This window comes from Prunus avium, chromosome 3, assembly GCF_965620075.1.
Source record: "Prunus avium chromosome 3, drPruAviu1.hap1.1, whole genome shotgun sequence".
Classification (NCBI taxonomy): domain Eukaryota; kingdom Viridiplantae; phylum Streptophyta; class Magnoliopsida; order Rosales; family Rosaceae; genus Prunus; species Prunus avium.
In genome coordinates, this window is record NC_142286.1 from 6691829 (window position 1) to 6833598 (window position 141770).

General features: G+C 34.8%; 13 protein-coding genes, 1 long non-coding RNA gene and 2 pseudogenes across 26 annotated transcripts; 10 read left to right on the forward strand and 6 right to left on the reverse strand.

Moving 5' to 3' along the window:
• Positions 1-19648: 19648 nt before the first annotated feature.
• Positions 19649-23421, forward strand: LOC110760008 (Rubredoxin-like superfamily protein). Its single transcript, XM_021962171.2, has 6 exons — positions 19649-20047; positions 20136-20218; positions 20439-20489; positions 22229-22295; positions 22436-22515; positions 23020-23421. Exons 1-6 carry the CDS (start codon positions 19888-19890, stop codon positions 23083-23085), a joined length of 507 nt encoding a protein of 168 aa, XP_021817863.1. The 5' UTR covers positions 19649-19887; the 3' UTR covers positions 23086-23421.
• A 6866-nt stretch (positions 23422-30287) lies between these two features.
• LOC110760002 (alpha/beta-Hydrolases superfamily protein) lies at positions 30288-35492 on the forward strand. 5 transcript variants are annotated; one of them, XM_021962157.2, is made up of 11 exons: positions 30320-30446; positions 31089-31114; positions 31228-31325; positions 31674-31788; positions 32859-32895; positions 33023-33092; positions 33230-33334; positions 33804-33954; positions 34243-34325; positions 34880-34973; positions 35105-35492. In XM_021962157.2, the coding sequence occupies exons 3-11, from the start codon at positions 31295-31297 to the stop codon at positions 35190-35192; spliced, it is 774 nt and encodes a 257-aa protein (XP_021817849.1). In that variant the 5' UTR covers positions 30320-30446; positions 31089-31114; positions 31228-31294; the 3' UTR covers positions 35193-35492. The 5 variants fall into 5 exon arrangements, with proteins under 5 accessions (XP_021817848.1, XP_021817849.1, XP_021817851.1 ...); XM_021962158.2 differs by lacking the exon at positions 30320-30446 and adding an exon at positions 30542-30662; XM_021962156.2 differs by lacking the exon at positions 31089-31114 and having other exon boundaries at positions 30288-30446.
• A 302-nt stretch (positions 35493-35794) lies between these two features.
• Positions 35795-41383, reverse strand: LOC110760003 (CRC domain-containing protein TSO1-like). 6 transcript variants are annotated; one of them, XM_088250435.1, is made up of 11 exons: positions 41058-41383; positions 40462-40622; positions 39807-40287; positions 39593-39691; positions 38558-39246; positions 38406-38474; positions 37959-38142; positions 37783-37881; positions 37434-37500; positions 36544-36798; positions 35795-36447 (listed from the first exon to the last, which is right to left on the reverse strand). In XM_088250435.1, the coding sequence occupies exons 1-11, from the start codon at positions 41130-41132 to the stop codon at positions 36185-36187; spliced, it is 2442 nt and encodes an 813-aa protein (XP_088106561.1). In that variant the 5' UTR covers positions 41133-41383; the 3' UTR covers positions 35795-36184. The 6 variants fall into 6 exon arrangements, with proteins under 6 accessions (XP_088106561.1, XP_088106562.1, XP_021817852.2 ...); XM_088250436.1 differs by having other exon boundaries at positions 35795-36798; positions 38558-38687; positions 38799-39246; positions 41058-41382; XM_021962160.2 differs by having other exon boundaries at positions 35795-36798; positions 39593-39685.
• Positions 41384-42819: 1436 nt separating this feature from the next.
• Positions 42820-49379, forward strand: PWP2 (periodic tryptophan protein 2). Its single transcript, XM_021962174.2, has 7 exons — positions 42820-44197; positions 44982-45233; positions 45341-45433; positions 45842-46213; positions 47620-47964; positions 48426-48653; positions 48764-49379. Exons 1-7 carry the CDS (start codon positions 42977-42979, stop codon positions 48932-48934), a joined length of 2682 nt encoding a protein of 893 aa, XP_021817866.1. The 5' UTR covers positions 42820-42976; the 3' UTR covers positions 48935-49379.
• Positions 49380-49607: 228 nt separating this feature from the next.
• Positions 49608-52198, reverse strand: LOC110760005 (monothiol glutaredoxin-S15, mitochondrial-like). Its single transcript, XM_021962167.2, has 7 exons — positions 52016-52198; positions 51794-51869; positions 51167-51301; positions 50957-51056; positions 50209-50275; positions 49962-50040; positions 49608-49880 (listed from the first exon to the last, which is right to left on the reverse strand). Exons 2-7 carry the CDS (start codon positions 51866-51868, stop codon positions 49821-49823), a joined length of 516 nt encoding a protein of 171 aa, XP_021817859.1. The 5' UTR covers position 51869; positions 52016-52198; the 3' UTR covers positions 49608-49820.
• Positions 52199-52810: 612 nt separating this feature from the next.
• On the reverse strand, positions 52811-56557 carry LOC110760007 (uncharacterized). 2 transcript variants are annotated; one of them, XM_021962170.2, is made up of 3 exons: positions 56415-56557; positions 53150-54541; positions 52811-53068 (listed from the first exon to the last, which is right to left on the reverse strand). In XM_021962170.2, exon 2 carries the CDS (start codon positions 54503-54505, stop codon positions 53207-53209), a length of 1299 nt encoding a protein of 432 aa, XP_021817862.2. In that variant the 5' UTR covers positions 54506-54541; positions 56415-56557; the 3' UTR covers positions 52811-53068; positions 53150-53206. The 2 variants fall into 2 exon arrangements, with proteins under 2 accessions (XP_021817862.2, XP_088106584.1); XM_088250458.1 differs by having other exon boundaries at positions 53150-54544; positions 56415-56513.
• Positions 56558-58215: 1658 nt separating this feature from the next.
• On the reverse strand, positions 58216-59788 carry LOC148295516 (uncharacterized). Of its 2 annotated transcripts, none has more exons than XR_015834449.1 (2): positions 59053-59788; positions 58216-58550 (listed from the first exon to the last, which is right to left on the reverse strand). It is a non-coding gene; the product is annotated as an uncharacterized LOC148295516 (long non-coding RNA). The 2 variants fall into 2 exon arrangements; XR_015834448.1 differs by having other exon boundaries at positions 58961-59788.
• Positions 59789-61698: 1910 nt separating this feature from the next.
• On the reverse strand, positions 61699-64100 carry LOC110746707 (putative splicing factor 3A subunit 1 pseudogene; annotated as a pseudogene).
• Positions 64101-68578: 4478 nt separating this feature from the next.
• On the forward strand, positions 68579-71684 carry LOC110746704 (uncharacterized; annotated as a pseudogene).
• Positions 71685-77130: 5446 nt separating this feature from the next.
• Positions 77131-81328, forward strand: LOC110746706 (bifunctional TH2 protein, mitochondrial-like). Its single transcript, XM_021946944.2, has 4 exons — positions 77131-77613; positions 77696-77798; positions 78316-79219; positions 80705-81328. Exons 1-4 carry the CDS (start codon positions 77372-77374, stop codon positions 81121-81123), a joined length of 1668 nt encoding a protein of 555 aa, XP_021802636.1. The 5' UTR covers positions 77131-77371; the 3' UTR covers positions 81124-81328.
• Positions 81329-107497: 26169 nt separating this feature from the next.
• Positions 107498-108707, reverse strand: LOC110760011 (uncharacterized). Its single transcript, XM_021962175.2, has 2 exons — positions 108568-108707; positions 107498-108154 (listed from the first exon to the last, which is right to left on the reverse strand). The coding sequence occupies exons 1-2, from the start codon at positions 108619-108621 to the stop codon at positions 107744-107746; spliced, it is 465 nt and encodes a 154-aa protein (XP_021817867.2). The 5' UTR covers positions 108622-108707; the 3' UTR covers positions 107498-107743.
• Positions 108708-110261: 1554 nt separating this feature from the next.
• Positions 110262-111616, forward strand: LOC110750065 (uncharacterized). The gene is made up of 3 exons (XM_021950328.2): positions 110262-110378; positions 110510-110764; positions 111200-111616. The coding sequence occupies exons 1-3, from the start codon at positions 110316-110318 to the stop codon at positions 111362-111364; spliced, it is 483 nt and encodes a 160-aa protein (XP_021806020.1). The 5' UTR covers positions 110262-110315; the 3' UTR covers positions 111365-111616.
• Positions 111617-113059: 1443 nt separating this feature from the next.
• Positions 113060-120409, forward strand: LOC110750056 (uncharacterized). The gene is made up of 10 exons (XM_088250948.1): positions 113060-113381; positions 114762-114887; positions 115352-115439; positions 116427-116512; positions 116616-116825; positions 118041-118225; positions 119101-119259; positions 119344-119424; positions 119521-119575; positions 119950-120409. Exons 1-10 carry the CDS (start codon positions 113271-113273, stop codon positions 120190-120192), a joined length of 1344 nt encoding a protein of 447 aa, XP_088107074.1. The 5' UTR covers positions 113060-113270; the 3' UTR covers positions 120193-120409.
• Positions 120410-124257: 3848 nt separating this feature from the next.
• Positions 124258-126177, forward strand: LOC110750057 (Ran BP2/NZF zinc finger-like superfamily protein). Its single transcript, XM_021950317.2, has 4 exons — positions 124258-124414; positions 124786-125194; positions 125687-125783; positions 125892-126177. Exons 2-3 carry the CDS (start codon positions 124794-124796, stop codon positions 125760-125762), a joined length of 477 nt encoding a protein of 158 aa, XP_021806009.1. The 5' UTR covers positions 124258-124414; positions 124786-124793; the 3' UTR covers positions 125763-125783; positions 125892-126177.
• A 4589-nt stretch (positions 126178-130766) lies between these two features.
• LOC110750049 (uncharacterized) lies at positions 130767-135349 on the forward strand. 2 transcript variants are annotated; one of them, XM_021950308.2, is made up of 9 exons: positions 130767-130949; positions 131586-131774; positions 132509-132588; positions 133608-133667; positions 133851-134084; positions 134153-134215; positions 134747-134815; positions 134921-134966; positions 135057-135349. In XM_021950308.2, exons 1-9 carry the CDS (start codon positions 130940-130942, stop codon positions 135125-135127), a joined length of 822 nt encoding a protein of 273 aa, XP_021806000.2. In that variant the 5' UTR covers positions 130767-130939; the 3' UTR covers positions 135128-135349. The 2 variants fall into 2 exon arrangements, with proteins under 2 accessions (XP_021806000.2, XP_088106033.1); XM_088249907.1 differs by lacking the exon at positions 130767-130949 and having other exon boundaries at positions 131570-131774.
• Positions 135350-137874: 2525 nt separating this feature from the next.
• Positions 137875-140348, forward strand: LOC110750064 (zinc finger CCCH domain-containing protein 28-like). The gene is made up of 2 exons (XM_021950327.2): positions 137875-138846; positions 139900-140348. Exons 1-2 carry the CDS (start codon positions 138294-138296, stop codon positions 140106-140108), a joined length of 762 nt encoding a protein of 253 aa, XP_021806019.2. The 5' UTR covers positions 137875-138293; the 3' UTR covers positions 140109-140348.
• Positions 140349-141770: the final 1422 nt, after the last annotated feature.

Below are 141770 nucleotides of genomic sequence, written 5' to 3' on the forward strand. Positions count from 1 at the left end.
TTATTTTTATTCAATAATATGTGAGAATTAGGTGTGTGTTGTGGTTAAGTAATATATATTTAAATCATCAAAAGGTTAGCCTTGGGCCTTGGGGCTCTTGGGCTATGTGATTTAAATTAAACCCGATTAGTTAACTAATTAACTAATTATTTTTAAAATTCAAATATCATATAATGTTTTTGTCTTTTGATTTAGAAAGTTGTATCAAACACCATATTTAATTTCAATATTCTATTTGTTGTTTCAAATGTAATTGCTAATTAGAGTAATTCAAAAAAGGTACTTAATTACATATACTAAATTAAAGAAGTAGGCCAAAAAAAACAAAAGCAAAGAAGTTATTTTATATTTTTAATTTAAAAAAAAATACAAATAAACACTTCTCCCGACGAAATTTCGTCGGCACAGATCTATGCCGGCAAATCTTTGTCGGATTAGACTTCTCCTGACGAAACAACCTTTGCCGAAGAAATTTCGTCGGGAGAGGTCATTTTAATAAATAAATAAATATAAACTTAGGATGTTTAGGTTAATTAATTTTTTGAAATTTTATTTTTAGTAAATAATAATATATTTGCCTCATTTAATTAGTTAACTTAGTAATTCTATTTTAATAATTATTTATTTAGTGAATAATTAGTATTAAAATTTTCAATCAACTTCATGAATTGTATTACTTAATAAATAGTAATTCAATTTTTCTTTTTTCTTTTTTCCTTTAATATTCACTAAGTAAAACATAAGTACTAATCAAAGTAATTAAAAAAAGAGAGCTAATTAAAGGGTATAGCCGGCCGGCTGGACTTTCAAAATATTTTATTCTTCGGAGTATAGCCGCGCGGCTATACTATGAAGATATTCTGTTTATATATTTATTATTTTTATTCAATAATATGTGAGAATTAGGTGTGTGTTGTGGTTAAGTAATATATATTTAAATCATCAAAAGGTTAGCCTTGGGCCTTGGGGCTCTTGGGCTATGTGATTTAAATTAAACCCGATTAGTTAACTAATTAACTAATTATTTTTAAAATTCAAATATCATATAATGTTTTTGTCTTTTGATTTAGAAAGTTGTATCAAACACCATATTTAATTTCAATATTCTATTTGTTGTTTCAAATGTAATTGCTAATTAGAGTAATTCAAAAAAGGTACTTAATTACATATACTAAATTAAAGAAGTAGGCCAAAAAAAACAAAAGCAAAGAAGTTATTTTATATTTTTAATTTTAAAAAAAATACAAATAAACACTTCTCCCGACGAAATTTCGTCGGCACAGATCTATGCCGGCAAATCTTTGTCGGATTAGACTTCTCCTGACGAAACAACCTTTGCCGACGAAATTTCGTCGGGAGAGGTCATTTTAATAAATAAATAAATATAAACTTAGGATGTTTAGGTTAATTAATTTTTTGAAATTTTATTTTTAGTAAATAATAATATATTTGCCTCATTTAATTAGTTAACTTAGTAATTCTATTTTAATAATTATTTATTTAGTGAATAATTAGTATTAAAATTTTCAATCAACTTCATGAATTGTATTACTTAATAAATAGTAATTCAATTTTTCTTTTTTCTTTTTTCCTTTAATATTCACTAAGTAAAACATAAGTACTAATCAAAGTAATTAAAAAAAGAGAGCTAATTAAAGGGTATAGCCGGCCGGCTGGACTTTCAAAATATTTTATTCTTCGGAGTATAGCCGCGCGGCTATACTATGAAGATATTCTGTTTATATATTTATTATTTTTATTCAATAATATGTGAGAATTAGGTGTGTGTTGTGGTTAAGTAATATATATTTAAATCATCAAAAGGTTAGCCTTGGGCCTTGGGGCTCTTGGGCTATGTGATTTAAATTAAACCCGATTAGTTAACTAATTAACTAATTATTTTTAAAATTCAAATATCATATAATGTTTTTGTCTTTTGATTTAGAAAGTTGTATCAAACACCATATTTAATTTCAATATTCTATTTGTTGTTTCAAATGTAATTGCTAATTAGAGTAATTCAAAAAAGGTACTTAATTACATATACTAAATTAAAGAAGTAGGCCAAAAAAAACAAAAGCAAAGAAGTTATTTTATATTTTTAATTTTAAAAAAAATACAAATAAACACTTCTCCCGACGAAATTTCGTCGGCACAGATCTATGCCGGCAAATCTTTGTCGGATTAGACTTCTCCTGACGAAACAACCTTTGCCGACGAAATTTCGTCGGGAGAGGTCATTTTAAAAAATAAATAAATATAAACTTAGGATGTTTAGGTTAATTAATTTTTTGAAATTTTATTTTTAGTAAATAATAATATATTTGCCTCATTTAATTAGTTAACTTAGTAATTCTATTTTAATAATTATTTATTTAGTGAATAATTAGTATTAAAATTTTCAATCAACTTCATGAATTGTATTACTTAATAAATAGTAATTCAATTTTTCTTTTTTCTTTTTTCCTTTAATATTCACTAAGTAAAACATAAGTACTAATCAAAGTAATTAAAAAAAGAGAGCTAATTAAAGGGTATAGCCGGCCGGCTGGACTTTCAAAATATTTTATTCTTCGGAGTATAGCCGCGCGGCTATACTATGAAGATATTCTGTTTATATATTTATTATTTTTATTCAATAATATGTGAGAATTAGGTGTGTGTTGTGGTTAAGTAATATATATTTAAATCATCAAAAGGTTAGCCTTGGGCCTTGGGGCTCTTGGGCTATGTGATTTAAATTAAACCCGATTAGTTAACTAATTAACTAATTATTTTTAAAATTCAAATATCATATAATGTTTTTGTCTTTTGATTTAGAAAGTTGTATCAAACACCATATTTAATTTCAATATTCTATTTGTTGTTTCAAATGTAATTGCTAATTAGAGTAATTCAAAAAAGGTACTTAATTACATATACTAAATTAAAGAAGTAGGCCAAAAAAAACAAAAGCAAAGAAGTTATTTTATATTTTTAATTTTAAAAAAAATACAAATAAACACTTCTCCCGACGAAATTTCGTCGGCACAGATCTATGCCGGCAAATCTTTGTCGGATTAGACTTCTCCTGACGAAACAACCTTTGCCGACGAAATTTCGTCGGGAGAGGTCATTTTAATAAATAAATAAATATAAACTTAGGATGTTTAGGTTAATTAATTTTTTGAAATTTTATTTTTAGTAAATAATAATATATTTGCCTCATTTAATTAGTTAACTTAGTAATTCTATTTTAATAATTATTTATTTAGTGAATAATTAGTATTAAAATTTTCAATCAACTTCATGAATTGTATTACTTAATAAATAGTAATTCAATTTTTCTTTTTTCTTTTTTCCTTTAATATTCACTAAGTAAAACATAAGTACTAATCAAAGTAATTAAAAAAAGAGAGCTAATTAAAGGGTATAGCCGGCCGGCTGGACTTTCAAAATATTTTATTCTTCGGAGTATAGCCGCGCGGCTATACTATGAAGATATTCTGTTTATATATTTATTATTTTTATTCAATAATATGTGAGAATTAGGTGTGTGTTGTGGTTAAGTAATATATATTTAAATCATCAAAAGGTTAGCCTTGGGCCTTGGGGCTCTTGGGCTATGTGATTTAAATTAAACCCGATTAGTTAACTAATTAACTAATTATTTTTAAAATTCAAATATCATATAATGTTTTTGTCTTTTGATTTAGAAAGTTGTATCAAACACCATATTTAATTTCAATATTCTATTTGTTGTTTCAAATGTAATTGCTAATTAGAGTAATTCAAAAAAGGTACTTAATTACATATACTAAATTAAAGAAGTAGGCCAAAAAAAACAAAAGCAAAGAAGTTATTTTATATTTTTAATTTTAAAAAAAATACAAATAAACACTTCTCCCGACGAAATTTCGTCGGCACAGATCTATGCCGGCAAATCTTTGTCGGATTAGACTTCTCCTGACGAAACAACCTTTGCCGACGAAATTTCGTCGGGAGAGGTCATTTTAATAAATAAATAAATATAAACTTAGGATGTTTAGGTTAATTAATTTTTTGAAATTTTATTTTTAGTAAATAATAATATATTTGCCTCATTTAATTAGTTAACTTAGTAATTCTATTTTAATAATTATTTATTTAGTGAATAATTAGTATTAAAATTTTCAATCAACTTCATGAATTGTATTACTTAATAAATAGTAATTCAATTTTTCTTTTTTCTTTTTTCCTTTAATATTCACTAAGTAAAACATAAGTACTAATCAAAGTAATTAAAAAAAGAGAGCTAATTAAAGGGTATAGCCGGCCGGCTGGACTTTCAAAATATTTTATTCTTCGGAGTATAGCCGCGCGGCTATACTATGAAGATATTCTGTTTATATATTTATTATTTTTATTCAATAATATGTGAGAATTAGGTGTGTGTTGTGGTTAAGTAATATATATTTAAATCATCAAAAGGTTAGCCTTGGGCCTTGGGGCTCTTGGGCTATGTGATTTAAATTAAACCCGATTAGTTAACTAATTAACTAATTATTTTTAAAATTCAAATATCATATAATGTTTTTGTCTTTTGATTTAGAAAGTTGTATCAAACACCATATTTAATTTCAATATTCTATTTGTTGTTTCAAATGTAATTGCTAATTAGAGTAATTCAAAAAAGGTACTTAATTACATATACTAAATTAAAGAAGTAGGCCAAAAAAAACAAAAGCAAAGAAGTTATTTTATATTTTTAATTTTAAAAAAAATACAAATAAACACTTCTCCCGACGAAATTTCGTCGGCACAGATCTATGCCGGCAAATCTTTGTCGGATTAGACTTCTCCTGACGAAACAACCTTTGCCGACGAAATTTCGTCGGGAGAGGTCATTTTAAAAAATAAATAAATATAAACTTAGGATGTTTAGGTTAATTAATTTTTTGAAATTTTATTTTTAGTAAATAATAATATATTTGCCTCATTTAATTAGTTAACTTAGTAATTCTATTTTAATAATTATTTATTTAGTGAATAATTAGTATTAAAATTTTCAATCAACTTCATGAATTGTATTACTTAATAAATAGTAATTCAATTTTTCTTTTTTCTTTTTTCCTTTAATATTCACTAAGTAAAACATAAGTACTAATCAAAGTAATTAAAAAAAGAGAGCTAATTAAAGGGTATAGCCGGCCGGCTGGACTTTCAAAATATTTTATTCTTCGGAGTATAGCCGCGCGGCTATACTATGAAGATATTCTGTTTATATATTTATTATTTTTATTCAATAATATGTGAGAATTAGGTGTGTGTTGTGGTTAAGTAATATATATTTAAATCATCAAAAGGTTAGCCTTGGGCCTTGGGGCTCTTGGGCTATGTGATTTAAATTAAACCCGATTAGTTAACTAATTAACTAATTATTTTTAAAATTCAAATATCATATAATGTTTTTGTCTTTTGATTTAGAAAGTTGTATCAAACCCCATATTTAATTTCAATATTCTATTTGTTGTTTCAAATGTAATTGCTAATTAGAGTAATTCAAAAAAGGTACTTAATTACATATACTAAATTAAAGAAGTAGGCCAAAAAAAACAAAAGCAAAGAAGTTATTTTATATTTTTAATTTTAAAAAAAATACAAATAAACACTTCTCCCGACGAAATTTCGTCGGCACAGATCTATGCCGGCAAATCTTTGTCGGATTAGACTTCTCCTGACGAAACAACCTTTGCCGACGAAATTTCGTCGGGAGAGGTCATTTTAAAAAATAAATAAATATAAACTTAGGATGTTTAGGTTAATTAATTTTTTGAAATTTTATTTTTAGTAAATAATAATATATTTGCCTCATTTAATTAGTTAACTTAGTAATTCTATTTTAATAATTATTTATTTAGTGAATAATTAGTATTAAAATTTTCAATCAACTTCATGAATTGTATTACTTAATAAATAGTAATTCAATTTTTCTTTTTTCTTTTTTCCTTTAATATTCACTAAGTAAAACATAAGTACTAATCAAAGTAATTAAAAAAAGAGAGCTAATTAAAGGGTATAGCCGGCCGGCTGGACTTTCAAAATATTTTATTCTTCGGAGTATAGCCGCGCGGCTATACTATGAAGATATTCTGTTTATATATTTATTATTTTTATTCAATAATATGTGAGAATTAGGTGTGTGTTGTGGTTAAGTAATATATATTTAAATCATCAAAAGGTTAGCCTTGGGCCTTGGGGCTCTTGGGCTATGTGATTTAAATTAAACCCGATTAGTTAACTAATTAACTAATTATTTTTAAAATTCAAATATCATATAATGTTTTTGTCTTTTGATTTAGAAAGTTGTATCAAACCCCATATTTAATTTCAATATTCTATTTGTTGTTTCAAATGTAATTGCTAATTGGAGTAATTAAAAAGAAGGTACTTAATTACATATACTAAATTAAAGAAGTAGGCCAAAAAAAACAAAAGCAAAGAAGTTATTTTATATTTTTAATTTTAAAAAAAATACAAATAAACACTTCTCCCGACGAAATTTCGTCGGCACAGATCTATGCCGGCAAATCTTTGTCGGATTAGACTTCTCCTGACGAAACAACCTTTGCCGACGAAATTTCGTCGGGAGAGGTCATTTTAAAAAATAAATAAATATAAACTTAGGATGTTTAGGTTAATTAATTTTTTGAAATTTTATTTTTAGTAAATAATAATATATTTGCCTCATTTAATTAGTTAACTTAGTAATTCTATTTTAATAATTATTTATTTAGTGAATAATTAGTATTAAAATTTTCAATCAACTTCATGAATTGTATTACTTAATAAATAGTAATTCAATTTTTCTTTTTTCTTTTTTCCTTTAATATTCACTAAGTAAAACATAAGTACTAATCAAAGTAATTAAAAAAAGAGAGCTAATTAAAGGGTATAGCCGGCCGGCTGGACTTTCAAAATATTTTATTCTTCGGAGTATAGCCGCGCGGCTATACTATGAAGATATTCTGTTTATATATTTATTATTTTTATTCAATAATATGTGAGAATTAGGTGTGTGTTGTGGTTAAGTAATATATATTTAAATCATCAAAAGGTTAGCCTTGGGCCTTGGGGCTCTTGGGCTATGTGATTTAAATTAAACCCGATTAGTTAACTAATTAACTAATTATTTTTAAAATTCAAATATCATATAATGTTTTTGTCTTTTGATTTAGAAAGTTGTATCAAACCCCATATTTAATTTCAATATTCTATTTGTTGTTTCAAATGTAATTGCTAATTGGAGTAATTCAAAAAAGGTACTTAATTACATATACTAAATTAAAGAAGTAGGCCAAAAAAAACAAAAGCAAAGAAGTTATTTTATATTTTTAATTTTAAAAAAAATACAAATAAACACTTCTCCCGACGAAATTTCGTCGGCACAGATCTATGCCGGCAAATCTTTGTCGGATTAGACTTCTCCTGACGAAACAACCTTTGCCGACGAAATTTCGTCGGGAGAGGTCATTTTAAAAAATAAATAAATATAAACTTAGGATGTTTAGGTTAATTAATTTTTTGAAATTTTATTTTTAGTAAATAATAATATATTTGCCTCATTTAATTAGTTAACTTAGTAATTCTATTTTAATAATTATTTATTTAGTGAATAATTAGTATTAAAATTTTCAATCAACTTCATGAATTGTATTACTTAATAAATAGTAATTCAATTTTTCTTTTTTCTTTTTTCCTTTAATATTCACTAAGTAAAACATAAGTACTAATCAAAGTAATTAAAAAAAGAGAGCTAATTAAAGGGTATAGCCGGCCGGCTGGACTTTCAAAATATTTTATTCTTCGGAGTATAGCCGCGCGGCTATACTATGAAGATATTCTGTTTATATATTTATTATTTTTATTCAATAATATGTGAGAATTAGGTGTGTGTTGTGGTTAAGTAATATATATTTAAATCATCAAAAGGTTAGCCTTGGGCCTTGGGGCTCTTGGGCTATGTGATTTAAATTAAACCCGATTAGTTAACTAATTAACTAATTATTTTTAAAATTCAAATATCATATAATGTTTTTGTCTTTTGATTTAGAAAGTTGTATCAAACCCCATATTTAATTTCAATATTCTATTTGTTGTTTCAAATGTAATTGCTAATTGGAGTAATTCAAAAAAGGTACTTAATTACATATACTAAATTAAAGAAGTAGGCCAAAAAAAACAAAAGCAAAGAAGTTATTTTATATTTTTAATTTTAAAAAAAATACAAATAAACACTTCTCCCGACGAAATTTCGTCGGCACAGATCTATGCCGGCAAATCTTTGTCGGATTAGACTTCTCCTGACGAAACAACCTTTGCCGACGAAATTTCGTCGGGAGAGGTCATTTTAAAAAATAAATAAATATAAACTTAGGATGTTTAGGTTAATTAATTTTTTGAAATTTTATTTTTAGTAAATAATAATATATTTGCCTCATTTAATTAGTTAACTTAGTAATTCTATTTTAATAATTATTTATTTAGTGAATAATTAGTATTAAAATTTTCAATCAACTTCATGAATTGTATTACTTAATAAATAGTAATTCAATTTTTCTTTTTTCTTTTTTCCTTTAATATTCACTAAGTAAAACATAAGTACTAATCAAAGTAATTAAAAAAAGAGAGCTAATTAAAGGGTATAGCCGGCCGGCTGGACTTTCAAAATATTTTATTCTTCGGAGTATAGCCGCGCGGCTATACTATGAAGATATTCTGTTTATATATTTATTATTTTTATTCAATAATATGTGAGAATTAGGTGTGTGTTGTGGTTAAGTAATATATATTTAAATCATCAAAAGGTTAGCCTTGGGCCTTGGGGCTCTTGGGCTATGTGATTTAAATTAAACCCGATTAGTTAACTAATTAACTAATTATTTTTAAAATTCAAATATCATATAATGTTTTTGTCTTTTGATTTAGAAAGTTGTATCAAACCCCATATTTAATTTCAATATTCTATTTGTTGTTTCAAATGTAATTGCTAATTGGAGTAATTAAAAAGAAGGTACTTAATTACATATACTAAATTAAAGAAGTAGGCCAAAAAAAACAAAAGCAAAGAAGTTATTTTATATTTTTAATTTTAAAAAAAATACAAATAAACACTTCTCCCGACGAAATTTCGTCGGCACAGATCTATGCCGGCAAATCTTTGTCGGATTAGACTTCTCCTGACGAAACAACCTTTGCCGACGAAATTTCGTCGGGAGAGGTCATTTTAAAAAATAAATAAATATAAACTTAGGATGTTTAGGTTAATTAATTTTTTGAAATTTTATTTTTAGTAAATAATAATATATTTGCCTCATTTAATTAGTTAACTTAGTAATTCTATTTTAATAATTATTTATTTAGTGAATAATTAGTATTAAAATTTTCAATCAACTTCATGAATTGTATTACTTAATAAATAGTAATTCAATTTTTCTTTTTTCTTTTTTCCTTTAATATTCACTAAGTAAAACATAAGTACTAATCAAAGTAATTAAAAAAAGAGAGCTAATTAAAGGGTATAGCCGGCCGGCTGGACTTTCAAAATATTTTATTCTTCGGAGTATAGCCGCGCGGCTATACTATGAAGATATTCTGTTTATATATTTATTATTTTTATTCAATAATATGTGAGAATTAGGTGTGTGTTGTGGTTAAGTAATATATATTTAAATCATCAAAAGGTTAGCCTTGGGCCTTGGGGCTCTTGGGCTATGTGATTTAAATTAAACCCGATTAGTTAACTAATTAACTAATTATTTTTAAAATTCAAATATCATATAATGTTTTTGTCTTTTGATTTAGAAAGTTGTATCAAACCCCATATTTAATTTCAATATTCTATTTGTTGTTTCAAATGTAATTGCTAATTGGAGTAATTCAAAAAAGGTACTTAATTACATATACTAAATTAAAGAAGTAGGCCAAAAAAAACAAAAGCAAAGAAGTTATTTTATATTTTTAATTTTAAAAAAAATACAAATAAACACTTCTCCCGACGAAATTTCGTCGGCACAGATCTATGCCGGCAAATCTTTGTCGGATTAGACTTCTCCTGACGAAACAACCTTTGCCGACGAAATTTCGTCGGGAGAGGTCATTTTAAAAAATAAATAAATATAAACTTAGGATGTTTAGGTTAATTAATTTTTTGAAATTTTATTTTTAGTAAATAATAATATATTTGCCTCATTTAATTAGTTAACTTAGTAATTCTATTTTAATAATTATTTATTTAGTGAATAATTAGTATTAAAATTTTCAATCAACTTCATGAATTGTATTACTTAATAAATAGTAATTCAATTTTTCTTTTTTCTTTTTTCCTTTAATATTCACTAAGTAAAACATAAGTACTAATCAAAGTAATTAAAAAAAGAGAGCTAATTAAAGGGTATAGCCGGCCGGCTGGACTTTCAAAATATTTTATTCTTCGGAGTATAGCCGCGCGGCTATACTATGAAGATATTCTGTTTATATATTTATTATTTTTATTCAATAATATGTGAGAATTAGGTGTGTGTTGTGGTTAAGTAATATATATTTAAATCATCAAAAGGTTAGCCTTGGGCCTTGGGGCTCTTGGGCTATGTGATTTAAATTAAACCCGATTAGTTAACTAATTAACTAATTATTTTTAAAATTCAAATATCATATAATGTTTTTGTCTTTTGATTTAGAAAGTTGTATCAAACCCCATATTTAATTTCAATATTCTATTTGTTGTTTCAAATGTAATTGCTAATTGGAGTAATTAAAAAGAAGGTACTTAATTACATATACTAAATTAAAGAAGTAGGCCAAAAAAAACAAAAGCAAAGAAGTTATTTTATATTTTTAATTTTAAAAAAAATACAAATAAACACTTCTCCCGACGAAATTTCGTCGGCACAGATCTATGCCGGCAAATCTTTGTCGGATTAGACTTCTCCTGACGAAACAACCTTTGCCGACGAAATTTCGTCGGGAGAGGTCATTTTAAAAAATAAATAAATATAAACTTAGGATGTTTAGGTTAATTAATTTTTTGAAATTTTATTTTTAGTAAATAATAATATATTTGCCTCATTTAATTAGTTAACTTAGTAATTCTATTTTAATAATTATTTATTTAGTGAATAATTAGTATTAAAATTTTCAATCAACTTCATGAATTGTATTACTTAATAAATAGTAATTCAATTTTTCTTTTTTCTTTTTTCCTTTAATATTCACTAAGTAAAACATAAGTACTAATCAAAGTAATTAAAAAAAGAGAGCTAATTAAAGGGTATAGCCGGCCGGCTGGACTTTCAAAATATTTTATTCTTCGGAGTATAGCCGCGCGGCTATACTATGAAGATATTCTGTTTATATATTTATTATTTTTATTCAATAATATGTGAGAATTAGGTGTGTGTTGTGGTTAAGTAATATATATTTAAATCATCAAAAGGTTAGCCTTGGGCCTTGGGGCTCTTGGGCTATGTGATTTAAATTAAACCCGATTAGTTAACTAATTAACTAATTATTTTTAAAATTCAAATATCATATAATGTTTTTGTCTTTTGATTTAGAAAGTTGTATCAAACCCCATATTTAATTTCAATATTCTATTTGTTGTTTCAAATGTAATTGCTAATTGGAGTAATTAAAAAAAGGTACTTAATTACATATACTAAATTAAAGAAGTAGGCCAAAAAAAACAAAAGCAAAGAAGTTATTTTATATTTTTAATTTAAAAAAAAATACAAATAAACACTTCTCCCGACGAAATTTCGTCGGCACAGATCTATGCCGGCAAATCTTTGTCGGATTAGACTTCTCCTGACGAAACAACCTTTGCCGACGAAATTTCGTCGGGAGAGGTCATTTTAAAAAATAAATAAATATAAACTTAGGATGTTTAGGTTAATTAATTTTTTGAAATTTTATTTTTAGTAAATAATAATATATTTGCCTCATTTAATTAGTTAACTTAGTAATTCTATTTTAATAATTATTTATTTAGTGAATAATTAGTATTAAAATTTTCAATCAACTTCATGAATTGTATTACTTAATAAATAGTAATTCAATTTTTCTTTTTTCTTTTTTCCTTTAATATTCACTAAGTAAAACATAAGTACTAATCAAAGTAATTAAAAAAAGAGAGCTAATTAAAGGGTATAGCCGGCCGGCTGGACTTTCAAAATATTTTATTCTTCGGAGTATAGCCGCGCGGCTATACTATGAAGATATTCTGTTTATATATTTATTATTTTTATTCAATAATATGTGAGAATTAGGTGTGTGTTGTGGTTAAGTAATATATATTTAAATCATCAAAAGGTTAGCCTTGGGCCTTGGGGCTCTTGGGCTATGTGATTTAAATTAAAACCGATTAGTTAACTAATTAACTAATTATTTTTAAAATTCAAATATCATATAATGTTTTTGTCTTTTGATTTAGAAAGTTGTATCAAACCCCATATTTAATTTCAATATTCTATTTGTTGTTTCAAATGTAATTGCTAATTGGAGTAATTAAAAAAAGGTACTTAATTACATATACTAAATTAAAGAAGTAGGCCAAAAAAAACAAAAGCAAAGAAGTTATTTTATATTTTTAATTTTAAAAAAAATACAAATAAACACTTCTCCCGACGAAATTTCGTCGGCACAGATCTATGCCGGCAAATCTTTGTCGGATTAGACTTCTCCTGACGAAACAACCTTTGCCGACGAAATTTCGTCGGGAGAGGTCATTTTAAAAAATAAATAAATATAAACTTAGGATGTTTAGGTTAATTAATTTTTTGAAATTTTATTTTTAGTAAATAATAATATATTTGCCTCATTTAATTAGTTAACTTAGTAATTCTATTTTAATAATTATTTATTTAGTGAATAATTAGTATTAAAATTTTCAATCAACTTCATGAATTGTATTACTTAATAAATAGTAATTCAATTTTTCTTTTTTCTTTTTTCCTTTAATATTCACTAAGTAAAACATAAGTACTAATCAAAGTAATTAAAAAAAGAGAGCTAATTAAAGGGTATAGCCGGCCGGCTGGACTTTCAAAATATTTTATTCTTCGGAGTATAGCCGCGCGGCTATACTATGAAGATATTCTGTTTATATATTTATTATTTTTATTCAATAATATGTGAGAATTAGGTGTGTGTTGTGGTTAAGTAATATATATTTAAATCATCAAAAGGTTAGCCTTGGGCCTTGGGGCTCTTGGGCTATGTGATTTAAATTAAACCCGATTAGTTAACTAATTAACTAATTATTTTTAAAATTCAAATATCATATAATGTTTTTGTCTTTTGATTTAGAAAGTTGTATCAAACCCCATATTTAATTTCAATATTCTATTTGTTGTTTCAAATGTAATTGCTAATTGGAGTAATTAAAAAAAGGTACTTAATTACATATACTAAATTAAAGAAGTAGGCCAAAAAAAACAAAAGCAAAGAAGTTATTTTATATTTTTAATTTTAAAAAAAATACAAATAAACACTTCTCCCGAAGAAATTTCGTCGGCACAGATCTATGCCGGCAAATCTTTGTCGGATTAGACTTCTCCTGACGAAACAACCTTTGCCGACGAAATTTCGTCGGGAGAGGTCATTTTAAAAAATAAATAAATATAAACTTAGGATGTTTAGGTTAATTAATTTTTTGAAATTTTATTTTTAGTAAATAATAATATATTTGCCTCATTTAATTAGTTAACTTAGTAATTCTATTTTAATAATTATTTATTTAGTGAATAATTAGTATTAAAATTTTCAATCAACTTCATGAATTGTATTACTTAATAAATAGTAATTCAATTTTTCTTTTTTCTTTTTTCCTTTAATATTCACTAAGTAAAACATAAGTACTAATCAAAGTAATTAAAAAAAGAGAGCTAATTAAAGGGTATAGCCGGCCGGCTGGACTTTCAAAATATTTTATTCTTCGGAGTATAGCCGCGCGGTTATACTATGAAGATATTCTGTTTATATATTTATTATTTTAATTCAATAATATGTGAGAATTAGGTGTGTGTTGTGGTTAAGTAATATATATTTAAATCATCAAAAGGTTAGCCTTGGGCCTTGGGGCTCTTGGGCTATGTGATTTAAATTAAACCCGATTAGTTAACTAATTAACTAATTATTTTTAAAATTCAAATATCATATAATGTTTTTGTCTTTTGATTTAGAAAGTTGTATCAAACCCCATATTTAATTTCAATATTCTATTTGTTGTTTCAAATGTAATTGCTAATTGGAGTAATTAAAAAAAGGTACTTAATTACATATACTAAATTAAAGAAGTAGGCCAAAAAAAACAAAAGCAAAGAAGTTATTTTATATTTTTAATTTTAAAAAAAATACAAATAAACACTTCTCCCGACGAAATTTCGTCGGCACAGATCTATGCCGGCAAATCTTTGTCGGATTAGACTTCTCCTGACGAAACAACCTTTGCCGACGAAATTTCGTCGGGAGAGGTCATTTTAAAAAATAAATAAATATAAACTTAGGATGTTTAGGTTAATTAATTTTTTGAAATTTTATTTTTAGTAAATAATAATATATTTGCCTCATTTAATTAGTTAACTTAGTAATTCTATTTTAATAATTATTTATTTAGTGAATAATTAGTATTAAAATTTTCAATCAACTTCATGAATTGTATTACTTAATAAATAGTAATTCAATTTTTCTTTTTTCTTTTTTCCTTTAATATTCACTAAGTAAAACATAAGTACTAATCAAAGTAATTAAAAAAAGAGAGCTAATTAAAGGGTATAGCCGGCCGGCTGGACTTTCAAAATATTTTATTCTTCGGAGTATAGCCGCGCGGCTATACTATGAAGATATTCTGTTTATATATTTATTATTTTTATTCAATAATATGTGAGAATTAGGTGTGTGTTGTGGTTAAGTAATATATATTTAAATCATCAAAAGGTTAGCCTTGGGCCTTGGGGCTCTTGGGCTATGTGATTTAAATTAAACCCGATTAGTTAACTAATTAACTAATTATTTTTAAAATTCAAATATCATATAATGTTTTTGTCTTTTGATTTAGAAAGTTGTATCAAACCCCATATTTAATTTCAATATTCTATTTGTTGTTTCAAATGTAATTGCTAATTGGAGTAATTAAAAAAAGGTACTTAATTACATATACTAAATTAAAGAAGTAGGCCAAAAAAAACAAAAGCAAAGAAGTTATTTTATATTTTTAATTTTAAAAAAAATACAAATAAACACTTCTCCCGAAGAAATTTCGTCGGCACAGATCTATGCCGGCAAATCTTTGTCGGATTAGACTTCTCCTGACGAAACAACCTTTGCCGACGAAATTTCGTCGGGAGAGGTCATTTTAAAAAATAAATAAATATAAACTTAGGATGTTTAGGTTAATTAATTTTTTGAAATTTTATTTTTAGTAAATAATAATATATTTGCCTCATTTAATTAGTTAACTTAGTAATTCTATTTTAATAATTATTTATTTAGTGAATAATTAGTATTAAAATTTTCAATCAACTTCATGAATTGTATTACTTAATAAATAGTAATTCAATTTTTCTTTTTTCTTTTTTCCTTTAATATTCACTAAGTAAAACATAAGTACTAATCAAAGTAATTAAAAAAAGAGAGCTAATTAAAGGGTATAGCCGGCCGGCTGGACTTTCAAAATATTTTATTCTTCGGAGTATAGCCGCGCGGCTATACTATGAAGATATTCTGTTTATATATTTATTATTTTTATTCAATAATATGTGAGAATTAGGTGTGTGTTGTGGTTAAGTAATATATATTTAAATCATCAAAAGGTTAGCCTTGGGCCTTGGGGCTCTTGGGCTATGTGATTTAAATTAAACCCGATTAGTTAACTAATTAACTAATTATTTTTAAAATTCAAATATCATATAATGTTTTTGTCTTTTGATTTAGAAAGTTGTATCAAACCCCATATTTAATTTCAATATTCTATTTGTTGTTTCAAATGTAATTGCTAATTGGAGTAATTAAAAAAAGGTACTTAATTACATATACTAAATTAAAGAAGTAGGCCAAAAAAAACAAAAGCAAAGAAGTTATTTTATATTTTTAATTTTAAAAAAAATACAAATAAACACTTCTCCCGACGAAATTTCGTCGGCACAGATCTATGCCGGCAAATCTTTGTCGGATTAGACTTCTCCTGACGAAACAACCTTTGCCGACGAAATTTCGTCGGGAGAGGTCATTTTAAAAAATAAATAAATATAAACTTAGGATGTTTAGGTTAATTAATTTTTTGAAATTTTATTTTTAGTAAATAATAATATATTTGCCTCATTTAATTAGTTAACTTAGTAATTCTATTTTAATAATTATTTATTTAGTGAATAATTAGTATTAAAATTTTCAATCAACTTCATGAATTGTATTACTTAATAAATAGTAATTCAATTTTTCTTTTTTCTTTTTTCCTTTAATATTCACTAAGTAAAACATAAGTACTAATCAAAGTAATTAAAAAAAGAGAGCTAATTAAAGGGTATAGCCGGCCGGCTGGACTTTCAAAATATTTTATTCTTCGGAGTATAGCCGCGCGGCTATACTATGAAGATATTCTGTTTATATATTTATTATTTTTATTCAATAATATGTGAGAATTAGGTGTGTGTTGTGGTTAAGTAATATATATTTAAATCATCAAAAGGTTAGCCTTGGGCCTTGGGGCTCTTGGGCTATGTGATTTAAATTAAACCCGATTAGTTAACTAATTAACTAATTATTTTTAAAATTCAAATATCATATAATGTTTTTGTCTTTTGATTTAGAAAGTTGTATCAAACCCCATATTTAATTTCAATATTCTATTTGTTGTTTCAAATGTAATTGCTAATTGGAGTAATTAAAAAAAGGTACTTAATTACATATACTAAATTAAAGAAGTAGGCCAAAAAAAACAAAAGCAAAGAAGTTATTTTATATTTTTAATTTTAAAAAAAATACAAATAAACACTTCTCCCGACGAAATTTCGTCGGCACAGATCTATGCCGGCAAATCTTTGTCGGATTAGACTTCTCCTGACGAAACAACCTTTGCCGACGAAATTTCGTCGGGAGAGGTCATTTTAAAAAATAAATAAATATAAACTTAGGATGTTTAGGTTAATTAATTTTTTGAAATTTTATTTTTAGTAAATAATAATATATTTGCCTCATTTAATTAGTTAACTTAGTAATTCTATTTTAATAATTATTTATTTAGTGAATAATTAGTATTAAAATTTTCAATCAACTTCATGAATTGTATTACTTAATAAATAGTAATTCAATTTTTCTTTTTTCTTTTTTCCTTTAATATTCACTAAGTAAAACATAAGTACTAATCAAAGTAATTAAAAAAAGAGAGCTAATTAAAGGGTATAGCCGGCCGGCTGGACTTTCAAAATATTTTATTCTTCGGAGTATAGCCGCGCGGCTATACTATGAAGATATTCTGTTTATATATTTATTATTTTTATTCAATAATATGTGAGAATTAGGTGTGTTATGGTTAAGTAATATATATTTAAATCATCAGAAGTTTAGCCTTAGGTCTTGGGGCTCTTGGGCTATGTGATTTAAATTAAAACCTATTAGTTAACTAATTAACTAATTATTTTTAAAATTCAAATATCATATAATGTTTTTGTCTTTTGATTTAGAAAGTTGTATCAAACACCATATTTAATTTCAATATTCTATTTGTTGTTTCAAATGTAATTGCTAATTAGAGTAATTAAAAAAAGGTACTTAATTACATATACTAAATTAAAGAAGTAGGCCAAAAAACAAAAGCAAAGAAGTTATTTTATATTTTTAATTTTAAAAAAAAAACAAATAAACACCTCTCCCGACGAAATTTCGTCGGCACAGATCTATGCCGGCAAAGATTTGTCGGATTAGGCTTCTCCTGACGAAAAAAGCTTTGCCGACGAAATTTCGTCGGGAGAGGTCATTTAAAAAAATAAATAAATATAAACTTAGGATGTTTAGGTTAATTAATTTTTTGAAATTTTATTTTTAGTGAATAATAATATATTTGCCTCATTTAATTAGTTGACTTAGTAATTATATTTTAATAATTATTTATTTAGTGAATAATTAGTATTAAATTTTTTAATCAACTTCATGAATTGTATTACTTAATAAATAGTAATTCAATTTTTCTTTTTCTTTTTTCCTTTAATATTCACTAAGTAAAACATAAGTACTAATCAAAGTAATTAAAAAAGAGAGCTACTTAAAGGGTATAGCCGGCCGGCTGGACTTTCAAAATATTTTATTCTTCGGAGTATAGCCGCGCGGCTAGACTATGAAGATATTCTATTTATATATTTATTATTTTTGTTCAATAATATCTGAGAATTAGGTGTGTGATGTTCAATAATATGTGAGAATTAGGGTTAGACTTCTCCTGACAAAAAAACCTTTACCGACGAAATTTCGTTGGGAGAGGTCATTTTTAAAAAGAAATAAATATAAACTTAGGATGTTTAGATGAATTAATTTTTTAAAATTTTATTTTTAGTAATTAAATAATATATTTAACTCATTTAATTAGTTAACTTCTAATTATATTTTAATAATTATTTTTTTAGTGAATAATTTGTATTAAATTTTTTAATTAACTTCATGAAGGTGAGTTGATGGCACAATGAGTTGCACAAGTAGAGCCATCTAATTGTGTAGGAACATCAACCGAATGTAGTTGCTGACCGCCCGGGTCACGCTTGATTAATGATTATTTGGTGCTAGCCTTCTAACTTCTAAACCTTGGTCTCTCTTTCAATGACCCCAGCATCATCATGTGGCCTATGCTTTGTAATTCTGCATTGCCGCATTGCAGCCTTCCTCTATCATCAACTCTGTTGTTATTTTAGACGTATTGTACATAGCTGCTTGTGCGCCATTAATTATTAACTGAATATTTTTCTGATATTGCAGACTCAAAATGCAGTTGAAATATATTCTCTCCTTGAAATTAGTTTGATGCTCAGGATGTTTTTCTTTTTGCCAAATAGTTTGATGCAGATTGAACTTTTGTGTTTTTCTTTTGGTACATTACGGGATCAAATGCTTTGATCTATCCTTATCATATCCCATTTTCCCATTCTGGATGCTCTAACTTGACTACAAATTTTCTCATTGTGTTTTCAGCCAAAAAAGGACCATTGATCAAACCATATAAAACAATTCCTTAAACTGGTCGTTTTATTGACCGGTTGATTTAATCCAGCTTTTTATTTATAAATATCATAGTACCACCACTTCGTTCCAACTATAGTCAATGTCATTGGTAATCAATGTGTGACATGACAATCATTCATGTATTGTTATATTTTATGAAACGCATTGTATCAACATCTGACAACCATTCACGAGCACATATTGTCTTATATGAGCATACGGTCAATGATTTCTCTAACTGCATATTAGTGGAATTTGAAATGAGCAATTATTATTGGGAGACCTAAACAATGGTCCAAATACAAAGTAAAAAGAAAAAGAAAAAGAAAAGAAGGTAATTGCCATCTCAAATTGGCAAATTTCAGCACGTGCGTACCCACCTGCCATGTGCGAGGTGAAATCCCTACCCGCATTGGCCCCATCATCGCCACCCTCTCCTCCAGACAAGCCCGAGCCCTCTTTGACTCCCCAACCCAAAATCCCACACAGCCTCCCACCATTTTCCCATCCCTAAAACTAATTTCCCATTTCCATTTTCTCGAGAAACAAACAGAAAAAAAAAAAAAAAAGAGATCAAGAGATCTCATCTCTTCATCTCCAACAACAAAGGGGCGGTCTGACATCAGAACACACTCAGCTCAGAAAAAGGAAAGAGAATATCAAACCATGTGGCGGCGACTGCTCTCTTCATCTCAGCTCAAAACCCTAACCCTAGCCGCCAATAGCGCCTCGGCTCCATGCCGATCGACCACCGGACCTGCCCGCTGTCTCCTCCACAAGCCCCTTCCTCTCCTTCCTTGTTACTTCAGCACCACCTCCGATGCTGGTACTCTCTTCTTCTCATCGCAAACGCTATTTCCTCTGTCAGATCTTTTTCCGATAAGCGTGATTTCGATTTTTGTGTTTTGTCGTAGCAAAACCTGGTGTGAAGAAGGTTGAGGAGGTAATGCCCATTGCCACTGGCCACGAGCGAGAGGAGCTTGAAGCTGAACTTGAGGTAACGCTTTTTCTGTTTTTTTAATATACATATTGTACCATGTGATTGACTGATGAGAAAATGTGGGAAATGAAAATGAGATAGGTAGGAACTTTGTTATCGGTTATTGTAGCTCAGTTGAATTCTAATTGACAATCTATACTCATTTTCCAGTGTCATTTCAGCCACCAATATGCGATCATTTATTTTCTTTGGGCATTTTCTTGTTCTTTTTCCTCAGGGAAGGGATGTTCTGGAAATCAACCATCCTGTTGGTCCTTTTGGCACAAAGGTCAGTGTGATCTGATTTATTACTCTCGCATTGTGGTTGCAAAAGTTATTTGTTTGCTCAATTTGTGTAGCCTTCTGCTATGTAATCTGAGGGTCAGCTAGAAATATATCAAGTGGAAGCTTTTATTTTTCAATGAAATTCCTGTAAGATTTAGGAATTTCTTTTTGGGTTCTATGATGTTTATAGAGTTGTTATTTGTATATTGGTTGTGCTTGACACTTCCTTCAAATGTACAATGTACTAAAAACTGGAACAAAAAATACCATGGCATTTCAAAGTAGCACAATCTAATTAAACAATTTCACCCAATTGAGCATTCTAGCATATTTTCACACTAGCAAGTCATGAAACTGCAAGATAGCGTGGCTAGATGCTACTTTGTGAAAAGGAAGGTAGTTTAATTTTATGAAAATTAATTTAATTCTTAGCGTTTTTAATTTAAGCATACTCTTTTATTAGAAAAAAAAAAAAAAAAGATAAGCATATTTGTTAGTGTTAATTGTCATGATTTGTATTGGAATTGTCTCTACATATTAATTTATTTACTTTTGTAAGTAACAAAACGTTGTCATGTACAGTGTACATAGCTGTGGGTTGAATTAAGGAGATAATTTGAAAAGTTAAAAACTGGAACCACAGAGCATTAAATATGGCAGTGGCTTAAATGGACCAATAGAGTTTCGGTTCAAAGTTCAAAATCTACAATTTAAAGCATTTTTTTAAATAAGTACAAGGAAAGAAGTCATTTTACTTCAATTCCAGTTTTGGAGCTGAATCTGAGGTTGGACCGGACTGGCTGGTCCAGTCTGGTTCAGGGAACCTTGCAAATGAGTGTTCTAGGATTTTGTTATCTGGATGCAGGTAGTTGTTTGCAAAATATCTTCATACAAGTCAGGAGAATTAATAAGATAAAATTAGGACACCAACATGTTGTTAGTTGGGATGGTCAGGCCCATAGTTTGCTCCCATGTGGTCTGAGGTTCGAAGCCCTCAAAGGTACCTGTGTAGCTATGTGCTAGTGTTTCCTGCCTCCCGAAGATTGTGTGGTTCAGCGTGAGGCCCCAGTTTCAGAGCTGTGTCTGCGAAGCGGATTGGTAGATTTCTGGGTATCCCAAAAAAAACAAAAAGTTAGGACATTGTTGTATTGTGCAATGAGTTTTTTCAAACTTGTTTGGGATGCACAAAATCCTGACAACCCTTGAATACCAGAAGAAATGATTGTTTGGCTTTGATGTGCTGTTTTACAGGTTGCGATTTGATTAAAGTATGTGCGACCCTTTTATGCTCTATTGATTGTTTGGTTTTGAGTGGTTCTGTTGTCTATTATCTTGACCTTTGTTTTGGTAGTGATGCAACTTTTTCCATTTGTGATATGATGTGTGAGCATTGTTACACCAGTTGCTATTATGTTGGTTTGGTTGGCTTGGTTCCTTAGCCATTTGTCTAGTTCTACAGTGAAATAATGAGAATTGTTCAAGTCTGAAGAAAAATGGAAAATAAATAAATAAATCTGGTTTTGGTTCTTGGTGGATGGAAACTGAAATAAATCAAATTGCATCCCTATCTTTAGATTGGTAGTTGTGATGTTCTTAACCTACTTTGAGTGAGGGAGAAGGATGAATTTGCTTTTGGTTTTTACCAATGCCCCTAATGATTTCATGTGTATGCTTGCTCCTAATTTTGTTATAAATGAAAAAAGAAACAAATAAAATTCTTATATATGTATTTTTGGCCTTTAGGAAGCACCTGCAGTTATCAAGTCCTATTACGACAAGAGAATAGTTGGATGCCCTGGTGGTGAAGGCGGTGGGTACTTCTTATCTTCTCCTTCTCTTTTTCTTTGTGCGTGCAGATGTATGCTTGTTCACTGATTCATGTGTAGAAATTTCTTCTAAATTAAATTGATATCAGTTTTGTGCTTCTTTTTGTTGGTATTTTAATTGCAGAGGATGAGCATGATGTTGTGTGGTTTTGGCTGTCTAAAGGCAAGCCGCATGAATGTCCAGTCTGCTCACAGTACTTTGTGGTAAGTGGAGGCTTAATTTGATGCAATGATTTATTACGGCTCCCTGATCTGGACTGGTTGGAAGTGAATCCATATCAAGATATGGAATTTTATGTCTTTATTTGGATTAAGATCCAATGGGATGTGGGTTTACGTGATGACACATGCATGTGCAAGAGGGTCTGGGGACTGGAATTCCATGTACAGCTGATGTCATGGAGATGGTAGCTCTAGATACAGAAGAGTTGTCGAGCCCAGTGTCCTCCATAAGCTGAACCTCATATTCTCATATCTACCGTGGTTGGCATAACTGGAGTAGTATTTTGGTCCATGACCTTCATGCAACACAGGTTGCAGATGAAATGCATCCAGTCATATCCTATCGGAGTTCAGACTTGAGATATATTTATTTATATGATATTAAAATGTTGGATCATAATGCTCTATATCATTTTGCATTGTACGTGCCCATTTGCTTTCAGCTGTGCAGAATTGACCTAATCTATTTCATTTGATTCTTAACAGCTTGAAGTGGTAGGACCTGGTGGATCTCCTGACCACAGTGATGACCATGACCATGACCATCACTGATTTGCAGCCTGAAACTATTCCATGGAATAAATTCAGGGGAAGCGGAGAGACAATATTCAGTATACGCTGCGACCTTAACTTTCAAAATTGGAAGCCTTTTGTTTTTGTTTGGTTGATTGGCCCTAGTTTCTTTTTCTTTTTTGGTGCTGTTGCTTTTGCAACATCTGAGATAGAATCTCTGTGATAATTTAGACACAGGTTGGGTACCTTTTGGAACACTAAGGATCTTGTAAGGATGTCCTTCTATGCATTGCCAAATAATGGATGGGTACTGCCTGTTGATTCTTTTCCCCATGAATGGGAATGGTGGAACCATCTGTGCATTTTATTTCAAAAGCATCACCTCTCCGCTTGTTCATCGTTTCGTCATGTCTTCCATAATTAATGCTGTATGCAGCGGCAAATCAAGCTCTGTTCTTTGTTTGTGTTTTTGTTTTCCTTTTTGGGTTATAAACTTTTTATTTACCCCAAAAAAATCCCCCAAGAAGAAAATTATGTGTAAAGAGCGTTCTCATTGGCTCAGGAGCTTCTACAACGAGGGGATCTTGGTGAGGGGGTTCAATCCAACCATTCAATCATTGAAAAAAAGTTAAAGTCCAATATTTTCTCTTTTTGGTTGGATGGTGGGATTAAACGCCACGACCTAGATTGGTTGGATGCTGAGGCCTGGGCCTGTTGGTTCTTTTGCTCAACCTGGCAAGCCATTTGAGGCTTTGATTTCAGGTATAAATGCTAACCAGGGGAACACATGGTCTTGTAAATGATGAGCCAGAAAACAAGCTTGGCTGTGTGACAATGAAGCCCATCGGCCAGCTACAAGCCAAATGGCCTTTTTCCTTTTGGGTTTTTGCTGAAGATGAAGTAGCCAACAGTGAGTCAAAATGGTTTTTTTTTGGGGTGAGATTTACTATTATATCCAATCTATGGGCCTAAATTATAAAAAAATGTTATATAAAATAGACTTCAGAAAAACACCTACAGCCTATTTATAACATAACAAAGAGGCTTCTAACTTCTAATAAATTACAAAACTGCCATCGATTTCTTAAAACAAGCCCAACTCCAAAACCTTATTAAAAAAAACCTAAAACACTCAATAGGACGTCAAAGTAATTTAATAATCAAAATTAAATTCAATAGGACAAGCTGTCATTTTTTTAGTGTTTTTTTTTTGGGCTTATTTGTAGAAATTAAATGGTGCAAGGTTGATCTATATCATTATGCTAAGAATAGGTATATAACTAAATATCTTTTTTTTAAAAAAAATTCCCTATCAGTTGCGCCAGACTTCTAGAGGAGGAGGGGCCTTGAAGTGTTAAGGAAAGGGGAAACATGATTTTCTTAGGAGAAAAAGAGACATAATATCCTGGTCCTTAGGTGGCTCTGTCGTTTTTTATTTTGTCGGAATCAAGTTTCATTAATATAGAAAGCTAAAGGCAATTATATGATGCATATATTAATCATAAGTTTTCGAAATGCATTAATTTTTCGATTTTATTTATTTTACTCAGACTGATGCATTCTACACACAAAGAAGTATTACCAAAGTTTGTTTAACTTCGCTTTTAACCTTAGATGGACCGACGATCGTGGTACAAATAACAAAAATAAATAAATTATAGTTGCTTATTAGTTCTCACAAATTCTTGTTGAAGAAACTTTCAATCCAAAACAGAAAGGTTTGTTTTATCTTCTTTATCTTCTTCTTCTTCTTCCTTCACCCCCATTAAATAAACACCGAATTATTCCGCCTTTTTAATATGAACACATGAAACTGTGACTAACTAGAGTAATGCAAAAGCTTTGTAAAAGCTCCGAAGGCGATGATGCTTACCTAATTCATCCATTGCTTTTTGGTTAAAATACATGAGTTGGTTTTCCCTTGGCTACTTACTTCTATGGTAGAAGTTGCATCTTTTTTTTTCTATAAATATTCAATGCGCTAATATGAGTTGTTAACATGATGTTACGAATCCACTCAAATTATAACATGCGTAGAATTATTACCACTACATAATTTTAGTTCATTCCTAACTCGATATAATTTTGTATAAGATAATTACTTAACAATGCTAACACAAGACAAAAATGGGAGAAAACTTTTCGAAATGAAGGAACGATGGAATGGGAATAAAAAAGGGATTGATTCAAAGGCATCGCATCACAATCTTACCAATAATGATTAAAGAATAAAATCAGCATTTATTCTACTCAGAAAAATGACTCATCGGAGTGACAAATGCATGACAAAAAAAATTTGGACGTACGCAAACCAACATTCTTTCATTTTTGACAGCGATATATACGATTTGAAGATACTGCTTTTCTTTTTTATTTATACATCTCAGAGGATCTAAATTACAAGGAATTTTTCGGTGCGACGATCACACATTCTCGTAAGATATACATATAGACATGTAGTGTATATTATCAACTATCAGAAGTGAAAAAATGATAGAAAAAAGAAGAAGACATAATTAAGGACATCAAACAATGACTTAATTATGAGTAACTATCAAGGTAATTTGGTAAAAGCATTGCTGCCAAATGCAAAGGTCCAAAATGCAAATCTCCTTATCGCTGGTGAGGTATCAACAACATAATTGAGTATGGTAGCAACAACTGAACATGCCACCAAATTGTAACACAAGTCAAAGTGTTGGTAAGGGGATCACCCCCTATTTTCGATAACTTGGAAATGAGGTATTCGAATTTGGGATATCTTCAAATATTGAAAAGAAAAATACTAACTAGACCAATAGTCCACAAAAGAAAATACTTCAATTACCATATAATTAGGAGCTCTTACATTTCTGCCAATAACAGTGTGACATGTGTGCATAAGTTTCTCTTTTTATGTTTTTGATGAATTATTTTTGCATTTGTGTCAACCTAAGTCGTGGGAAGGAGGCAAGCAATATCCAGAAATCAAATCCTTAATGAGTGTTTGACGATGGCTCAGCCACCAAAACACTTGATAATCAAGTTGGTTTGAAGATTTAGTATTTCTTTTCTGGATAACACTCATCATTGTTGCTATAATAATGAGAAGAATATTACTGATCTTGTTGATTCTATGAATCAACTCATATTTTGAAAGCTATATATCATTGAGTGTTTTCTTCCTCGAAAGGGGATCTAAGATTTGCTATAATTTATTCATCAACTTGGTCTACTATTTTTGAGATCCACTTAAAAAACAGTCCTATATGGCAAAAGCATTAAATAAATAAATAAATAAATCATAAAGAAATAAAATGTAAATCATGGAAATTTTACAGCATCATTTCAATTTGTATGTAAAAGTAACTTTAATTTATACATTAAAAATAAAAAGATGCTATCAATGGGTTCATTTGAGAAGTAAACATTTTTTTAGATTGTAATATGGCTGGAAGATGACCCCATGGCCATAATGATCGAATTGAATTGTTTTGGATGTAAAGCACCTCTCCCCTACTTTTATTTTTGTTACATTAAAACCTTTCCAATCTCTATTGCACATCATATCTAACAAGGCTTTTATTCTTAATTTTAAATATCATTTGAAGAGATGAAAGATTCGAATTTAGGATATTTTTATAATATTCGAAAGCAATTAACGCTAAACCAAGAGCTAATTGTTAGCTTTTTTTTTCTTGTTATATTCATTACTTCACCAATATGAATGAATCAATTAGTCTAAGGGCTTTTTTCGTCTAGCGACAAAAGTTAAGGCTCGTATATTAGATGGTACAAACATAAAAAAGAGGATAGATTTGCTCACCGCCAATTAAAGGCGATGAGCATCACCACTTCTAGCTGGTGTGCATTCTCATTTGTCCTCTTTTTTTTCTTCGGTTTTGTACTGCCACTCAATAACATGAAGTATCATTCCCCGTAAAACAAATAAGATTAGAACTCGGAATCTCTTCTAACAAAGTAAAGAATAAATGTCCCTACTACAAATAGTTATCAACTTACCTAACAAACATATTAAAACAAGTATAGGTTGCTCTACTTTAAAGAAATGGTATGGTTCACAATTCCTAAATGTCTAGTCAATAGAGGAGAACCTGCTTCTTGCCTATATATGCAATATAATTAATGTTTTGCACTTTATCCATAACATGTATATGTTCAAGTTCATTAAGAACCCTTCATGTCACCCTGTAGATTAGACTTTTGTATGTGCCTTCCAGCTTTGCCAAGGAAACAAACAAACATAGTAACCTGTGAGCTGCATTGGTTTCTAAAAGTTTGAAAGTTGCAGCCTCCAAATTCTTCTTCTACATTTTTTTAAGTACAAGCGATAGTTTGACTTAGAGGGGAGGGGGATTTCACACACACACACAAATGATGTCACAGGAGTTCGAACCTGAAACCTTAGTATGCAAATCAATGTCTTTTTTCACTGAGCTAGACCCTATTAACACAGCCTCTAAATTTTATATAAACATAGTTTACTCAGATACTTTGTACAAAATTAAAAAGTGCGAACTTAAACCATTGCCTCCTTTAATAAAAAGCTACAATGAAGTGAATTAATTAATCTCCAATAAGAGAGTAGTGCCAACAGCATATTCTTGTCTGTTTTAAACAAATCCCACATTTAAGTATAAACCCATTTTCTAATTCATCACAATGATTCTTCTTCTTTTGAGTGTGGGAAAAGGAGGGAGTTGACAATGTAAAAGGTGTGGTCATAATAATGTATATTTTTCCATAAAGTAGGGAAAACTTGTCCAAATGCATGTTGACTTCTCAAAGAGATTAGATGCCATCATTTACTACAAAGATGTTTAGTCAATCTCTTTAATATATGAAAAATCGTTCGATGTTCGCTGATAATTAAACAGTTGATGAATATGTTGATGATCATTTGGTCTATTGGTACTCAGTTTTTACTTTGTTGGAAGATGTCGAATTCAAATCTTATAAACGATAATTGTTGATTGATAAATAATAGCGGTTAAAAATAAATTGTTATTGGTACTCTACAAAAGGGATCCAGAGCCTCTGCATTTAGTATCGATGCATTTACACGCATTTAGAAAAATCTGAATCATTTAATAGATCTAATGGAACTTAAATAAATTAGTTTTTTAAATTTATTAATTTGACTTAAATATGATATGTGAACTGGTTCTCATAGAAAGAAAATCGCACTAGGTATAGATTATGAAGACGGTGGTGTGGGTTTGTTTAATTGCTGCAAAAGAAGAAAAGAAAGTAACAGGCAAAGAACAAAAGTGGAGCTGGGGGCGAAGGGAGGGGAGATTGAGATGAAAAAGTTACAATGATAAGGTGCAAAGTGAGAGTTTTTGTCTAATACAATTATATTGACGTGGATGACTTAAAATTCGTTAGATTAATCAAGTAGTTGATATTTTTCTAAATGCGTATAAATACATCGATGCTAAATGTAGAGGCTCGGAGTCCCTAGAAAAGCCATCATGCACTCCGACAAATGTGATTTCTCACTTATACTTTAAAAAGAGATGGATAACATTTTTGGACCGTCCATAGTAGTTTTAAAAAAAGTTGATGGATGTAAATTTGATTCTGACATCTACAATTATCAATAATTTCAAGTCATTATTAATATAGGTAGAACCTAAATTGTTCTAGTTATTATTATAATAATCTATGGAGTAATAGTATACGCATCTGAGTAACTGAGTTCATAAATTCGACTCTCACTCTGACTCTTATATAGACTATAGAGTGAGTTCATAATTTTATGAATCTGGCATCATCTGAGTTAAAAAAAGAGTTGGTATATCTCCATTACACCACCAAAGGGAAATAAAAATAATTAAAAAGGGGATAAGAGTCAAATCGGCAGAAAATTTTCCACAATGGTAAAGAAAGAAAAGATAAAAAAAGAAGAGACAAAGTGGAAGGAACCTGGTTGCACATCACCATGTTGCATGAAGGCTGCATCTTATAGGTGCAGCCAAACATAGTGGTGCACAACGGGGCCTTGATTGAACCCTAATCTATTGGCTATGGAGCCTCTTAGTAAATAATTGGTGCTTCTTCTTATCAAAATTTATCCCATTCAGAACAGTATTTATTCCTCTGCCACTTTTTTTGAGTGACATCCACAAAATAATTTGGATAATAGTTGTTTAAATAAAAAATAAAAAATAAAAAATAAACTTGTGTATATGGATGACAGCATTTGAAGTTAAAGTAGGACTTAAATATATTTTAATTCCAACTATACTGAACCTATTTTGTATCCCATATTAAAAGTAAGCAGAAAAATTATTACAAAATACATTGAAATTATCTCAACTTTTGCAAAATCTTTGTATCACCACCATTTAGTCATGACTCAGGGAAAATGCTTTTGTGTACTAAATTATTACACTAAAGATCTAACATGTTATAGATCCCAATAAGATGATGCCACCCATATATTAGTTGAGAACAACAAAAGTTGATAAGTGTAGCATTCTCTGTCAATTATTTATTAATGGATTTAGCAAATACTCAATTGGGTAAAGTCCCAAATTCAAAATTTGTTTGGTAATTGCTTAACATCTGTTTCATCATGGCTAACCCTAATTTTCCTACAAATGTTTATTTGTTAAGAGTTTTTTTAATATTTAAACTCAACATTTGAGTTCACTCCGTATTCTAAGTACACCCTATATTCTAAGTAGAATTCACTTTTCTAATTAAAATTCTAATCATTTCTCAGAAAACACAATATGACCAAGCAGCCATGCCTCCACCGCATCTTCACCGCCGCGCCACTATTGGAACATGTGATGAGATAGGACATTTTGTTTTTTTATAAAGAAAAACTAATTATTTGGTTCACACTAAGATAGGATTAAAAAAAAAAAACAATTTAAACATTGCGGTGACTCTTTATGTTTGCGGTTTCTTTATATTTGAAATAAGTCGTAGAGTCTTTTGGGTTCTTTATGTAGTTTTCAAGCTTTATCTCTTTTTGATTATTCTGAGTTTGCAATTTTAGTTGGAATGCTCTTGCCAGAGTCTCTTCAATCCGCCGTGATCATTAGTGGAGGCACACCAAATTATCTTAATTTGATGTTAGATTGTTCCGCTATTGTAATGGCCCTTTAATGCAAATCCCAGGATTTCTTAAATAAAACAAAACAAAACACTGAGGTGAACTCATAAAGATGCTGGGTGTAAATAGAAATTTGCTGGTAAAGAGGTCTAAGTAATTTTGCTGTTTTAATTAAGGTTTTGCCGTCTCTACGAATATAAACAGACAAAGCTTTCGAAAGGTAGGGGGGTTTTTTGTAGTGGGAAGCAAGAAAGTAAGAAAGGAGATGCAAGGAAAGAAAAAAGTTCACTTACTTTTGCCGTTGTCTCTCTCTTCCATATCACAAATCCAGGTTGGTGATCTATGCACAAAAAATCTTTTTGAAAATATAAGTTATTAAAGAATATTATATATGTCTTGGTATCAATATATGTATATACAATTAGAAATTTAAGCTTTAAAAAAGGAAAACAGAAGTGAGAGAGAGAGAGAGAGAGAAACCTGGAGGCCGGAACTCAGTTCTCTCAGTTCTCAGACCCTGCTTCAGTTTCTTGGTTCTTTTTCCACAGTTGAGATTTTTCACTTGTTTATCATAAAGAGAAATTAGACACTAGAATGTAATCCGAAAAAGAAATTGGATACTAGAAACTTTCCTTCTGGTTAATGGGTATCCATCAATCATGAAAAATTCATTAACTAATGATTGAGAAAAGATATTTTCTTTTACAAACTTAGATTATTCTTTCTTGTTTTCAGTAATATTCTTTTCAGTTTTTGTTGTTGCTGTTGGGTTTGCTTTATTTTCTGGCCACTGTCCACAAGCATAGATTCTTTCTTCCCATCTCTCTTTCTCTCTCTGTCTGTCTATGTTGCAAGAGCCCTAAGGAATGGATGAATGTGCTCTACTCTGGCTTGGATTCTCTCTGCTATCCTGCTTTTGTCCTTTTCATTACCTCTCCTTTTCATTGATGCTTCTTTCTTTTTGAGTTTCTAGGCGGTTTTTGGCGCAGTGTGTAGCTGGTATGCACACTTCTCATTCATAGTGATGCATATTCACACATGTTTTATTCCATTTTCTCACTGCCCATTTGCCTATAAATACACATTGTCATTCTGGGTTTTCTACATTGCAGTACCTTCTTCTAACTCATTGCAATAGGCGGGCTGTTTAGCACAGTTACAGTTACCCGAAACGCAAAGATGAGCTATTCCCATTCCAATATGTGTTCTGGTTTGTTTCTTCCCTAGCATAGCACCTTTCATTGTCTCAATTTTTTTAAGTCTATAGCTATTAGTTTCTGGAACTCTTTCTGACTGCTGTGAGAGTGTGGTTAGTTGTTTGCTATATTTCCTTCAATTAGGCAACTTAGTGTCTGGTATTCTTTTTCTTTTTAACTTTTAAAGTTTTTTGTTCTTACTAATGATTGCTACTAGTGAATAAGTGGCGATTTTCTTGGTTGAAATCCTAGACAAAAGAGAGGGGAAAAAGAGTTATTATGGTTAACTTGCAGAACCCCATTCATTGTTCCAGCTTAAACTTGTATCGTTGCTGAATAGCCACTTTTTGTTGATAATTCAGGTAGCAGAACTGCTAAAAGAACACTTGAGTTCGGTAGGACACATGTGGTGAGGCCCAAAGGAAAGCATCAAGCCACAATAGTCTGGCTACATGGACTTGGGGATAATGGCTCAAGGTATTTTTTCTCTGCCCTTTTTTTTTTTTTTTTTTGTATTTCTTTACTGTATTTGTGAGTGACATATCATACATTGTTGTGCGTCTGTCTCTGAAAGACCTTCTCTTGAAGTCCTACTCTATCTAATTAGGGAAAGAAAAACTTGTCCCACTAATATTTTAGCCCATGAGAGAAGGAAATATGAATAGCAGATAATTTTTATACTCAGCTGTGGGAATAGCAGTCTTCATAGTTAAATAGTTAAGTTCATAACCGAATAGTTAACTTCTATCATAAGACAGTTTTGTGAGAACTCAACAATGATATATTTTGTCTGTATTTGTTGTTTATGCCCTGACTTGTCATCATCAGTTGATGCAATTCCCCATTCCTTCCCTTTTGTATCATGTACTGTCTTGTACTGGAAGGATGGACTTTTTGGTTTCATATACAAGAAAAAGAAACGTGTTCAGGAATGTCAACACCTGTGCATGCTTGATAATTTGATACATAGAGGAGGGGTCCATATTTTATCTTTTCAATACTGAGCATCTTTTCAGTGAGGTTGTTATTCGAATAAATTCGATTAAGAGAGCAACGGCACCGTGAGATTATATGATATGACTGTTTGTCCCTTTCACTTCTCGTCTGATTGATGCCTAGCTTAATTTGGGAAGCCTTGATTTGGAAATAGCATATGCCAAAGTCATGACTGGGGGACCACTAGTTTAGTTTGTTCTCCAAGTGGGGAACTAGAAATGCACTTTGGTTACAAATATGCATAGTAAGTATGGATTTTTCTTCAATTTCCTAAGTATTAAACTGGTTCTGTTCCTTTTATCCTCAAAACAATTCTGGACAAGTATTACCACATTTGTGGTTTCTCTGCTTCTGTTGCTGCTTTCCCAACTAGTGTGGTCCCAGTTTACCTAGGTAAAAATAAGCTAAGCAGATGCCATAATGGCTGTCAAGTTCAAAAGAGCTGCACAGTCTCCACCTGCAATTTCAGTCTTAGTTTTAGCAATTGAATTGTCTTCCTGATGGATATTCCAAGACTTATATGTCTCATGTTCTATTCCTTCTGGCTGCAGCGCATCTCAACTCTTGGAATCTCTTCCTCTTCCAAATGTAAGCATATATGTGTCCCCAATTATTTGTAAGCTTGAGGATTTGTATTTCCATTCACACATGCACATGTCACCACTTTGTTCAACCTGTGAGTAAATTAACTTTTTAAGATACAAATATGAAACAGATTAAGTGGATCTGCCCAACTGCTCCTACCCGTCCTGTGGCTATACTCGGTGGATTTCCTTGCACTGCCTGTAAGATTATGTTTAGTTTAAAACTTTAGGTGTATTCGTAGAAGGTCATACCTCTACAGTTTATATTCTCATAAGGCAAGCTCTTGTGATGCTTTGGTGTTGAAAATAATCTTCTGTATTATGTGATTCTTTATCAGGGTTTGAAATGGGAGAGCTTTCAGACGATGGTCCAGATGATTGGGAGAGTTTAGATGCTTCAGCAGCACATATTGCGAACTTGTTGTCAACTGAGCCAGCTGATGGTACTTTCAAGGATAAACTACTTCAAAATGATTAACTTCCGGGGATTTTTTTTTTCTTACACTTCTTACGAATCATCATTGTTAAAACCTGCACAATATTTCAAGAAAGTTTCCCAAACAGCAAGAATTCCACCTTATAGCCAATCATCAAGTTTTTGCAAACACATACTAAATTTATTATAAGCTTTGCCACTTCGCCTTTTAACAGACCATCTGAAATCAAAGTTTCTATTTTTCATTTGCATGCTATGCTATTCCCTCTTCAGCTTTCAGGGTTAAGTCTAACACCATTTCATGTTTCCCAAAATTAAGTTTAGCATCTTATACTATGGTGATGCAGGAGCATCTATTAGACTTACGCCCTGCATCATATAGAATAGCAAATTCTGAGGCAAGAATTAAATGATGTGTTATGTTGATTGTTTTCACTGCTGAAGTTTGAATAGCCTATCATGTTTTCTTGTGGCAGTTAAAGTCGGTATTGGAGGCTTTAGTATGGGTGCTGCGATGGCCCTTTATTCTGCAACTTGTTATGCTGCGGGTAGGTATGGAAATGGCAACCCATACCCTCTCAATCTGAGGGCAGTTGTTGGACTAAGTGGTTGGCTTCCAGGAGCAAGGTATGACTTTGTATAGAGCCTTCGTTAACCAACTCACTCTTGCAGTTAATGTTTTTCCTGGAACCTGCGAAAGAGATTAGTATTTGATGGCTTTGCCCAACTGTTTTCTTATAATGTTCCACCTGAAGTACGACAAGATGGGCCTTTTTTTTTCTAATAATTGTAAACATTAAACATATGCATTTCCAGAACAGTCCATCCGGCATCTGCTCTATTTTGATGGTACCTGTTGAACTGAGTATCAATATTCAAAGACTCCCATGTTTGATAGTTTAAAGGTTTGTGCAGGAGCTTACGGAACAAAATTGAAGGGTCACATGAGGCTGCAAGGCGTGCCGCATCATTACCCATTTTGCAATGTCATGGAAAAAGTATGTCTCCGTATAACCTTTTGCCAATATTGCATTTGAAAAATTTGAAAGGTTTCTAAACCACTTGATATGTCACACAGCAGAAGCTAGTGTGCACTGAAGAATTTTAACAATCAATATGTGAGACTCAATCCAGTTTTTATGGATAGTAGTATCTTTGTGGCTTTAATGACAGATAAGTCATAGAGGGTTGATAATTTATTTGGAGCTTCAGCTTAGCTTTCTGGTTCACTTGTACTTCTTGAAACTGATGTCTACTGGTGCAACAACATTATTAGCCAAATAGAATTTGAAACCTTTGTAAAAAAGAGAAAATAGAATTTGAAATCTTGTTTAGAAAGATGTTAAAAAAGAAACATGCCCAAAGCCCAGTTTTGCATTACAATTCTTGCACATTTGCAGAAATAATTTTCAGAACTAATCTTCATTGGGTTGTTGTACATTTTAGGTGGTTCTAAGATGATATGTTATGGTAACCAATATGTGAAGAAGTTATAAATCTTTGCTGGATTAGTGGAACCTCTTTGACCCTTTTATCCTTTTGTGCCATGTAGATGATGATGTAGTCCCTTACAAATATGGAGAGAAATCAGTCAACTCCTTGAATTCAGCAGGATTCCGATACCTTACGTTCAAACCCCTTGATGGGTAAGGATTAATTTTCTATTAGCAAAATTATCTAGAACAATCTCTTTCATATATTTATTGCTCTTGTTCGGGGTCAAACGTAATGGATGAGATTTAAGCAGATTTTCTGAGTAATTGGTTCGACTTTGCAGGCTTGGTCATTACACTATCCCTAAAGAGATGAGTGAAGTCTCCAGTTGGCTTTCTGCAAGGCTGGGGCTTGAGGGGTACCGCTCATAAATCTGACAGTGTCTAATTGGAGATGGTGTGGGAGTAGTAGCTAACAATAATGAGTGAGAAACGCACATGTACAAGTAGGTGCTATACAAAATGGGGCATGGAGTATATGGTATAGCGAAATTGACCTTTCTAATTCCCTTTTGTATTCTGTCTTTCCTACAAATAAAGTTTTGGGTGTGCTTTTATGTTCCACTTGGAGGATGTAGAGCTAGTGGTGATTTAGTTTTGGATGTATTTAGTTTGGGCATTCGTTTATGTGATTTTATTATTAATAATTAGTGGAGTTCTACTCTCTCTCTCTCTCTCTCTCTCTCTCTCTCTCTCTCTCTCTCTCTCTCTCTCTCATACTGAAAGATTACATCTTGCTCGTACTTAATAGTGAAGGAAGAATGCAGCAACATAGTAATTGTAAGTTTGCAACTCAGGTAAATGTCTACTTGGAATTATAAGAAAGGAAACTAAGATTGTTAGTCATTTGACTTAAAATACAACCATTTCATCTACTAAGCACATCTCCACTACAAGTCCCACCTTTGCAGTTTTCACAATGAGCATCCATAAAGCATGTCGGTTGAGGAACAGAACCAAAATTCTAACACCTGTGAAAGAAGCGCCAGTACAGATTATAGACTTTATATATCAACAGGATTACAGTACAGAGAGACACGAAAAAGAAAAACAAAAAGAACCTGCAAAATAATCCAAGGACTAAATCTTTAAATGACAATTACACTTGATATTACAAAACTTTTGCAATGGTATTACAATGAAGGCCAACAATTAGCACTGCCTTTTGCAACAAGGCTTACCAAACTTCTGGAAATACAGAAGAATTCTTTCACTGAGCTTGTAAAGTTGGAAGCAGATCGATAGATGATGTCCTGCAGAAGACAGTAAGTTGTACGCAGATTTTCTACAATCAGATGATAAAGCTATCTGAGTCATGCCTTGCCCAACTCCTTGTGTGTTGTCCAAATGTTCTTGTTGGCAGATTATTTATCATCATTCTCAATTTCATTAGTGCCTTCTTTGGAATTACGGTGCGGTGTAAGAGGAGGGAAAGAAGGCATAGCCTGCAAAATGAATTTGCGGCCACTTCTCAAGCCTGTTGGAGATCTTTCTCTTAACCGGGATCGGGATTGTGGAGGTGACACGCGTTTCTGATTTGGTGAGCTAGCCTTTACAACCTTGGTGGGGTTAGAAGTTTCCTTGAGTATCTCAGGTGTATCATCATAGGGTATGTGATAATGTGCACCTGCACCATCAGAATTGAGATCATGGGGACCCTGCCCTTCAGATAATTCCGGGGTAACAATGACGGCTGAACAGCCCCAGTGAAAGTGGCCAGTACCTGATGGCTGAAGCTGACTTGATGGCAACTGGGCTTGTGGAATTTTTGCAGAGTTACTTGATGAAGCTGAAGAAAAAGCTGTGCGTGAGCAAGGATGTGACAAAGGTGTAAGCTTGCTTATATCAGAAATTCCTTCCCATGTCGGTGAGTAATGATTGATACCCGGGGCCTTGATGCAAGCAATAGCACCCTTCACATTATCCAGATTCTCAGATGGGTGGGCTTCCCACCTTTTAGCTCTGTTATATATTGGTTCTGTAAGTGTAGCAACATGGAAAAGTAAGAAGTCCCTATCAGTGAAGGGTTAAACGAACAAAAGTGAAACCATCCTAATGAAATGTTAAATATTCGTTTCATAAAATTTACCATTCTGTGAATGCTTTCATGCATGCTTACTAACCTATTGAAAGCTCACTGATTGAAAGGAGCAAGATTTAATAGCACTACATGTCTTAGTATATTCTATGTGTACTGCTGCTTGTTGAAGCACATGAGTACAAAAAGACAACTTAAAAAGATTTTGAGGATTTCGAATTCTTAGGCACCTGTCAATGAATTTGTTGAAACAAAAAAGTAAAACATTATAAAAGTGATTTCAAGCTGTATATTTGCTATTCACCGACTGAACTGTATGATAGCGGTGCAGTGACTTGATTTGCTAGCAGATAAAAAAGGGAGAAGCTGAAGAAACAATTGCATCCGCAAAAGAAACTTCTGACGTCCGGATAAGAGAAATTTTGTATATATATAAACAGTGTATATAAAGTTCTGTTGTTTCATTTTCTTTGCAAAAACACAGTGGTCATAGAAAATTCGGATATTAAAATTTATATTAAAATATATGAAAAAATAAAGAACGCAGAATCATTACAAACAAAGAGAACCATAACCTGGAGTAACGCCAAACGTATTTTTGCAACCCTCACATCGACACGCGCTGGAACATCCAACTTTAGCCTTGGGAAAGGAGCAAAAGAAAAACAGAGATGTCAAATCCAGATAAGTCAAGGACATATCAATACTAACCAACTTCCTAATCCAAATTTTGTCCAACGAAGTTGTTGCTTTTTAGGCTCATTTAATTGAAATTATGAAAATCCATATCGCGTTAATTATAGATATTCTATAATGTGTGTAACAGTTTGGGAGGGGCCACCAGAATTCTTGGAGAAACACCATTTTTCTGATATCACAAGCAGTAGATATACTGAAGTGAAAGCTATAAATGTACATATAAACCTGGAAGCATTCACAGTATCTTTTCAGACACTTTGACTTCTTGCAATTGCAACCTCTCTTGTGCCTGGCTGAGGATGGGGTCGTCAAGTCCTGTTCTTCCTGTGGAGTTCTTATGCTCAAAATGCTTCCAAATGAGAGACATAAAAGAACAAGATATATACTTTGACAGGGATTACCGTAAAGTTGGGCGAAGAATCAATGGCATTGTCGACAACTTTTGGAGTAAATGCAAGTGGATTACGAGCTTCAATTTGCTGACGTATATCAAGAACTGTGTCCTCAAACTCAGGCTTGTTATAGCAGTTTACACATGCACAAGAATCCACACAATAAACGCCAGCTGCAAAGCACTCACAATAACTGCCAATGATGAAGAACAAGCTGAGACAAACTGCAAGAATGAATGGTGAATTGTATGTACTTATTTGTCAACAAGTTACCCCGGGAAATTTGTTGTTTATAAGGTCAACTGAGATGCTTTTGCATCAAGGGTTCTATAGGGAAATGGTTGACAAAAACTGAAGTCTAGAAGAACAATTGATAGACCATCTTTCCTAATGTATGATATGCATTCCAATATGTTTCAAAATGAAAATAGGTGCTATTCGCTTGCATTCACTTACAGTTTCAAGCACTTAGACCTCCTACAGTTGCAACGTTTGCAGCCCTCACTCATGTATGCATCTTTCCTCCTAAATGCATTTCAAACAGTGTATTAGGTGAGCCATGTAAAAATAAAAAATGATGATTAATACACTGATAATATTGTACTTGCCTTTTCCTTTTAGGGCTCAGTTGGTTTAACTCCTCAACCTCGTCAGCCTCCTGTGAAGTAGACATACCCACCTCACAAAGAGCTGCCTCCTGGTCAACGAGCATAGAATGACATGGAGGCTTCATAGTATCTGTAGAATGAAAAGTGAAAGAACTAGCTTCAGTAACAGCTTGGCTTTCCTGCTGACCACTGGCCACATGAACATAAATTTTTCCAGGTACAGCTGAAGTCAAGATACTACTTGAGTTTGTTGCTATGTTGTTGCTGCCATGCTCTAGCATCTGCTCTGGCATTCTCAGATACCCAGTTGATTTCTTGCTTGAACAGATATCGGAGCTCAAGGATGTAGATCTAGAAATGCGATTCAGATGTAAACCAATACCAGAATGGATGGGAGCGGAGGTGGTAGAGTTTACACCAATTTGGGCTGATGTAAATGACTCATAGGGGGAGGAAGGGAATTGTGAGGTGTCACAGCTCACATCCTGCGGACTGCTTGAGGCTCTGTTATCAAAATGAGAGGAAGCTAGACTCTTCAAGTTTGTTAGAATAGATGGTGACCTTGAATTGGTAGCATCATGTGTCAGGCTACAAGGACTCTCACTGTTACCAAGGATAGTGAACTTATACGCTTTTGCAGCCTCAAATTGAAGATGCCTACGTATACCACGTTCATTTTGACCACCCTCCTACATTTGAATACAGAAATTATTCAATTGCATGTGTGAGTATTTCGTTTGCATTACATACATAGAATTGCTTACTTATGTGTGAGTGACGCATAAGTGAACAATAGGCGATATAATCCATGTAAAAGAAGAGTTTAATAAGAAATAGGTCAATCTCTAACTATTGGCCTAGAAAGGAGAAGTTTATATATGGACATGTATAATTATATATACAAATTCTTCCACTGCTGCAAATGAGGAACATTACTTTTGACATGAAAAACTTCCAAAGATAAAATATCAACATAGTACAACATTATTGATCATGAGCCAACTAAGAAAAAGATATCTTATATATGATTTATACCTTAACCAATCCTTTTTGTACTCTTTTCTTGTGCTCATTTGAATGGCGTGACTGACTACTAGCATTTTTTTCATCATATTGACAACCTGCCCTCTGCAACTTAACATTGAGAGAAACCAACATTTTAAAAAATAAACAAATAACCTCCAGCTTGATCATTAAACCGAATGTTCATAATTTCATGTTAAACTGTAAAATGTACTGAAGTACCCACATTCACCTTAGCTGCATTCTCTCCACAATTTTGTGCTCTGGAAACAAGACATGCATTTACATCAGACTCCTTGACTTTTTCAAATATAAACCTTGAGAGCTCTTCAGTCTTTTTACCACCCTTCTGATTGATTGCAGCTTGACTCATTTCAAGTGAACTTAAAGGCAGATCCTTTTCAGCTTGATCTGATAATAAAACAGCTTCATTCTCTGGGCTACCAAACATAATATCACAAACTTCTGTATTGGATTCTTTGCCGGGAGAAAAACCACTGTGTAACAACCGAGGGACTTCATTAGTTCGTTGCGAGCGCAAATCAGCAGAACATGTAGAGTCTACCTCCACAGGGTCAGCCAGATATTCATCAACACAACCTGAAGGACTGCACAACTGGACCTCCTCAAAACTTGGATTCTGAATCTGGACTATATTTGTGTTACATTCTTTGTATACCTCTGAACCTGCTTCAACTATATCATCCCTGTAAACATTTAGGAAAAATATTTCTAATGAAGAGTAAAAAAAAGTTACCAGGTTGATTCAGTTAGGAAACAAGAGATTAAACCAAATGGGGGAATAAATAATCTAGTGCAGTATCATAAATCGACGCAATCAGAATGCAAGAAACTCATGAAATTAGTTAAACATCTCACACCTTTCCAAGAAACTGGTTTCTCGCTGTAGATTAATATGAGGAGATGTAAACACAACTGGCGGTGTCGGCAAATTAGTTCCCAACAATGTTTGTGTATAACTGGCTGTCGTCGCTGTATTTAAAGGAGAGAGATTGCTAAGGAAATTGGAGAAAGGAGACTCCTACAATTTAAATAAACACAGATAAGAAACTTAGCTCCATCATTCAATAAGTCAAAGAAAATCATCATTTAAAACATTAACAGACAACATTTGCCTATAACAATTTTAGCTTTTTAAACAAAACAAAAAAACAAAAATGTTATCCCCAAAACTTTTGACATCCTATGAACTTGCTCGAGTAAACTATTCACAACTGTCTCCAACCACAAAAACATTGAACTCTCAAGTTCTTTTGTTATAGTTTTTCTCTCTCATTTCCCATTTCCCCTATATCCTTTCCCTCTCTCTCTCTCTCTCTTCAACCAAAAACTAAAAGCAAAAACTTTACTGAAAGGTGAAACCCCAAAATTCTCTAAACAAAATCCCAAAACTGCTAAGGCCCATTGAAAGTCGAAACCCTAAAATTGGAGTAAAAACGAAAGAGTTAGTTCCTACTTGCACAGCCGGAGACGAGGAAATGGACGATGACGTGGTGGCGGCGATCCGCTTGGTTTCAGGGGTACGATCCATTTTGTCGAGAAGAAGAATTGGCAAGGGCTGTTTCCTAGAAAGTGAGAGAAAATTATTGGTGGGGATTTTCTTGAGAAAGTGACTACAAGACTACAAGAAGCAGAGCAGTGGAGCAAGAAGTCAATGTCATCATCCTCGTACCCACGCTTTTTGAACAACCAACCGAGCGGGAAAAAAGCGCCGTACGCTACTCCGGAACCCCTTCCTTTCCTTGTACTCGCTGTCTCTCTCTCTCTCTCCTCCACGTGTTTTTCATTCATGAATTGGCCTCTGGGTTTTTGGGCTAATCCAGAATTTTGGTCATAAAGTTCCTGGGCCTTAAGGCCTAACTTGTACTGAATTAGGGGCTTTACATTTTTCGTCTCTATAGTTAATTGATGTTACCAATTAGGTCCAAATCAAATTGTGTCAATTATGTTACAAAACTCATATGTAATGCTAGGGGTTATAATACTTATTTTGTATGTGTTTCAAATCTACTTTGATAATGAAAAAGGGTCTTGATTTGCATATCAGTTGTCTCATTGATAATGAAAAATGGTCTTGATTTGCATATCAGTTGTCTCATATTCGAATTTCTATTAGACTTTGATAGTGTGTGTGCCATAAACTTACATCCCCATTAAAATTTAGACTATCACTTGTATTTAAAAAAAAAAAAATCATACATGTGATACGTGTTATCGGGTCGAGTTTGTAACAAGTTGACACAATATGCGTCTCAACAAACCAAGTTAGTATTCATTTCCGCAATAAGTAACACGTTATGTTTAGGCTGAAAACTCCTTCAACTTATATTTTATTCAAATTTTCTTTTTCTTTTTTGTTAATATGTATGGACATTAACTGGGTTCTATGAAAATGATTCAAGTTATAAAGGATAAATATTTATTTTTAATTGCTAATAGTGAAAGTGAAAATTGTACTTAATTGGAGAATGGAGAGGTGTCAAATGGATTGGGCCGGCCTGATATGGCACAAGCATAATTCGTTTAAATAAGATCCGACACGGTACGACTCGTATTTTTGAACCATGCTGGGACGAGATAATTAGGTCCAATGAGTTGGGTCGGGCCATGGTTCTTCGCGGGCCGTATCGGCTCGAAATCCAACAAGCCAATCCGTTTAAAGTCCATTTATTAAATTATACTTGTTTTAGAGAAAAATAATATATTATTACATTTATATCTTAAATTCAAGTCTATTTTTTTCTTTAAAAATACATATTAAAATGTAATGTTATCTTTAAAACTCAAACAATAATTTGGCCATTTTCTATTTAAATGTACTTTAAATAAAGTTATTGACCTCTTTTTCTTAACAAATAATAAATATTATTAGTATAGACATAATTGTAAATGAGATTTAACTGAAGTAATAAAAAAATAACAAAAAAATGCAATATATAAGTCAAATTTGGTGTGGGCCAATATCGGCCCGTTTAGTGGCCCGGTACAAACACAGTCCAAGCCCATGTAGACTCGAGCTGAGATTGATGATTTTTCTAAATGAGCAAGCCCGGCACGACCCATTTTTTAAATGGGCCGACTCTAAACGGGCCGGCCCGGCCTAATGGACATAGAAAGTGAATTGGACTGGATTGTATAAACCAAAACTGTGGGGACCAAAATGAAAATGAAAATGAAAAGTAGCCCCAAACCAGAGGTTCAAAACTGTGAGTGTCCGTTTAGTTAAACCCTAGATAAACCCTAGCGTGTCTTTACAGACTAAAAACTCCTCAACGTTCTTCTACCGACCGTGTTTGGTTGCTCAGAAAATTTTGCCTAATTCAATCCGTTGTACTTTCCTGCGTTTTCTCTCCGCAACCTAACTGTGAAAAAGCAATGAACTACAGGTTCCAGAACCTCCTCGGAGCTCCATACAGAGGAGGCAACGCCATAATCACCAACAACACCGAGCTAATCTCACCGGTCGGTAACAGAGTCTCCGTCACCGACCTCATCAAATCCCAAACCATAACCCTACCCGTCCAATCTTCCTCCAACATCACCCGAATCGCCGCCTCGCCGGACGGCGTGTTTCTCCTCACCGTCGACGAGAATCACAGATGCCAATTCATCAACCTCAGGCAGCGTGTGGTGCTTCACCGCATTTCTTTCAAAAACGCCGTCAATGCCATCAAATTCAGCCCCGACGGGGCGCATATAGCGGTGGCCACTGGTAAGTTGGTTCAAATTTGGCGGTCTCCTGGTTTCAAGAAAGAGTTTTTCCCATTTGAATTGGTTAGGACTTTTGCTGATTGTGACGATAAGGTTGTGTCATTGGAATGGAGTCCGGACTCAGGTTATTTGCTTGCCGGGTCGAAAGATTTGACTGCGAGATTGTTTTGTATGAAAAAATTGAAATTTGGTGTGTTTAAGAAGAAGCCATTTATGTTTTTGGGTCATAGAGATACAGTTGTGGGTGTGTTTTTTGGTATTGATAAGAACACCAATAAGGTATGCAATGTTTATACAGTTACACGTGATTCTTATATTTTTAGTTGGGGTTTGAGTGGCAATGAAGGTGAGTTTGATGGAATGGATGTTACGGAGCCACCCTCTCCGGGTACAACAGATAGGGATGGTGACGGTACAGTGGAAGGTGTTGGTAGTGGTGATATTAAGAAGAGGAAGGGGTATGAGGGCAGAGGTGGTAACTTGGATGAAGAAGGTGGGTATTTGCAAAACAGGAAATGGGAGTTGTTGAGGAAGGACAATTTTATGCAGGCCCAGGCGAAGTTGACTGCGTGTGATTATCATAGGGGACTTAATATGTTGGTTGTGGGGTTCTCAAATGGTGTATTTGGGTTGTATCAAATGCCTGATTTTGTGTGCTTTCACTTGTTGTCGATATCAAGAGAGAAAATTACAACCGCAGTTTTTAACGAGCTTGGAAATTGGCTGACATTTGGGTGTGCGAAACTTGGACAGTTGCTTGTGTGGGAGTGGAAGTCAGAGAGTTATATATTGAAGCAGCAAGGACATTACTTCGATGTGAATTGTCTTGCTTATTCGCCAGATTCACTACTGTTAGCCACTGGAGCAGATGATAACAAAGTCAAGGTATGTGAGTTTTAAAACCTGAAGCTTTTTAATTAGAGGATAATACTTGTGTAGTACTGTGCAAATTTTTAGTTCAAGCATATTAGCTACATGTTTTAAACTTTTATGATTAAAGGATGAGGTGTGTAATTTGTTAGCTATCTTTGGCAGATTCATATGATTTTGAAAGAAATGTAATGTCTGTACAATAGAATGGTATGTCCATTTATGCATTGGTTTGTTGGGTTCTCTTCACTTAATGACTAACCCTTTTTATTTAATCCATTTGTTTCAGTTGTAGCATTTGTTATGTTCAATAAATTATGACTGAATTTCAAAACTGACCTTGAAAGATGCAACTCAATGTTACTTTTTGTTTTTAATGATTGCTTTTGTACTGAAGGTCCGTATTACTGGTTATGATGACTATGGATTACCTCATTCTAGTCTTATAATTCTCGTATTAAACAGTCATCATGAGATTTGAACTCAGGACTGGCTCCAACAAAGTGCAGACTAGGTGACACTAGACCAAATGGTCATTGGCCATATCTGTATTCTAGAATTGTCTACTGAGTCCAATAATGCATGACAGTTTGGTGGGTATATGATGTACTATTTCCTATTGTGCCCAGTTATCATACATTGTTTGTGAGAATGAATTAATTATTGGCATTTCTCATGCTGTTACGCCTTCATATTTACATTCAACTTGCCAATGTGCAGATTATTAGGTAATATTTTGGACATAATGCAGTTATGGACTGATATCACACCTAGAGAGTTTACTGTTTGGTTTATGCAGGTTTGGACTGTTTCTTCAGGCTTCTGCTTTATAACGTTCTCTGAGCACACTAATGCAATCACTGCACTCCACTTTATGGCTAACAGCCATAGTCTCCTAAGTGCATCTCTGGATGGGACTGTTCGTGCATGGGATTTGTTCCGTTATCGAAATTTTAGAACATTTACCACCCCTGAATCTCGGCAATTTGTTTCATTGGCAGCAGATCAGAGTGGTGAAGTGATTTGTGCTGGAACTCTTGATTCCTTTGAGGTGTTTTTCCCCCTTTCTCCTAGTTTTTTTTTTAAATATATTTTTTTTTCATTAATGGTTCATTTTAATTGCTGTACCCTGATTTTCCTTAATGTTCTGTACTCTAGATCTTTGTTTGGTCAATGAAGACAGGCCGTTTGTTGGACATTCTTAGTGGTCATGAAGGTCCTGTTCATGGTTTGATGTTTTCTCCTACAAATGTGAGTTTATTCATATTACGTTTGATTGTTTGCTTGTTTAGTATAGATGCCTATGCTCCTGTATTCCTAAGTCCGGTTATTGTAGATGCCTATACTTGTGAAAATTAAGTCGGTTTCTATTTATGATTTGAGGCGTTTTCCTTATGTATGTGGTGTAATGCACCAACATTCCCTTGAATCTGCTCACCTGTGACTCCTTTTGAGTGCCTATAAGCCCTTGGGAGATTTCGGTAGTTGGATCATTTGTTTAAAGCGGTTAGATTTGATCAAACCGCTGAAATATTCTAACCATTCGGGTCCTCTCACAAAGTTGCTCAGAGAAACTTTGTTTTTATCTTTTCCTGTATTCAACCAAAAGTTTATTGACTATGTTTGGTTTGATAGTTGTTGTTTTTCTTCCACATGTAGGCAATTCTAGCTTCATCATCATGGGACAGAACAGTTCGGTTGTGGGATGTTTTTAATGGAAAAGGTGCAGTTGAAACATTTTCTCATACGCATGATGTTCTTACAGTGGTTTACCGCCCAGATGGAAAGCAGTTGGCTAGCAGCACATTGGATGGTCAAATTCATTTCTGGGACCCAATTGATGGTTTATTAATGTATACCATTGAGGGTCGCAGGGATATTTCTGGAGGTCGTCTTATGACAGATCGTAGATCAGCTGCCAACTCAAGTTCAGGAAAATTCTTCACAACCTTATGTTATTCAGCTGATGGGAGTTACATATTAGCTGGAGGAAGTAGCAAATATATCTGCATGTATGATGTTGCGGATCAGGTTAGTTTCTTACATGGTCAAGCTTTGAAGAGCTTGCTTCTCACTCTATAACGTACCTCAAACTTTTCTGCCGCTGAAACAACAAGACCTTAACATTGATTTATATGCACACATCTTTGGCTCCTTTTTTATTCTTTGAAGAAACTGCATGGAAAAGCATGGGCTATATGTTCATTCACGGTTGGATTACAAGCTTTCACCCATTCTTACATAAGCAATTGTCATTTACACCAAATTTATTGCGACTTTAGCCAACAAAGTGATATATTGAAAGCTTGTAGGTTATTCGTTGTGATTATCTTCCCCTGTCCGTATGCAACCTTTTCACCACATTGATGTAAGGCTCACCATGATTTCTATCTGGATTTCAAATGTAGCCATTTCTTATAAGATTACTTTTGATCAACACTTTCTTCTTAATCTTCTTTCATTTCATCTTGGTGAATAGATTATAAATTGGTGTCTAGAGTGGCTCAATGAAAAATACACTGTAGATTTTATTAGGCCTGTTGAAAACACTAGATGTTAATGAATTCAGAAACTTGAGGAGGAGCAGGTCTGCATAGTGTTTTTTATGCAGTTTTTAAGGCTTTAAACCTCATACCTGATATATTGAGAAAGTAGTGAGAGGGGAGAGGGGGAGGGGAATACACATGTTTCAAATGTGGAACAGAGTTAAATGGATTTCTCTGAAGTTCAAGTTGGATGTTCAGAAGAGAGGATCAAACATGTGATGAGAGTTTTGATAAGAGCTGTACAACTCCCCACCCCTTGGCCAGTGTCCAAATGAATAGATTTCTCCACTTATAAGTCGCATATTCAGAAGGTCAAACATGTAACAAAAACATTGATTAGGGCTGCACAACTTTCCACTTCTTGGCAAGTTCCCCAATGAAAGGAAGTGGTTGCCAGAATACTCCATTGCTTTCAAGGTCTGAATGACTTTTAAGCCCCTCGTCGTATGTCATTTTTGAAATAGTAGCCTGCTTTTTTCATACTTTTTTATGCTTGTTTCTTGCTTTTGAATGCTACATCGTGTATGCATTTATTCTTTGGTAGAATTTATCTCTCCCAGAAGCTGTTACAGTCAACTTGTTTCAACGTCAATTTTCCACACTTTATTTGTCCTTAGGAAAATGCTACTTATCCTGACTTTTTCTCCCAATGTTTTTTCCCATTCTATGTGGTGCAAACATCATTGCATTGATAAAAACAACAATTTTGTGGAATCTAATGTGAGAATGCCATGTAAGTTGGTAAAAGGAAAGTTAGGATGTGTAGGCATTAGTCCGCCTTCCATGGTCTTTTCTCCGAATCTAGTTTGTAACGTAACTCCTCTGCTTAATTATTTCCAAACTTCACATGTTCTATGTATGCCGATTGATGTAGTGTATTTATTTTCACAGGTATTGCTGCGGAGGTTTCAAATAACTCACAATCTATCTTTGGACGGAGTGCTTGACTTCTTAAACTCAAAGAATATGACAGATGCTGGCCCATTGGATTTAATTGATGATGATAACAGTGATACAGAAGAAGGTATTGACAAACAAACCCGGGGAAAGTTAGGTTATGATTTACCAGGATCCATGCCTAACCGCGGAAGGCCGATTGTTAGAACAAAATCCTTGAGAATTGCCCCCACTGGTCGGAGCTTCTCAGCAGCAACAACGGAGGGGGTTCTAGTTTATTCAATTGATGATTCCTTTATCTTTGACCCAACTGATCTTGACATAGATGTCACACCCGAGGTACTTGGTGAAACTTTGGAATATTACAAACTTCATGCAAATGTCATTGCTTCTGATAGAACTGTAATGTTGAAAGAAACAAAGTCGATCAACATTTTACCCTTGCAAATGTAGCATAGTGCATAACTGAAATGACATTAAGACAACTAATCAATTTGCTTTTGTCTTTGTTTAGTTGTAGGGTATTTCTATTTAGACCTTTAATTTGCTCAATAATGCCCTCTACTCAGTTGACCCAGTAAACATTTTAATTTTTTTTGTTCTTTACACTCAGTATCCGCACCATAATACCACAATTGCTCCAATTAAATGTCAAACTTTTTGAACTTTGATATTCTTTTTTTTTTTTTTCTGATAAAAATTGAAACTTCATTTAAGAAAATGGCACTATTTTTCTTTCTTTTGATAGCATTTCTACAATCAATTTTTTTTTTTCCCTATTAATTCTGATTACATTACAGGCAGTTGATGCAGCACTCAATGAAGACCAATTGAGCAAAGCTTTGATCCTTAGTCTACGATTAAATGAAGACAGTCTAATTAAAAAATGTATTTTCACTGTTAATCCAATAGACATCCCTGCTGTCGCCGCATCAATCCCTTACAGATATTTGCAAAGGTTAATTGAGGCATTTGCAGATCTTTTAGAGAGTTGCCCACATTTGGAGTTCATACTTCGGTGGTGTCAGGTACTTTTAACAATTTCCAATTCTCTCAGTTTAGATTCTGTATACCTGTTACAGCAGCATTGTTTCTGTATGAAGATCTCACTGATGGTTTGCTATTGTTTGTCTTGCAGGAGCTCTGCAAAGCTCATGGTAACTCTATTCAACAAAATTTTCGGCAGCTGCTTCCTGCTTTAAAATCCTTGCAGAAGGCAATAACCAGAACACATCGGGATCTGGCAGATACATGTTCTTCCAATGAATATATGCTTCGATATTTATGTTCAGCAAGCTCAGGGAAATGAAAATCATGGCAATGCTGCTACAAACTTTGCCAAAATTTTCGGAGTAAAAGATTACTGTTTGCATTGCAATGTGTTAAATCAACTTGCTCGGTTTGGAACCCCCCTCAAGAAGTTGGAAAATAGTTACGCTACAATTTGCGAATCATGGACAAGAACTGCAATTTGTTGGTTAAAATATAATCCATGTAACAAAGTCTTCCGGTTATCGCAGGTGTATTTGCAGCTTAGTTCATGTTGTCTCTCTGATAGTTGAAAGTATATTTGTCCTTTAAATTATCATGGTGTGACTGATCGGCAATTATCATATCATCAGATGGCAACCTGCAGTTTTGTGTACTTTAGATTGAGAAAGGGAGCTAGTGGGAAAATGTAAGTTGAGATTTTCCTTTTCCCCACACTGCTTTTGTCTATGTAGAGTTTGGAATGATATAAATGAAATTGGTTCAATTGCTTTGCATTTCTCTTTCTACAATAGTCTTGAGTGGAATGATATGTGTCGAAACATTATTCTTTAATCCAATAAAGACAGGTGTTGGCCTATTCAGCTTCATCATATTCCATCCACACCTTCAGAATTTGCTAGGGATTTTTTTTTTTTTTCCAAAGCAACGAACCGGTTTTTAATTGATATATATTCTGCTGAACTATTTATTTCCAATTCTTAAAATGCAAAAAAAAAAAAAAAAAGGTTTTATTCCAAATAAAAAATGTCCACAATTCCAATTGTTTCTCCATAGTGAAAGGGGGATTTTAGGCCCACCCCTAAATGTATAGAGAAATTCAATCGAAACAGATCTCACATGAACACTACGTAATAATGAAAGAGACATTTATTAAACTTGATGTCACATGGATGAAATGTCATCTGCACTTCAAATTCAACAACTTATTCAGACTTCTCTTGATTGGCTGAAATATCCTGAAGCTTTTCCTTGAGCTCACCAGTCTACACAGGATACACCACATCATTAAAGCTATGCATTTCCTCAAACTTAAAACAACAAGAACTGAATTTACAAGGACTAACCTGATGCATATTGAGAATAATATCTGACCCTCCAATGAACTCCCCCTTGATGAATATCTGCGGAAACGTTGGCCAGTGGCTTCATAGGGAAAAAGAAAGATTAAGAAATCAGCTCGAAATCAAATACTTTAAAATTTGGGAGGCCAACATAAACCAACAGTTCTGTCTCTGGATAAGCAACAAAATTTGAAATAATTTTGGTCTCAAACTTGTAGATGTTACTCATATACCACAAAGAATCACTTACCTGAAGGCTTTTACAGCACTTTTCAGTTCAGGATCTTCCAAGATATTCCTAGCACCCAAAGGAACATCTGCAAGGTACAGAATTATCATAAGAAAATAATTTGCAGCAATGTATAATCATTATCAGAAGTTATCAAGTTTCAGCAGAAGTACAATAGACCACTGGCAAGCACAATTTAGTAACTCGATAATTTGAAGTATCCATTGAGTTAAATTTATCAGAAGTTTATCCAGTGACTCGATAATTTATCAGAAGTTTTCATACCTTCAAGTTGAACTACCCATTGAGTTAAATTTCCAGTGACACTTTAAACGTAGAGCAAATAAGAGCTTGTTACAAGCATACTTCACCCAACAAGTAAACTTGAAAGGACAAACTAATACAATCTGTTAGTCATTTCACCCAAACAGTATTCTACTTCATTGTTTCCTTGTGTTTTTTAGCCAGTGTTGATATTTCTGATTGAGTTAGGTGCATCACATATTTTGATGGAAAACTGATACTCTATTATGCAGGAAACATTATATGCACCTGTACGCATATGTTCAAAATTGGCAAGCCACTTAGAAGGCTATATTTAACTAAAAGGGCCTCACTGTGATGGTAAATACGAACAATCATGAAGACTATGGATATCACTATGGTTTTATTTTAGTTATTTGTGTTTGCACATGCATAGACTTTATTGCTAAATTAACTCAAGAAAACCACAAATCAGAGTTGGAGTATGAAATGACTCGGAACTCACTGTATTGTTTTAACACTCTTACTGCAAGTGAGCTGAAGCCACATTGAGGAAGATCAGGCACTCCTTTCATATAAAGCATTACAGGATTGTCCTTGACATCCTACAGAAGCGGATTAGAATCATTTAACTCAAAGAACAATGATCTTTGGTCTGGATGACAAAGGGGAAATAAAGAGATATATTAAGAAGAGTCAGTTGGCATATCTCTACCTGTTCAACAAGGTCCTTCAATGTAAGGCCAGAATTCTCAAGCTTATTAGTGGGCTTAAAATCATCATGTGTGTCGGGCTCATTCGGCACTGTGGTCGAGTATCTCATTCCATTGATATAAAAAGATCCAGGAGCCTACTACCAGTTTAAAGAAAAAAAACATTAACTGCTATCATTGGTAAGTGTGAAGTTTAGATGAAGCACAAATTCAAAAGATGGCCTGGATTAATACACACGCACGTATGGCCACACATGATCCACTCAAGAGCGCAAAAATACAGAATGTGTAATATGGGGTAATATTCTCTTCCCAAACTACCTAATGTTTCATGTTATCAAACTCTCAATCTAGACCATACATTCAAACAATAACAAACATCCACCCGACCAGTGTTTGAGATTTAAAGTTTATGCCAAGAGAACAATGCTCAAGCAATAAGTATGCTGAAAACATATATAATCCCATTACCCACTTTCCCACTGAAACATATTCCCCATCACAGGTAATATCAAAATTTCATTCGAACCACATTCTCAACCCTCTTGAGTTTTTCTTTCTATTAAGTGCAACTAGTCTACTAGTACTAGCAAAACTACCCAAACGTGGAAAACTGATAAAAGTCTTACAATTATGGCAGAACGAGCAGCCGAGCCTGAAAATGAAATTCCCTTGCAGAGCAACTTTGAAAGCGACCTTGCCATTCTGTGAGCCAAGAACATGCCATCAGTCGCATAATGTAAAGTTTAAAGCCTTCTACAGTACCATTCATTCCTCTTCATAAAACTTAATATGCAACCGTGCTTGCTTAGCCGGAAACCGAAGCAAAGTCAGGAATTTTATCGATTTACCTGCAGAAGAGGAGAGAGGTGGAACCGCGCAAGCAGGCTGAGGAGAGAAGGAAGAAGGAACCCAGTGAAACGGTCCGTTTGCTCGAGTGCGAGTGACACTTCGGCACCGTCGATTCGATCTACAAAGTTCAAAGTGTTTGCGGTTTTTGTTGGGTATGGCCGCGTGGGCTATTTGAATCCAATTTGTTACACATTATTATACCTTTCAGAGAAAATTTATTTATTTATTTATTTTTTTTCGGGTGAAAGTGAATGCTACTTTGAGAATAAATGAGAAACGCAAAATATAGGTTAGGACAGTTGGTGAAGGCAGTGTGTTCGTTCTCCCTCTGTGTATATTAAATTAGTGTAAAATACCGCTTTGTCAAAATAAAAAAATAAAGGAAGAACTTTCAAAATTATGTATATATATATATATATAACAAAAACACCATGCGCTCACCTTGATCTTATAGTTCCAAACTCAACATACTCTACATTTACTTCATCATATCAGTCACAGTTTGTTTCTATCATATCTAACTTTTGTAATTGTGCCAAATTGAATTTCAAAACTGCGTCACATTGAAAGATCTTTGTGATTTTCTCCTTAATTTAAAAACTCTTTCTCATATTTACTCAATTAATTTACCAATTCCTTTCCCATATTTTATATTGTCAGGAATCCAAATTCAAAAACCTGTCTGTAGAGATTTGGATGCTGAGTTCAATTTTTTTCTTCATATTATTAGGGATAAAAACCTGCATATGTTTATCTGAATTATCTAAATTTAATGTATAGTAAAAACCACAAGGTTTGTACAAAAGGAAATAGAGTCATCCTCATAAACCAAAACGATTATCTATAAAGTACTCAACTATGCTTAACATAAGCTAACAATGAATCAAAAAAAGAAAGCTCAGAAAAACAATAAAGTTCCAGCGGCCGTCCATTGTCCGGACAAAATAAAACTTCATGCTTCCTTACAATACTTTTTCAACAAAATGAAGCTTGATGCTTTTGTCATTCAATACCTCCACTTGGTCATGGCTCGCAACCTGATCAGAGACGTACTTTGAAAAGGAAAAAAGGGAAGAAAGATGAGAAAGACAACATTGGAAAATGACAATAATTCTGCTAAAAAAGAAACTTACGGAAAATTTTGACAATAGTCTTTTATGTGAGCTACTCTCAGCAACAATGGGCTGCAGTCACCGCCTGTTGTTGTAAGTTGGCCATCTTTGATTTCGCCATCGCAGCCCCCTGGGACGAGGTGCATTTTCAGGTACAGAAGTATTGCTCCATCTAGGGGGGGCACGGCTGCTCTCCTCTGGTAAGGAGTTGTTGCCCCAACCAGAGGCACGGCTGGTCTCCTCTGATAAGGAGTTGTTGCCCCATCTACGGGCCCGGTTGGTCTCGTCTGATAAAGAGTTGTTGCTCCATCTAGGGGCACGGCTGTTGGGCTCTGATATGAAATTATTGCTCCATCTAGAAGCATGACCAGTCTCACCTGACAAGGAATTTTGGCTCCATCTAGGAGCACGACTAATCTCCACATCATTATTAGGTGCTCGCCAACGCAGACCTCTGGGACGAGATGTACTATCTGATAAAATGTTGCTCCGTCTTGCCACAGAAATGGTATCATTGTCATAATGAGCCCTGGGCATTCTCCCTGATCTGCGGTTATGTGTCTGCTCTCTACCACTTGAAGAGCCACTAGAAGAATCCATCAAACGAGTAACCAGCATGACCTCAAGAGAACGAAACATAGCAGAGAAAAGGTTAGTCATCCAGGAACTGAACTCTCCGGATTCCTCATCAACAATATCTTCTGCAGGTCCTTGTTGAACCAAGCTAAGGACATCTTCCAAGTCCCTTTCACGCTCCAACCTTACCCAATCGCTATGTCGATTTGGATCCACCTCTGATGGCCGGACAGAAGGGTGTTGAGACCTGGCATGCTTCCTCAGTTCTGAATAAGTCCCGTTAAAGTCGCATGTCTCAGAAGAGCAATTCCTCACTTTACAATTCATGTAGTGACGAGCAGCCTCAACAACAACATATCCATAGATCTCTCCCCGACAAAGAGGGCAAACTGGCTTTGGTTCCAATTGACTCCCACAGGGGCTGGTTTGCCCAAGTGACGACTGTTCCTCGTTAGCACTGTGAGAGGTTGTGATTGTGAGAGGAAGTTCTTGCAACATTGGTGTAGAGCAGCAAGGCAGAGATGACTTACAAAACTGGTCAAGGCAATTTGAGTGCCGGTAGCTTGTATTGCACATGAAAGGCCTGCAGCCCTTCTCATGAGAAGAACACTTTAAAAGAACAGCATTGTGTGGGTGTTCAATGCAGATGGGGCACCTAGCTTCTTCCCACTCTTTTACATTCTCCTTGCTTTCCAAAGGATTTTTCAGGTTGTATGGCTCAGAATCATCAGAGGTGCAAGGATAAGGAGAAGCCCTAGATCGATCAAGAGACAAGGAACTAGCTCTTCTAACCTTAGGCATTTTTGAAGTTAAGATGCCACCACAGAATACTAAAACCTACTATTTTCAACACAAACATTAGTAAGCATAAGTACAACCGAATAAAACTTTGGAAATAACTCTATCATGTATATTACGAAACAGCGAAAAGCAATGAGACTGCAGATTAGGAAACCCAGAATTTACCATACTTTAACAGAACAAAGTGCTATTTTTCGGTGTGATAATAGGTGTGTGCTTGTGTGCATGCACATGATTATATTTCTCGGTTTCAAAGTGCAGGGATTATCATCATCGATATGCCACAAAAATACTGATACAAAACATTTGAGTATAACCAAACAACAGACCTATTACAAATCTCTGTCCACACCTTTATTATAACTTCAACACCACAATAGAAAGCAAAACCTTAATCATGAACACCAATTAATCATTACTAGGTAGTTCCAAGAAACCTGCACTAAATGTGTGGCCCACTGCACCAAGGTACTGCCATTGCAGGGTCTGATGGGGGTCAAAAGCACGCAGCCTACCAAAGCTTGCGGAGACACTGTTTCTCGTTTGAAACCCATGAGTCCATGACCTCCAGGCCACAATGGGGCAACATAACCCCAACCTCCAGACGCATGTGCCCTAAACTCCTACTGTTACATTTCAACATCGTTAAACCTTTACCAACACTAATGTTTTTGCAACATCGTTATCCCTCTAATACATATGTTTAACATCACTTGGGTGTAATAAACTAATACAGGCTCTATAATGAAAATTGTAGCTAAAATCCCTTTCCTATAGATCTGAAACATACACTACTTTAAGCCTTTCAATTACCTAATAGCCTAATACTGTTAAGTAATCCATGGTTACTCAAATTCTCAATTGGGGTTTACCCATAAACAATGACTGAGCTATGTGGGAGCTAGATTCTAGTCAAACGACACAGGTGGAAAGGCCTTTATTAGGAATCTCTGGAGTAACTTCTAGAGAATAGTTCCTGAATATCGTCCTAAATATCCCATAGGATTCAAAGAAATTTTAACAAACTATATCATCTATATGCTTACCACAAAACTCTAAATAAAATAATAATAATTTCCAGCATTTATGTGCCAATATACACACATATTTAAAGACTTCAACTGGCTTTCAGCTTTTAGTGTCACACAATATGGATATATACGTGAGAATCTCATGGAGCATGGTCCTCTGCTTCTTTGGCAGGACTACATGGGTCCTTAATCTCTATATCTCAATAGGCAAACACATACAAATCAACTTTACATAACAAATAAATCAATCAATCTGGTACAAACTAGCGCTATGGATTGCATAACCGATCAATCTTAAATGTCTAAAATTTATCTAGGTTTAACTACAAACCAAGTACATATCTACACAAACAATTTCAATCAAACATGCCCATCAACATACCACTTAGCCACAACTGAATTATGACTAAATACTTGGTTAAAAAAAATTATGAAAAGATGCCAAAGAAACTCAACCTAGCTTGCAGTTCTAGTTCAATTCCTAGACTTCCCATGAAATTACTAATTTTTCTTTTCTATCTTCAAGATGAATTTGTAATACGCAATATCCTTACCGTCAAAGCCACCCGTTGGCCATTCAATATATATCGTTGACCATTATATATCTAAAGTGAAAAAAAAGGGACCATGTTCTCTAAATCTATGAATCCAAACAAAACAAACCAGCAATATAAAATTTAGAAGAACAAAAAAAAAAAGAAAAAAAAAGAGATCAATTACAAGAATTGATAATCTTGACGCTAAAACTTCAAACTTTCCAGTGTTTCGAAGCCAAACAACAAATCGATCAAGATCCAGAAAGAGTTACGATCTAAAAATCATCATCGAAGAACCAGATCGCTGCAAACTGTACAGATTTGTAGGGTTAGGAATTTTACCGGAAGGTCCTTCTTGTTGGGAGACTTGGGAAACTTCAATGGAAGATGACAGCGTTTCTGAGCAAAATCGAAAAGGTAAGGGCGTGTAAGCTGTATATATAGACAGAGAGACGCGCAGCGCCTTCCACATGATATATACGTGAAAAGACTATTATGCCCCTGTTAATTCCTGTACCCACTAGAACTTAATAGTAAATTGGACAAGGCCTAACTGAACGGTTACATTTCAAATACAAAAAAGTTGGTCCCGGTGCTAGCCAGCATAGAACGATGTGAAAATTCAAAACCTCCTGGGCCGGACTCTGGCATTCTAAAATATCCGACCCGATAATTTTCGGGTTGATCCTCTCTTCCAACTTTCAAAAGAAGAAAAAAAACCCACGGGATCTAATATAGTTAAGTGAATAAGAGCCTTAACTTGCAGACTATATGTCTTATGTTCGAATCCTCATGGCATCATCATTCTGTGTGTGTGAGAAATCTCCCTCCTCTGTAGTTTAAACTATCATTTCTACTTCGAAGAAAAACAAAGAATGATGGAAAATTTTGAAAAATAGTCAATTTTTAAATGCCCTAAAGCTTTTTAGCCACTTATTTTTCTGGCTTCCAGCATTTTAACCACTTGAGGGAGCCTCGAGCATACTCGAGTGAGATTCTAGAACTACTCAAGTGGGTTATAGCGTTAGGAGACCTTGAATGGGTAGATTTCAAACTCCTAAAAGGAAAAGAAAAAAAAAAGAAGCTAAAAGTCTAAATTTGCTTAAATAGTGGATGCAATTTCCAAATTTCTCCTCATTGATGAACCCAAATTATTTTTGAAACAAACGAATAATTTTTTTTTTGGTGAGATGGGGGGAAGAGCCCCAAGAAAAATTACACAACAGCAATAAGGCGGGTTCTATGGACTCCCATCAGGTCCTCCTCTAGGTGAGTCCCTACCCACCTAGGAATATCAGTAAAGGAAACAAGTCCCAGATCAAAATTGAAGCTCCCCTTGGCCAAGCAGTCTGCAACCATATTCTTCTCTCTGTAAACATGCTTCACCACACAATTATTAATTTGATGCATAAGCTCCCAACAACTGGATAGCAAAGTAGCCATCGGGTGTAGACCAAGTATATTGAAATTCTGAATAAGTAGAACTGCAGTAGCAGAATCCATTTCAACAATCAAGTTGTTGATTTCCTTTTGCACAGCAAGTTTTAGGCCAAAAAACAGTCCCCAGATCTCAGCTTCTAGTATCTGACCTTTCCTTTTGCACAACGAATTATTTGATGCATGTGAATTTTGGGCATTTAATGCCGGCCTTTACATTGAGACCTTATGCATACCGACGAGAGTAGATCATGGCAGGTTCCACTCTATAAAGAACTTCAATAGTTAGAAATAGTTCAAGATGATATCGCAATTCGTCCACGCTAATCAATCTGTTTTGCTCCTTTTCTTTTGAGAAAAGCACAACTTACACTCAAAACAACCTAAGCAAAGCATAAACGTAAGTTGAAATATTATGCCTTAGAACTTAACCTTCACTTTTGTAAAACTGTGAACTGAAAGCAGTTTTTTTGTTTTGGCCTCAATGATATTCTTTAGATTTTTAATCAAAAAGAGTATCAAAGATACTTTCTCAATATACAAATACTAGGAAAATTTTTACTAACAGACCTAGAATTTCAAAATGGGGTGGGCTAGCTTCAGTGCCGGTCCTGAATTTTTCAGGGCCCGGGCAAAAGTAAAAATTAGGCCCTATATATATTTAAACTTAGTGATAACTCTCTTATTTTTCAACCAAGATCTAATCTGTCCATCGATTCAAACTTCAATATATTAAAATTTAGAATAAAAGGCTACAATGTATAAACAAGATAAATACTTATAACAATTCAATAAGTTCTTTTTCATCCAGCAAAATAAGTTCTTTTTCATCCACCAACAAGCAACCAACCAAAAGAAAAAAATTCTCTACATGCTGAATAGCCTAAGAAAAATAACATCAATCTATATGAAACCCTTTTGCATCCTTAGCAACCAGCAAAACAAAAATGTCTTTACATTCTCAATAGCCAAAGCAAAGTGCAGCAGCCTACTTGAATCTCTTTGCATCCTCAGCAACCAGCAAAATATCAACATCACCACCTGCAAGATAAGGTGAAAAACAACAAAATCACAACTGAAAAGGTATTATGTAAATGATTTTCTTCTTGCATTTTGAGAAGCAAAATCCTCAATGATGCTTTCAAATTCAAGCTTTTCTAACATCTCCTTTTCAATGGATAAGATTGCTAGCCCATTTAGCCTTTCTTGTGACATGGTAGACCTCAAGTAAGATTTCAATAATTTTAATTTAGAAAAGCTTCTTTCTGCAGATGCTACAGTCACAGGTACAGTCAATAGTATTCTATAGGCAATCAAAACATTTGGAAAACAATCCATATCTTTTACAAACTCTACAATTTCAAGTGTTGTGTTTACTGCTGATGGTAAAAGATATTGCAGCACCTGTAACTCTGAAAACAAATCACTTGCATCAACATCAGAAGACTCACCATTTCTTAAAGTAGTTTCAAGCTTCAGACAACAATTTTCCAATTCCTCATCACCCAATGATAAAAGCCCACACTTTCTGAAAACAAATTACCTTCAATTGATAAAAGCCCACACTTTGGATTTTGGAATCTCCCCAATCTACCAACAGAAAAATTAATTTAGGGATTCACAACTTTGTAACTTGTAGGAGAGAGGCTTAGATGAGATGAGATGAAGGGGATTCACAACTTTGTAACTTGTAGGAGAGAGAGAGGCTTAGATGAGATGAAATGAAGGGGATTCAAAATTCTGTAGAGGAAGAGGAAGAATAAGAAGAAGAATAAGAAGCACCAGCAAAAGCGACGAACTGGAGGAGTAGAACAGATGCAACGTTCTTCTTCTTGAGGAGTGGAACAGATGTTCTTCTTGAGCAGTGGAATGGAACAGATGCAAATGTTCTTTTTCTTGAGCAGTGGAATGGAATAGATCCAAATATTCTTCTTCTTGAAGAGTGAAACAGACCATCGTTGGTCTTTTTTTTTCTTTTCAAAATATTAAATTAGTTAATAGTTATAATAATCTAATATAATACTTACTAAAAAAAAATTTTTTGGGCCCCTCTGAATATTGGGCCCAGGGCGATCGCACTGTTTGCCCCTGCCCAGGGCCGGGCCTGGCTAGCTTTTGGCTCGGTGTCTTCGCCTGAACATGCAGAGTTACTAGCTTTACGTGAGGGACTGTCTACGGGCCTACGGCACAAACATTGCCCTAGCCCCAGGCAGGAGATTTAAGAGAGATGCGCAGGGCGTGATTTCCTGTGTTCTACGGGATTCAGAGGACAATATTATTCAGCTTTGGGTGTGTTAGTGGAAGACTGTAGGACCTTGCTGGCTATGTTGGGTCAGCCTTTTCTTATTCATGTTGTTAGAGAATCATCTTCATGGGTGGGGTGTTAAAGTCAATCACGTCTATTATGCTTTTGCCTATTTCATCCCCTGTAATTTAGATGATTAGTCAACGAAGTCTCCTATTTTATATGCTGTAATTTAGAGCTTCGTTTTAGCTATGTAATTAGTCAACTTTAGGATTGTATATATACAGGGTTCTCACCCGAGTAAATATATTGAATCATTATAATCAGAAAATCTTGTCTCTCTTAACAGCAGCAATGATACAAGAAAACGAACGAGAAGAGCTAATCAGAGAAAAGCTCTATTAATAATGTCAATTGTAATATAGAATTGTTAAAGTTTCCATACTTATGCTTGGTTGAGCCCCTTTGCTACTCCTTTTAGGTACTAAACAAGAATGTAAACAAGCAATACGAGAGCAATAAACAAGTAATAAACATTCAACTTATATATGTACAATGCATATAATGTTTTTTCCTCAAAAAACGACTTGACGCTCTTAATTAATTCTTCCACAACTATACCATCAAAATGAAGAGTTTATAGTAATTCTTCCTCAAAGAGGGCGTGACGATCTTGATCTCCACAAAATCTTATAACACATAGATATTTACTTAGTCCGGTATGGGCATCAGGTTTTTTGTGTGGTTCCTTTTTATGATGCTTTGATCATTTCTCTATAGTCAGAGTAGGGTTCATCCAAAATTCCGGGTCGGGCTTTGCGAGTTTTTTTATTTTGTGGACTGGGCCGAGGTTTCAAAGTGCTTGGCTCGGGCCTAGACGAAATCCAAACAAGTGGAATAAAATTGTGTAAGTAGAGATGCAGATCAAGGAAATAAAACTAGTGTAGAGACACGCAAGGCTCGATTTCGTCAGATAAGGGAACCAAGTAAGAAAGTAAGTGAAGAAACCAATTTTAGAGATAGTTGGAGATAAAGAGGCGGAAATAATATTATGCTCCAACAAATTAACTTTCAACCACTTAAACGGAAGAGAGAACCTAAAAATTCAAGTACAGAGATAGAAATAAAGGAAAACAAGAACCCCAATATATCTGAACTTTGGGTGAGTCAAAAACCAGGTATCCCAATCTCTAGTGCGAGTGTAATCATAAAAGAAAAAAGGAAGCAAATATTGAGGAGGTGTAGAATAAAAAAACAAACAAAAGGAAGTAGGGAGAAAGAGAGGGGGAGTGGAAAAGAGAAGATAGGATTAGCTGAGAAAGAAAGAAGAATTTGGAAAGTACTCGGCAACTCCCAACGCAAGGAAACTTTCCTGGACTGAAAGGAGGTGCTTTTTTCCCATTATTTTTCAGCATAACTATCCAAAATTGCCATGGTTTTTGGAGAGTATGAAACTTGACATAAAGGTCTACAATGTTCAAAGCCCCCTGGGTTAATCCCTGGGAATGGTGTGCCCACTGCCTACCCCAAGTTTGTTATTATCATCTTTGCTCACTCCATGTGTTAGAGAAGAACCTGCCCCATCAAATTCAAATCAAATTAAGAATCAGCACATGACTACTTGAATGGAAAAGAAATTAATAAGCTAATAAGTGAAAATAAGTCGGAATTATCCAATGACGAACACAAGAATAAAGTGCATGTTTCTATTTGTTTGTATAAGAGCTAGAAGCATCGACATGAATTTGGAACATCTATCAAATACTTTGTATGATATCAAACATTCACCAAGAGCAAAATATTTCATCAACAAAATTTGCATTGAAAATAACTCGAAATAAACAATATTATGTTCAGAAAATCCTACATGATATATTGCATATATTATCATGGTAACAAGTAAATTCCACCAAGAACCTTAATCGTCCTGGTCGGATAATCTGTTCATCTCTTTCTTCCACCGCGCTCTCTTAATGAAAGAGTTAGTGTTTCTCCTGCTCCAACATTGTAATATGCAAGCGACATATTGTCCTTGAGAAAACCAGGTTTTCCACTCAGTTTCTGCTTGTTTGCAGGAAGCTGGATCTCCCCAGAAATTTTTTCTTTGAGACTCCCAACAGTTTCGGATAAAGACTGCACTGTAATCTCCAACAGTTGTCCCTTCCGATTACCTTCATCAACATTGGGGACGGATATTGTGATGTGGACAGGTCCCTGCATTGGCTGCTGTGCCAGAAACTGATCTTCTGGAATAAGCATAGAATCATCGAGCTTCTGGCGCTTTGGTGCAGGTTCTTTTGGAAGCGGAGGAGGGGCTCTCTGAGGTGGAGGTGGTGGTGGCGACATCATTTGCATTGCAGGTGGAGGAACAGGAAGGGGGATATAAGCTTGCATGGGTGCCAACTGAGACCCAGGTGGAGGTGGTACGTGAATATTAGGTGCACTCATAGACATTGATGGAGGCATCTGTCGGTTCATTGAAAGGGGCTGCTGTCCAGAACTCATGGGCATTGGAGGTCCAGGTGGTGCAACTGATTGATATTGGACAACTTGGGGCCTTGGTGGAGGTACAGGGAGGCCCCTGCTAGTTGGAGCAGAATACTGGACTCTGTTTGAAAGAACACAAGGTAGATTCAATGCGGGACCATGTGGTGAGGGAAGAGGACGAACTAAAGGCACAGCAGGTTTTGGACCAGGAAGATTCTTTGCATCTTCGTTAAATACATCATTCTGTGGCATGGCTTGATTTGCTGTGACGCCAATGCTTCCAGTGTGACCGTCCCATATGACCTGTTTTGGTTGCTCATCATTCTTTTTTGCAATCTCAGCCTTGACAGCGTTAGAAACTTCTTCCTCTGTGGTACCGAAAATGTCTGGGCGGGTTCGTGCAAGGCCCAGAATGTTCCTTGAGATTTCATCATCCTGAGCAAGCGTAGTCACCCGAAGCTTAGCGAACATTAGTTCTTTCTGCTCTTTGTATTTTGGATCAATAAGAGAAATCCTCATGTGTTCAGACATCTCATTGATAGGGACAAGCTCCCCAGTGATTGGGGAAATGACATACTTTGTTGGGTCTCTTCGGGAAAGGATCCTGTCCTCAGGTCTCTTCCAGTTGTTCACAATTCTCATTGGTGGTTCTGGATCCTCTGCCACCCTAGTCTCCTTCTCTTCAAGTCTGTCTGTCCTCCAGTCTTCTTCATCCAATTCCATTTCCACCTCCTTACCAGTCTCGACAATATCTTCTTCCATATTTGTGACCTTGCTTCTCCTTATACCTTCCTCAGGGGCTATTGGAGGAGGTAAATCCTCATCCTCATGATCAGCAAAGTAAATCGTTTCAACCACAACAAAATCGTGCCAATCAATCATAGCCGCTTGTATCCTTTCCTGCTCAATCTCATCTTCAGCCTTGTGCCTTGCCTGCTCTTGTGAACGTTCCCACTCCAGTCGATTCAGGCACCTTTCAAGCATGGTTGCATTGTCTGCAACACTTTTCTTAAGCTTCTCTGTTAAACCCTTAGGCGGCATCAACACCTTCGAATACGCATCAGCAAGATAAGTGAAAAACGGGAACATACTATGCTTAGGCCTCAGAAAATGGAACTGGGGGTTATTGATTTCTCTGCTTGTCAATCCTGTCAAAAAAGATTTCCCATTTCGAGCCACAAACTGGGCTGTGAGCATAACAGTATCCAACTCTTCTCCAGTTATTCCTTGAGGAAGCCGAACAGTATACTGCTCAGCCTCTGGTGTTTCGAGCACTTTGCACGCTGGTTTAAAGTGGGCAGAGAGGTCAGGCTTTGGTGCTCCTCCTGCTTCACCATCTGCAGCCGGAGCTGGTGGGGCCGACTCGGGTGCAGCAGAATCTGGAAACTGAGAAGAAGGTTGCTGTCCACGGAATTCAGACAACCGATGCTGATAATATGCATGGAAGGGACTTGAGGAAATCAAAAAGTTGAACTTTGCATTTCCAGTATTCTTAGCTAAGACCCTTTGCTCAAATTCGGGTCCATTTTTTGCCACGAATTCAGCAGTTTTGTCAACAATGTTTCTGATATCTAGGGGAGGATATATGATCCCAATAGCCCTAGTATGCGTCGTAACTGAAGTACAAGGCAAGTTGGTTTTGCTCACCTCCTCCTCCTTATTCATGAATTTCTTCTCATCCTTACTAACTTCAGTCCCTTGGGATGCTGAGATAGGTAAAATGCTGCTTCCATCGTCATCAGGAGGAGCCTGTAAGGGCAAAAAGAATCCTATTGGTCGTCGATTACCCATGAGCTTCCACAAAAACACAACACTAACGCTTTAACTGGCAGATAATCTAGCTAGTACCAGTTGAAAGAGAGAATTTAAACACCAGATATTAAAGTTTTATTACGCAGAGAGAAGAGTACCTTAGGGCTAGTTCTTTGAGGGATTGTGTGAAATAAGTATCACCTATTACATCCACTTTATATAGAGATTTTTAACCTAATTTGAGCAGGAATCCGTCTCCTAGGTGCCTTTGGATTGCTAAACCGCCATGACGTGGCGTTAATTTCGTACAAAGAGTTGAGAATATAATTTCCAATTTTATCATTCCTTAATGGACTAGGAAACCACTTTCTGTATTCATTGGCCCAACTCAACAAAAAGTTTTTATTTGGTTGTTTTAGTTTGAAGGGTAAAGTTGGAAATTCGAGGAAGATTAAGCAGGCAAAAAAAAAAAAAAAAGTAAAATTACCCCAATACGCTTTTCAATTTGGATGAACCTTGAAGATAAATAGTCAAAACCTATGTTGCATTGCACCGATATTGTTTGTTTGGTATGTGATTTCCGCTGCAATCTACAAGAACCTGGACATGAATCATGACAATTTAAATCCATAATGTTGGAATAATTAAAACTCTTCAATTCTAATCAAAAGGATTTGAAGGGGAATTTTTTTGGGTTGCAGAGGAGATGATGTCTTGAAGAAGATGATGTTGCCCTAGCTAATGCCTCAGTTTATAACCTATTTGTTTCGCAAATTGAGGGCATGTTTACGTATCAGTAATGGGTATGGGAGGAAAGGGAATGATTTCCATTCCTGACTTCCCTTGTGTTTACTTGCAATCAGGAATGAAAAAATAAGTGGGCCCCACCTCAAAATCCGTAATCACATCCCCTCAAAACTGGGTATCAGATCACCTAGGGGGGAGTAGTCGATACGATTCCCATTCCTATTTTATCTTAATAACTTCCAAAAATACCTTGACTACTTTACCATAATTCCAAAAAACCCCAAACCCTAAATTAAAAAAAAAAACTCACGCCAAGAAGTTCCAAGACGCTCCAACTTCTTTTTCACATTATCGTTGCAGACACAACCTCCCATAAGCAGCAGCAACGCCTTGTGCTATGTAAATCATTCTATCTATCTATCTTCTTCTTCTATCTTCTATCTTCACATTCATCACAAAACATAGTACGGTCATAGATAAATACTTTTGTGGAGATTATATATCTCTTTTTTTGGTAGTATGAAGATTATACAGGTCATTATTATTTGATTGTTTACTAGTTACGTAGGTAAAAGATATATATTTATTGGAGTTTATTTTTTCGTTTGAAATTGGCTCTTGACAAAGGTGATATTAACATTATCATTGAACTGGCCTCTTACTAGTTTGCTACCGGTTTAGTTTGGTCTCCTTAGCCAATTTGAGAATTATATATGTGCTGTGGTGAAAATGTGCAGGGCATTTTAGTAATCAAATTAATTTGGATTCTGATTCATGAAAATTAGTAAACAATAACAATGGGAATCAACACCATTCCTTTGCTAATTCCATATGTTTAGTAAACAGCTTAATGGGAATTATTCTTCCCATACCGATTCAGTAGTTCTCCGATTCCTAAATTCTCTGATTCCTTACTTTCTTCATTACTGATACGTAAACATGCCCATGTCTAATCCCAGGAGATGGGAATGGAGGATGTTCATTCCGAAGTTTGGAAACGCTAGGAAATGGGGATTAGGAAAGACCTTTTTTTTTTTTTTTTTTCTTTCCGTATTGCCACTTTTAATTTGTTGTTCTTGAAATAAACAACTTGCACACACTCCTTTTCTGAAAAAAAAAAAAAAAAATCAACACACCAAGCACCACGCATACATTTATTGGATTTGTTGCTAAAATCTATATATAATGCAAAAAACAGAGAATGGTGAAACATTCAAAATACCAGAAAATGTCCTTAGTAGCAAACATTAAGAATTGAAATTATTAATTAAATGAGGATAATATGGTAAATTCACTTTTTTCATATTAAAAAAAATTAAAATTAAAAGAAAAATCAGATGATGGATCCTATTTTTATGGAAAACAACTACCCATTGTCTTTTTTAATTCTAAAATAAAATTTTAATTTTAAAAAAAAAAGCCTCTCGCAAGCGCAGAAGCGCGTGCGGAGAGGCTAGTATAGGTATTAAACCCGAAACTCCCGGCAGATGATGGCCAATAACTCAAGGAAAGGAAAGAAATTGGTTACATTTTCATATGGTCTCCTCTTTCTTATAGTTAGGGGAATAAAAAATTGTTAAAGCACTAATTAGTTTCCATTCCCATTTTTAATTAAAATTTATTAATGCTTTAACAATTTTTTTCTGTTACATTACATAAAAAAGAAGATCATACCCAATGAAATATTCCTTAAGAAAAGAAGAAAATAAACTAATTTGCCTTAGTTACGCTTTTGTAACCTCATGGGAGTGGTTGCCAACATAAACGGTATGCTTGATTACTTTCAGGGGCCTCTCCTCCCCTCCATATGAAGATCCATTTGTAAGTACAACATCATTTTGAGCGTCGGTAGTTTGCTTCTCTTCAATGGAGCCAACACTATTGCATTTTATTTGTCTATTTCCATGCCATTGGGGATCCTCTTGGTTACCGATAAAAAAAACCAACAAGCCATATCCCTTTGACTTCGAGCAGCCAGTTTTGTGTTAGACCAATAAGCAAGCAAATAAAGTTGCAAATGTAACCTCTGGACTAAGGGTATCTCCAATCAATATGTTAAATTGTCACATGGACATAAAATAATAAAAATTAAAGGTTAAAGTTGTTCCAACTGAATAGTCAAATCATATATGAATTTGAAGGCTGGAAAAGATATGTCAAAAATATCATATCAAAAAATTTGGCCAGAGGTCCTTGTAATTTGGCACTTCAACCACTTTTGACCCTGTAGTTTCAATTCCGTCAATTTTGCCTCAGTAGTTTCGTATTTGTAGCAATTTAAGGACATGTTAGTATTCCTGTCAATTTCTTTAACGATGCAAGGGGCAATTTTTTCAACCCAAAACCCTTGAGCGTAAAAGTTTGTTTGAAATTCTCCCAATTTCATATTAGGGCTCGAAACTCAACCACTAATCCCAATTTTTGAAGAACCCTAAACCCAAATGACCAATTTCAAGCCCGAATATGAAATTAGGGGATTTTCAAACGAGCTTTTATTCTCAAGGATTTTGAGTTGACGAAATTATCCCTTGCATTGTCAAAGAAATTGACAGGAATACTAACTTGTCCTTGAATTGCTTCAAATATGAAACTACATGGTCAAAATTGACGAAATTGAAACTACATGGTCAAAAGTGGTTGAAGTGCTAAACTATAGGGACCAAAAGTTTGATGTCAAATATTTTTTTAATATTTTTTTTAGTCATGGACTCGATTATCATTCACTCTCTTTTAAAACTTTATGCATCAAATGGGCCCCATTTGTTTTTTAAAATATAATAAAATAATATGATATTTGGCATTTCGAGTGGAGTTAAATTTTTTACAAAGTGTCAAATTACTATATAAGCCTTCAAATTCAAATTTAACATTTTCCTTTTGACGTCTCCCTTGGAGATGCTCTAAAGATCACCAAATGTAACCTCTGAAAAATCGTAGGTTAAAGAAAAAGAAATGCGAAAAGTTTTTCCAAAAAGATCAAAAGTGGTATTAGAGAATTATAACAAGGGTAAGCTAATCCTACAAAGTTACATTAAATACTTTCTTAGGTGGGGAAAAAAATTTCCCAAGCTCAACCAAAGATATGAAATTTTCCCTCATAGGTTTCACTAATTAGTATAAAGTATAACAACTCTGGGTTAAAATATAAAGTATAACATATCTGTAACTAATAAAATCCTTTTGACCTTTTAGTCTATACGTAACCCAACAAATGTGATATATTTAAGCAATAGAACTTAGAGGTCATCATATGGCTAGCGGCTCGCAGGTTGAAGTGGATATCTCAGCCTGACCTGATGGTTAGGCTCGTTCAGCCTAGTTCGTTTTAAGGTTGGGTACGAATTAGACTTAGGTTTTGAAACCTCTAATTCACTCTCGACTCAATCCGACAAGGCCAGCTCATGGCCCAGTCCAGGCTGAGTCAGCCTGCCCATTTGCCTTGTTTTGTTTTTATTTTTGGTTTTTTGGTAAATACCACGAGGTGTCCCCACACCCGAATGGTAGGATTAATCCCTACTCAGGGTTCAGCTTGCCCTGGCCACAAAGTGCTCCCAATTGGTTCGAACCCTTATGATTGAGGCACCAAATAGTTCTCTAGCTATATGTAGTAGTTTGCCAACCACACCACATCTTGTGGTTACCTTGTTTTGTTTTTGGCCAAACCCCCTGGCCATAAAGTGCTCCCAACTGGTTTTGAACCCCTGCTATTAAGGCACCAGGCAGTTCGACAACTAGAGATGGCAATTTGCCAACTGCACCACACCTTGTGGTTACCTTGTTTCTTTTTTGGTTTTTCCTTATATTGCCTTTTTTCCATTCTAAACATTTAAGTAAATTATTAGAATAATATATTGTAATTGATATGTTATTATTGTAATATGTTAATTATAACTGTACATAGAGTAGTTACTTGATATAGGTAGACATATCCAAATCAATCCCTATGATTGAGGATCACACTACGGAGATTTTGTAATATTGGTAGTATATATTTTGTTGTACTCTACTATTGACAATACAACAAAACCTTTCAACCAAACATTCTTTACATGGTATCAGAGCAATGTCCTGGTGCCTGATTTCCTAACCTTTTCAAAACCCTCCAGCAAACCTGCAACCACCATGTCAGACAAAGAACAAGCACCAGAAACCAAGCAATCCAATTCCAAAAATTCAAGCAATAGCAACAGCAATTCTGGTATGGATACATCAAATCCATACTATGTTCATTCTTCAGACCACCCTGGTCATATGCTCGTTCCAACAAAATTGAACGGCGCCAATTATCCACCTTGGAGTAAATCCAAGATTCATGCCCTCACAGCCAAGAACAAAATTGGCTTTGTCAATGGATCCATTAAGCCGCCATCAGAAACAGAAAACCCCACAAAATATGCTTTTTGGAATCAATGCAATAGTATGATTTTATCATGGTTTGCTCACTCTGTGGAACCCGATCTAGCCAAAGGGGTTGTCCACACCAAGACCGCTCATCAAGTATGGGAAGATTTCAAAGACCAATTCTCACAAAAAAATGCGCCAACAATTTATCAGATTCAGAAGTCCATCGCCTCTCTCACACAGGGCACCATGACAGTCTCAGCCTACTTCACAAAACTCAAAGGCCTTTGGGACGAATTAGAGACATACAGAACTCCTCTCACTTGCAATGAGATGAAAGCTCACAACAAAGAAAGAGAAGAAGATAAGATGATGCAATTTCTTATGGGCCTTAATGACACATTCAGTGGCGTTCGCAGCAGCATCCTCATGATAACACCATTGCCCAAAGTCCGTCAAGCTTATTCACTTGTCATTCAAGACGAAACACAACGACAGATGACATCGGGAACAACCGAGAACTTTTCTATTGCCACAGCTATCCAAAGTCGTCCAAACAATTCCAAAAATAAACATTGTGATCATTGTGATCGCAATGGTCACGTAATTGCATATTGCAGGCAATTAAAATTCCATTGCAATTTTTGTAATTGAAACGGACATACAGAAGACACCTGCCGATTCAAGGATGGAACCTACACATCAAGTGGACAAGGAAATCATGCCAGGAATGAAAACCAAGGGTCCAATTGAGGTGCAAACTCACGCCGAAATTCTGGTTTCTCTGGTAGTCACACGCGCACCTTCACACAGCAATCACATGGGTTTGTTCCACATGCGGGCTCATCATTCCCATCCGCACACGCGGCCCAGCAAGTTGGCTCTTCAAGTGTCACACAGCCTTCACAAAATCCAATTCAAGCTCCAGACTTTTCAGCTCATACATTCTTGAGTGGACTTACTTCTGAGCAATATCAACAATTGGCCACAGCCATGTCACTAGTGAACACCAATGCATCATCCTCTGGTAATAACCATGCATTTGTGAATGCAGTAGGTCTGTCCACTTTTTCTATCCCTTCAATTAATTCTGTTTCTAGCAAACCTTGGATTTTGGATAGCGGGGCTACAGATCATATTACATCTGATTCTACACTTTTCACAAAAACTCAACCATCTCACACTCCCATTGTTAACTTACCCACCGGTTCTTCCGCACCAATTACTTCAGTTGGCACAACTCCTTTTAATAACACCATCACCTTAGATAATGTTTTGTGTGTTTCTTCCTTTCATTTGAATTTAATGTCAGTCAATAAAATTACCGACTCACTCAATTGTTGTGTTATTTTGTTTCCCACATTTTGTGTCTTACAGGACTTGGCTATCGGGAAGATGATTGGTATGGGTAAACAACGTGGTGGTCTATATTACATGTCGCCTTTGCCAAGGATACCTATTTCCTGTCAAGTTTCACAAACCTCCAATTTATGGCACCTTCGTCTCGGACACCCTTCACCTGCTTGTTTTCAATTACTTTCTTCATTGCTTCCTTCAAAAATTGTTTTGGTTGACAATAATTGTGGCATTTGTCCTATGGCTAAACAAACAAGAATTCCTTTTCCATTGAGTTCTATTTCATCGAGTTCAGCTTTTGACTTATTACATTGTGACATTTGGGGTCCACATAAAATAGCCTCTCATTCGGGGGCTCGTTATTTTTCTAACAATTGTTGATGACTTTACTCGATGCACTTGGCTCTTCTTGATAGTTCACAATTTGAAACACAAACTCTTCTCAAATCTTTTTTTACTTTTGTCAAAACTCAATTCAATTTCAACGTTAAAGCCATTTGCACTGACAATGGTTCAGAATTTTTATCCATGAAAGAGTTTTTGCAAACCAATGGAATTGCACATCAACGATCATGTGTTCACACTCCACAACAAAATGGAGTTGTTGAGCGCAAACATCGTCACATTCTCAATGTTGCCCGCGCTATCCGTTTCCAAGCCAATTTACCTCTCAATTTCTGAGGGGAGTGTGTTTTAACTGCTGTCTATCTCATAAATCGTTTGCCCACTCCATTATTGTCCAATAAGTCCCCTTTTGAGTTGCTCTATCACCAGCCACCAACCTTTAACCATCTTAGAGTTTTTGGGTGCCTTTGTTATGTTACTGTGACTCATCCCTTACAAAAATTCGATGCTCGTGCCACACCCTGTATTTTTGTTGGCTATCCCATGGGACAAAAGGGCTACAAACTTTTTGATCTGCACACCTCCAAATTTTTCGTCAATAGAGATGTTCAATTCCATGAACATATTTTTCCTTTCTCCACTATCCCACCTCAACCTGCTTCCTCCACTCCTATCATTCCTAACCCAATTTTTGACATTCAACAACCACTTTCTATAAATCCCATTTCATCACGCCATGAGTCCATGACATCACGTGTCCACCTCCTGCCATCTCAATCCCAACTAGCATTAACACACCTACCCATGACACCACATGTCCACCTCATGACGCCTCCATTGTAGAACCTACCAGCCTCACTCCTTCCTCTCAACAACCCCACCCTGCCACCACCAGTCAGGTGGATCCCAACACTTCACCTATCTCCCATTCATCTGACCACACCTGGCCACTTCTTCATTTTCCATCTTAACCAACATTACTTAGTTCACCTCATTCATCTCCCACGACTCCAACTCGTCATTCCACTCATCCAAGGCAGGCTCCCGTATGGCACAACATTACCACATGTCCAACCATGCCTCTTCATCTGCCCAGTCGCCATCTGCTGTTACAGGTACAAAATACCAACTCTCTCATTTCTTGTCTTATTCTTGCATTTCATCACCCCATTATATACCTTTTTAACTAACATTTCAGGCACCACTGAACCCACTAGTTATGCTCAAGCTATCCTTTATCCCAATTGGCAGCAGGCCATGCAAACAGAATTAGATGCTTTGGCACAAAACAATACATGGACTCTTGTCCCATTGCCACCTGGACATAAACCCATTAGTTGTAAATGAGTTTTCAAACTCAAATATAAATATGATGGCACCATTGATCGTTACAAAGCCCGGCTTGTGGCCAAGGGCTACACACAGGTGGAAGACATTGATTACCAGGAAACATTCTCTCCCACAGCCAAACTCACCACACTGCGTTGTCTTCTCACTGTTGCCGCTGCTCGTAATTGGTTCATCCATCAATTAGATGTTCATAATGCCTTCCTCCATGGCGATTTGCACGAACTCGTGTACATGGACCCTCCTCCCGGACTTCACCGACAGGGGGAGAATACTGTATGTCGGCTCAATAAGTCCCTTTATGGACTTAAACAGGCTTCCAGGAACTGGTTTTCCAAATTTTTTGGTGCTATTCAACAGGCAGGCTTTCAGCAGTCAAAATCCGATTACTCATTGTTCACCAAGGTTCAAAATAATTCTTTTACAGCAATTCTTATTTATGTGGATGGCATACTTCTCACAGGGAATGATTTGCAAGAAATGGAGCGTCTCAAATCTTTTCTCCTCAAGCATTTTCGCATCAAGGACCTTGGTGATTTAAAATACTTCTTGGGTATTGAGTTCTCTCGTTCCAAGAAAGGTATTTACATGTCTCAAAGGAAATACGCTTTGGACATATTACAAGATGCAGGTCTCTTAGGCTCTCGCCCAGATAAGTTTCCAATGGAGCAAAATCTCAGACTCACACCCACAAATGGAGCTTTATTCAATGATCCTATGAAATACCAACGGTTAGTGGGACGCTTGATCTACCTCACTATAACAAGGCCCGACATAGTATTTTCAGTTCGGACATTGAGTCAATTCATGCATGAGCCTAGAAAACCACATTGGGATGCAGCACTCCGTGTTCTTAGATTCATCAAAACTTCTCCAGGTCAAGGCTTATTATTTCCTGCATCAAACAATCTTGCTTTGAGAGCTTACTGTGATTCAGACCATGCCGGTTGCCGTACCACAAGACAATCTGTCACAGGTTTTTGTATTTTTCTGGGAAATTCTCTCATCTCATGGAAATCCAAAAAGCAACAACATGTTTCTCGTTCATCCGCAAAAGCAGAGTATCGAGCCATGGTTAACGCTTGTTTGGAACTCACTTGGCTACGATACATACTACATGATCTGAGAGTCCCTAAGGTTTACCCGGCTCCATTATATTGTGACAATCAAGCTGCTTTATATATTGCTGCGAACCCTGTATTCCACGAGCGCACCAAACATATTGAGATAGATTGTCACATCGTTCGAGAAAAGCTGCTTGCCGGACTGATCACTCCTTCATATGTTCCTTCCCACGCTCAGTTAGCAGACATTTTTACGAAGCCTTTGGGAAAGAACGACTATACCAGATTAAGCAGCAAGTTGGGACTTCATGACATTCACTCTCCAACTTGAGGGGGAGTATTAGAATAATATATTGTAATTGATATGTTATTATTGACTGTACATAGAGTAGTTACTTGATATAGGTAGACAGATCCAAATCAATCCCTAGGATTGAGGATCACGCTACGGAGATTTTGTAATATTGGTAGTATATATTTTGCTGTACTCTACTATTGACAATACAACAAAGCCTTTCAACCAAACATTCTTTACATAAATGTTTTGTCTTTTAATTTAATTTGTTTTTATATTACTCCATTTATTTAAGTTTACAATGTAAATAAGGAAGTACCCCCTATTTGGATTCAAATAAAAATACTAGAAAATCAAATTCCCAACAAATCAAAATATGAAAATCCAATTTTAGTATAAGATACAATTTAAGTAAATGGATTTTCATATTTTGATTTTTTAGGAATTTGATTTTCTAGTATTTTTAATTGAATCCAAATGGGGGGTACTTCTTTATTTGCATTGTAAACTTAAGTAAATAGAGTAATATAAAAACAAATTAAAGTAAAAAGACAAGACATTTATTTAAATTTTTGGAATGGAAAAAAGGTAAGGCAATATAAGGCCAAAAAAAATAGGCAATGGGCGCCCATGGATGGCTTGACCTGAAAAGCCCACTTAGCCCCGGCCCTATAGACGGGCTTGAATCGATCTATTTCAAACCTCGATCCAGCTGATTACGAAACCTAATAGAATTACTATATTAATTCAATAATAATTCATAACAATTAATACATATATTATTTTATTAACCGTATTAGGGGTCGTACTTAGAGGTGTCAAACAGACCGTGTCGAGTCAGTTCGGTTTGTTTAGAGTCTGCCCATTTAGTTAATGGGTCATGCCGTACCAGCCTATTTAGGAAAATCATCAATCCCTGCCCGAGTCCACATGGGCTAGGGCCATGTCCATGCCGAGCCACTAAACGGGCCGATATGAGCCCACGCCAAATTTGACTTATGTATTGCATTTTTTTTTACTACTTCATTTAAATCTTTTTAACAATAATGTATATGCTAATAATCTATATATATAAAGCAAAAGGCAGATAATGGATCCTATTTTTATGGAACACAACTACCCATTATCTTTTTTAATTCTAAAATAAATTAAAATTTTTTTTTTTTTAAAAAAAGCCTCTTGTAGGCTCGGAAGCGCGTGCAGAGATGCTAGTATTTATTATTTATTAAGAAAAAGAGTTCAATAACTTTATTTAAAGTATATTTAAATAGAAAATGACTTCATTATTGTTTGGGTTTTAAAAATTGAAACTGAAAAAAACAAAATTATAATTTTATATATAAAGAAAATATTAATTTTTAATATATATTTTTGAAGAAAAAAAAGACTTAAATATAAGATATAAATGTAATAACATTATGTATTATTTTTCACGAAAACAAATATAATTTAATAAATGAGTTTTAAATGGGTCGGCCCGTAAGATTTTGGACCAGTGCAGCCCACGATGAGCCACAGGTCAGCCCATTTGACTTAATTATCTTGTTTCGATACGGTCCAAAGATATGAATCATGTCATGCTGGCCCTTACTTAAGCGGGCCATGTGCGTGCCGTGTTGGGCCACCCGATCCGTTGACACCTCTCTTACTACAAGTGCAACATAGGCAAAAACCAACTAATCTCAGTCGACCCTCTCCTAAAGTTCCCTCCATCCACCAGTAGCCATTTTGACGGACCCTTTGATCTAGAGGTCCCTCCCCTTCGCAATCTTTTCCAGTCTATTGTGTCATCTCCGTTGGCTCCACTGGTGAACCCAGGAATTTTTCGGCAAAGGTGCAATTTTGAAAGGCTAAAAGTTTTAAAAAAATTTGACAACCAAATAACCTTATAATTTAAACAATACCAATTTCATTCATATGCCGAAAATAAAATTGGCGCGACAGTTGATGAAGAAGGAAAAAAAACCGCAACATGTTTCATCATTTTTTTTTCTTCTAGATTAACTATGAATTACATTTGAATGTACTTTGAAAGCTTGATCGATACAATATTTTCTTTCTTGGCACAAGACTTAATCGATCAATCAGTTTTTATAAAAGACTTAGAGTTCTATAAATAAATAAAAAACAACAATAATGGTTTTGATATTGCCCAAGGACTGAATAAAAAAATAATAATAAACTTGTCATTTTTGGAAAAAAAAAGAAAAAGAAAAGGAGAAAGGAACCAGACCTAAAATTGCTTAAATATTCAAATTTTAAAGCAAAAGCAAGGACTCCATCTCCGTTGAAATTCATATTAGGATTTGGGATGAGTATCTTGCATGATTAAAAACAAATTGGGATTTGCTGCATGTCAGTGATATCACCTTGCATGGCTTCTTCAAATTGGATTGGGAGGCTTTTGTTCCGTGTCGGCAGTTTGCAGGTTACTTTTTAAATTGTTTTTTTTACTGGCCTAAAATGATGCGTTTTGGGCAAGACTTTTTAAAAAAAGTAAGGCGCTACGCGCAACCCAGCAGCACAACAACATTAGCCAGCGAAAGAAGAATATTGTTCAGGCATTTGCTCGAGCAGTTGGTGGGCACCAGAGCATAGGGGCAACTCCGGCACCTCCAAAGCTTTTTCCAACGAGGGGAGGTGCAGCTGCACCTCCTTGCGCCTCTGTGGGTCCGCCACTGGTTGACTCCATACTTTTCTCTTACCTCTGATCAGGGACGAATCCAGGAATTTTCCTTCCAGGGGTCAACATCTAAAAGGTTAAAAAATTTCTATACAAAATAGACCCATACATTTTTTTATATTAGAAAACCCTTAATTTATTCAAACTAACAGTAACTAACCAAAATTAAACCTCCTTGGGAAAAGAAAAAAAAAAACCTCAACAACTAATCAAGAAAAACATCAATATTCATCCCATAAAAATAAAACAAGAAATCATCATTCATATATAATTCATTGAGAAAACAACATTACAAAACACATATTAAATCAATCCACCATATTTTTATTAACTCTATTAACCAATCCACAAAAACAAAAACCTTATATTAAAATACACAAAGATTCAACTCCTAAAGTAACAAACTTTAAACCTATCAACCTACTAAGAAATATTATAAACATTGCAGGACAGTCAACAATGTAATTTATCTTGGTTACAAACTATATCGATATATTGAACCTTATTTATGTTTCTAATATTGAAAAAATTTAAAAGCAAGACAAAAACAAATTATAAAATAGAATGAGCTAAAATTAAAGAAAAATAAATGAAAAGGAAAAAAATGTAAAATAAAAAGTAAACACAAAGTAAAGAGCAAAAGGAACAAAGACAAAAATATATACAAAAAGAAAAAACTGAAATGAAAAAGAAGAGAAAAAGAAAGATTGGGAAAGAGAAAAAAAAAAAAGAAGAGAAAAACAAATTGAAAACATAATAGCGTATTGCGTTTGAAATGTCCAATGTATTGGGGATTGTGGGCTTTATCGGGTAGCAGCTCCATTGCTTGCTGTTGCCCCTGTTTATTTTAATATGTTTAAAAAAAAAAAAAAAACTTAAATGAAACGGTGTCGTTTCTCCATGAATCAAAATACCAAAAAAAGGAAGCGCTGCAATGCGGCTTGCTGCGCTGAAGTTGAAGTTGCTGCAACCCTTTGAGGCATTTCCTCGAACAGAGGCTCTGATGGAGCTCGACTTTGGAGTCTCCTTTTGTCGGTTGCTGAGCACTCGTTTCTTGCAGCGGATGCGGCGGCGGCGGCTGCGGCCTAGGGGTTTTCAGTTTTCTATTTTCTTGGCCGTTTTCGTTTGGGGTTGCGGTGGTGCATATAAGCTGACAGGAGACTGACTATTTTATTGACTTGGAGAAGAAGAATTTTGACCATGCCTAGCTTTGAGAGCCAAGATAACCATTTTTGGTCACGAGCTAGACACTTCGAGCTCACGGACGAACAAATTGCAAATGCAAATGTAATTCACCAATTGGTGAAAGACACTGAGTTCTACTTTCTCTCTGCCATCTACTCTCCATTTTCATTGAAAATGTATACCGGCAGCTTGCCATTGGAGACCTATGAATTCTACAGAGCCCTAGAATTACACATCATGCAAAAGCTAATTGAAGCGTGAGTTTCTTCTATTAAATTTATCTGTTTTTAACTTCTTTTTTTTAGGTATTTTTGTGGATTTAATGATCTACAATTTTAGGTTTTCAATCCTGCGTGAAACTTGCAATGGTTATGATGCCCACATTCTTCTTCAGTTGGAGGCACAACTTAGTGGGGAAGCAAAGCATAGATTGGAAACAGAGGTAATATATTCTCCTGCTCTGTACTGAAGGATTTTGGAAGTTTATTACATGGATTTTTTGGTTTTCAAAGTTTCATGTTACTGACTTGTGTGCATAAATTGGTTATATTATTCTCTGATGGTGTTTTGTAATCATAGTGAATTCTTTTTTATCCATGCTGTATGATATGATGCCATAATTCATGTACTTTCCAATTAACAAAACAAGTAACTGAATCCATGGTAATGTGAGATAAAAATATCAGAAGTAGAGTTCTAATACAGAGGAGGAAGCAGCCATGGGATTGAGGAGTCTCAATTCACATGTTGTTGCAGTACTAATGATGTATGGGGAATTTAAAGGGCATGTAGGGACCCTTTGGTTATTAATGTTCTTTGGGGAGTTGAAAGGGTTTAGGTGTCTATATTAATTAATCTTGTTTGGGGACTAGCTGTTATTTTTTATGTATATGGACCCTTTAATTACTGCATGTAGCTATTCAAAATGCTTAACCTTCTTCCTATATTGTGTGAAGCAGTTAATTGCTAAGCTTAATGAGGAAGATCTACCTGAAGCAGTTTCTATATTCACGGAAGAACTTTTAATGCAAGCCGAGTTGTCTGTAGTAGGATCTTCTGACGATCAAACTATTGCCTACACCGTTGCTACTGTGGCAGCTTGGTTGAGACTTTACCACGTTATAGGTCAGCATTTTATGAATTGGATCCGAGGCAAGATTGAAGGCAATCACCTATACCAAGACTGGTTTGACCGAGGTTGGTTCAAGTTTTTTGGTTGCGTTCATCGAAACTGGTTTGATTTTTATGCTTCTGCTGAGTTTAAGGAGTTGGTTGTGCAAACTGAATTCCTTCTTGATCAATCATGTCAGAATTTGTCCAAGGTCCAGCTTCAAATACTTGATAATCGCTATAGAACTAGCCTAAAAGATGCAGTATCTTTCTTTTCCCACGAATCTGTGCATGCATCTGTCCGAGCTGTAGTTCCTATTCTAGCAAAGCCTCCAAAAAGATCTGATGTCTATTTGATTTGTCAGTTGGCTAGTGTAATTTCATTTAAGCAAAATTGTAGCCCTTCATATGATTCAGGTCTTCTAGTGGAGCTGGAACCAAACTATCAAAACTTGGTGAAAAGCTTAACTCCTATTGTGTCGGTGGTGGGCTTTGACAATGTAAAAGTGGGAGAAGTTTTTGATAGCCTTTCACAATTAAGAGAAATTTTATATCGAAATGTTGAAGAGTCCCAGAAGTTGGTTGGTATTGACCGAAGGCATATGCATAAGACTTCTTGTGAAAACGTTTCGGTTAACCCAGACTTTATTTCACTGATCAATAAACTTCACAACAAGGAGGACTTCAATGGATTTGTTCATGTCTACTCGCTGGATTTTTCCTCAGACTTCGTCTCTAATATTTTTGAAACAGGTAGTTTACTTCTAGATATTCATAATCTTTTATATGTTTGTACCTTCTAAAACGCTATGATCTACAGGCTTTGCTTCTATCTTATTCACATGCTTGCTTCCAAATGTTTGTACTGAATTAGAAAATTCTACATTAAAATTATGATTAAATTTATCTGATACTTTTCCTGCATGCATTAAACTAGTGCTCAAATTTTTGTAATCTCCTTTCATATTATAATTCTTAGTCCTAATGCTAATTTTAATATATTTGCTAAATTCTTTTATTGCCATTACATAATTTGGTATGCATCGTATGACTGCTATATTGGTACTAAGATCTGCTTCTGCTGTTGCTATGGCAGCTTGCAAGTAATTATCCCACCTATCATCATATATGTATACAAGTGCTTTGGTACCTACTTGTGCCCTAGTCAATCCTGCTATTCCTATCATTATGGTTCCTATATGAATTTGCCCATAATGTGATTTTCTAAGTTGCTCTATTGCCGGCTGACTTAACAGATTAAGAGTAACTTCCTTATCTATACAACTTACTTCATGCTGGCTTATGCTACTTACTACACTATTTTTATTTTCAAATATACCTAGTTGATACAGGCTACTCTTATTTTTCTGTGTTCTTTCGAAACCTTTTCTAAGAAATTATTGTGCTTCAATTTCATTTGAATAAATATCTTCTGCTCTTACTGCTAATTTTCTTTCCTTCTGAATATTTCCATTTGCTATTATCTAAAGGATTAAGTCTGACTCTTCTAGGCTGACTACTTGATCCTACGGTTAGATTTTCTAATTTTTGGATTACTGATGAAGTGTAGGGGGACTACTTGCTCACTTATTTCTAGATTGAGATATTCTATCATAAAATTTACCTAAGCCTTCCTCTTTCAAATTCTATTGCCAACTGATTTTGTAAAAATTCTTTTGCTCTTATTTCTCTTTCTAGATGTCTTTGACTGTGCTCTAATAACTCTCTTTGAATTGGTTTTACTTGTTCACTAGTGGATGGATCTTCTAATGTGTCCCTATAAATTTTTTGTCTACATTTTAAATATTTAGTATTCTTCTTTACGTCTGTTAAATAGCTCTTAATACTAGCTATAGTGGGATGTTATGGACAATATAAACCTGGTAAATATACTCCTGGTCTACAAGGACAAGGGGGACGACCCATGAAACTTATCTAGATCGACCTTTTTCTTTTAGTATACCCAGTTGAGTTTGAGATGCTTCTATGGACTCTGTTAATACTTCTATATGATACTGGACTCTAATAATACTATTACAGACTTCAATCTTCCTTTGTGGGTAGTTTGCTATATCAGGCTGTTCTATTAAATCTTCTAAGTTCTTTAGCTCTGTCTTTATTCAGTTTTTTGTTTATACAGTTGTTGTAACCTTTCTTTAATTCTAATAGGTGTCCACTGTTCTCCTATTCAAAATTTAATTGATTCTTATTCTTGGTGGTTTTTGACTTGTGGAGTAGAGATGAGCAGGGGACTGTTGCATTGCTCTGCAAACCAGATATTTTGGCATAATGAGGAGGGCATATCAACAGGTCAAGTGTCTCGAGTTTTGAAGTATCCGGGTCACTTGGCGTTATTACCGACGATACTATTACCTGAGTGCATCACGATTTGTGTAGGATGTGTTGTAGATGACCTACCTTGCCTCCTTAAGGCAGATATAGGTATAGTTGTTGAGCCGGCTGAGAGTCTTATTGCACTTGGGAACAACTTTGGAGTTAAGTTTCTCCCTCTGCTGGATATGCTGCTGATGAAACAGAAAGATTGCGATATTGGAGAAGTTGTAGGGTGGAAACATCAGGGTAGTGGTTTGTTGTTTGTAGGCAGGAACTGGTGTGATGTTGCTGCCTTCATTTGTACCTTGCATGATGTTCAGTAGTCGCAGGTTGCTCTGAGTAATTTGTAAATGTTGTTAGGTACAATATATTCTGACTGCTTCTTCATTCAAATGGCCTGGATGATCTAACTACTTCTTGTTCTATGAATATTTTGTAAATCTTGTTAGGTACAGTATATTCCTACTGCTTAACGCTATGAATATTCTGTAAATGTTGCCAAAATCATGGACATTCAATTGAGAAAGAGAAGCATTTTACTCAAATTTCGTTCTTCATTGCATGGTCGGATGATTGTATTGTTGTAGCATTATTGTTTAGAATTTCGTTGGAATGGAAAGTTATCAAATACATTCATTGTGCCGTATAACACAAAAAGCAAGCATTGTTTAATGCTTAAAATCTGAAGCTGGAGGTGGGGGTTCATGTATGGCCTGTTAGCATATAAAGAATGTTAAAAGTCGATGACATCTCTCCGTCTCACTACATACACACAGATCATCTCATCATATATCAAACTATTCACAACGGATCTTTAAACAAATCTCAAACATATCCCAAAGATTTCACAAATTTCTAGAGACCAATTCCTAGAGATTCAAGTATTGAAGATTGCTCTGCCACCTTGCGGAAATGATTTCCAAATGATGAAAAGGCCAATTGTGATTCTACTAATTCTTGCTACAACGGTTCAGTAGTTGACAACTTCTCGGCCCGAATAGAGTTGTTCTTCCAAATTGCTTAGGGTTTTCTCATTTTACTTACCTTTCAATAGTAAGATTTGTCATTAGTTTACAATTCAACTATGATTTGGACTGGATTTATGCTTTGTAACCAATTCATCTTAATAGTTTCGGCCACGGAGGACGCTTGCAGGAAGTGATTCCCACGAGCATCTGCCCATGTCAAATTCTTAGTCGATTCCGAATTAGTGACCTTTCCTTATAGGTTTAGAGGACGAAAGCTTATATATATATAAAGCAAAAAGCAGAGAATAGTAAAACATTCAAAATACCAGAAAATACTCTTAGTTAATGAAAACATTAAGAATTGAAATTATTAATTAAATGAGGATAATATAGTAAATTCACATTTTTTATATATTTAAAAATATTAAAATTAAAAGAAAAATCAGATAATAGATCCTATTTTTATGGAACATACCCATTATCTTTTTTAATTCTAAAATAAATTTAAATTTTTTTAAAAAAAAGACTCTCACAAGCGTGTGCGGAGAGGCTAGTACTTCATTATTGCGAATTGTTTAATTATTTAAATCCAATGCTACATTTTTAATCTCATAACTAATATTTCCCCAACCCCAACTTCAAAACATCTCTCAATATCTCTCTTTGTATGAAATTGGATCATTTGTTAATTTTTGGCCCAAAAAATAAAATTTTAGTAGAAATTTGTATAAATTTTTTTTTTGAAAAAATAATAATAATCCAGTCCAAAACCAAACCAAACCAAAAATCGAACTGGAATCGATTCAAACCAGACCGGCCAGTTTCATAATTTTTTGTCACTAAAATCTGACCAAATTGGACCTGTTAAATAGTACCAATTTCAGTTCCAGTTTGAGGTAGAAATCGAACCGAACCGGATTGCGCCCACCCCTAACAATCCCTAAAATTTCAAACAATAAAAAATCCCTAAATTACATATCCAATAAATAATGTATCTATAGAAAATATAAATATGTATATAATATAGGTACCTTATTTGCAAAATATATATATATATATATATATATATATATATATATATATATATATGTTACTTTGTAATTGAAATTTCTGTTAATTTTTTATAAATTAAAAATAGGTACATTATTTACAATAATAAATAAAAAAATTTAGGTCAGAAAATAGGTACGTTGTGTAATTGAAATTTCTGCACATTTTTCATAAATTAAAAATAGGTGCATTTTTTATTTTTTGAAAAAAATAGGTATGTTATTTATAGGTACACACAATAGGCACATTTACAAAAGATATGTAAAAAATAGGTATATTATTCATTAAAAAAAAAAGGGTGGAAAAAATAGGTACAAATAATAGGTACATTAGTTTATGCTAAAATGTGATAGGTATATTAAATGTTTCTTCATAAATTCCTTTTTTTTTTTGGTCAACTTTCTTCATAAATTCAATAGGCCCAAAATGTGACTTTTTAAGATTCTGAATTTTATTTTTAAAAAAAGAGAAAAAATTTACCCTAAAAATTCCTAAATTTAAGCCAATTTAAAACACCATTTTCCTATAAAACAAATACCATTTGAATATTAATGACATTGAATTGCAACAAATATGTTCAAAGTATATTCAGCAGGAGAATACAACAATTGCAAATACATAGGGGTATTTTGGGAATTTGAAATATTATAATAAATCAGATCTTGATCTTGATAAGGTGGATCCTAGTCATGGATTTTTACTTATAAAATATGAGTTTTCTTAATAGGAACAAAAAGTGATGGGTTGTTGTTGGGGAAAAATAATTTTTAGAAATCAGCCATTGTACATTCAAGCATTTTCTTGAGGCATTGCTCAAAGGTACCCATGTGGGATCATTAATTATATATGACATGATCAAGTGGACTAAAGGAGGTAGGTTGGCTATCATGAATACAACATAATAACTAACATAACTACGGTTTTTTTTTTTTTTTTTTTGGTCAAAACATAACTAGGGTTTCTTCATGATATTTACGTGTTTTGTGCAACCTAGGCCCGGCCCACAGCCTGTGCAGGCTGGGCGACTCCAATTAAATAAAATAACAAATATTGGAAATTGGTTTTGAAAATCGATGGATGAACCCCTCGTCCAACCTTATCTTAAACAATCCAAAATACCTATAATGACCAATTACAAGTATCATGATCACAATTATAATAAAGAATGAAATTAAGAATATAAATTGATTAGAAATAAGATATTAACTCAACAACATAGAATCATCATGTTAGGCTACATCGGATTCCTAGCAAAGAATTTAGTTACCCATAGCCATCTTAGTTGGTGCGTTTTCTCCAAACCCTTGAACAATATGCTATATACTCCCCATGCCAAGAAAGAATAAGAAAATAAATAATTAAAAGTCCTAACCTATTTTGGACAACAAGTCCTTATTGAAAAAGGTAAGGAAAATTAAATAGATAACCAAAACAAATTAAACTCCTAAAACCACTTGGAGAAAACCCACATGCCAGCTTGCACTCAACGTCTCCATCATATCAAATCGCATCTCATCCCATATAAAAGAACTTCCTTATTTTGCTACAGCTCATCCACATCTCATTGGCAATGCAATTGACAAACAAAATATATGTAATTGCGATTCCACTTTGGGAAAACCAACCGCCTGCTTAGCAATTGCCAAACGAGATCTGTCATTTGATTATTCTCCTTTTTGGCTCATTTTCACCATATTTTAGCTCCAAATCACCTTTAGGGTTTATTTCCCACAAAACTCACACTAAACACATCAAAACAACCAATTTCACAGAAGAAACTAGTACAAATCATAGGAATATGGTATAGAAGGATATTGAAGGATATCGTTCTGGACGAAATATGGTAGAGCTGATGATGTTGATCATGTCCAATCCCTGTCCTTAGAAAGATAAAGGAAGAAGTAAAATCACTACAGATGGAACTAGAAATTTTAACATCCAAACACACAAAGCTCTTGATTTTTCAAATTCCACCAATTATGAGAAAAAGTCATTGTCTTGGATGAAGATAAAAGTGCAATCCCACATCCAGTTGATGTAGTATCAAGAGTTGTGGAAAAGGAAGCTGATCAATCTCTGCCTGCTCAAACCTTTGATGACAATATCGTTACACCTAAGTAAATTTCACAAGAATTTTCAATGGCTTCTTTGAATGATAATAGTACCTTGGTCAATGATGAAAGTGTCTCCAAAGAAATAACGAACCGTCATCAGGCGGAAGGCTACATCTAACGTCAGAGGATCTTAGTGCTGGAATTGTTTTCAAGAAAAGGGCAGGTTCCTTGTACCTTTCTTTTAGGGCATCAAAGCCTTTAGTGCATGATTGGATCAAAAATGTTTTTCTTCTTCTATGGTTGGCTAGGGGCATTCCTTTTGTCTTTATTTTTGGATGAAACGCCCATCTAAATTATAAATAATAGAACTTCTTAGATATAGTGATTTTTAAAAGCTTTGGAATCCCGACCGCCCCTTATGTTTCTTCTTTTTTCTTTTAAAGTTATGCTTGGACTTTGACAGGGTCTAGAGACCACTAAGGGCTCGTTTGGTACACAGGATTGGCTTGGACTAAATTTAGTACCATGTTTGTTTTATCTAATCCTAGTCTTAGATGAGATTGCTAATACCGGGCCCACCAAAAACACCTCCTTAGGAGGGGACTACTAATCCCATATGGAAAGGAAGGATTAGCTAGTCCCAATGCCCACCAATGTATAAAATGCATATATTATGTTGTAAAATTAATAACATATATTATTATTATTAAACTTACTTACACATATACTATAATGTACATATATACATGTATATACACATAAATATATAATATATGTATATATGTATATATATACATACACATATATGTGTATATATATACATACACATATATACATATACATATATACATGTATATTATTATTATTATAATCTACCCATATACACATATACATATTAATATTATAATAATATCATACGTGTATATATGTAATATATATTATATATTATATATTATAATACATATATATATATATATATGTATATATATTATACCCATGTATGTATTATAGTATACATATACACACATATACACACATATACATTATATATGTATTATATATATATTGTAATATACATATATACATGTATATTATTATTATAATATACCCATATACACATATACATATTAATATTATAATAATAGCATACGTGTATATATGTAATATATATTATATATTATATATTATACCCATGTATGTATTATAGTATACATATACACATATATACACATATACATTATATATGTATTATATATATTGTAATATACATATATACATGTATATATATATATATATATATATATATATATATAAAATACATATATATATGTATGTATTATACCCATGTATATATTATAATATACATATATACACCTATATACACATATATTATGTATATAGGTGTATATATGTATATTATAATATATACATGGGTATAATACATACATATATATATATATATATATGCATTTTATAATATAATATATATGTATTTTATAATATATACATGTATATACATGTATGTGTACATATATATATACATATGTTTATATTATTTATAATATACATATATACATGTATATACACATACATGTCACATATATTATAAAATACATATGTACACATACATAATATATGTATTTATACATATATACATATACATAGATAGTTTTGAAAAAATAAAAAAATCTAGTCCTAGTCCAAGCGTACACCAAACGCAGGATAAGTGTTATCCAACTTAGACCAAGCCAAGCCAAGCCAAGACAGTCCCTAAGCATAGTCCATGCCAAGACAGTCCTGTATACCAAACGAGCCCTAAGATCTTTGCTGATGCTTTGCCCAAGATTGTTCCTTATGTTTTGATCAACCATCGTGAGGTTTGATTCTTCATTTACTTTCATATAATATACATACATACATACATACATACATACAGTCACGTTCTATTGAGGGGTCCCTCAAAGAACTTTATTTGAGGGACACCATTTAGAGTCCCCTACGAATTTTTTTTCAACGATCCAAACCATCTATTTTTAATTCCACATTTATAGATCATCCTTACAAAAAATTAGACAGATTAGAAACCATTTCGACATCCAATTGTGTTCTACAAAATCAATGAACACGGTTCTTCAAGAAAGTACTAAAATTTCAATATTTCAATTGAGTGGTCAAATGATATCGGATTCAAGTGATTTTTTTAGAGATGATTTTTGAATGGATATCTACAAAATAAACGTTTGAATTAGTGAAATATAATACAGAGTGGGCCATACAAAGGTGTTCCTCAAATAAGCTCATTTGAGGGATCCCTCAACTGAAGCTCCATGTATATATATTATAAAGGTCTTAATTGGACAAGACGCCCATTCTTTAAGAGAGAACGGATGGGATAAGAAAACCTCACTTATGTTCAACTTTCTTAAGCTTTGTTAGCCACTTATTAACATGGTCGATTACTTTTAGATGTAGAATCAACATTTAGAGCTTAGGTTTAGGTTTTAGTCTTGGATTATTTTGTCCTTTAGATTTTAGGTTCTAAAGGGTCATTCTATACCCTAGAGAATCAACCATGTCACTATAATGGAATAAAGTTTAAAAACTTGAGCGTACATGAGATTTTCTTGATGCGAGCATCCTTTAAGAAAGAACATACATCCTACAGAGAGAATCTCACATATATTATATGTATGTGTATGTATTTATATAAACATGCATCATATGTATGTATATGGATCTTTAAAACGATCGCTTAATGAAGTTTGTTTATTTACTTACTAGTCTTATCTATTTACATGAGTTTCTTCCCCTCATCATGTGTGCGATTAAGTGTCATCCAGATAGCATCACTCGAGATTCCTTGAACCACACATTGTTTAATCTAATCAAACATCCAGATGAGCAACAAAGAAGAATTACATTGGATTTAGGCTGTTAGTCGAAGTACTACATTTATTTGTAATATATCTGCTTTGTTTTTTACTTGTTCCTGAATCTTCTAACTGGATTTTAGGCATATGTTACCCTTGCTAAGAAGCTAGGAGAGATGAGAATAAAAACAAAATTGCTTCCCTAGTGTTAGGAACAAGTAAGTTTGAGCCTAAATTTTGTAGGTGTGGTCATCTTTAACCATTATGTCGTTTTGATAGCTTTGACGGATTTCTCTGGTTTATGGGTTGCAGACAACTTGCAGAATTTGTCCGGCATGAGATTCGTGATTCTCTTGATTTGTCTATTGTTTAGCAACTCATAGAAGATTCTAAAACTATTGTCCCGGAGGCTACTACACATAATCTTGCATTGATGCTTCCACTCTTTTCGAACATGGACAAATATTTCAAGGTCAATCTTACTAATATGCTTCAGAGGCTCTCATGGAGAGGAATTCTGACTTGACATGAATGGCTACAATGTAAGCTCTAAAACAGGTTGATTGAACATCATCTAGGGAATGGAGACTTTCTCTTTATCATGACATGATAAATAATAAGAAATATATATAAAGTAAACAAAGATACTTTTCTCCATTACTTTATTGTATTTTATTTATTTATAGGTTGACGATTTGATGTTCTAATTAGTATGTGATCCCTTTGGAGTGGTGGTGGAAAATACACTTAAGCATATATTTTAAGAGTTCTACTTTCTCATATATCAAGCTTTCATCATATATGTTTTTGTTTAAATATATTTTCTCATTTATAATTGAGGTAATCTATTCCTTGTTTCTAATAGTTTCTTTTATTTAGATATTTGTGACATTGCAGCGTTGTCCTCCCCTTTTAGGTGTTGAAGGGCCCATGGAGTCACATCTTCGTGGTTTAGATGAACGATAATGCTGGAATGTTGATGTTCTAGTATGGATGCTAATGGAAATGCTTCCTTTTATGTACCAAAAAACTATTGAGATGTGCCCAATTGCCTCTAATCCTGAAACAACTTGAACAATATTTTCTATATCTTTCCTTGAATTGTATGTAGGGTAAGGTCCATTTTTCTTCTTTAACTTAATTTTCTCATATTTCTTTTGAGTTCCTCTTATTATATGGGTAGGGGTCATACTCAATTGCCTACATTTGAGTGGCTGCATGTCAACTGCTTGAAGTACTCATTTCTTCATATGTTTGACTATAAAACCAACAATTAACTGACTGCATCCACTTAATAGGTTCCATATATCGATGCAAAAGTTGCAAATACTCATATTTTATATGCACTAGTTACTTTGGGCTCTGACCAAAACCTGAGTGTGGAGTATGCAAGCATAGATGCCTTTGGAGATGTGGCCTAATATTTTAAAAATGACATGGTATGAATCTTTTTCCTTCTGCAATCAACAAATTAGCTATCTTAATGGAACAGTTTTCGTTCATCTAGCTGATCAAATTGAAACTCTCATATTGTTGATAAGATATATGGTCAAATGGATGCTTTTATTGAAGATGGATCACATGAAGCTATCATTGTTGTGGTTCATGCATTGATAGTTGTTGTACCACATACAACGGAGAGACTTAAAGATTATATTCTTAACATACTTACTGAAGAATTATAATCACCACATTTTCAGCAAAGTGTTCGTAGGTGAACTCATTATTCCTTGATCATTGTGCAATTTTCTAATGGATACTCTTTTAATTGTCACTTCTTTAACAATATATACATCTTTTATCCAAAAATTTTCAACTTACAGCCACTCTGCCTTCAAGTGACTTGATGCGTCGTCGTGAGAGAAGCAATGCATTTTGTGAAGCAATTCATGCTCTAGATGCAACACGTTTGCTTCTTCCGGTTGACTCATCAGTTAGAGTAAAGGATTTTGTGGTCAGGGTCGTATTCTTTTTGCGATGTTTGGATCCCTCAACTTGAGCTGACTCATATCTGTCTTATTGAGCTTGCCTCTGCATTCCCAGCGCCAGAAAAGTTGCTTCCACATGTGGCGTTCCCTACTCTCAATGCTAAATTAATTACCAATATTAACCACTTCTAAACATTTATAGTTAAGTAATAAGAATGATGACTTCATTAAGGTCATTGTTCATGACCAGCAATTATGGTACTATCAACTGTACCTAGAGAATAATGAGATTTATGTTATATGGTTAGAGAAAATAAATAAATGTTAGTGTAAGTTGTACCGACTCTCGAAATATGTGTTTTTGCTTCATTAAGTTGGTTGCTTTTTAAATTTTGTTTTTCATGAAGTCAATTTGGTGGCTCATTGACTAGCTCTACTTGCTGTAATTAATTTGAGGAGTCAATGTGGTATGGGGACCCTCTCGATATCATACAGGATGTCTTAGTTGAAGATCGTATGTAATGGTTTATTTCAATAAATCATTATTTTTTTCAAATTAAAAAACTAACATGTCTTGTCTGCTTTCTCCGCATTGGGCTCCTTTTCCTTTCTCTTCTCCATTTGCCCAGCCTTAGTCAATTCGACTCTAGGCCATGCAGTTTTACTTGGTTGAGGCGGTTGAGCTTAGAATTAAGCGTCGACCATGTTGATGGCAGGTGGAGGAAAAAGTTCAGCATCCACTTTCATGGTTGGCTTCTCTGCGAACTCAAGCTTTTTTTCATCTATCAATTTTTGTATGACGTCATGCAAGACAACACAATTGTTAGCATTATGAGATCAACAACTATGATAGTTACAGAACGTCTTTCCTTTGAGCTCTTCGGCCTTAGGGATTTTGTGGCCGAATGATAGCTTGACTTTCTTCTCGGCCAAAAGCAAGTTGAAAATTCATTTGGTCCTAGTCAACTCAAAGGTGTAACCTTACTGTTGTCGACCTTGATAAGCTCTTTGCACACGAAAGTCTTATCAATGTTGAACCCGGCCGAACTAACTTCTATCTCGGCGTTGGTGATGGCGTCGTGGTTGTCAAAATTTGCATAGCTTATGACCGAGTTTTTGTAGTACGTCTCTTTTGTGGTCGTTTTCTTCTGAGTTTCATCTCTCAAAAGGGACGCATATCTGTCAACTTTGTTGATCAAGTCATGCATGTCATGAAACTCGATACCTTCACATTTCTTCTGGTATTCGAACTCCAGACCTTTTTTAGCCATCTTGACGAATTCCCACTCATGCAGATTGGTTTGCCACCAATTCCTACACGTATTGAACCATTGTACTTAATCACGAGGAGATTCACTTGACATTTGACTTATCTTTGCAAGTTCGACGACGATAATCTCCCGGTTGGTATGGTAAAAGTGTTTATGGAAGACTTTTTCCATGTCATGCTAATCTCGGATTGAATTTGGTAAGAGATTAATGAACAAATAGAATGTTGTGTTGGTCAAGGAATGGACGAACAACCGAAGTTTTTGGGTGTCAGAGTCTGCCTCACTTCATTGGGCCATAAAATGGCCAATATCCTCAAATGAAGATGTATGCTCATCCCTGAAAAATAATGTAACATTCCACATCGACCAACGGAGAGGGGGTGATGTGCCTTATATGTACATGCCCACCCTCATCTAGCACGAGGCCTTTTGGGAGCTCACTAGCTTCGGAGTCATGAGAACTCCGAAGTTAAGCGAGTTGGGGCTAGAGAAATCCTAGGACACTGGGAAGTTGCTCCTGAGTTCCCAGAAACAAACTGTGAGGGCAGAGAGCAGGCCCAAAGCGAACGATATCGTGCTACGGCTAAGCCAATCCTAGGATGCGACAAATAATATGAATTCGGGTAAGTCATAGTTCCAAGGGATTGGAGTGTGATCGATTTCGAGCGAATAGGGTTGGTGTATCTCAGCTCCTCTAGTCACTATTGGGCTAAGTTGTCTTTTATCATGCGTTGTACATCTTCAACTAAAAATGCTTGAGGAGGTGGCTCGATCCTTGTAGGTAAAGGTTGTTGGACTTATCCCTCTTCCTGCACGACGACCACTTGTGGCCTTGGCGGTTAACCGACTTGTATTACTGGCTTGGTCACAGGAGGTAGGTGATCGGTTCATAATTGTATATCATTTTGTACCCTTCTAGCTTATGATTTGGTTATGTTTTTGAGTTAAACTTGTACTTTTAATCCTTTTTGTGTTTATCTTTCAGCTTTAGGGAACAATGATGGCTTTGGATAGGAAATGATGCAATCCATGCATGTTAAAGCCTGATTTGGATAAAGGGAAGAAGAGCTTAAAGACAAACTCATTTTGGCTACAGCCCCCTGCCAGTCCAGTTTCGTAGGTCATATGTCAAGCCTTGTTTCAGCAACCTACATAGCTCGAATGAGGCCACTTTCTTCATGAAAGTTGTTCCAATTGGTGTGTACTATAACATATCCAAACTTCAGCCCCATTGGATAAATCTGGAGTCCGTTACCTAGCAAACACAGAACCATGCTCAGGATGGATCTTATCAGCGCGGAAAATGAGTTAGCAATTTGTTTCGGCCTTAACTTCTTCATCCGACCTTGGATTGGCCCAAATAACATATGGCTGGAAAGAAGACATTCTGAACTTCAATTTAGAGTGCTTAAAGTCCTAATTTGATTAATAGAAGCCCAAGTTGTAAGCCCTTGAAGTTTCTGGTCATGCTGACCTCAACATGTGCTGGTTGGATGCTTGGTCATGGTGAGCTAGGTATGAGCTATCATTTCTGGTTGGAAGCTTGGTCATGGTGACATGAAGATGAGCTAGGGCTGCTGGTGGGATCTATTGGTGAAGTGCATCAACCAATTCAAGATTTTCTAATACAAGTGCATCACCCAATTTAGATTTTCTAATACAAGTGCATCAACCATTTCAGATTTTATAAAACAAGTGTTGTATGCATTAGCCATATTGAATTCAGATTTTCACTTCCCCTAGGCCTATAAATAGGGAAGTTCTCTAAGCTTGTAAACACACCCCAAGGGGGGGAGCTCTCAAGCACTTCTCTAGAGCTCCCTTCCCTTCTCTCCCTCAAATTCTCTTAGTTTCCCTTTGTAGTTCTCAATTGTTGTAATAAGATCATTCTATTAAATTTTCTTTGTACTAAATATCAAACACTTTTCCTTTATCTTATTCTAAATTCTTCAAATACTCTCTTCTCCAAACACTTCCCAAACACTTCTCCCATTTCCTTCATCAAATTCTCTAAAGCTTTCAAACACATGTTCTTCCAAAATCCTCAAAGTTCTCAAACATCTCTCTACTTCCCTTCTCTTCCAAAAGTCTCCATGTCTCAAACACTTCACAAATACATTTCTCTTCCTTCCCTAAGTTCTCAAATTCTCCAAGTTCACAAACAAACATCCTCCAAGTTCTCAACCACTCTCTTCCAAATTCTCAAAGTTCCTAAACACTCTCTTCCAAAATCCACAAAGCTCTCAAAACACCTCTCTACTTTCTTCTCCAAATCCTCCAAGTTCTCAAACACTCTCTTCCAAATTCCCCATGTCTTAAACACATTCCCTTCCAAAATCCTCAAAGCTCTCAAACACATGTTCTTCCAAAATTCTCTAAAGTTCCCAAACACTTTCTTCTCCCTCCTCAAAGTTCTCAAACACTTCCTTTCTTCCTCAAAGTTCTCTTAGTTTCCTTAATGTTTTCTTAGTTGTAATTTATTTTTCTTGTAATGTACATTCTTTCTTCTTGTTTTGTTCCTTTTGTTTTCATTTTTGTTTTGTGTAGGAAAATTGAATTGGATCATTCAATCACCAATCCCTGTGGAATCGACCTCGCACTTACATATGCTAAACTACCAACGGCTCGTGCACTTGCGAGTATCACAAGTTGAGGATGCAGCTGAATCCATTTTGGTGCAGCTGAATCTACGCAACAGTAGGTCGATCGGTATCTGAAACCTTGCTACCTAAGTTAGGCGAGGTTGACGTGAGGTGCGGCCACTTGTGCTGGACCGAGTTGCAAACGTTAACCTGGGACATGTGTTGGTCCAGGATGTGTTGTTGTCATGGTTGTATGGATTGGGCCGGGTTGTGTTTGTTGTACGACCACATGGGATGAGCCACCCTGCTGTTGTGGTACGGCTGTCTGGAGTTGCTGAATTGTCGTTGTGGGACGGCCACCTTGAGTGGGCCGAGTTGCAATTGTGAACTAAGAGACTGTGCTGGTCCAAGCTGCACGTGAGATACGACCGAAGTAACTAGGCCGACTTGTTGCGTTACAGCCGAGTGGACTTGATCGAAATATTGTGTTATGAGCACCTAAGTTACACCAAGTTGTTGCTGTTGCACATCTATATAAGAGCAATTGTCTAAGTTGTTGAGTTAGACCGCGTTATGTTAAAAGTAATTGTCTTGTGATTAGGAAAATATTTGTTAAAAAATGATTGAGTCATCTCTGCCCAAGAACCTATGGACCTAGCCCTTAATGAATATAGCCAACATTTTGCCTTTTCTTTTAAAGAAAATAGTCAAAATTTTAACCTTATGAAATTAATCCAATCAAGTTTATTTTTTTTCCCAAAATTAATCCGATCAAGTTGACCATTGTAAAAGGTGCCAATAGCTTCTTTAAATTCCCTAACGTCCCATGCCATGAAAAATAGGTAGCAATTGAATCATTCCATGTTTAAAATCATAATTTGGCATGTTAGATAGGAACATGATGCATAAAAGATTTGATGCACGAATATGATACAATAATGTATCTAAAGTTCTAGATGCAACTACTTCTTCTCTTATGAGAATTTCATTATTCAAAATCTGAGAATTAACCTCTTGTTCATTATTCACAATTTCTGTCATGCTTTAAGATTTGTCAGATGTTTCAGATGAAGATGTTGAAGCAAAATGTTCTAAATTAACAGTTTTAGACTTTTAAACAAATATTCCTAGATGATCTCTAGGTTGCATAAAGTAAATAAATAAATAAACAAAAACAAAAACAAAACAATATATATATATATATATATATATATATATATATATATATATATATGTTAACAATGAGATGAGCTTGGAAAAAGTGTACCAGATGTGAAGAATTTCACTTAACCAGCAAACCTTCGACCAAGGGGATCTCTGTACTATTTGACAAGCTGCTCCTCGGCAAGGGCGCCAATTGAAACAACTCTAGTAGACATCAATTCATTTTTATCATTTTCAACTACAGTTATGCCAGATTTCTTAGGTATAACTTGAGTAGGACTTACCCATTGACTATCAGAGATGGAATAAATAATACCTGCATCCATTAATTTCAACACCTCAGTTTGAACATCTTTCCAGTGGTAATATATTCTGAACTTGACTCTTTGCAAGAAGGTAAGTTACTTAATGTGTTGAATTCTCATTGATATGCCATTAGTTGGACTCTTGCTGACATTAAGGGAATTAGTTCTTTTGTTTGGACTCATAAAATATTTTTGAAGGATGAAACCAAGTCCTCTAGGAAGGCATAACATAGGTTAAACCCAATCATGCAAGTTTTTACTACACAATGGGAAAAACATGATTGAACCCTTGAAATAGATTATCAAACATTCATCAATTAATTAAAAAGAAAACTACAAATTTCATTTGAACAAAAACTACAAATTCCATTTGAACAAAAACTACAAATTCACATTAAAACTTAAGTTTGGATCAAACTAATAAAAACTACACACTCATACTAAACGCTTTCTCTCTAGCCTTAGCTAGAGAGTTAGTTCCCCATAAAATAAAACTAAAACAGAAATTTAGAACTAGAATAGTTGAAGGAAGGAGAGAGAGCTCAAGAGAAGATATTGAGCTTGGTGTGTTTTCCTTCTACGGCAACATCTCTATTTATAGAGAATGAGAATTGCTCCTATTGCAACAACTCCAACTTGCATTGAATAAACTAATTTTCACCAACTAGCGGCCAACCCACTTCTTCAATTTTATTTCTTCTTATCATCAATTGATGCAACACCACTTCCATTGTTTATTTGTTCTTTTGGCATGGATGGTATATCATAATTGCTTGGGTGCTCCACCTAAAAACAGAAAAAGAATAAAAAGACTTAAATAAAATTAACTAAAGCACTAACAATATAAATTTAGGGATAACAAATGTAATAATTATGTGCTCATCAAATATGTGATAATAATACAATAAAACATGTTTATGGCCCTTAACATTTAATTTCAAAGCAAATATAATGGGTAATTAAATAATCTTGTGCAATTAAAACTGGTCAAATTGGTTTAATGTTATTTTATTAACTTTGATCAATGATTTCCTATTTTACTGTAGGCATATATGCTGTGAAAACCAACCTCAATTTGCATGCCAAGAAGTGTGCCACCCAAAGATAATATGCTAGTGGCCAACTAAAGGACTTCAACATATCGATGCGGCATTGATGATGAAGGAAGTGGTGCAACGAAAGAGAGGAAATTTACATAAACAAAGATGAAGATATGGAGGGAGCCACCAGCATTAGAAAGAAAACAAAGGAAGACAAATCACAATTGGCTTGGTGGCATTAAACAATTGGAAGTTGGGAATAAAAATTAGCACAAGCCAAATAAATAGGAAAAAGAATGGGAAAGAATGGCATGGTTGGCTTGACGGCAAAGTGGAGAATTAGTTATTCATTGCAAGTTGCAAACGTTGCAACAAGAGCAATTCTCATTCTCTATAAATAGAGATGTTGCCGTAAAAGGAAAAACACCCCGAGACTCACAATTCTCTCTTGAGTTCTCTTCTTCCTTTTTCGTACTTCTTTTAGTTTTATTTTATGGGAAACTAACTCTCTAGCTAAGGCTAGGGAGAAGCTTTCAATATAAGAGTGTAATTTATTTAGTTTCATCCAAATTTGAGCTTAATGTAAATGATTTTTATTATGGTTGTTCAATTAAAATTGGTAGTTTTTCTCTTTTATCAATTGATGAGTGTTTTCAATCTTTTCATAGGTTCAGTTAAGCTTTTTTTTATAGTTCGGTAAAAACATTTATGCTTCTGAGTGATGAGTGAACTATTGGAATAAGTAAAGATTTTCTTTTGATAGTTTGTCGCCAAATGGTACAGGCTATGCTTAAATATTTCCCAATGAAATTAAAAAGAGTTTCAAATATTTGAACAATTACTTTTAGGAATCATCTTTTATGGATCAAATTAATATGAATTGCATGTTTATGTTGAAAGTGGAACCCGATGCCTTAGTGTTTTAATCAATTAAATTTTCTTTAAATCAAATCATGTTTAAATTTACTTCTTTGTGGATACGACCCTCAGACTTTCGAGCTACATTGTTGTACAACACCTTCCCTTGGGTTTTGCAAGCGATCAATCAGCTTGGCCACAGGAGGTAGGTCGACCAGTATCTGAAACCCTGCTACCTGAGTCCGATCAGGTTAACGTGAAGTGCAGCCACTTGTGCTGGGCCGAGTTGCAATTGTTGACCTGTGACATGTGTTGTTCCATGACGTGTTGGTTCCATAGCCGTATGAAGGTAATACACTGATGACACCATCAAACACACGGGCAGACTCACAACCTGCTGAAGGTAATACACTGATGACACCATCAAACACACCTCCCTCCGATGCAGCAACTGCCTTCCGAAAGTGGTTGCCAAAGCTCTCAACTACATAACCTAAAGCCTAGGACACATGTCGTCACCAATATGATTTGCACAAAGTCCCACATTGAAACTTTACGCACACTCCCACTTTTACTTCTCCATAAAAGGGGCACAAGTCCCCAAAATAAGGTGACGACTTTTTACCCTTTACTGTTACTCTGCTAAAATTACTGTGTACCCCACATTTTCTTACTCAAGCATTGGAGAGCCTTGGCCGGTAGCACATCGGTACCCAAAGCTTGACGATTGCTTCTTCCACCCTTATTCTACAGGAAAACCTTGTGACCGAAGGTCAACAAGCACCCTAGTCTTGCTGAAGACACCATTCTTCATCTATCTAAGTTGGATCCAATTTTGGACATCAACAAACATACAAAGGTTTTAGATTGTTATTAAAATCATAGTTTTCCTCGTTCCTTAAAAATTAAAAGCAAAACTCTTTAAAATATAAATAATATATAAATAAATAGGAAACTCTTTTAAGGTAAAGTAAAACTAAATAAACAAATAATAGGTAAATAAAAGGAAAATAAATTAATATTATGAAAGCAAGCCTGGTATGGTGAAGCAAGTCAAAGATGTTGTCCCCAAGCCTTTGTTCTTCCATCCCCTTTGTAGCCTCCCTTCAGCCACGTCTTTCCTCTTTCCCCACCATTGTTACCCCCACCCCTCAGCCACCTCCATCCCTTGCCCTTGCCCTTGCCTTTCCTCTGACCTGACCACCTTTTTCCTACACCCACCCTCCCCGTCACTCCCTCCCTCCCAAAACCTCTCAGCACCTCAACCTGAGACCACCCACCCAGCCACATCTTCCTCATTGTTACCTCCACCACTAAAATCAAACCCACAACTTGTAATTAAACTCAATACAAATCATACCCAACCATAAATCACAAGAAAGATTCAGAAAAATACAAGCATTCCATAACCCACAAGCATAACATCTGTGTTTATCTGTGTGTGTGTGTGTGTGTGTGTGTGTGTGTCTCTCTCTCTCTCTCTCTCTCTCTCTCTCTCTCTCTCTCTCCTCCCATGAGCAGATCAGGTGGAGGTTGCGGGTTGAGTAGCATGATGCAGATATTACACGACTTGGGTGTTGGGTGAGTGGACTAAGGAATTCAAGGGGTTAAGGTGGTTTTTTGGGCGAAGAGGGGTGCTGGAGTTTGGAGACTGGTGGGGTGGCAAGGGGATGATGGAGGGGGAACGGGATTGGTTGGAGCGGGATAGGGCGGAGAAATGTTTTTATTTTATTTTATTTTTCTTTATTGTTTTATAACATTATATATATATATATATATATATATATATATATATATATATATATAAAGCAAAAGGCAGAGAATAGTGAAACATTCAAAATACCAAAAAATGCCCTTGGTTAATGCAAACATTAAGAATTGAAATTATTAATTAAATAAGGATAATATGGTAAATTCACACTTTTTCATATTTTAAAAAAAGAAAAATTAGATAATGGATCCTAATTTTATGGAACACAACTACCCATTATCTTTTTTAATTCTAAAATAAATTTAAAAATTAAAATAAAAAATAAAAAAAACATCTCACAGGTGCAGAAGTGCGTGCGGAGAGGCTAGTAATTATTCTTGCATGTGATCATTCTTAACACTAATTGGATGAAATGTGAGTGAATCTAACGGTATGGGGAAATTGACTAAAACCAATAATTGAGATCCTTAATTTTCTATTAAAAAAAAAAGAGTAAATAAAAAATTATGTACAAATTCAAGTGGAAAATCAACAGTTTACCCTAAGAATGAGATATGGAAGAACAAAAAGTGATGTCGATGATATACTTTGATTTATGGGAGCTTTAGTTTCAGACCTAATTCAGACCTAATAATGGGGCTTGAAATAGCAAAAAACTCCCTCTAGAAATTCAATTGAAAAACCCAAAGTCCATTTTCATAAACAAAACGATATTCAACATTACCAATTTACCACCAATAGAAGCCAAGCCCAGGCTTCATTAGAAAACCCAAACTTAATTACAAGAGTGCCACCTCCTATTGGGCTTCAAAAACCCATAATGAACATGCCACAAGCTTTTATAATCAAGCCCATACCCAACCTCTCTCTCTCTCTCTCTCTCTCTCTCTCTCTCTCTCTCTCTCTCTCTCTCTCTGTGTGATAATACACATCATCCTCCTTGTCCTTGCTGTAGTGGGCTTTATCTTGGGCTTTCTGGGCTGCCTTTGAGGCCTTCTGCTTGACTACTTCCTTTGCCTCTTGTATCGCGTCGTAGATCGGGTCCCCTACTTCTTGGGCCTTGTCCTCTACTGAGCACATCACCTGGCCGGTACTTTCCTGTGAAACATGTGTTATGGTATCTATCTAATGAACATGTTAATTCTAGATTATATTTTATTGAAAAGCTGTTAAACTAAAGACTAGATTAAGTGTATTACTAATCAAAAGCAACTCATGATCCTTTTATTGAAGGCATAAGTGCATTATAAGTTCACTGAAACGGTAAATATATATGTTTACTTGCCAGGGTATGAGGAAAAATGGAATTGGATAAACAAAGAATGGGAATCATATTAACTAGGAGTGGATAGTTGATTTGATTCCACTTTCTTGAGGAATTTCATTAAGGATTTTTAGGTGGAACCCGCATATTTAATAATTTATGTGTAAGTAAAAACAGAGGAAGTCAGGAATGAAAATCATTCCCTTTCTTCTTGTTCCCATTACTTATAAGTAAATGTGTACAAATGATGCTTAGATGATCTGGGGCTGGAGTGTCCTACAACCTACCCCAAAATATCTCCCATATTTAGTCTAACCCCTAACCTATAATTTCATAACTAATTAAGCCTACCACCTTTAGGTCCCATTTGGTTCACGGAACGGATTTGAGGGGAAATCACTTTCTATGTTTGGTAATTTTGGGAAAGTAATAATAAAAAATACCACTTTATTTCCTTTCACATGTTTGGTTTGTATAAAAATGTAAAACAAAGTTTGTTTAATTTTATAATTATATCCATATAAAATCAAATAAAAAAAGAATGCATTTAATGCTATATTGTAATTCTAAATTGTTAATGGGGACAACATGATCATGAAAAATGTGTATTTAATGTTGGCACATTTTCCCATACTTTCCCATAAGGAGGAAAACAAAACCAACGAGCGGAGGAGGGCTTCACTCCCCCTCTATTTTTCCACGTGCTACGCAACCATTTCCTATGCTTAGACTAACCAAATATGGGACCCCAAGCCTCTTTTTCCATGAACCAAACGAGACCAGAAGGCTAAGCTAGCCCTAATATTTGTGGGTGGGTGTGGGTACGGTACCTGAGCTTGGCCCTTGGCTTCGTCATCAGCTCTGTAGCTCTGTCTCTGCTGTTGATCATGGGACGCTATATTCTTTGCCTTGACTCTCCAAAACAATGAATGAAATATAAGAATTCTTCTCCAAGTTTGCAATGTGGAAATATTAAGGAACAGAAACAGTCAACAGTGCACCGTATAGGTATAGCGGTTGCAAGTGTGGGGCTGGGTGGTCAACACGTGTCATGCTTCGTTGACACGTCGTGTGCCACGTGGTGCCATCTTCTGTACTGAGGTTTAGGGGTGTGTGTTTGTTCATTTTCAACAGCTACTTCGGTTCTTTTCCTTTTTGGTTCTTCGGTTTATAACTTCCAAGAGGATTTACATTGATATGTATTGGCATGTACCTAGTCTAGTTGAAACATTATTGAATAGTAAATTTTGGTGTGATCGATTTAGTATTAGTGAATATTAATGGACGATAATATTATATTTTAAAGTTAAAATATTAATAAATAAATAAGTGAGACTTTTAACACCACAACGATATATAATCATATATTTTACAGTTTAATAACTGTAAATAAATAGATGGAAATTGTAACACCAATTTAAGAATTCTCTATTGTAAATGACCCACTAGTGTAGTAGTTTGGAGCAATTATTCCTCCGGAAAAGTCCTAAATTCGAATCATAAATCCATGATGCAGTTTGTGTGAGTTTAGTATGCTATCACTCCTCTCAGTATGAAAGGTCTTCAAAAAAAATAAAAAACTTGATTGAATAGTAGAGTCCATTTAACAAGATGGCATGCATGTGACAAGTTTCTATTTGTTAACCACATGCCCTCTTCACCCAAAAGTGCAGGGGTTTTTTTTGCCATGGTTAGGAAGGGAAGCGATAAATACTCACACACACGCGGTGCCATGAGGAATGGAACTGCAAAATCACTAGTTGGCATGTCCCAATGAGCTAAAACCCCATTGACTTTGTTATAAACTTGTTATTCATATAATTTTGGGCTGCCAAGTGTGTAACTCTGTCTTAGGAACTGTACTAGCTACACGGCATTAAGCTTGGATGAATTATGCATAAAGAAAGATAAATAAACTGCTTCATATTTCATTTATGACTGAGAATTACACATAAAGAAAGATAACTGGAAAACAAAAAATACAACATTAATCCCAACTCAACGAGAGGGAAGCATAGGACTTCTAAAACATGCCCAACATAAAAACACCACAAACATATATCAAACCAACAACACCCGAAATTTAACCAAACAAACAATTTTTCTTTGCCACAAACTTATAAATTACTAATATTTATAGCCCCTGTCAGTTCAAATTCCAGTGTCAACGTACCAAACGACCCCTTCAATCTAACTACATAAAAAGGACCCCTTAAACAATCTATCAGATTAGGTAAAAAATAATATTTCATTCATATGTTGATGTATAACAATAAGAAGGTTATATATACAGAGCCTAGGAAACTATTCTAGGAATGTAATTACGAGCCCATAATTTTGCATAATTAAATCGTTGACTTAGACTAATTTGGAATGTACAGCTCATTGACACTCCCTTTCAAGTTGGAGCATATATGTCAACAATGCCCGACTTGCTAAGTGAGCTGTGAAATACTCTGCCTGTGACTGCTTTGGTGAGGACATTTGCAAGTTGATCTTCAGATTTAACAAATGATACCTCAATGATCTTTGCCTCAAGTTTCTCCTTGATGAAATGTCTGTCAACTTCAACATGCTTGGTTCTATCATGTTGCACTGGATTATGTGCAATGTCTATGGCGGCATTGTTGTCACAATTCAGTTGCATGACATGTTTGGGTTTGAACCCCAATTCCCTCAACAAATTCCTTATCCAGAGTAGCTCACATACTCCGTATGCCATACCTCGATATTCAGCTTCAGCACTTGACCTTGACACTACTTTCTGTTTTTTACTTCGCCAAGATACTAGATTGCCTCCCACAAAGGTAAAGTATCCAGATGTAGATCGCCTGTCAGTAATAGAGCCCGCCCAGTCTGCATCAGTGTGACCCTCAACATCTAGATGACCATGTCGTGCGAACATCAATCCTCTTCCAGGAGATGACTTCAAGTATCTTAGAATTCGATTTACCACATCCATGTGGGCTTCACTTGGTGCATGCATGAACTGACTTACAACACTTACGGCATATGCTATATCAGGTCTAGTGTGTCCTAGATAGATTAACTTACCCACAAGGCGTTGATATCTTTCTTTGTTGGTGGGTACCTGATCAGGATATTCACCAAGCTTATGATTCAACTCCATTGGTGTATTTGCTGGTTTGCTGGCTAACATTCCAGTGTCAGTCAAAATGTCAATAATATATTTATGTTGTGATAGAAATATTCCTTGTTCTGAGCGAGCCACTTCGATGCCTAAGAAATACTTTAGAGCACCAAGATCTTTCATTTCAAACTCACTTGCCAAGTGGTGCTGCAATGCTGCCTTTTCCTCTGGGTCATTCCCGGTAACTACCATGTCATCAACATATACAATAAGGGCAGTGACTTTACCTTTCTTATGTTTCAAGAAAAGAGTATGATCTGAGTTACTTTGCTTGTATCCAAAATCCTTCATTGATTTGCTAAACTTTCCAAACCATGCTCTGGGTGACTGCGTCAATCTATAAAGAGACTTTCTCAGTTTACACACCATGTTGCCACTATTAGGCCCCATTTTGCATCCTGGAGGAGAATCCATATTGACTTCTTCTTCTAGGTCGCTATGTAGGAATGCATTTTTGACGTCAAACTGGTGTAATGGCCAATTTAGGTTTGCTGCCAGAGAAAGAAGTACCTGAATTGTGTTTATCTTGGCTACAAGGGCAAGGGTCTCCCCATAGTCAATCCCATAAGTATGAGTATAACCTTTTGCCACCAATCTTGCTTTGTATCGTTCAATGGTGCCATCTGCCTTGAACTTTACTGTATATATCCATCTACAACCCACTGTTCTCTTCCCTTTAGGAAGGATAGTCATCTCCCAAATGGAATTCTTCTGGAGTGCCTCCATTTCATCATTCATCACTTGAGTCTACTTAGGATCTTTCAGAGATTCCTGCACATTACTTGGAATAGATACAGTGGATAATTGACATACAAATGATGCACATGACGAAGTGTAGGGACACATGATTAGCAATAGGGTATTTAACTTTTGTTTTAGGGTCCGGGTCATACTGTTGTTTAGGAATCCCTCTAGTGGTTCGAGGGCGTAACTGATAACCTGTGTTTCCTGTATGACTCGACTTAGGTAAAGTGCTTGAGTTAGAGTTTAAATGTTCAGTTACCTGCGGGGAATCTTCAGGACTTGATTGGATGAGTGGTGATGGTACTGTAGTAGGAGGGAAATTATCTGAATCACTATATGGAGTTTCGAGCAACTCTTGATCTTGTTTCACCACTATAGCTGGTTGCTCGGACAATGACTGCTCTAAAGTATTTTGTTGAATTTGGATGGTCTGAGTATCTTCTGCAAACATAGAGCTCTCCCCTTGCAGAGGATGCTCAGAAACTCGCCTGAGTAATAGAACTCACTCTCGTGGAAAGTCACATCTGCAGTGATGTGCATGGTCTGAGTGGGAGGATGGAAACACTTATAGCCCTTTTGAGTGTCAGCATAACCCACAAAGACATAGCGCTGTGCACACGGATTAAGCTTGCCACGCTGATGTGGATACACCTGAACATAAGCAATACAACCAAAGAGACGGGGTTCGAGATTTGGTGTGGATGGCATGGTGAGGAGAGTGGTCAATGTCTGAAATGGAGTTTGATACTGAAGAGTGCTAGATGGTGTTCTATTAATGAGGTAAGCAGCAGAACAAAGAGCCTCCCCCCAAAAATGATGAGGCATATGGTCCTCAAATAAAGAGGCACGAACAACTTCCAAGAGATGACGATTCTTACGCTCTGCGACACCATTCTGTTGTGGGGTATAGGGACATGTGGTTTGATGAACAATACCATGTTGACTTAAAAAATTATGTAGGTCATGGTTGACGTACTCTCCTCCATTGTCAGATCGAAGTGTCGTGATTTTCTTGTCAAACTGAGTAGCAACATATTGATAAAATAACTTGAATTTGGCGGTGACTTCACTTTTCTACTTTAAGGGAAAAACCCAAGTCATCTGGGTGCAATCATCAATAAACGTCACAAACCACTTCAAACCACTAATAATGGGAACTCGTGATGGTCCCCAAACATCAAAATGGACAAGCATGAAAGGCAGAGGACTTTTATTCAATCTTAATGGGTAAGAAATACGATGGCTTTTTGCCAAAATACAAGTTTCACAATGAAAGTCTGATTCAGCAAACTGGGAAAACAAATCTGGAAATAAAAGTTTCAGATAACCAAAAGAAGCATGCCCTAATCGTCTATGCCATAGCCAAATTTTCTTCATCCTGATAGACTCATCTCCTCTCACATGATGTGTGTGACTCAATCTCTTACTGTTGTCTTCTGTCAAGTCCAGATAATACAACTTTCCCCTCCTAATACCACATCCAATCACGGCCCTAGTGAGAAGATCCTGAAATAGACAATACAATGGCCAAAAACACACAATACAATTAAGGGAATCAATGATTTGAGGAACAGATAACAAGTCATAGTCGAGTGAAGGGACAACTAAGACATGGTCAAGACTTAATGAGGATGTAAGAGATAAAGACCCTTCTCCCATAACTTGGGAGGTGGTTCCATTGGCACTGGTAATATGTGTTTGGCTGGATGGTTTGGTAGAGTGTAACCCAGTAAAACTAGATGTCATGTGATCAGTAGCGCCAGTGTCAATAATCCATGATCTATTACAAGTAAGTGAAGATGTGCAAGAGGTACCTACGGTGGCCAAGGCCTTGGAGCCAGATGTACATGATGAAGGTTCTGAAGCAGTCTCCTCTAAAGACTGTGCGGATGCAAATGAGGCTCTGGTCGAATCCTTTTTGCGCCCTTTGTGGACCCATCCTTCTGGATAACCAATGATCTCATAACAGCCCTTAATTGTGTGGTTATCTAAACCACATTTGGTACACTTCATTGGAGGTCGGTTACGAGTAGGATCGATACTGTAGTTGTTCGGCCGAGATTGTTTGGACTTGGAAGCAGCCAAGGCTGTGGCTTCGGAGGTTACACCAACTTCAGACATGGTTCCCTGCCGGTTACTCTCTCTTTTAATATGTGCATATGCTGCCTCAAGTTCAAGCTTAGGCTCCATCCTCAAAATCTTTCCTCGGATTTGATCGAAATTATTGTCCAAACCTGCAAGAAATATATAAACTCGGAGATGATCAACCTCTTTGCGTCTAGTCTCAATGTCTTTCGGATGCTCCATGGTGCTTGGACTTAATTGATCAAGCTCCTGAAAAATCTCAGTGAGCTCACTGTAATATTTGGCAACTGATGCACCAGCCTGCTTCATTGTGAATGACCGTCTGTGAAGGTCATAAATCTTGGCTTCATCAGCACCATCTGAATAGGTTTGCTTGATTGCAGCCCAGACTTGCTTTGCTGTGTCATAACGAATAAATCGTTTAATCTGATTAGGTTGCATGGCGTTGAACAACCAACTCTTGACTTGGCAATCCGATGCACGCCATTTATTAGATGTGGGATCTGTGTCTGCAGGTTGAGCAATATCACCTGTCAAGTGGCCATATATTTCTCGCCCAGCTATCTTCATCTCTATGATTTGATGCCATAGAGAATAATTATTCTCATCCAATTTGATTCATGCGGAGAAGTTGGAGGTATCACTCTGTAAAGTGACGATTTGTGGGGTAGTTTTGGAGCCTCCCGACACCATGGATTGATTTGTGTTTGCTGACCCATCATCGTTGGCCATGATATTGGCTGACAAACAATGAGAAAAAAAGAGGGGCAAAAAGAAATCTGTTAAGGGCAAATGTTACTCTGGGTAACTGATAAAAAAAGGACAAACAGAAATATCAGGTTGAGGAAAAACAAGTGAACGTACGGTGGACAAAGGCAATAAGACAAACTGTTTTGCAATAAGAAATATTGGGTTGAAAGGGGAAAAAACAAAGGGAATGGTTTGAATGGGTCTGTGAGCGGAAAGTGATTTGCAATATTGCACAACGTGATTTGACTAGAGGAAAGGTTTGAATGGGATTGTGACGTGATTTGACTAGAGGAAAGGTTTGAATGGGATTGTGAGATGGAATATGGGCGGTGCTGGTGCTGGGTTTGTGAGATTGAATATTGCTTTTGGTGATGGTGTTGCGTATCTAGATAAAATATTGCAAAACGGTGATTTGAGATGGAATATGGGCTGGTGATGGATTTGTATGACGGCTGTTGCTGCGGAAGTGATTGCTAGGGTTAGGGCAAGAGACAGTCAAGATCGACTGCTCTGATACCATATCAGATTGGGTAAAAAATAATATTTCATTCATATGTTGATGTATAACAATAAGAAGGTTATATATACAGAGCCTAGGAAACTATTCTAGGAATGTAATTACGAGCCCATAATCTTGCATAATTAAATCGTTGACTTAGACTAATTTGGAATGTACAGCTCATTGACACAATCTGCTTGATGAAGTGGATTGAATCAATTTTACCATGAAGAATCGAACTGCTAAACCACTAGCGGGCATGTCCCACTGACCTAAGACCTCATTGACTTTGTTATAAACTTGTTATTCGTATAATTTTGGGCTGCCGATTGTGTTAACATTCTCTTAGAAATTGTACCAGCACATGGGCATTAAGCTTGGATGAATTTTGCATAAAGAAAGATAAATAAACTGCTTCATATTTCATTTATGACTGAGAATTACACAATATATATAACTGGAAAACAAAAAATACAACATTAATCCCAACTCAGCAAGAGGGAACCCCAGGACTTGTAAAACATGCCCAACATAAAAACAACACAAACATATATCAAACCAACACCACCTGAAATTTAACCTTTTTTTTTTTTTGCCACAATCTTATAAAATCCTATAAATTACTAATATTTGTAGCCCTCTTGTCAGTTCAAGTTCCAGTGCCAGAGCCAGTGCCAACATTCTTATCAAAAAGCCCGGTTTCATCTTTCTCCTCATCATTCTTGCCCAGTCCAAGAGTGCTTTTCACAGCATCAGCAGCACCCTGAGCCATGTTCTTCATCTGTTCTCCACTCTGCTGGAATAGCCCACTGGTTTTCTCTTTGCCTTGCTGGGCTGTCTCTCTAGCCTTCCGGGCTGCTTCTTCTGCACTTTGTTTTGCAGCCTCTGCCTTCTCTGCGGCCTTGTCTTTGACTTGGTAGGTAGCTCCCTGGGTTTTGTCCTTGGCTGCTTGGCCTGTCTCGTATGTCTTGTCCCTTGTTGCTTGGGTTGTGTCTTGGGCCTTGTCCCTTCCCTCTTGGGCCCTATCCCCTATTGAGCCCTTCATCTGGCCAACCTTTTCCTGAGAGACCAAGGGTAAAACCGTAAAATCACAATGAATATTGCATCACTACTTTGTATTTTTTATTTTTTTATAAATAAATAATAAAAGCAATGTTCTGGACTACAAAGGAGAAACAAGTTTCTCACACACACTACTAATATATTATGTCATGGGTGTTTGAAAATGAGAACACTGATCTACGAGTTAAGGGCATTTTCCCATTGAAAAAGACCTCGTTGGCACATCACTACTACTTCTAAGCATACACAAAAATACTCTCTTTGTATTTTCACACTTGATGTTTCACAAAATCAATTTGAACAACATAAGTGAACATAAAATTTAACTTAAAAAACAAAATCATATTAACAATCTAATAACATAACACACGGTCACGAAGTACAACCAATAACAGAAAACTAAGTAAATACCTCAGCTTGGCCCTTGGCTTCACCAGCTCCGTAGCTCTGCTTCTGGGATGCCATTTTCGCCTTCTAAAAGAGTGAATAAGAGCGATGGATTTAGAGTATATCAAAAATTGTGTACGTCTTCCAACTTTGAGATATATGCTGATGATGGGAAGGAACGGTGGCAGTATGCATGGTATATATAGCATTCTCACGTGGGCTGGTTGGTCAACAAGTGTCCACGATGTTGACACGTCGTATGACACGTGCTTTGCTTTCTGAAATTCTGAGGTGAGGTAATTTGCTGCGTCGGTTTAACTTCCAACAAGATTTGCATTATATGTATTAGCCAATAGACTGTTGACACATTGTCTTTACATGCAAGTGTCGGATGTGGAGGGTTTACACGATTGTTTATTACTGTGCTCTATTTTTAAAAAACTTGTAAATAAACCGTTTACATCACATTGCAATAAAAATTTCCAGCAAAGAAAAGCCATTGCAATAAAATTTTTAGTGATACGTAAGGGGTTTGTAGCTCAAATGGTTAAGAGTATATTTCTTAAGTTCAATTCCTTCTTCTCCCAATATAGTTTGTATAACAAAAAATTATTAGTGGTCCATATAAGATTATTTAGGAACTAGGTTCAATTTGCTTGTTAAATAATTTCGAGAAAAGTGATGCTATTTGTACCACATTTACTGATCACATTGATGACCATCTCTCTAATAGAGATGAGTTGTTTCACGAATAATGTTAGCCAAAAATAGAAATAGCTAGAAACCTATAATTTGGGTTTAATAATTTAAAGATCACTAGTTAATAATTTTTTTTTATAGTACAAACGATAGTCTAAATTACAAGGGAGGGGGATTTCTCACATACACACACAACTAAGATGCCATAGGGTTCGAACTTGAGGCTTTTGGTCTATAAGTCAAGGCCTTTTTTCACTACCCATTGGCATAATTTTCTTAGTATGTTATAAATATTGGGTTAAAATGTTTAATTTCAATTCAATAAGTATTTTCTTTTAATAAAAAGATTTAGAGTATTTTCCTCCCACTACTTCGGATGAGTGTTTCCTATTATGCTAATGCTAGGGACACCAAATGTATGCACCAAATTTGAGTCCCAATTGATACGACACGTGCCACATCATAAATAATTAAATAATCAATTTCAACTTGGGTTATAATTTAGTTAATTTACTTTAGAATTTAAAAAAAAAAAGGAGCTTAATTATTCAAAATCACTGTAGTTAATCCTAAACAGTTAAGCTTGTCGTTGTACAACCATTGTTGACTTTGATCATCATCATCTTCGAAACAAAGATCATAGTTTGAGACTTTTATCACCATCATAATCTTGGAAACAAGAATTTGAATTTGAGGCAGATGAATTAAACCAAATAATAAGTTGATTGAAAAGAGAAGGCTGATGCACATATATACATATGAGAGCGGTTTATTATTTGAAAGAAAATAAGCCATTAATTTCTTATGATAATTAAGCTTGATTAATTATCCCGGAGCCTATGCCAAGGGACTCTCTTTCTTGACTAAGCAAACCTGTTTGAAACAGTCCTATCAATACATGCCATCCATGCTACTGATTAAACGCAAAAAAATGAGGTAGGAAACTAGGAAGTGGCAAGAATAGGAGACTTTGAGAATCTATATATACTCTTCAAATGGAAGAGCTTTGCATTGTGCATTCTTACTTTGAAATTTAATTCAATTTGAGTGAAGAAACAAAATCAAGCACAAAAATGGCAAGCCACCAAAATCAGGATTTGAGCCACAAGGCAGGCGAGTTGACTGGTCAAGCTCAGGCAAGTTATAACTGTGATTAATTTTGTAATAATATGAAATTAGGGTTGGTGATTTGTTATCAATTTTTCATCCCATCAAGTTAATCCATGTTTTTTTATAAAAATTTTCCTGATCTAATTAACTTGTGCAGGTAAAGAAAGATGAGTTTCTAAACCAGGCATCAAATATGTCTCAATCTGTCCAGAATAAGGCATCAGATATGTCTCAATCTGTCCAGAATAAGGCATCAAATGCGTCTCAGTCTGTCCAGGAGAAGGCATCAAATGCATCTGAATCTACCCAGAACAAGGCATCAAATGCATCTCAGTCTGCCCAAAACAAGGCATCAGATGCATCTCACACTGCCCAAGACATCAAGGACCAAGCCACCCATCTCCTTCAACAGGCAATCACTTCCTCCCCTTTCCTTATTATTTCAACGATTTTTGTTCTTAAATATATATAGCATAAGAAGTTACTCAGAATTTAATCAAACAGATAAGCCAATTCAATTAGTATCATCTCATCACTCTAATTAGTGAGAAAAAAGCTAGTCCAATCAACCTCACTCTATGATTATCTTTCAGTACTCCAAATTCACTTTTTATTATATTAAAACATTCTCATAATGTAAATGTAGGTTAGGTCAATTGGTCAAGGCGATGTATATGCCCCCTTGCACTCGAGTTCGAACTCATTCCCTGTACATTAGGATAGTTTAAAATATTATTATTATCAAATACATTAACGTAATAAATACAAAATGACAAACCGGAAATGTGATTAATATAACTATATTCTTGTATATATATATGTATGTTACAAGTGTGTTTGATTGCAGACAAGTGAGCAAGTGAAAAACATGGCTCAAGGAGCAGCTGAAGCGGTTAAGAGCACTTTGGGAATGAACAGCCCAAATGACCCAAACAGTAACCCAAGCAACACAAACGTCAACCCAAGCAACTCAAGCAACCCAAGCATTAACCCAAGCAACCCAAGGATTTGAAGTGCTTTCTTCAATAATGCTAGCTTTGCCTTCACTCGCATCAAAAGTTTTGATGACGTGGTGTCATGGCAATTAGCCCTCCGCTGTGGAAATGGCTATGTTTTGTTTTTCTTTTGGATGCAACATATTGCATTTTTGTTCCTTTGTGTTTTGGTTTTTGGTAAATAAAAGAAGACATCCATATTCCTTCTTTGTTAAGAGTGTTGTGAAAATGGATTAATGTTAAGAAAATAAAAAAGAGTGTGCTTCTCAGATCCTTATTTTTGTCTCTTTAAATGTTCTCTAATCTCTATTTTTACTATTGAACGGGTGAAAGAGTCGTGCCATATATACCATGTATTGCATCTCGCACAAATGAGTCTTATGTAGGGTTTTTCAAAAAAATAAAAAATCGATAATTGTCATACAAATAATTCTAATTTTGCACTCTGGAAGAGGATTGCAAATAGAACTTTTGTTATTATTATTTTTATATAAATCTGATGTGTCAACATAAGATTTATGTAAAAGTATCTTTAGTAATGCTAGCCAAAATTTAGTTAATTTAACTTTGAATAATTGTTTCTTTAAAGTAAAACCCTTTTTTACTTCAAACTTTGTACATTGGAAGGATATGTCTAGCTTCATTTTCTCTCTCATGACTAGCCACTGTTACCCCCAAAAAAAAAAAAAAACTCGAATTTAGAATCTCTCTTCCAACATTGAAAAGAGAAATACTACTTAATTTCGGAAGTTAAATCTATACTCAATGCATGTATAGTGACTACCTTTTCACTAAGGGAAATTTTTTGGACACCTCCGACTATGTTGAAACCACCCATTCTAATTTCTTTCCCCTTAATATTCCACTTTTATCCCCTTAAATTAGAAAGAAAATACCAACAAAAAAAAAAAAAAACCAGCAATCCTCGACACTCATGATTCCAATCGACGGTGATCCATCCCTACCAGCAACATATGTCCCTTGTCCCCCCCTCACTCTATCTTTGTCCTATTTCTCCCTCTTTCGTCATCTCTCCTGCTATTTTGCTATCCTTTCTGGTTGTTGCTTTGCAGTTAAGTTGAGATTTGTGTCTTGTACACGTCTTTGATGTATTGTTGAATTTTTTTTAATGAATGTCGATGTTTGATAAAAACATGAACAAGTTGATATATTAATGACTCGTTGAAGCCATGTGTGAAACTCATTGAAGCTAATTAATAAATGACTTGTAAAGAAGTATTTGGGTAATTTTATATGAAAAAAACAATTTAAAAGATATCTTTTAGTAATTTTACATTTCTTCTTCTCATATAAATAGAATAACTTAGAAATCACCCAGAGAAACGAAGATAACAAAGTGTTACTATTATGTTAAGATTTTTTTCTTGCACTAGACTTAAAGTGTACTTTAGATTAATAAAAATTTAAAATCCCATATGACATGTAAACTCTAATAAAAAGTAATTAACTAGTTTTCGGTTTAGTGATACTCTTTTGTAATCTAAATTCAAATTCGAATTGATGCTTTATCATAATTGTGGAAGTAAGTCACAATAATGCATAAGTCATCAAAATGCGACCACCACCGCCACCACCTACCTCACGAAGAAATTAAAAACAAAAGTCAGATTAAAATGACATCAGCATATCAAAATCAAACCCGAAAAGCTATTCAACTCGATTGAGATGAGTACCATAATTACAGTCTGGAACTTAGCGTACCAAATCACTGCCCCAAAAAGAGCCAGAGATCTTCTAACAACACAACCCAGGGTACAACGAGGGACTGTGTTTGCAACCTCGAAAAAAGTTGGGAATCAATTTCTCTCATTTTCCACTTCTTCTTCTTCCTCCTCTTGTTGCAGAGCCAGAAAGTAGAGAGAGAAAGCCACAATTTTTGGAGAGAGAAAGAGAGCGAGAAGAATGTCTTTAACGGGTGTGAAAATGTCCGAGGACGTTTGGTTGACATGTCTCACTCACGCATTGTCCACCGAGACCGAGGAGATCATGGGCCTCCTTCTTGGTGATATTGAGGTACACTCTCTGCCATTTCCATCTTCAAATTCTTTGTCTTCTACTTATGTTATGCATGTATTAGGTTTTCTTACTGTACGGGTGTTGAAATTGCTTGATCGGTTTGATGCTTGGAGTAAATGTAGAGCTGGAATGGTTTGGGTATTTTGGGTTGTTTTCTGAAATGGGGTTAGAAAGGTTAGGTTTAACGAGCTTAGTTGTTTTTTCTTTGAATTTTGGGTCAGTTTAGATTTCGAATTTGGCATATTAATGTTCCTTGCTAACTAGACTAGTTCTCGGGGTTTCCTCTAATTCGATTGGTACTCTAATAAGTTTACTCTGGGTTTCATAATTATTAAAAACCACTGAGTACATGTGTTCAAATGCAAATTGTTTGATATACTTACTTGAACTTGATTTTAGAATACTGTGCTTTGTCAGCGTTGTTATGTTCTCTTCTCTAATAACTATCATTCATTTGGTTATTCTTTTAATTTCTATTCAGCTAGAAAATTTGCTAAGTCTAGATGAAATTTGAAATTTTAGCTACATTATAAAATAGGGCTCTATTTGGGAAAGCTTATTCAGAGCATATGACAAACATTAGAACACTCATACAGAAATAGAACATTTACACAGAAATCAAAGGAAGCATTAGCCTTGTTTTTCTAGCAAATCAACATGCTAACTCATCTTTTATACCTGTGCATGATGTTCTTGCCTGCTCTTGGGATTTAAAGACTTGCAGTGATGCATAAGATTGGTGTTGTTTTGTATTAGGCTAGTTGATTCAGTGTTCCAGTGCAAATTTCACATCCAGCACCATTTCTGGTTGCCAATTTCCAATATCTGATTGATAATGAGTTCAGACTCTATGGTTCTTTCAGTATGTTGCTGCAGGATCTTTGTTTTTGCACTCTAAGATCCCTTTCCTTGAAAAGCACTGTAATTCCATTCACTCTTGTCAGACCCAGGTGCATACAAGGAATCTAGACAAGCTTTAACAGTTTCTTGTTTCACCTGTTCTATTGGTGTTTTGGTGCTTCTTTTTTTATTAATATTTTTTTGGCTAGTGTTTTGATGGTTTGGTGCTTAAGTGGAAGTTCCCAGTGGCTTGGCCTAATAATTTGTTACTCATTAAGATGTGGAAGAGAAAAATAATTGCATGTTTGGCAGTCTTCTGAAAGTGAGAAGTTTTTATAATTTTTTTTCTTTTGTGAAGCCATTTGCTGAAGTGATGATATCTATATGATGGACAACTGAATTTGGTTATGATTTATACAATGATTTTATTATAATTTGGATTTATCCTCTTTGTCTGGCTCTTTGTTTATATCTTAATTTTATATAGTGTCTTATAGTCATAACATTTTCTTCCCCCAATGATGTTGGGAATTTCAGAACTCTGTAAATGGGGGTGTGACTGCACTAATTTGGGGAGCATCACCTCAAACACGATCTGATCGGAGGAAGGACCGTGTGGAGACTAATCCTGAGCAGTTGGCTGCTGCATCAGCCCAGGCCGAAATATCCTTAATGCTTTATTTTTTTATAAATATTTGAAAATTTATCTTTTTATGTTTTCATTACAAAAGGAAAAACCAAAAATGGGTTCTTGACATCCCTAATTAGGTTGTGCTGTACTTATTTAGTTTATTAGGATTTGTTTGTTTTTAACTTAGTTTTCAACACCGCCTCGGCTTTAAAATTGTGATATAAATTCATTAAAAAAATACCTATTTTTGTTCAGTAATCTAAATCATGCCGTTCAAAAGAAAAAAAATATTCGTGAATGCCTCATGAGCTGTGCCTTTGAGTTTTAGGTGGGCTGGAAATTTGGGAATACATTCAGTTGGTTCAACATTTACATTCTTTAGTTATATAGCTATCATAGTTGTAGTGGCTCTTGGTATTTCCATGCACCACATCTGTTTTGCTTCTTTACTTTTGAGGATTTTTTTTATGATACTGTTTAATTAACTCTATAGCACAGAATGACAACGTCAACAGGAAGAACAACTAGGGTGATTGGGTGGTACCATTCACATCCTCATATTACGGTTCTTCCTTCCCATGTTGGTGAGTGTTATGTAATTACCCCTGCTTTCTGTCATTATCACGTTCATTCTTCAATTTCATGAGGTCGGGCTATTATAAGTAGAGGTTTGTTATATAACTTATCAGATTAATTGGGATTGTTATACTCATGAATCTGGGAGTTCTTCTTTAAAAAATATAAAAAGTTACTTGGTAGAAACCTGGATACATTCATGGATCGTCAATCACCTCTTATATGGTGTATTTTTAGTTTGTAAGTTTCCAGGATTGATATGTATGAGTCTGCACATACTGTGCCAGAGGGAGAAAATGTAGGGCCTATAAAATGCTTTGACTGGATGGAAAGTTATGGTGTGATTTTGGGGCTGTGGAATTTTGTCTTGTTTTAACCTGGATTACGAAACACAAATAAATGGAATGTGAAGTTAGCAGCCAAGGTAGACAATAATTCAAGCTGTGATTGTTTATCAGGCTTTTGCATTAAATTTTACTTTTTGACATTTCTTATCAAATTAAAGACTGCCAAATCTTAGAAATCCATCCTTCAACTTCCTCTCTGTTTTCCATCTCAGAGTCCCCAAACATGTAACCAAATAACTGTAAGACCAGACAATAAAGGAACAAAAAAAGTGTTAATAAAGGAGGAGACTTTACAGTTAGCCAGAGAGATTAAAGGACACCCCTTGTACATATGGAGCAAGCTAATGTTTCCCGTAGAGCAATCAAGGATTGTTTTTTTGTTGCCACTTACATTTTCAACTGTTAGATGGTAAAGATCGAAAAGTTGAAGATGCGTGTCAAAATATGGTTTTATCTGTGTCCCATGAGCATGATCGATATATATGTGTTTCAGTATTTATCATGCTGTTACTCAACAGTAATCCATTGATATACTTTAAGTATTTTATTCTTTCTAACATTTGGACCAGATGATATTGTTATTTGTTAGACATGCTATCATAATTAGTTGCTCGAGTTGATATTACAGCTGTGTTCTACTTTGTGCAGATGTGCGGACTCAGGCAATGTATCAACTTCTAGATTCTGGGTTCATTGGGCTTATATTTTCCTGTTTTAGTGAAGATATAAACAAGGTTTGCATTATGCATGGTATTAATAAAGTAGTGGGGCTCCTTCTTGCAGATATGAACGATTTTTCTTGTGACTATGTTCTTTAGTCATACTTGGTATTTTCAGGTCGGACGAATCCAAGTAATTGCTTTTCAGTCCTCAGATGGGAAGCAGCATCACATGTCAAGACCTATATCTTTATCTCCTGTAAATAAAAGTCCAGTTATAGAAGTTGAATCGTCTTTAAGTACCTCAGAAAATGAACCTGCAAGATCCTTTAGAGCAGAGTGTCCTGAACAAGACACAGCTGATTCAAGAACTTCTGGAACTATAAAGGTACTATATCCATTCTAATAGCAAAAAAAGAGGAAATAAAAACGATGTTAATTGATCCTGGCAGCAGAGCCCTAATACCAGTTAGTTTTCATGATAGCTGATTACAAATCTGTGTCTTGCTACTTGTTTTACTGAGTAAATGTTTGACTATTGATCATATATATTGTTTTGATATCTTGATGTATTGTGAATGATGAAACTCATAAGTTTCTTTCCTTCTATGTAAGTTCAAAACTTAGCCTTTATGCAGAAACCTAATGGCCTGTGCATCCATCTGGCCATTAATTCATATTTCCACAGCAGTGATGTTTAAATGGAAAATTTTCATTTTGATCAATAAGCAATTGTCAATATATGTTTTAATTATAATTGATGGACTGAGTGGGCTTGGTAATTAACTATATTAAGCGGGTTAAGCAAATATATGAATGGACATACACAATGTGCTCACCTACCTTTGACACTTATTTAAAATCATAGTATGATTTTTCTTGTAAAAAAAGATATTGAGGTTAATTGGAGTATTTGTAGGATAAATATTTATCAAAAGAGCAGCTAGGTAAAATGGCTGCCTCTTTATGAGGACGCAACCAGTGTTTTTTGAGAGAGGGTCTTTGTTGTGCGCCCATATTATCCATACATAATAGTGAATTGCTGATAATTTTCCTTAGGTGGTGTTTCATTCAAACACGTTTTGACTTATGTGCAAGTTGGCTATTAGGATAATGGCTAAAATTACTTTAGATTGTCGTCTCCATGAAGCATGTACTTAAGAAATATTATCTGGAATACATGTACAAACTATCATATAGCTTTGGAAGGATCTAGCTTGTTCCAGCTACTTTTTCCCAATATACTCAGTCATCATCTCAAATTTCATCATATGAGTCGTGGAAGCAGGCATATAGCCTACCAGATTATATGACCACCCTGGTAATGACAGTTTGTTAAAAAGACAAAAAGGGAAAACAAAAGAAGCAACAAGAAAAAGGAAAAAGAAAAAGAAAGCATTGGTACTGAGTTTGTGTGCTTAGTAACTCTGTAGTTTCTTGCCCTGGTTGCTTTGTTAGTGCCTGAAGTCACAGGATGTGTCTTTCTGGATAGGAGCTCAATTCTAGTAGTGACAGTTTCTTGTTGCATATTTGCTTGTATAGAGGATACTGTTTTCATGCTGCTTGCTTTATGCTATGCGTAAATTATGGGTGATTTGCTTAGGGTGGGGGACGATCTTCAGACCTGGGGCTTTTGTTTGCTAATGCTGATGCAAATCATCTAGAAAAAGAAAAAATTGGAGGAAACTACCACACTAGCACTTCAGACATCATCATTGCCGATATAGATCACATGGATATGTCAGAGAGTATGCAAGAAGCAATGCACCGTTCGAATTTGGATTTGAGGTATGCATGACTTTGTACTCTATCCACACAGTTTCTATTTCTATTTTCATTGTGTAAATTGTGGACTTGGTACATGTTATAAGTGTTTTAACAAGAGTAATAGCTTTGCTAATTAAAGAATAAATTCAAAACAGTTAGCATTTATGTCTGGCAGCAGAGTTAACAGCATTTCTGTAGCTGCCTATATTTCCTTGAAAAGAAATGAGAAAATGCCCATATTTCATTGGTTCATAAATCTGTGCCTTCTTGCTGTAAATCCGTTGCCTTTGTCTAAAAGCAAGACACTTGAGAAATGGCCTAGTATTTTGATTTTTTTGTTGGTTCCCTGGCAGAATAATGTTTTTCCCCTTTATTCCTGATCCGTCCTTGATCCCTCACTGTTATTTATGGTTGATGTAAAGTTGTCTTCTACGTATTCAACTTACACATCTCTCTTCTCTCACTCATGTAAAATTCCTGGATGTTTTCATGCATCAAATTGCAGTTGAGATATGGTATACAAGTCTTGGGTGCATTTATGTTGTTTTTTTAAGAAGGCATTGAGCGTGATTCAGTAAAGCACCGAGAACTTTCTTTTTTATGTTTAGCTGTGGGCTTGTTTGTTAAAACATAAATGTTGTTAGTTTGAGTAAAAAAAAATTTGCGTTTGCTGGATGAGTCATTTAGGTTTATATCACTGTATTTTCTTGTACATTTATTTGATTTTGAGATCTATATTTTCAATCCCATACAAAAGAGTAAAGTAAAATTATAAAAACATCCACAGTTATCCATTAATGAATGAATAAACAACGTCCAATTCCATTCTGGATTCACAAAACACAAATTTGAATTTCTAATCCTAAATGTACTTTTTTTATTCTTTTTTCTCGTAGTGGTGCCGAGTATGTCAGGAAAGAAGTTCCTCTCCATGTTTTACCGACCTCGTCTCTTATTAAACTCGATTCACCATTATTGTCATTTACGGAATTGCAACGAGTACTGTATGAAGAGGAGCGAGCGGCATATAACCAAGCTATCTCACAAAATATGAGGTGATCCATTGATATTTCATCACTTCATATTGATCAACTCATTGTTGATTCTTTCTAATTGGTTTTGGTTTTGGTTTTGCTTAGGGATGGAAAAGTGCATCCACTTACTTACATACATCACACATCAATGTACCAGGCTTCCATGTGCAAATTAATTGAATATTGGTGAGTTATTTGCCCACCTCTCTGTTAGTTCTTTATGCCTGGCCTTTGGTTTTTAATGTTTTACTGACTTTCTTCCAATTTTTAAATTTTATGCAGTTTAAGTCCTGCCATAAATGCACTGCAGTGTCGGTTAAGAGAGAATGAAATTCGGGTATATAACCATGCCATTTGTAGATAGTAAGGATGGTTTGTTGATCTCAAAAGATTTTCAAGTTTGATGGAATTTTAATGGAATTAGATTGATTTAAAGTTCAATGTTGAGGTTGAGCCATTCTAAAATCTCAACCTGGACATACTTCTTCTACATCCTAGGTCGTCCCGTTCCATCATTTAGCTTATGTTCTTCATGTAGCATTCAGACTGAATGACTTTTTGAAATTACGTTTGATGATCCTTGGCCATGCACAAGTGATTCTGATGGAGGCCCCAAATTTCCTTTCTTTTAGTGCCTAGTTTGTAACATTTTAACAGAGTATCTTTCTCATGCTAACTCTATTTATGGATGGATGGCCTTTGCTGAAACAGTTAGCAATGCTCACTGAAGAAGTGAAGAATTTGGAGACCGAGACACATAGAGCAAGCGAGCAAAGTTCAGGATCTCCTCGTCAAGTTTCATCGCCTCGTCAAATTCCGTCTCCTCGTCAAGTTTCGTCGCCTGTACCCCGAGGAAGTACTCCGTTGGGTCACAGGGACTTGTTTAGTCCAAGTGAATCAATCAGTGCGAGAAGTCTAGCTGGTTCTGGTAGTCGAAGCCGAAAAGGATCATAATGCAATCTCGAAGCAATCCTCTGTGGTGTGCACATTGTAGATTAGCTTGAGCTGCTGTGTTGGTTTACATAAACTAGTTTTGCTAAAATGGATTGTGCCTTGTATGAAATGTGTTTTGATATGAAATGTGTTTTGAAATTTGCATCTGGTGTAGGCGCAACCTGTATGGTGTATGCGGATATAATGAGAAGTTAAATGGAATTCAATTGTGGTTTTATATATGGCATTTGGGATTTGAACAAATTTGTTAAGACCTTTTGAAGGTCCACGGGGTTCTCTCCATTGCCTTTCTCATGTTCGTTCGTGTGTTTTTCCTTTTGTTCTTCGGGTATGCAAGTCACCATGAAATTGAACGTATTGCCTGGCCACAAGTTCATGTATTAGTAGAGTTTACGGTATTTATTACTTTTTAGTTATACAAATTGACTATACAGATGGTTTATACGCATAGAAACAAGTTATATATTATTGATTAGCCAATAGAATCAGGGTTCTGAAGCAATATAATTCAGGTCGGTCTTTAGACTTAAGTGTTCAAACTACGCAATACGCTGAACACAATGCCCCTAAACTCAATAACATGACCAAAGAAGGATATATCCGAATCCAAGAAAATCACCCCATTTCAACCATCAAAGCCACACAACAAATTTGCTTGGTTTTAACTTACAATTTATATAGAAGGTATTTGGGTTTATTAGGGTAATATTTAGGATGATTTATAACTTACAATTTGGAATAATTATGACTTGGAATAAAAAGGATTTTGGTCAAACTTGTAAGATATTATAAGCATTTGCTATGTATATAAGAAGATAACAAAACGACAAGGGATTTGTAGGTATAGTGATTAAGAGCATTTGCTATGTATATATAAAAAGATAGCAGAACGATGACAAGAGGCTTGTATTGAAAAAAAGAAGATAGCAAAAGGACAAAGTGGGGGTGATTAACCTATCTCCTTTTATTAGGGTTTGGTTTTTATAAAGAGGAAAAGGAATTCAACAAATTCAGCCTGAGGAATTAATATTATTGACGAGAGGAGGATACACAAAAAAGAAAGGGACCAAGAAAATATAAGTTAGTCGTAGTCATTCATGCATGGAAACGATTCCCGAGGAGAGAGAATCGAATCATCAGCTGCCCACTTCTCTTTGCTTCTTTACAGTTTGCCTCTCTTCCCCTTTACCCTTCTCCAAGAGAATGGAGGCCAGATCTCCCCTTATGTGCATGTTCTTTTTTGAGAGAGAGAGAGAGAGAGAGAAATATTGGAATAGCAGCCGCAGCAAAGAAAAGAAAAAGGAAAAAAAAGAAAGATGGTCAAAATGAACAACACCTCGAAGACTTGTTATTCCATCATCAGCTTCAACTTCCTTTATTGAAACTCACCATTTTGCTTCTTTTTCTGTTTTTGGTTTTATCATTTTTCTCCCTTTTGAGTTTCTCTCTTCAAGATACTATTCCCATCAATACAATCAAAGAAAAAGAAAAAGAAACACCAAAATTCAGTGAGGCAATAACCCCTAATAATATCTAAGTCTATCATATATACGTTATCAGTCGATAATTATCTACGCGCACGTGAATGATTGTAGTTGGCGTTTTCTTGGGGGATACATATACTAGCTACGAGAATTTCTATTGTGGTAATAAAAATTTCAATTACAACGATAATTCTATGCAAATTTTAATGTTCCAATGGTTGGTCTTGCCACATTTAGAAAGTTGGGTATTGTTTAACTCCACTTGAGCTGTCTGTAATTATGAAACGTAAGAGGAATAAAGGAATATTCAAATTTGTAAAGCAAGAGCAATTTTTCCAATAAATTGACTGTCAATCTTGCTGATTCTCAAAGTAAAATTGACAGAGACTAGACCCCCCTTGGGCCTTTGATGGATACAATTAAGATAACAAGTGGCCCTGCTAAGAGCTTTATGTTTAGGGAATATCTATTTCATGGAAGGAGATGCTGATTAGAATTCCACATTGTCCAATTACATTCAGCCATTTGTGGGTTTCTTTTTTTTTTTTTCTTTTTCTGGGGGGCTGTTATTTCATTACATATAGGGATTTTTTTAGAAATGTCACCTGAACTTATACCTCAATTTCAATTTGTCACCTTAAAGAAAAATTTAAGAGAAATGTCATCTTAATTTTTCAAAATCCATGATTTGCCATCTCACTTTAACACCATCCAATTTTCCATTCATTTTAAGGGTATTTTAGTCTTTCCATTTTTAAGGGTATTTTAAAAATGGAAAAATCATTCTTAATTTTTTTTAAAAATATCTTTTAAACAATTACAATTGAAAAAATAAAATCTCACATTCCCTCATCTCCTGTGCACCACCAGCGGCTCCAACGAACCCCCGCCCACCTTGAAATTCATTCCCCCTTCCCTCTTCACAACCCCTTCCTCCTCTATTTACCATGAAACACCTACCCTCCACACAAATTCCCTTAGCTCACCCAAACATAGTCCACCTTTTTCTTCTTCTTTTTTCTTTTTGGTATTTTTCCATTTCCACGCTCAGAGAGAGAGAGAGAGAAGAGGGGGAGGAGGGGTCCAGTGCGATGTGTTTTGGGGGCAGGTGCGGTTGGGGTGGGGGAGAAAGGGAGAGAGAGGTCTATTTTTTCTTTATTTTTTTTCTTGAAAATGGAAAGACTAAAATCCCCTTAAAAATTGATGACAAATCATGGGTTTTGAAAAATTAAGATGATATTTCTCTTAAATTTTTCTTTAAAGTAACAAATTAAAACTAAAATATAAATTCAAGTGACGTTTTTACAAAAATCTCGTACATATATAGCCGTGGCAGCTCAATTTGAGATGCCATATTAATGAAGTAAAGGGGGTCCCAATTAATGCCATGGTCAAAGGGCCTTTCTAGATTCATGGTTTGCTTGATTGGTAGATTTGTAGTGAAATTAGGCTACAGAATCTGTATTTTCTTTTTGTGGGTCTTTGAATTGTTGGGCTAGCGTGCTAGACCTGCAAGGCTGAATCAGATTGTTACCTTTGGTCAACCTAATCACTTCAATTAATCTTAAAGATGGCGGGCTAGCTAACTAGCCATCATATGGGTTGTGTGAAAACTTGTGACTTTTAATTTCAGGTTACATTTTCCCTATGATCTGCTATTCTTTTCATTGCATGCTTGTACATGTTTTGCCTTTGGATATTGGAAGTAACTTATTAACTTGTCCTACAATAACGATCTAGATCTCTTCATTTTCACTCTCACATGTAGATTTTTTTTGGTTCTAGTCTCACATAGAGATTTGCGGCTGCTCATCGCGTGTTCTTACTCCAAATAATTGCCGAACTTTTTCTTAGTTAAACTAATTAGGACTTTTAACTGTAATGATCCTTAAATTTATATTCGATATTCATTTTGGTCCTTCAACTCTGACACGTGTTCTGATTTGGTCATATTGTAACATTTTCCACTTGTTTTAGAGGATAATTGTACCGTAACTGACGATTTTACCCTTTAAATAGACATAAAAATTGATAATGGACCAAATTGGAACACGTGCTAGAGTTAAAACAAAATATCTCAATTGCATAGTACATTTCACTTTTCAAAGATTTTACAAGTTAAAACAATGCTTGTATATGCAGATTTATACATTTTTAAAAAATATTTTCAAAAGAAATCAACTTTATTATGCATTCAATGATCACACTAATTCTGACATTATTTTACTTCAATTATATATTTCTCTGCAAAAATCTCACCTTCTTGAGAGATGTGATCAGTAATTAAACAAGATACAAACTAATCTTAAAGAAAGAAGCAAATGTGAAAGTGGGTTACCAGCATGAATAGTAGTATATAGTACTAGTGTGTACATGCATGCATTATTATTTATTTCTCACGTTAAAATAAAAAATGAAAAAACCCTAAATTGAAAGAGGGCCAGTAAACAAAGTACATATTCAAAATTCAAAATATCCTCTCTTTGGAATCGTGGAATATCGAGTTTCCCTTCTCTTTTTCTTCCTTTAGATTTCTCTGATTCCATTTATCAAGGTTGCTAATTGAAGAATACGAAAAAGTAGTACACGGCCCTCCATTTATTCCCTTTTTCTGTGGCCTCACTTTGTATATATATAACCACTCCCTACCTGCATGGCTCATCACTTCACCATTATCCCCTTCTTTCTTCTCCAACGTATCCAATACTGAAGAAGATCGATCCTTACATTTTCTTAAGGTCATTTCTCTTCTCTTCTATCTCCCACAATGCTTTTTCTAACAATTTCTTTCCTTCTGAATCTTGAATTTTGGCTTCTCTTTTGTTTCAATTTAGTTTTTTGTATGAACATTTTAATTTCGATGCATTTATTTTCTTAATTTGTTTATAGTGAAGTAAGTTCATAATAAATCGTGCTGATATCGTGTTTATGTTTGAAACTAGGTCGCTTTAGGATAAAGTAAGTTATTGATACTAAGGGCTACCACATCTCTCATGCATAGCACTGTAGCTTCCATATAGGAATATCAACCCCAAAAAAAAGTGACTTTATTTAAAATTTCAGATTTAATTACCATTTCTGAAACATTTTTTTTAAAATATTAATGCAGATCAAAAGATGAGCAGGCCAGGAGATTGGAACTGTAGGTCATGCCAGCACCTCAACTTCCAGAGGCGTGACTCATGCCAACGCTGTGGAGATTCCAAGTCCGGCGTTGACTTTGGGGGTTTTGGTGGAAGAGGAGGAGGAGGATCTTCGTTCGGCTTCATGAGTACCGGCTCAGATGTTAGGCCTGGCGACTGGTACTGCGCTGCTGGCAACTGTGGGGCGCACAATTTTGCCAGCCGCTCCAGCTGCTTCAAATGTGGTGCTTTCAAGGATGACTCTGCTGCTGGTGGAGGCGGCGGCGGCTTTGACTCTGACATGCCACGCTCCCGGGGTTTTGGGTTAGGACTTGGTGGCGGTGCTGGCGGCGGTGCTCGACCTGGATGGAAATCTGGAGATTGGATTTGTACCAGGTGATAAATTCAGGAATATGCATATGTGTGTATATATGTTACAATTAATATGTGTAATGTGTTTAGCTAAAAATAATTTGGTATATATTTTCAGTATCAACAAAAGTTGGTCCTGGATAATTTGGACACAACCTTGCTTTTGGTTTGGCTACAGTTTGCTTTGTCAAGATGTATATTCAGCTAGTTTAGGTGCTCATTACTTGCATATTGAAAATCTGACCAAAAAAAATAAACTTGAAAATCTGACAGAAAAAGTACTTACGTACTGAAAATATTCCAAGTTCTTTGACTGCTTTTTCAAGTTAGATACTTTACGAATCTCTCTTTTTCTTTTCAAGAATTAAGTAAGTGAGTGGCTTAAAATTAAGATTTGTTAAGAATTCGATTCATTCTAACGTAATTATTTCTTCACATGTATAGAAAATAGAGTTCGATTCTCGTTTTATTCTCCCATTCCATCTGTAAACTAACCTCTATCTTTTTTTTGGACAGGTTGGGGTGCAACGAACACAACTTTGCGAGCAGAATGGAATGTTTTAGATGCAATGCCCCAAGAGACTCATACTAGACAAGATTTAACCAATTTTGGGTAGGTTTTACGCTGTCATTTGTTGTTCCAAACTAACACCAATGATTTTTAGATCTTGCTCAGTTTCAATATCAACTCACGATCTCATATGTTTATTTTTTATTGCAGGCATTGCTGATGAGCGAGAGAGATGATATCATGACCAGTTTTTCCTTCCCAATTTCTTTGAGTTGCTAGCTCTAGGGTTTTTTCATGGTGAAACATGGCACATAAGAACCCATGTCCTCATAAGCTACATATATGCCTAGCATTTTGTTAGGTTTCCCATAAGAATTAAATTAATCAATGTAATTTTGGTGCTTTTAATTTCCCCATTATTGTCATTTGTGTTAAACCTTTTATTTAATTATTGTAATGTGCCTGGTTTCTGAAATGAATGATTCCTTTTTCTTTTCATTACTTGAAACGATGTGCACAAACTTCATCAATTATAAGATGCTCTCTCTCTCTCTCTCTCTCTCTCATCAATATTAGAATATCCACACTAAAGGCTGCTAAATGTATTATCCAAATGAAAACTTAAAAGGAGCACCATTGGAGCTTTAGCAAATATATATATATATATGCAAAAGGAAAATTTGGTCAGATATGAGTAGTTTCGCTTTAAAAAGGAGCTTGCTTGAGGCAAAAGTGATGAATTCCACTAAGCATTATCGATATCAAAGAAAGCAACCATGCATTCTGATAACTGATAAGTACTATCTATATACAGATGTGGAATGAAATATTGCTTTGAAAGTACAAGATGCAATATCAAGTTTCACCGAAGCCAAAAAGAAACACAAAACAATTCTACTAAGCCAATTCTTATTTGATGAAATTAAAACGATTAATGAGGGATCACGTTACGACTTCAAAGATTATAAATTACGTGAATGGATGACGATTTTTTATAATTATTTTCATTTTGTTCATTTGCACTTATTTTTATGCTCTCCTTCTCCTTTGCTTTATTCAATTATCCCTAAAATGAATAGATATTTAATTTAATAATTTTCACTATTTCTTTTGCTTACATGGCCACATTGGATTCCCTTCATTGACCTGGTTTGTACTTTTAAAAGTATGTGCATATGGTGGATTCAAAAGTGATACATATTCATACATGTATATGTGTCTTGCTCTTAGCACTCCACTATCAATGCTTTAAGCAGCAAGATTCTTGTCATCCTTTTAGGCCAGCTTTATGTTTCTTCAAATCTGTCTACAATATTGTTAGTCAAATCTCATTCTAACTAGCTAGTTACAAGTATTGCTAGTTTCATGGCGTGTCAATCCCGCCCCAATAGAAAGTATTTTTGCTCACCACTTTAACCCGATGTGTATCTTATCATTATTCTCAATACTTAAAATGTGTCTATGCATATAACCATAGTTTCATAAATAAAAAGTAAAAAGTAGGTAAAGCATTCCTTTTAGTATATGACACATTGACAATGTGTCTAAAAATTAAATTAAATAAGTATTGCATGTAGTATAGAGTAGGTAAAGCATTCCTTATAGTATATTATCTCTTCGTCAAAAGCAGAAGATTGTCAATGATTCAATGATATAGCTATATGGACAAGCATTGGACAGAAGGTTGTGTCTTTTTTTTTCTTTATGGTCGGAATGGTGGGTTGATTTTAAGGTATTATATGTTGATTTTGACAATTTAAAAAGAAAAATTTGGGGTTGACAAAAAATATCGAGTGCTTGAAAATATACAAATTTCTATAAAATTTATAATAAACTTCTCCTTCATACCATGGAAGGTTGGATAGAATTTTGAATTAAATGTATTGTGGTGTAAGAGCATATTGCTAGTTTGCATGGTCGGTTCTAGGTTAATTTGCAAATTGTTTTAAATTAGTTAATATGTGTTGATGCCAAAAAAAAGTTTCAAAGCTTCGATCGTTTGGGGGTAGCACTTAACCAATTGAATGTGAATCATTAGGGTGGTTTGCAAGAAAAAAACCATAAGCATCAAAGACACCGATAAGGTGCCAATTGAAGGCTTTCCCATCCCATACTTTGTTGGGAGCTTCACTATATTATACTCAAAATAAGAGTTGAAATTATAAATATAAAAAAACCTACATGGAATGCACTTTAGAAACACACTCAAAACCAATTTACTACTTAAGAAATGGGTGTTGAAGTTCCTATAAATTACATGATTGCCACTGATTAACTTAAAAAAAGCGAACACAAAAAGCTAAAAAAAAACCCAAAACAAGTCCAGCCCAGATTTTTTTGAAAAACCTAAACAATTTATTTATAAAAAAAAATTTGCGAAACCAAGCAGAGGCTCTTCATAGAAATACATTATTAATACTATGTCATAGAAGTACATTGTTAATATACTACTATGTCATAGAACTATCTTGTTAATACTACTATGTCATAGAACTATCTTGTTAATATTACTATGTCATAGAAGTACATTGTTAATACTCTGTCATAGAACTATCTTGTTAATACTCTATCATACAAGTACATTGTTAAACAAAAAAGAAATCCATAACTAAAATAGTAACAAAAGATAAATCGATCATCAAAGCTTAAAATACATTCCTCAAATAAACTAAAATCCAAAGAGAAACACATAATTGAAGCAAAAGATCAAAAATCCCCAAGTCCAAACCAAATGACGACAACGACGACGGCGGTGAGGAGGACGGCGAGGACGGCGACTATGGCGACGACCACGACGCGGCGAAATCCCCCACAACTGAAGACGACGAGTCGTTGTCGTTGTGCAGTACTCTGGAACAATCGACGAGGTCCTCGGCTATCGTTTCCGACAAGACGACTTGTCGAGATCGAGATCGAGGTTCCTTTGATATCACTATAAAATTCCACCATAATCTCAATCTCATACCTTCATCCACAAATCTACAAGCAAAAATAAAAAGATGAAGAAGAAAGTATAGGAGAACAAACTTGGAGAGATCGAGATTGAGATCGATTTGGCGAGCTGAGGCTTGGTTCCTTGAAAAAGTGTCAGAAAAAAAATTGAAAATTGGCATTGAAGATGAAGATGAGAGACTGTAATGTGCTCTACTCTCACTTCAACACCTGATAAAAGGATTAGAATTCCAATTTTATGTTAAAAGGGTAATAAAGGTATTTCATCTTATTAATTAAATTAAAAAATATACAGCTAACACTTTGGCCAACACTTTACCCCTTACGGGCCGACCCGGTGTGAATGGGGATTAGTCTGGGTTGTGGTTAAGGCTTAAAGGTGCCACCCATAGTTGGGGCCCATCCAGGACCACCTCATGGTTCAGACAAAAAAAAAAGAAAGTCATGCCCCTCAGATTGGATTGATAAAAGACATTTCCAATAAGTAGGTGAAAGTTTGTTGAGCATTCCAAAACTTGTAAAACATAATTTGGAGATAAACAAAAATCAGCTAAATCAATTTGGATCCGATTTAAACTAGAAAAACACTTTACACTTCTTGTTGGCACACCAAACATATCTATGAATTTGAAAACAAAAGATAATTTTAATATGCCGGTTCCGTAGATTTGTTGACTTTGTGATATAACTAAAACTTAGCGGGCTCGTTTGGTACACGGGACTGTCTTGGCATGGACTATGCTTAGGGACTGTCTTGGCTTGGCTTGGCTTGGTCTAAGTTGGATAACACTTATCCTGCGTTTGGTGTACGCTTGGACTAGGACTAGATTTTTTATTTTTTATTTCAAAACTATCTATGTATATATATATATGTATAAATACATATATTATGTATGTGTACATATGTATTTTATAATATATGTGACATGTATATATATATATATATTATATTATATTATAAAATACATATATATATATATATGTATTATACCCATGTATATATGTATATTTTATATATTTATATATAACATATATATATATACATACATTATACGTATATAATATATGTGTATATAGGTGTATATATGTATATTATAATATATACATGGTATAATACATACATATATATATATATATATTTTACAATATATTATATATAGTGTAATATACATATATACATGTATATACATGTATATATATATACTAGTATATATATATATAATATACATACATGGGTATATATACATGTATATGTATATAATATACATATATATACATGTATATACATATATATATATATATTATATACATATATATACATGTATATATATATATAATATACATATATATATGTATATTATATATATACACCTATGCTATATTATATATATAATATATGTATAATATATGTATATTATATTATAATATATATTACATATATACACGTATGCTATTATTATAATATTAATATGTATATGTGTATATGGGTATATTATAATAATAATATACATGTATATATGTATATGTATATTATATATATTATATATGTATATATGTGTATGTATATATATACATATATACATATATGATATATTTATGTGTATATACTTGTATATATGTACATTATAGTATATGTGTAAGTAAGTTTAATAATAATAATATATGTTATTAATTTTACAATATAATATATGCATTTTATACATTGGTCACCATTAGGACTAGCTAATCCTCCCTTTCCACATGGGATTAGTAGTCCCCTCCTAAGGAGGTGTTTTTGGTGGGCCCGGTATTAGCAATCCCATCTAAGACTAGGATTAGATAAAACAAACATGGTACTAAATTTAGTCCAAGCCAGTCCAAGCCAATCCTGTGTACCAAACGAGCCCAGCAAGTCTTAGGTTCGAGGACTGGCAGTGATCGGATCGGATCAACATATTTCCGGAAAGATAATTTCAATCTTAAAAAACTATTTAATATTTATAGTTCTACCTCTATTATTTTATATATTCACATAAAAATGACAAGAAATTAAAATAAAAAGGCATAGATTTTGAGGAAAAACAGGATTTGGGCTTGGGCTGGTTCGCCAGAGGTACTAATCCAATTTCCAGCTGTATGTTTGGTTAGTGGTTAACTGGTCCCTATATTCCATTGTCATTTCTGGAACTTAACGGCCGTGTGTCTCGCTCGGCTCTCACCGCCTCAACTCTCTGCCTTCTTCTTCTTCTTCTTCTGCCTTCTGCTGAGTTTGTTTGCACTGACATTTCAAATTGGGTTTTTCTCTGTGAAGTTTCTCAAGCATCTTCATGGCTTCCTGTGAGTCTCCGTCTCCTTCACACAGATACACATATACTTGAGAAATCTGATTTTACTTCTTGTTGTGAATTATACATGTCTATATACATTATTTTGATTATGGGGAAATGGGGTATTGGGTAAATTGATTTATGGTTATAGTTAGGAATTGGGAATTGGGGGTTGGGATTACAGGGTTTTGTTGCTTATAGCCATTGAAGTTTTTGGCACAGCTCATGAAAAAAGGTTAACCATATTGCTGCAGCAGTAATTAGTGCATGTTTGAAACATTGCACTTACTCCCTTGTGAATCTAAATTCTTGAATTCAATTGTTCTGGTTCCTAGTGGTAACTGGTAAGTAAATGGTAAAAACTGATAGAGGAAGATAAAGAAGGAGAAGAAAAACTGACCTCAAGCATCTATGTTACAAGTGTAGTGCATCATTAGATTCTACTTGAAAGTTAATTTGAGGGTCTTATAGTCTGCTTCGTTTCTAGTAGATTTTATCATTTCTTATATAAAGCTTGTCTATTCCCTGCGTGATTCTTATTTATTCATGTACAGAAGCATGAATGCAAACCAAATGAAAATGAAATAGAAATGAAGGAATTTCTTCTTCTTATTATTAGTCATTTGTGATATGATTTGGGTGGCAGGTAGCCTAGGGACATTGAATGCCAAAATTACAAACTTGAACTTCGGTAGAACAAGAGTCGGGATTCTACAATCATCTGGTCTAAAACCTTGGACAGGGCAAAAACCACAATTGTACCCATGTTTGTCAATATCAAGACGACCAGACAAAGTATTACGTGCACACAGTGGTCCATCTTTAGAAACCCTGTGTAAGTTCTTTTTGTTGATATATTTGTTTGCTTTTCCTCCCTCAGTAATACATCAAATCTGGAATTTGGTTATCGGCACTCAAAACATCAAGTTTGTTGGATTATATGACTTCTCACTAATGCACGTGTATAAATATATACATGCTATTACATGATAATCCATTTTTCTTTTAAGCTTAGTAAATTTTGTGAAACTGAAGTGAAAATGACATGGAAGTTGATTACTTGAGAATCTGGGTAGATTTACTAGTGCATTTCTATCCACTTTACAAAATATTTTTGTAAAGGTAAATAAGCCATTGTTCTTAAGTTACATTGTCTAGGTACATACGCCAATTTTCTTTATATGGAATTTTACAATCTTGTATTCTTCCTATTATATTGTTCAGTTCAGTGTTGAAATGATGAATGAAGTTTGTTTATCTTTTTCTAATAAATCCAAATTACTGGCCTATTCATATATGGTATACTATTGCCAATCCCAAAATTTTATGTAGGTCCTGAAACCCCATAAGTCATATTTGGTCATCTTTAATATGCCCTGTGATTAAAAGTTAAGTAGGCATTATCTTGGGATTTGCAAGGCCAAAACTTTTGCGATTCTTGTCCAGTATTGAGTGACGAAATAGTAAGTTTCATTAATTTGTAAATGTTAGTATTATGTCAACATGATAATATCTGGTCCTTTAACATATAGTCTATCTCATATCATCATTCTGTTGATGATGTAACAGCTGCTGCAAGTGTAGAAGATGGTCCTGCAGAGAGTAGAGATTCTGGTTCGACAAACCAGCTCATTCCAAATTTTGACGAGGTAAGTTCACTAATAATTAGAGACCCTTATTAATTCTATATCCCTTTTCTCCCATTGGCACATATTTAAAGATTAGTGGAGTTGTGAATATAGTAATGGTTGTTTCTTGGAGTTTTACTATTGGAGGACTTATGATCCAAGAAGTATTTTTGCTTGGTTATTCTTTCTATATATCAAATAATAAAACAGAGAGAAAAATGTAAGTGCCTTCCTTTCTGGTATCATGCCAATTTTTTATGCACCATGTAGATGTCCGAGTTCTCTATTTCTAGGGTGTCATAAGATAGTTGTAATCACCATCTTTAAAGAGCATATCCCTACACTTCAAATTTACTATTTTAGAAAGAAAAAAAAATCTTGTGCAGCCTCTGCAGTTTTTTTCGTGTGTTAGATTTCTTGAATAGTTGCATCATTCAAATACACAAGTTTATTTTCTTTGGTTTGTGTTGAAAAAGAGGGATGGAAAAATAGGTTATTGGTAGAATACTATAAACCACAAGTTGCATGCATTTTATTTTCATCACTACTTGTGGGTAATAATTCTGCTATTGTTATTGTACATCACAAAATCATGCTTTATGGTACTTCAAATTTGAAAAAGAAAAGACAACTTTAATCCATTTAGACTTGAAAATATGTATTGCTAGGTCAGATTATTATAGACCTGGATGGTATCGTGAAATATCCCCATAATGTTCGTGAAATTCCTCTACATTTTTGTTTCCTTAACTATTATCTTAATACATGCACACCCTATTTTCTTTCAAGCTCATATTTGAAGAAAATATTGATTCACTGATTTTATCTATGCTTCTTGTAAAATTCCCCAATAATATTTCCTTCTGTTCAAATTTACTTCTGTTAACGTTGCCATGCAATTCCCTTATTATTACTAGGCCAACATACTTTTCATCTTAAAATTTTCTCTTTACATACTCACAAACGCATGCATGTCCTCACTTAATGCAAAAGCATTTTTATGAGTTTAAAACATGTCTTTTGGTTACTTTGGTTTGCAGGTAGAATCTTTGGTCACAACAATATGCGATACAACTTCAGTTGCTGAGTTCGAATTAAAAGTAAGCAAGACTGTTTTTCTTAATGGTGCTTATATTATGAATTGTTTTTTTTTTAACAACTAATAAATATTCCGTTCACAACCCCTCCCTTTTTTCCTTATGCTTCCTATTAGTATTGGATGCTGCTGATTTATCTTCCGTTCTGTCTATTATTAATTTCACACATTCCAACCATATAATCAGATCGGTGGATTTCGGTTACATGTGCTGAGGGAGTTGACTGGAAAAATTAGCACTCTACCTCCCCCAAGTCCTGCTCCTGTTAGTGTGAATGCAAGTGCTGAAGCACCTGCTTCGAATGGCTCAGTTCCTACACAATCTTTAGCTATCACTAGACAAGAACATTCTTCAAGGAATATCCAGACATTGCTAGATAGAGCTGCAGATGATGGCTTGGTGTTAATTCATTCTCCACGAGTAAGAACCCAAATTAAATGTTTCTGTCATTTTATAAAATCTGGATACTAAAACAACCAATGGTGCAGGTGGGGTTATTTAGGAGATCTCGAACGATAAAGGGGAAGCGTGCTCCGCCATCATGTAAAGAGGTACATATTTTTCAGCAAATTTGTTAATTTTAACGAAAGAATTGTTGAATTTCCTGCTTCCTTAAAGGCATTAATGGAAATACTTGGCTGGCACACAGTCAGGATGTAGGGATGTCTTGTTGGGATTTGGGACTCAAATTTGATTTCTCGTGCTTCATTTTGGACTCTTTGTCTCCGTCAGTGTACTTGTTAGCTTGTTTATTTCTCGGCTTAGTATAGGTTCATTATGCTGTTACTTGTGAGCCATCAATAATCCATGTAAGCTTAGTGATGTAAAACATGGAAAAAACAGATGAAATTATAACAATATTTTTAATTCAAAAATAATTTTGTATCTCAATATGAATAAGAAACTCTAGTATATTAGGCTATCTCAAAATAGAATCTCGCAAGGACTAATATAAATAAAATTTTCCTCTTGCCTACACCCTAAATACTTTGCTCGATTGTATCATTGAAAAAATATAACAACATTTTTCCATGCTTAGTGTTTTAACTGATTTTTCTGATTTTTTAATTTTTGCATAACAGAAGCAAATAGTGAAGGAAGGCCAAGTGATTTGCTACATAGAACAGCTTGGTGGAGAGCTACCAATTGAGGTGTGTGTCAGTTGAGAGAGGCAGGGTGTTTGATTTCTCTTCTCTTCCCAGCTGTTGTCCTTTATATTTAACGTAGTGTTTGACTCACTCATTGTTTTTTCCAAGTCTGATGTATCTGGGGAGGTCATCAAGATACTACGAGGAGATGGCGGTACGTTTCGCTATGTTTCAGTTCTTTGTCTGCAGGATTTTGTTGATACCACTGGTAGAAGTTCTCATCTAATCTATTTTTTCTTAACAGATCCCGTTGGATATGGTGATGCTCTCATTGCAGTTCTCCCCTCATTTCCTGGGATTAAGAAACTTCAGTAGATAGATTGGTTTTTCCTTCGTGTATTGAAAAATAAAGGAAGCAGTTTTGTTCTAGTTTTCTTTTATTTGTTCAGTTCCTTCTTTCTTTAACAGTAATATTTTGCCAGTTATTTTTTATATGCATTGTGTACTGTGTTTTTTGTACAATGTTGTTGCAGAGTTAGCATTGCACAACTTTATTTACATAAGGGACATAATATAGTGTTACATCTTGGCATGAAATTTATAACTTTTTTTTTTTTAACACAAATCAATTCCCATGTCGCAATTAGCTTCGTTTTTGCCTTTACAGCCGATTGAAGAAGGATATGATTGTTTAGTTTTTCTAGTAGCTTTTATGAAGAACTAGCTGAGTTAATCTGATACATGATTGTAAAGACTATACCTCTTCTAAACATACAGGCTGAAAGATGTGTCAACGATTGGATTTTGATTTGAATTCGATCTAATTAATGAAGTTAGATCTGAATAAGGGCGGTTTTCTGTGGGACCAACTGACCTCATTAGCTCTCACAAAGGAGACAAAACTTTTGTGTTTACATTTCAATATTATCCATATTGTTGCAATCTGTAAAAACTTTTATTAAAATTGGCCGCTTGACCAACTACAAAGGAGTATTTCCGTTGGTACACTTGGACATGTGGATTGTGAAGCATGGAAGGGGAGAAGGGGCAAGATTAGTGAGCAATACCACATTACTCGGGGAGAGAAATGTGAAGTGCCATATATGTGTGGTGCACTTGACTTCCTAGCAATAGGCATTTTGGGAAAGATAACATAAGCTTGAGCCCAATAACAAAACTGCAAGGGCCTAGAACCCAAGCAGACAATATCTTGCTAGTGAAGCAAGGTAGGGACAAAATGGTATTAGAGCCTAGACCCCGATTGAAAGTATACTAGTAAGGACATTGGGCCCCAAGTGGGTGAATGGTAAGAACTATGAGCCCTAAAGGATGCAAGGCGAGAAGGGGAAAGATCAGTGAGCAATCCCACATCCCTCGGGCAGGGAAATGTGAAGTGCCATATATGTGTGGGTACTTGAATTCCTAGAAAGATGCTTTTGGGGGAATATAGCATAAACTTGAGCCTATAAACATAACCATGAGTGCCTAGTGAAGCGGGTTCGTGACAAAGAAGAGAGAAAGAAAGAGGCACAAGAAGAAGGTTATAGTTCATTGAAAGACAAATAAGAAGGTTAGAGTTGTCATTTTGGTATTAATTGAGCTAAAGGGTCTAGATATTACCTGGGGCTACTAATGTGATTTGGATATTTCTGTGTGTGCTTATTAATAGATTTGGTTATACAAAGTAAATAAAATTAACATGACTTGTCCGATTTGGTTCAAACCAGCTCTTCCAAGATAAAACTGAGATACGAATCAGTTTAGACCGATTCAGTTCAGTTTGAGCAAAAGTCGACTTTCTTTGTCGAAAAATGTTCTTATGAGCCCTAGTTGCGGGAAATGACAAGAATGCTATTGAAAAAGATCCTTCATGATTTTCACAGCCATTATTTAACGAAAAGGTGGATGAAAGTAGACCAAGGTGTCAAATTGTAATGCAATGTAAAATTTAAGTAGTTAATTGTAAAAATAATTAGTTTAGGTGGTAACAACATAAACTGGATAAGCTCATGCATCATTTGTGCACTTTTTAAAGTCATTTCCTTTGTTAGTTTTGGATTGAGAAAGCTTTTATTTATTTATAATTTAAATATATTTTCATCCCCTGTATTTACTAACCCATTATGAATAAAACATTGTGCGGGTTTTATATTAAAATATGTAATTAAATACTCTCAAAACTAGAAAATGGATCAACTAAGGGGTAGTTAATATGATTCCAATTCCTTAATTTCCCTATTCTTAAGTGTCGTAATTTATGACTTCTCTTGCTCCTAATAAGTAAGCATGACTCATTCCGATTAGGGATTCCAATATCTTCCTAGTCGCCCTGTGTGGCCCCACTTTATCTGGGCATGGATGTAAACATGGGTGGTTTCGATTCAGTAACCGAACTGAAACGACAAACCCAAGTACCGACTGAGAAGCTACATTTTGGCCAAAAACAAATCCGCCGACCGTCGGTTTACCGGCTATTTTAGTTTCGGTGGGAGGCTGTCAGTTTGGGACGACACTGTCGTGGCTCGTGATATAGAGCAGTGGCTGCCAACGAAGAGAGATTTGGTGCAATATGGAGCAATGGCTGTCGTGTGGGCTCTGGAGCTTGCCAGAGTTGTCTAGATATGGTGCAAAGAGGAAGAAGAATAGAGAGAGAGACAGAGAGACAGAGAGATAGAGAAGATGGATAAAGATCGAGAGAGACATGAGACAAAAAAGAGGGAAGAGATCGGCACATTGAATGTGCAAAAATGAAAATGATATTGGTATTGTAAATTAGTACCGCAATTATCGATTTGCTCCATTACCGACAAAATCGACCGGTTCGGTTCGGTCAGTTTGTTTGTTTTTCAGAATAAAATGCCGAGCTTAAATGTAAATATCCGTTTTCTCTACTTATTCCTACCTTCCCTTGTTTAACTTTTAATCCATGATTGTGTGATGATTGTGATTATATATTATTGTATAATATAAAATCCTACGTCTTATTCCATTTTTCATGTATTGCATTATAATTTTCTAAAATCATTTTCTTGGGGAGAAAGTTTTAATGACAAAAATATCGGGTCTCCATGTACTCGACGAGCCTTCCGTTACCCGGCAGAATGCCAAATGGTAATAGCATACTCATCTTCGACCCACTCTCCCTTGTCATCCCATCTAATCAATTAAACATGTCACTAATGGATGCAAAATACAGTCAGGGTTTAGGGTTTTCCATTTTTCACAAACATTTTGGTTTCATAACAATTTAGCTGAGGCGCATAATGAACTTTCACTTAGGTCTCATCTGGGTTTTCTGAATATTTCAATTTGGTCCATTCCCAACTTAGAAATGTTCATCTGGATTGTGATACATTGCGAATTTGCAAACATTGAAACAGAATGGCTCTCATTTCTTGATTGATACCCACTGATTTGTTCTGAATTTGCACCTGGGTTTTCTTGAATTTCAGCTCTCGAGCATAGTTTTCTTCTGGGTTCTTTGACATTTCAACAAACAGTTTGAGCTCCAACTTGGTTTCAAGTTCTGTTCTGTACCAACATGAGCGATTCTGGACCTACTTGCCAATTCTTTGCCCCATATCTTGAATCCGGTGACAACAGACATCAACTAAAGCCTGAATTTCCTAATGCTGATAAAGATTTCAAAGATCTCTCTGACATTGAAAGCCAACCTTTCAAGAAACCCAGAACTTCTGAAGTTGTATTGATCTCTACGATTCCCATGGCGCAGAATAAAATGTTGCATTGTAATTTCAAAACCAGACTTTGCAATAACTTCAAAATGGGTAATTGCCATTATGGGCAGGGCTGTTGTTTTGCCCATGGAATCAGTGATCTCCGCAAGACTTGGCGTAATTGGCAAGGACTGGAAACTGAGGAGGGCTTCAAGGCCAGGACTTGTGATCATAGAAGAACTTCTAATGATGTATGCAGATTGTTCTTGAATGGGGGAAAATGCACATATGGAGACAAATGCCGCTATCCTCATCATGCAACTCCTGAAAACATCAGAGAGAAGTCAGCGATAAGCATTTCAACTACTGGGGCTCACATTGGTGGTTCTGGTCAATTTTACAGCAAGAGGTCTTTGGGTATGGATTTTGACTCCATTAGAAGTTTAATTTGTTGAAAATGTTGATTATTTTGGGTCCACCTATTTTTTCGTGCATATCATAGTTTTGCTGATGTTTACTTGCTATAAGTTTGGTCATATGAATATTTTACATGTTATATTCTTAGTATATTTCACCTTTATTATTAGTCATAGCTTATCGTGCAAGGGACATAGGAAATTGTTTATTTTACTTATTTTGCCTAGAACATGAAAACAAATTGGTTGCTTAACTTCATTAAAGTATGTCTGGCCCATTGTGAGAGGATCAATTGATTTCTCATGAGTCATGGCCCATAAGAACTCTAGTTTCGTTTCACTGTTTCATTATGTCAGAAGAGGCACCCAGGGGATGTTGATATTTAGAATGCATGATTGGTGATGGTATTCATAATGCTGTTGCAATTTTCTCAATTTTTATTTAGAAGGTGACCAGGCTTCTCCAAGGAAATTGATATTAGATATGTATGATTTCGTAGTGGCCTTATAAGGTTTTTGCTCTTGCTGCAAGTTGGTTTATAAGTTTATAGAGAGAGATGTAGTCTTTCAGTGCCTGGTTGTCTGCTTGATGCATCGAATGTTTGACACGAACTTGATTACTCCTCTTTTTTTCTTCTTTTTTTTTGGTTGTATTGATAGAGTTTCTTTACTTTTTTTTTTCTTCATGTGCTCTAAAGAGAAATGGTAAGTTGTTAATGTACATAACCTTCATTTTGGGCATTTGAGCATTAGTCATTATGGCATTTGAGCAGTATCTTTTCTATTCTGTTTTTAAAGTACATAACCTTCATTTTGTACTGATCATTACAAAAATGGCATCCATTATCGGAAGCCATTTGTAGTGATGAACCAAAAGCATCCTGCAGAACCAATCTAGAGTCATGAATTGCTGATTGTTCACATTCATCAATGTCCCTTTTGATTGACTAAGAGATGCTCAATATTGTGGGATGTGCAATGATTCTCAGAAAACTAAACTCTGAGTCGTATCATTGTTTTACAGAACTAATGAAGCTTTGTGGCTATATGGCAGTGGAATCTAAAAGTGTGCAGAATTCGAGGACTTCTTCTACAAGTATGTCCAAACGTAGGATGGGAATTGGGGCTACTTATCATAAACAAGTGCAGGGTATGGAATGCAACTTCAAGTGGAACGAACTCGAGAAAATGAGTCGCATCTATGCTGATTGGATTGAAGATATCCCCCTTGTACATGGCTCATCAAGCAAAGCGGAGTGCTGATCGAGTTTAGTTTGATATGTGTAAAGGAAGAGATTAGTTCTGTATTCTTCCTGTACAGATAGGAAGTTTGTTGCGTTTTGCTAGATCTAACACCTTAGTTTTGTTGAACAAGTGCGGGACTGACGTTTGATCTCGATACATGGCTTATGGCTTAATAATCAGAACATGCTTCGTATGAATCCAACTCTGCTGAATCAAGAGAATCCAACTCGACCAGAAAACCAGCAAACCTAAGTCCCTACAAAGAGGGTTTTCTTATATCTTGATTTCCCTTATCTCTATTATCCAGGGATTTCAGTCGTTACTTTGCTTTTGTAAAGGCATGTTTTCTTTTTACAAGATGTGGTGTGTCAAATGGATGTAACTAGCAGAAAATTGGTTCGCGTAGTGTGAACTGACTTGAAAATGTTATTTGCAAGTAACTCTCAGAGAATGCTCCTTAGCTATATATGTGTGTGTGTTCGCACCACTTTCGCAAAAACCAAAGGAGATGTCGTATAGTAGTGTAGCTCGGAAGTCCGAGTGTCGTATCCACAGAGAGCGGTGTAAAGATAACAGAGATGAAAAAAAGAACAAGTGTGATTGAGAGGTAGATTTATGCAAGATTTGATTTCAAGAAAATTCAATTGATTAAAACACTAAGACCACAAAATATTTTCATTTGTAGTTGTTCAAAATAATTAAAGCTCTTTTTAATTTCCTTTAGAAGTATTCTAAGCATAACTTGTACCATTGGCAACAAACTATCAAAAAAATAAACTTCATCAAAATTCTATTAATCTTTAGTAATTCTCTTCTCTTTTAAAAGGATGAACGTTTTTACTACACAATGGGAAAAACATGATTGAACCCATGGGATAGATTATCAAACATTCATCAATTAATTAAAAAGAAAACTACAAATTCCATTTGAACAAATACTAAAAATTCACTTTAAAGCTTAAGTTTGGATCAAACTAATAAAAATTACACACTTATATTAAAAGCTTTCTCCCTAGCTCTAGCTAGGGAGTTAGTTCCCCATAATAAAATAAAACTAAAAACAGAAATTAAAACTTAGAAAGATGGAGGGAAGAGAGAGAAAGCTCAAGAATTGTGGAGCTTGGTGTGTTTTTTACAATGCCGTAGCTCCTCCTATTTATAGGAGGATGGGAGCAATATTAAATCCCTCTATTCATGAATTTTAATATGTCTTCCACTTGCCATCAAACCAATTGCCAATTTGCTTCCTTTAATTAATTCATTGTGATTATGACTCCTTCTCCAAATTCTTCAAAACTTTCTTCCACTTGAACACTTTATTATGCACTTCCATACTTTCCTTCTTCTCTTTGTCGGGTTTCACTCTTGAATTTCTCCACACTCTCTACACTTGCTTCTTTGCTCCAAGCTTTTATCATTTCAAATAAGTATCCCATCATTTTCAAGTATATTCCTTAATCTTGGCCTACTTCCTTGACTTTGGCTTTCACAAAAAATCTTTATTTTTGTCTTCTTATCATTTACTCCATCTCATCTCTCGTGTCTTCTCATAAAAACTGCAGCAACTTTCCTCAAATTGTAGCTAGATAACAACTCAAACATCATCATTCTTCTTTGCATTCATTGGTTGCAAGTAGTCAATTTAAACTTCTCCTTCATTGTTTATTCATTCATTCTTTA

Bases quoted from the DNA above. Each gene is read 5' to 3' on its own strand.
- LOC110760008 (XM_021962171.2), top strand. From the start codon at position 19,888: ATGTGGCGGCGACTGCTCTCTTCATCTCAGCTCAAAACCCTAACCCTA. The intron at 20,048-20,135 runs GTACTCTCTTCT...GTTTTGTCGTAG, and splicing joins CAGCACCACCTCCGATGCTG to CAAAACCTGGTGTGAAGAAG. The intron at 22,516-23,019 runs GTAAGTGGAGGC...GATTCTTAACAG, and splicing joins TCTGCTCACAGTACTTTGTG to CTTGAAGTGGTAGGACCTGG.
- LOC110760002 (XM_021962156.2), top strand. From the start codon at position 31,295: ATGAGCTATTCCCATTCCAATATGTGTTCTG. The intron at 33,335-33,803 runs GTACTTTCAAGG...TTCTTGTGGCAG, and splicing joins GTCAACTGAGCCAGCTGATG to TTAAAGTCGGTATTGGAGGC. The intron at 33,955-34,242 runs GTATGACTTTGT...AGGTTTGTGCAG, and splicing joins GGTTGGCTTCCAGGAGCAAG to GAGCTTACGGAACAAAATTG.
- LOC110760003 (XM_088250433.1), bottom strand. From the start codon at position 41,132: ATGGATCGTACCCCTGAAACCAAGCGGATCGCCGCCACCACGTCATCG. The intron at 38,143-38,405 runs GTAAGTGAATGC...CATCATTGGCAG, and splicing joins AGGTCTAAGTGCTTGAAACT to TTATTGTGAGTGCTTTGCAG. The intron at 37,501-37,782 runs GTTTATATGTAC...TCCTTTCCCAAG, and splicing joins GATACTGTGAATGCTTCCAG to GCTAAAGTTGGATGTTCCAG.
- PWP2 (XM_021962174.2), top strand. From the start codon at position 42,977: ATGAACTACAGGTTCCAGAACCTCCTCGGAGCTCCATACAGAGGAGGC. The intron at 44,198-44,981 runs GTATGTGAGTTT...TGGTTTATGCAG, and splicing joins CAGATGATAACAAAGTCAAG to GTTTGGACTGTTTCTTCAGG. The intron at 45,434-45,841 runs GTGAGTTTATTC...TTCCACATGTAG, and splicing joins TGATGTTTTCTCCTACAAAT to GCAATTCTAGCTTCATCATC.
- LOC110760005 (XM_021962167.2), bottom strand. From the start codon at position 51,868: ATGGCAAGGTCGCTTTCAAAGTTGCTCTGCAAGGGAATTTCATTTTCA. The intron at 51,057-51,166 runs GTAGAGATATGC...CCGCTTCTGTAG, and splicing joins TGAAGGACCTTGTTGAACAG to GATGTCAAGGACAATCCTGT. The intron at 50,041-50,208 runs GTAAGTGATTCT...TTCCCTATGAAG, and splicing joins AGTGCTGTAAAAGCCTTCAG to CCACTGGCCAACGTTTCCGC.
- LOC110760007 (XM_021962170.2), bottom strand. From the start codon at position 54,505: ATGCCTAAGGTTAGAAGAGCTAGTTCCTTGTCTCTTGATCGATCTAGG.
- LOC110746706 (XM_021946944.2), top strand. From the start codon at position 77,372: ATGCCTAGCTTTGAGAGCCAAGATAACCATTTTTGGTCACGAGCTAGA. The intron at 77,799-78,315 runs GTAATATATTCT...TGTGTGAAGCAG, and splicing joins AGCATAGATTGGAAACAGAG to TTAATTGCTAAGCTTAATGA. The intron at 79,220-80,704 runs GTAGTTTACTTC...CTTGTGGAGTAG, and splicing joins CTCTAATATTTTTGAAACAG to AGATGAGCAGGGGACTGTTG.
- LOC110760011 (XM_021962175.2), bottom strand. From the start codon at position 108,621: ATGGCATCCCAGAAGCAGAGCTACGGAGCTGGTGAAGCCAAGGGCCAA. The intron at 108,155-108,567 runs GTATTTACTTAG...TTGGTCTCTCAG, and splicing joins AAGCCAAGGGCCAAGCTGAG to GAAAAGGTTGGCCAGATGAA.
- LOC110750065 (XM_021950328.2), top strand. From the start codon at position 110,316: ATGGCAAGCCACCAAAATCAGGATTTGAGCCACAAGGCAGGCGAGTTG. The intron at 110,379-110,509 runs GCAAGTTATAAC...TAACTTGTGCAG, and splicing joins AGTTGACTGGTCAAGCTCAG to GTAAAGAAAGATGAGTTTCT. The intron at 110,765-111,199 runs GCAATCACTTCC...GTTTGATTGCAG, and splicing joins CCACCCATCTCCTTCAACAG to ACAAGTGAGCAAGTGAAAAA.
- LOC110750056 (XM_088250948.1), top strand. From the start codon at position 113,271: ATGTCTTTAACGGGTGTGAAAATGTCCGAGGACGTTTGGTTGACATGT. The intron at 115,440-116,426 runs GTGAGTGTTATG...TACTTTGTGCAG, and splicing joins GGTTCTTCCTTCCCATGTTG to ATGTGCGGACTCAGGCAATG. The intron at 119,260-119,343 runs GTGATCCATTGA...GGTTTTGCTTAG, and splicing joins GCTATCTCACAAAATATGAG to GGATGGAAAAGTGCATCCAC.
- LOC110750057 (XM_021950317.2), top strand. From the start codon at position 124,794: ATGAGCAGGCCAGGAGATTGGAACTGTAGGTCATGCCAGCACCTCAAC. The intron at 125,195-125,686 runs GTGATAAATTCA...TTTTTTGGACAG, and splicing joins GGAGATTGGATTTGTACCAG to GTTGGGGTGCAACGAACACA.
- LOC110750049 (XM_088249907.1), top strand. From the start codon at position 131,570: ATGATTTGGGTGGCAGGTAGCCTAGGGACATTGAATGCCAAAATTACA. The intron at 132,589-133,607 runs GTAAGTTCACTA...TTTGGTTTGCAG, and splicing joins TCATTCCAAATTTTGACGAG to GTAGAATCTTTGGTCACAAC. The intron at 133,668-133,850 runs GTAAGCAAGACT...CCATATAATCAG, and splicing joins TTGCTGAGTTCGAATTAAAA to ATCGGTGGATTTCGGTTACA.
- LOC110750064 (XM_021950327.2), top strand. From the start codon at position 138,294: ATGAGCGATTCTGGACCTACTTGCCAATTCTTTGCCCCATATCTTGAA. The intron at 138,847-139,899 runs GTATGGATTTTG...GCTATATGGCAG, and splicing joins TTACAGCAAGAGGTCTTTGG to TGGAATCTAAAAGTGTGCAG.